General features: G+C 32.8%; 12 protein-coding genes, 4 long non-coding RNA genes and 1 other non-coding gene across 33 annotated transcripts in view; 8 read left to right on the top strand and 9 right to left on the bottom strand.

Annotated features, from left to right (window-relative positions):
• The window catches only part of LOC103839454 (putative Myb family transcription factor At1g14600), a 14,960-nt gene extending 5,040 nt beyond the window's left edge, over positions 1–9,920 (bottom strand). For all 9 annotated transcript variants that reach the window (XM_033279108.1, XM_033279107.1, XM_033279101.1 and 6 more), the window contains exon 1: positions 6,752–9,920. In XM_033279108.1, coding sequence (XP_033134999.1) covers positions 6,752–6,926 — 175 coding nt within the window. In that variant the 5' untranslated portion in view covers positions 6,927–9,920. The remainder of the gene's footprint in view (positions 1–6,751) is intronic.
• A 5,723-nt stretch (positions 9,921–15,643) lies between these two features.
• LOC103839455 (NADH dehydrogenase [ubiquinone] 1 beta subcomplex subunit 7) lies at positions 15,644–17,452 on the bottom strand. The gene is made up of 2 exons (XM_009115963.3): positions 17,028–17,452; positions 15,644–15,841 (listed from the first exon to the last, which is right to left on the bottom strand). Exon 1 carries the CDS (start codon positions 17,381–17,383, stop codon positions 17,075–17,077), a length of 309 nt encoding a protein of 102 aa, XP_009114211.2. The 5' UTR covers positions 17,384–17,452; the 3' UTR covers positions 15,644–15,841; positions 17,028–17,074.
• A 482-nt stretch (positions 17,453–17,934) lies between these two features.
• Positions 17,935–20,639, bottom strand: LOC103839457 (protein NRT1/ PTR FAMILY 8.3). The gene is made up of 4 exons (XM_009115964.3): positions 20,282–20,639; positions 19,844–19,943; positions 19,525–19,742; positions 17,935–19,438 (listed from the first exon to the last, which is right to left on the bottom strand). Exons 1-4 carry the CDS (start codon positions 20,336–20,338, stop codon positions 18,059–18,061), a joined length of 1,755 nt encoding a protein of 584 aa, XP_009114212.1. The 5' UTR covers positions 20,339–20,639; the 3' UTR covers positions 17,935–18,058.
• A 3,870-nt stretch (positions 20,640–24,509) lies between these two features.
• On the bottom strand, positions 24,510–27,710 carry LOC103839458 (protein NRT1/ PTR FAMILY 8.4). Of its 2 annotated transcripts, XM_009115966.2 has the most exons (6): positions 27,412–27,710; positions 27,120–27,219; positions 27,001–27,033; positions 26,816–26,913; positions 26,038–26,597; positions 24,510–25,432 (listed from the first exon to the last, which is right to left on the bottom strand). In XM_009115966.2, exons 1-6 carry the CDS (start codon positions 27,466–27,468, stop codon positions 24,640–24,642), a joined length of 1,641 nt encoding a protein of 546 aa, XP_009114214.1. In that variant the 5' UTR covers positions 27,469–27,710; the 3' UTR covers positions 24,510–24,639. The 2 variants fall into 2 exon arrangements, with proteins under 2 accessions (XP_009114214.1, XP_009114213.1); XM_009115965.2 differs by having other exon boundaries at positions 26,816–27,033.
• Positions 27,711–32,985: 5,275 nt separating this feature from the next.
• LOC103839459 (glutamate decarboxylase 4) lies at positions 32,986–38,189 on the top strand. Its single transcript, XM_009115968.3, has 6 exons — positions 32,986–35,181; positions 35,298–35,703; positions 35,932–36,146; positions 36,232–36,485; positions 36,583–36,635; positions 37,015–38,189. Exons 1-6 carry the CDS (start codon positions 35,096–35,098, stop codon positions 37,480–37,482), a joined length of 1,482 nt encoding a protein of 493 aa, XP_009114216.2. The 5' UTR covers positions 32,986–35,095; the 3' UTR covers positions 37,483–38,189.
• A 402-nt stretch (positions 38,190–38,591) lies between these two features.
• On the bottom strand, positions 38,592–44,682 carry LOC103839460 (sodium/hydrogen exchanger 7). The gene is made up of 23 exons (XM_009115969.3): positions 44,353–44,682; positions 44,183–44,233; positions 44,014–44,105; positions 43,816–43,893; positions 43,571–43,728; positions 43,380–43,481; positions 43,177–43,294; positions 43,042–43,094; positions 42,896–42,961; positions 42,760–42,804; positions 42,560–42,612; positions 41,956–42,140; positions 41,807–41,851; positions 41,605–41,712; positions 41,267–41,495; positions 40,888–41,190; positions 40,702–40,799; positions 40,487–40,618; positions 40,180–40,398; positions 39,890–40,096; positions 39,540–39,810; positions 39,157–39,461; positions 38,592–39,082 (listed from the first exon to the last, which is right to left on the bottom strand). The coding sequence occupies exons 1-23, from the start codon at positions 44,666–44,668 to the stop codon at positions 38,792–38,794; spliced, it is 3,525 nt and encodes a 1,174-aa protein (XP_009114217.2). The 5' UTR covers positions 44,669–44,682; the 3' UTR covers positions 38,592–38,791.
• A 4,494-nt stretch (positions 44,683–49,176) lies between these two features.
• LOC103839693 (transmembrane 9 superfamily member 3) lies at positions 49,177–53,296 on the top strand. Of its 3 annotated transcripts, XM_033278985.1 has the most exons (5): positions 49,198–51,709; positions 51,793–51,930; positions 52,002–52,158; positions 52,240–52,724; positions 52,798–53,031. In XM_033278985.1, exons 1-5 carry the CDS (start codon positions 51,564–51,566, stop codon positions 52,997–52,999), a joined length of 1,128 nt encoding a protein of 375 aa, XP_033134876.1. In that variant the 5' UTR covers positions 49,198–51,563; the 3' UTR covers positions 53,000–53,031. The 3 variants fall into 3 exon arrangements, with proteins under 3 accessions (XP_033134877.1, XP_033134875.1, XP_033134876.1); XM_033278986.1 differs by having other exon boundaries at positions 49,177–51,713; positions 52,002–52,724; XM_033278984.1 differs by having other exon boundaries at positions 49,186–51,709; positions 52,002–52,724; positions 52,798–53,296.
• A 2,990-nt stretch (positions 53,297–56,286) lies between these two features.
• Positions 56,287–59,919, top strand: LOC103839461. 5 transcript variants are annotated; one of them, XR_627359.3, is made up of 12 exons: positions 56,287–56,447; positions 56,553–56,633; positions 56,705–56,798; positions 56,872–56,919; positions 57,166–57,336; positions 57,421–57,459; positions 57,550–57,624; positions 57,706–57,815; positions 57,941–58,012; positions 58,146–58,173; positions 58,256–58,288; positions 58,369–59,919. It is a non-coding gene; the product is annotated as an uncharacterized LOC103839461 (long non-coding RNA). The 5 variants fall into 5 exon arrangements; XR_627357.3 differs by adding an exon at positions 56,984–57,073 and having other exon boundaries at positions 56,300–56,633; XR_627360.3 differs by having other exon boundaries at positions 56,299–56,633; positions 57,719–57,815.
• Positions 59,920–64,043: 4,124 nt separating this feature from the next.
• On the bottom strand, positions 64,044–64,150 carry LOC117128652. Its single transcript, XR_004452047.1, has one exon. It is a non-coding gene; the product is annotated as a small nucleolar RNA R71 (small nucleolar RNA).
• Positions 64,151–81,196: 17,046 nt separating this feature from the next.
• On the bottom strand, positions 81,197–86,993 carry LOC103839462 (zinc finger protein SHOOT GRAVITROPISM 5). 2 transcript variants are annotated; one of them, XM_009115970.3, is made up of 3 exons: positions 83,435–86,993; positions 82,675–83,077; positions 81,197–82,124 (listed from the first exon to the last, which is right to left on the bottom strand). In XM_009115970.3, exons 1-3 carry the CDS (start codon positions 83,616–83,618, stop codon positions 81,362–81,364), a joined length of 1,350 nt encoding a protein of 449 aa, XP_009114218.1. In that variant the 5' UTR covers positions 83,619–86,993; the 3' UTR covers positions 81,197–81,361. The 2 variants fall into 2 exon arrangements, with proteins under 2 accessions (XP_009114218.1, XP_033136214.1); XM_033280323.1 differs by lacking the exon at positions 83,435–86,993 and adding an exon at positions 83,351–83,379.
• A 10,334-nt stretch (positions 86,994–97,327) lies between these two features.
• Positions 97,328–100,752, top strand: LOC103839463. Its single transcript, XM_009115971.3, has 3 exons — positions 97,328–98,546; positions 98,675–98,833; positions 98,914–100,752. The coding sequence occupies exons 1-3, from the start codon at positions 98,529–98,531 to the stop codon at positions 99,169–99,171; spliced, it is 435 nt and encodes a 144-aa protein (XP_009114219.1). The 5' UTR covers positions 97,328–98,528; the 3' UTR covers positions 99,172–100,752.
• A 22,339-nt stretch (positions 100,753–123,091) lies between these two features.
• On the top strand, positions 123,092–127,644 carry LOC103839465 (pentatricopeptide repeat-containing protein At2g01740). The gene has a single exon (XM_009115972.3). The coding sequence runs from the start codon at positions 125,647–125,649 to the stop codon at positions 127,318–127,320; it is 1,674 nt and encodes a 557-aa protein (XP_009114220.1). The 5' UTR covers positions 123,092–125,646; the 3' UTR covers positions 127,321–127,644.
• A 617-nt stretch (positions 127,645–128,261) lies between these two features.
• On the top strand, positions 128,262–129,944 carry LOC103839466. The gene is made up of 4 exons (XM_009115973.3): positions 128,262–128,860; positions 128,936–129,019; positions 129,142–129,223; positions 129,296–129,944. Exons 1-4 carry the CDS (start codon positions 128,306–128,308, stop codon positions 129,721–129,723), a joined length of 1,149 nt encoding a protein of 382 aa, XP_009114221.1. The 5' UTR covers positions 128,262–128,305; the 3' UTR covers positions 129,724–129,944.
• LOC117127872 lies at positions 129,657–132,928 on the bottom strand. The gene is made up of 2 exons (XR_004450788.1): positions 132,796–132,928; positions 129,657–132,361 (listed from the first exon to the last, which is right to left on the bottom strand). It is a non-coding gene; the product is annotated as an uncharacterized LOC117127872 (long non-coding RNA).
• On the top strand, positions 132,604–134,049 carry LOC103839467. Its single transcript, XR_004450786.1, has 3 exons — positions 132,604–132,756; positions 132,953–133,028; positions 133,171–134,049. It is a non-coding gene; the product is annotated as an uncharacterized LOC103839467 (long non-coding RNA).
• Positions 132,975–137,739, bottom strand: LOC117127871. The gene is made up of 2 exons (XR_004450787.1): positions 133,444–137,739; positions 132,975–133,366 (listed from the first exon to the last, which is right to left on the bottom strand). It is a non-coding gene; the product is annotated as an uncharacterized LOC117127871 (long non-coding RNA).
• A 348-nt stretch (positions 137,740–138,087) lies between these two features.
• Positions 138,088–143,081, top strand: LOC103839468 (protein VAC14 homolog). The gene is made up of 20 exons (XM_009115976.3): positions 138,088–138,405; positions 138,508–138,621; positions 138,697–138,762; positions 138,863–138,952; positions 139,041–139,160; positions 139,256–139,284; positions 139,383–139,525; positions 139,625–139,719; positions 139,871–139,957; positions 140,034–140,141; positions 140,235–140,326; positions 140,418–140,499; positions 140,591–140,656; positions 140,773–140,888; positions 140,968–141,088; positions 141,257–141,418; positions 141,512–141,640; positions 141,729–141,797; positions 141,890–142,180; positions 142,473–143,081. The coding sequence occupies exons 1-20, from the start codon at positions 138,316–138,318 to the stop codon at positions 142,605–142,607; spliced, it is 2,205 nt and encodes a 734-aa protein (XP_009114224.1). The 5' UTR covers positions 138,088–138,315; the 3' UTR covers positions 142,608–143,081.
• The last annotated feature ends 1,098 nt before the right edge of the window (positions 143,082–144,179 follow it).

Here is a 144,179-nt window from a genome sequence, read left to right as displayed (position 1 = left end):
ATGTCGTCGGAATAACGCTATTCCGAGGACATACCGACGAAAAAAGTCCTCGGAAATAACTCCTCGGAAATTCATAATTCCTCGGAATTCCGTCGGAATTTTCCGACGGAATTCCGAGGAAACAAAATTCCGAGGATACTCCGAGGACACGAAGTTCGTCGGAAGGTTCCTCGGAAAATACCGAAGGAATTCCGATGGTCCAATCCTCGGAAGTTTCGACGAAATATTCCTCGGAATGTTTATCGGAAAATACCGAGGAACAAATGTTCCTCGGACTTTTCCGAGAAACTCCACTCCCTCGGAAAATTCCGAGGGAGTGGAGTTTCTCGGAAAATTCCGAGGAACTTTTTCCCTCAGAAAATTCCGAGGAACTTAAAGTTCGTCGGAATTTGCCGAGGGGAGAAAGTTCCTCGGAATTTTCCGAGGAACACCATTCCCTCGGAATTTTGAAAAAATTTATTTTTTAAAAAATTTATTTTTTTTTAAAATTAATTTTATTTTTAAAAATTAAAATTTTTAAAATTTAAAATTAAAATTGAATAAAACATAAAATAAAACATAGTAGATAATATTCAAATTTAAATAAAACATTCAGAGTTTTTGGAAAAAAAAAAAAACTACGGGTCTTGAATGTTCGGGAACGTCTCGTTCGGGTACATCCTCTTCATCATCTCCATCATCTGCTCGTTCAGCCTCTTCTGGGTCTCATAGCCCGCCTGTTGAGCTGCCATCTGAGTCTCCAACGCAGATATCCGATCATCCTTGTCCTTCAGCTGAGCCGTAAGAACTTCTGGATCAACATACGCATGTGGTGCAGAAGAAGGAGCAGCCGACCGGGAGCGACGACCCAAACCGACCAAACGTCCCTTTTTCTTTGGAACCGACTGAAATATAAATAACCAAGTTTAGATAATTTAAATTGATGATAAAATAAAAATCAAGAAATAATTAAATTGAACTTTAAAAAAAAAAAAACTTACCGATTCAACGATTTCGTTGATTCGAACCCGAGACAAGTTGGTCGAGGCCGTCGAATCGTCATCATCGGTTTGAAGCTGAGACACTTCGTCATACACCTGAGTTTGGACCAGGTCGACCACGTCCCTCACAAGACCATCATCAATCTGGCCGGTCTTCTTGTTGGTATACGCCCTTTTCATAAGGGCGAGATCATCAACTGGGTGGCCTTCATTTTCTTCCGCCTTGAAAAAAAATAAATTAGACAAACATTAGAAATTTGAAAATGCAAAAAAATAAAATTCTGAAACTTAAATAATTGAAGAAAAAGCGGTTGAGCTTACCATGCGATCCGCCAGAGTGGCAATAGATTGAGCACCCAAGTTATGCTTGTAGATGCCCTTTCCTTTACGGTCGCTCCTGCGGTTGTTGGAGTTGGTGGAAGAAGTTTCTTTCGTCTCTTCTTTATCCCAATGCGCACACAACTCCTTCCAGACCGTGTCGTTCATCGACTTTGGGACCTTTTAATTTAAAAAAAAAAGTTTAATAATTTTAAAAATAGTTTAATAAATTAAAAATTGTTAATAAATTAAAAACTACCTTGTTTACTTCCCACTTCTTCTTCCACTCGTACATCTGCTTCTCATAGTTGTCCATAACTTTATGGACAAAATGGTGATAGATAGAGAGCGTATCATCGGCATTCCAGTTGAATTCTTGCTGAAATAGTTTAAAAATAGTTTTTAAGCACAAAAATATAATAGTTTAATAATTACAAAAATCGTCGTTTTAATAAATAAAAAATAGTTTAATAATTAAAAAAATAATTTAATAATTACAAAAATAAGTTTTAATAATATTTAAAATGTCTAATAAATATAGAAATTAGTTTAATAATTACAAAAATAAGTTTTAATAATATTTAAAATGTCTAATAAATATAGAAAATAGTTTAATAATTACAAAAAATAGTTTTAATAATATAAAAAATATAATTTAAAAATTAGAATACTTACCGCAAACTGCTGAAACCACAGATGCTGCTTCTCGACAGGGAAGTGAGTGAAAGTCGGATGTCCGCTGTCGAGGGCCGAGTACATCATACGGTTGATCCATGCGCTGATCCCATTCCCGGATCGGTTGAACCTAATAAAAAAATAAATTATAAATAAAAAAATAGTTTAAATAAAAAATAGTTTAAAAAATAAAAGTTTAAATTACCATGTTTGACCATGTCCATGTGGATACTCAGTGAGATAGGGAAGATGGTCACGACCGGGCTGTCGAACCAACTCCGCAACCCTCATCACTCCCAGAGGACCGGGTGCAGCAGCGGGACCAGGAGCGGGTGCAGCAGCGGGAGCGGGAGCAGCAGGAGCGAGTAATGGAGAGGGAGATGTATGGTATGAGCTGTGGGGCGAAACGGAATCCTGAACATGGCTGGAAGAACCCCGAGACTGGCTCCCCATACCACCCCGGCTACGACGCTAGCGAGGCCGGATCTGATCATCATTAGACCTGTAAATTAAAAAAAAAACATATTTAAAAATTAGTTCTAATAATTTTAATTAAAAAAAACAGTTTAAATAAAAAAAGTTTTAATAAATAAAAAATAGTTTAAAAATTTTAAAAATAGTTTAAATAAATCCCAAAAACATAATAATTACGAAAAATAGTTTTAAAAATGTTTAAAATGTTAAATAATTACAAAAATAGTTTTCATAATATTAAAAATGTTTAATAAATATAGAAATTTATATTTTACATATAAAATACAAAAAAATGTTTTTAAATATTATATAAATGATTTTTAATCTTAAAAAAAGTTTTATAGATTTTAAAAATGTTTAATAAATATATAAATGAATTTAAAATGCAAAAAATAGATTTTATATACAAAAAACGTTTTCAATATATATATATAATTTCAAATTCGATTTTTATAACCACAAAATTAATAAAAACTCTAAAAAAAAAATTCAAATCAAGTGAAATACATAATCAAACTCGATTTTACACAAATCTACCATTCACCCTAACAAAATCTATAAATCTCATTCCAAAATCATCAAATCTACTTAAAAACCATACAAATCTAACCTAAAAGAGTGGGATAGGGTTCTTACATGATTATGGGGGAGGATTAGGGGAGATTCGCCGGAAAAACGCGAGAGAGAACGGTGGAGTCGCCGGAAATCGCGAGAGGAGAGGCTCAGCGGCGCGGAGAGAAAGAGAGAAATGGGGAAGAAGATCGGGCTCGCCCTAATATTATGAGGCGTCCGACGGAAACTATCCGTCGGAATTTCCTCGGAAATATTTAATATTTCCGTCGGAATTTCCTCGGAATTCTTTGATTCAATTTTCCCGAAATATTTGGCGGCTTGGTTTACCCGGTTAAATGAAAATATTCCGACGAACAATGATTCCTCGGAATACCCTCGGTAATCTCCGAGGAATTTCTGAGGAACCAGGGTTTGGGGTTTTAAAACATCGATTATTTTCGCCGTATTTCATTTCTTATACAATTATAATGCATACCATTGAGGATTCTTTGTATAGATGATCATAAACCATGAAATAACACAATTTCAAAAATAATTGTAAGTATTCCCTTTACCATTTATTAAAGTGTATAAGTGTTTCTCTTATGTTGTGTGGTTTTCGTTCATGCAATCGTAAAAGTGTTTGTTATTGGATAAAACACCAAAGTTCATAGTTCCAAACATCATAATCTGGTTATGACACTTAATGAAGGTTATATACGTGTTATTCAATCCGTAAAACGTTGTTTTCGATTTAAAACCCCCAGTTCCTCGGAATTTCCTCGGAATATACCGAGGAGATTCCGAGGAAATCCTTATGTTCGTCAGCATTTCCTCGGAATATACCGAGGAGATTCCGAGGAAAAAGAATCTATAATCAAATCCCCATCTCCTCGGAATTTCCTCGGAATTTTCCGAGGAAATGCCGACGAACATAAAGAGTTCCTCGGAATTTCCTCGGAATTTTCCGAGGGAATTCCGAGGAACTTGGGGTTATCAATCGAGAAGATCTATTCCGAGGAAATTCCGAGGAAAACCTATCTGTCCTCGGAATTTCCTCGGAATTTTCCTTTAAAAAAAAAAAAAAAATGTCGACGCTAGTCTGTTTCTGAGTCGTCATCACCAGATGAATCTGAATCTGGATCTTGGTGAAACTCTCCAATCACTGGTTCATCCTCTACGTGAACGGCGGCTTCTTCTCCGAAGTCAGTTAAATCGACTACAAGGCCAACTCCACCTAAATCTTCTGCTGCACTCCACCGACGTCTGGCGTCCTTTCTGCACCAAAATCTCTAAGTTGTCTCTTCAAATCTTTCCCACGAATTTCCGGAGGTGGACTGTCAAACACCCTCTTGTTCTTCGTAAACAAATTCCTACTTCTACGATATGGATGATCTGGTGGTAGAAATCTCCTGTGACAGTCAAACCAACACGTTTTCCTTCCGTGTTTTAGTTGGAAAGCATCAGTGTTATCTTGACAATATGGACATGATAGCCTTCCATGCGTTGTCCATCCAGATAACATACCATATGCTGGAAAATCACTTATTGTCCACATTAGTACTGCCCGCATTTGAAAGTTTTCTTTATACGAAACATCGTATGTTTCAGCACCTTGAGTCCATAGTTGTTGCAACTCATATATTAGTGGCTGAAGAAACACATCAAGTGATCTCTTAGGATGCTCTGGTCCGGGAACGAGAATCGAGAGAAACAAAAACTCTCGTCGCAAGCACAAGTTTGGGGGTAGGTTGTATGGTGTAAGAATGACTGGCCATAGAGAATACTGTCTTCCACTCTTGCCAAACGGGCTGAAACCATCAGTACATAATCCAAGGTAGACATTTCTTCTCTCATACGCAAAGTCGGGATACTTTGATTGGAAATGCTTCCACGCTTTTGCATCTGAAGGATGTCTGATCTCACCATCTGTTGAGTGCTCTGCATGCCATCTCATTGGTTGCGCTGTGCGTTCAGACAGATACAGCCTCTGCAACCTTTCCGTCAAAGGCAAATACCACATCCTTTTATATGGTACTGGAACTCTTCCACTCGTATCTTTATAACGAGGCTTCCCACAAAATTTGCATGAAACCCGCTGTTCATCCGCCCTCCAATAAATCATGCAGTTGTCTCTGCATACATCTATTACCTGATACGATAAACCAAGACCAGCTACGAGTTTCTGAACCTCGTAGTATGAGCCAGGAGCTACATTATCTTCGGGTAGAATACCTTTTACATAATCAGCAATCGCATCCACACAGTCTTCAGCCAAATTATAATCCGTCTTAATGCCCATCAATCTTGTAGCAGATGATAAAGCTGAATGACCATCTCTGCAACCTTCGTACAATGGTTGCTTTCCAGCATCCAACATATCATAAAATCTCCTAGCTTCGGCATTGGGTAAATCTTCCCCTCTAAAATGATCATTTACCATCTGCTCAGTACCTACACCGTAATCTACATCCGTTCTAATTGGATCTTCTAATCTAACCGCTGGCTGAGGTTCGCTAGTACTACCAAGTTCATAATCAGTTTCTCCATGATGATACCAAATTTTGTAACTTCGTGTAAACCCACTCAAATATAAATGAGTCCAAACATCCCATTCTTTAATAACTTTTTTATTTTTACAATTAGAGCAAGGACATCTTAACATACCTGTTTTTGCTTCCGGTTGTCGGTGAACTAACCCCATGAATTCGGTTATACCTTGTTGGTATTCTTCCGTAAGCAATCTCGTGTTCGGATCCAAATGAGGTCGATCGATCCAAGAACGAAAATAATTTGAAGAAGACATGTTTTTTATGAATCAAATTCGTGTGTAAAGAAAGTGAGAGGGAGGATGAAGATATGGTATGAATGAAGAGGAAGAGGGGTGCTTGTATTTATAGTTGAAATCCTGCCGACGGTCCGAGGAAATTCCGACGGAATTCCGATGCAAACGGCTAGTTCGTCGGAATTTCCTCGGAATTTTTAAAATCCCCCCAACGGCACTCCAACGGCTCTCTAACGTCTATAATATTTCCTCGGAATTCATCGGTTTTTTCCGAGGAATACTAGTTTCCTCGGTATTCCGTCGGAATATTCCGACGAAATGAATTTTCCTCGGAATTCCGTCGGAATATTCCGACGGAATTCCGAGGAAGCAAAATTTTGTGTTTCCTCGGAAATGCCTCGGTATATTCCGAGGAATTCATTTTCCGTCGGAACGTCCGTCAGAATACCGCTGTTTTCTTGTAGTGCCTGTTTCATCAAACCCAACAAAAATACAAAAGAGAACAAAAAAATATTAAAAAGGTGACTATGATGATTCTTTGTCATGAATTTTCTATTAACAAAAAATGAGAAATTACAATACTTTATAAGAGAAAACGTTTTTTTTAGCAACTAAGAGAAAACGTTTAAGATATATGAATGAAACAAACAAGCAAAGGTGTGATGCTTGGTTCAAAAACTTGTCCAATTTGGTTGTTTAGGTCGATGATGAAGATTAACGTTGAGAAGTTTCAAACTATTTCAAAAAGATAAAAAAAACTTTAATTTTTAAGATATATATGAATGCAACAAAGTAGCAAAAGTGCATGAGAAATTTTAATCTTTGAAGAAATACCGAAAAGAAACTTTAAGACATATATATATATATATATATATATATATATATATATATATATATATATGGACGTACGTGTGTGTGTGTGTATGTGTGTGTGTGAATAAAATAAAGTATCAAAATATGGACGTACGATGTTGGCCACCAAGCATATCGACGGCGTTAACAAAACAACGGTGGAGATCCGGCGTCCACTTGAGTCTAGGCACCGGAGACCGTACGTATGACCTAACTCCACTGCCTCCTTGACCATTAAAACCAACGCCGTCATAGTTTTCGTTACCATTTTTCCCACCACGCTTACCCATTTCTAAAAAAAAATTAGTCCCAAGAACCCTAAAACCCCTCAAGAACAAGATCTAAAATTTCCTTAAACCCAAGAAAAAAAGAATTTTGAGGGAAGAAAGAGAGAGAGGATTTGTACATGGGTATGGTTTGGATTAAAAGAGTTTTTTTTTCTGATATGGTTTTGGCTCTTTCTAAAAGATGACTGTCTCTTTTTCCATCTATTCTCTTTGTCCAATTTGGATGCACACTATCATACATATGTATCTATCTCTCTCTAATTTATATGTATATCTGCATGAAGCCAAAAATAATAAAAATTAAAACTGCATGACTGTCTCTTTTTCCATCTATTCTCTTTGTCCAATTTAAATGATGTTACATCTTTAAAACTACACTAAAAAAATAAACTCATAAATCGACAATTATATAATTCTTTTCCTTATAATAGTTCACGACATAGTAATGATTTGACGATTCGTATATAAACCTCGTAAATTCAGTTTTTGGTCACTTATATATTCAGACAATTAAGAATAGCAAATAAGAAGAATAAATATACATCTTTATGTATGTATTAGAAATTTAGAGGCGCAAATAATCAGCTGGAATGTTGTCCCTTTATAATTTTGTTTATTAAAAGAATGAGAGCACATGTGTTTTTGACCTAGCGACAAGTATCTACCCATCTATAATCTACAAAAACGGTAATCATACGAATATTTATTTGACTTTGGTTACATTAGTCTTGACTCCTGACCATTTTTATTATCTTATATATATTTAAATACTTTAAAGAATGATCATTGCATATCAAATCATCAACGTACAAGAATTCCACAATAGGCTATATATTGCATGAAAAGAATTATCTATTCTTAGGTCCTAACTCCTAATAGTAATCTCTTTCCAGAAATAATCAAATAAACTCAGGAGTACTTATTTACCTTGTAGGAATTTACCCAAATGAGTAAGTTTAAGTTTCCTCTGCACCCAAAACTTTACTCGCTCTTTTCACTATAGGTTAATTTAGACCATATTATAATTAAAGTTAAATCAAAATTAAAATAGCCCAACTGCTAAGGTTTGACCATAGCATAATAATTCTTCCTATTTTCTATCTTTCTTAGGGTTTCGTGTTTAACTTTCTGATTTAAGTAAATCAGAAATTTAGTATATGGTCCTTTTGGACCACCGTTTTGACTTCATTCCCCTACTTTCCTTACATTTTCTCCTGGTTCCCATTCATTTTTCTTCTTTATTATATTCATTTTCTTTAATTTTTATCTACAACTTAAAATTATCAACTATGCTTTATATTAGTTATTAAATCTACAACCAAAAATAAAAAATCGTTCTATGAATCCTGTTTATTACATTTTTATTTTGTTAATTTTTTTAAAAAAATAGATGTATAAGTATATTTCATTTTTATTTAATTCTTACCACTATTACAAATACAACAAAATAGTTAAAAAAATAAATTCTAGCAAATTTTACAATTACACTTCTACCGATCATTCACATCGTACTGAATACTCTCACAGTCCTTTGCACATTGTTCTCTTCTTAGTCTTCAATCTTCATCGTTGCTTTGCACATCGAAATCAATGAAAAATTAAAAGTCAAAGGTATACATGCATTATAGCCCACAGTAATTACTGATTTCTCCAATTTCTTAAACGACGGGCTCAATACATTGATTAAATTTTTCTTAACTAGGAAATTCTTGATAGAATATTGTCCATGGAATACGTTTTCTTCATATAATGAGCATTCCAGAGTATGTTCATTTGTCCGAATTCAACTTTTGATAATACTAGTTTGAAATTTTGATAAGCCTAAAATGTAATGATCCCTCAAAACGTCCAAACCAATGCCGTCCGACTTAAGAAACTGTTGTATATATATTAAATCAAAATATATATATATATATATATATATTACTTAAGATAATTTTCAGTGTTCGATGTGAAACATTATCTCTAATACATTTTTTGAAATGATGGTTCTTTGACCATTAATCTCATAATGTTTAAACAAAAACCGGTGAACCAATTTTGGTTAATCAATTAGGAATCATATTAGATTGTGCGAATCAAACTCTACTACCATATAAAGCATGTCTATCGCTTTAGATATTCACCTAGGTAATTTGTTAGATAAATTAAATATTTGTAGTTCAATATAACAACTAAATTATAAATCATAGGGAAAAAATGAACAAATTATAAAGTGCCACATAGGTATAAGAATATCTCTATTCTTTTTTTTTTTCTCAACCAAGAATATCTCCAATCTCATTTTCCAGTTTCTCAAACTAGAAAACATGTACTTTCTCTTAACATTATTTTACCTTTCTATTTTCAATTTTTTCGATTTTCATTTTTAATGTTAAGATATTTAATGAGATATCACCAATGTGGTTGTTTTTCACTTCTGAATGGATTATCTGACTTTCATATACTACTTAATTTTTTTATAATTTTTGATATAATTGTTATAACATATTCAAAAGCGAAGCTGCTTCATTTTAGCCATGGGTACAAATACACCCACTACTTTTTCATAAAATAATTTTGTAAAGAATATTTTTAACGTTTTACAGAAATTAATGCCAAATTCATCCGTACACCAAATCTTTTTTTTTTCAGTTTGCCCTCTAATTTCATGATTTATGATTTTTTCCTAATTATGTTTTTATATTATCACTAAAATATACCCCAGTAATAATAATATCGCCTAGCTTTGCCCTTGTGTATATCATACAATTATACTAAGAGTTTTTTGGCGCAATGCGCAGAAATAAAAAAAAAAAGAAATATAATTTTATTTATTTTTAAAGAAAATTTTAGTTTATACTGGGACATTATCATTTTTATTTTAACTTTATCGCTTGAAAAAAATAAAACCATAAATATATTTTTTGTAGTTTTATTCCTTTTGATTTGGTTAAAAAAATTATTTTGATTTTATTTAAATTTTAGTAGAGTTAAGGTTACATTTTATCAAAATAATTTTCAATTTATGTTATATTTAACTATTTTTTATTTTAAATGTGTCTCTTATCATATAATTTTAAATATGTCTATATATCGATATATAAAAAAATCTAATAATATAATATTCATGTACCATGCACATAAATAATAATTTTAAATATTATTTTTTTTAAATTAGTTTAAATTTGAATATTATTATTAATATATTTTAACTTCACCGGTTTAAAAAATTAAAACCATAAATCTATTATTTTGTACTAAAGTGATATATAATTTACTTAATGATGATATATAGTTTAATTTCAAGGGTTTTTTGATAGAGTGTGTTTTTGAAAAATGGTATCCAACTTATTGTATTTAAAACAATTTTTATAATTTTTATTTGATTAGTCTTGCTTTAGTCTTGTATTTGTTGATGAACACTTACAACTAATTTTGATAATACATATATGCATATATATACATATATATATATGATATATAAGTTGATGTAAAATATATTTGTGATTATATTTAGTTTATTTTTATTAATATGATATATATATATATATATATATATTAATTTAATGGTGATATATTAGATTAATTATTAATAAATTTAAGGAGTGTTTTCAAAAAATATATATATATATATATATGCAATAAAATACTATTAATGGTGATATATGGGTTAATAGTCATTACCATATTAAAAAAAAATCTTGCCAAAAATATAAATTTTTATACGAAAATTTGTACATGTCATAATCAGGTATATGCCATGACACCATTTTCAAAAGTCATGTCATCATTTTTGTTGAGATTGAATGTGGTGATGACACATGTACAAATCAGTTCTCAAATAATATCTAGAGGATTACTTTAGACAGATTTACACAAATAGTCTTTACTTTCCAAAATTATTTATTAGTTATTTTACAATTTTTCCGATCGTCTTGAAGGGACAAAAAAAATTTTTGTTCTTTCTTAATTTCTGAGCTATAGTGAACTCTTAGTAAACCCAAATAAATTTCTAACCATCTGTCACAAAAAAAACTAAAGGCTCTTATTGGACTCCAAAAAAAATTTCGTTTTTTCCAAAATCAGATGATTATTCATTTGTTTTTCATTCCGTGAATAGTAGCATTGAGGAATATCCAGAAAGATCTTTAGAATACTAATACAGTAAAATCATATATGCTGTGGGTGTGTTTTCATGCTTGGATTCTTTATGCGTGATAGATTTGGGTAGAGTTTTCAGAAGCTAGCTGCAGTTCAAGATCAGAGAATATTTTTTCGGTAACTACTGGTGCCCGACTCTTAACTTGACCAGCCATAGTTTCTTTGGTCTGAACTTGTCTAATTGCTTATTTGCTTAACTGGTTGATACGCTTTGTTCAGCTATTGCTACGGGCTGAGTCATTTCTCGTATTTGTTCTGTTGTTTACTTTGTTTTATGTATTCCAATACAAGTGATATTTGTAATTTTTGTCAGAATTTTGAAAATTGGTAGAATATTTAATATTTTATTGAAAAATAATAACGTCAGATACTGTTTGCGTATACGATTTCGCGTAGTGTACTGTTTACGTATATGATTACGTATATTTCTGAGACAACTAACAAAGTCGTCGTATTTCTGTGTGACTTTTACCCAAGGAGAAAAAAACATAAATAAGACAATCAAATATACGTTTGACAAAAAAAAAAGACAATCAAATATATAAAATCTACACACAAAGTGAGGTATTGACCTTTAGTGTAGTCTACTATGATCTGCCTCACATTTTCTAATATAATTATAAACACGTGTAATCCTGCGTATATAAACTCGCTCTAAATTTAAACAATGCATGGTTGAAAAAGGTTAATGTTTGATTAGCCGGTGATTAAATGATAATCAGTCACCAGCACTTCAAAGACACACGAGTAGCGTAAATTATTTTTATACTGACCAAAAGAATATTACAGAAAAATTATCTAGGCTATGTTCATTGGTCAAAATAATCAAATAAAGACATTCCAAATGGTCTAATAACTTTAATGTGAAATAGATCATTTTTAATCATTGATCATTGACTAATTAACAAAAACGAATTTTCAGCCAAAACACACCACCGTTTTGGTAAAAACTGATTGATTTATAGCCTAGTATTTCTATAAAACTTTTTAAATATGAAATTTCTGAATCACATTTCCCATAGTAAGATTTTAATCGAGTATCATACCATACGGCTCACCAATTACTCTGACCGTAAAAGAATTTCAAGATATTTTGACAGAATGTATTAATATTGTCCTCTTTAATCAGCAACTAGATCTTGACCCGCATTTGTAAAGCACATAATATTTTTAAAAAAATTCTTAGGATAGTTTTTTAAGTTTTTATCACAAAAATAGCATTCAATGAGAAAAAAGACCAAAATAAATTTTATTAAAAGTAAAAGTACATTTTTACATATGGTTAACTAATCTAGACTTAGGGTTTATAGTTAAGGGGTAAGGTTTTGGAGATAGGGTTTCAAATTTTAAAAAATAAAAAATAAATATTAAAAAATTTAAAATAAAAATAAGCTATTTTGGTCATTTTTCAGGCTTTTTTGTGACAAAAAACTTAAAAATGAATATTTGAGAGAATTACCCAATATTTTATAATTAATTTTTTACTAATAATTTAATAAATATTTTGTTAATTTATAAGAATTTTGTGTATTTAAATCAGTGCTTTTAACTTCGAGCCGAACCCGCAGTCAAACCGGTTAATCTGGTGATCCGATAGTTCGATATAGGATTTTAAAAATATCCATATTTAGAAAAATCACTAAAACCCGAGACTAACCGATTGAACCGATGGATGAAAAATATGTAATCCAATTTGATTTAAATTTTATATTTTCATAATTTATCACATTTTAAGTAACACAATAATTCAATAATAGCCTTTATAATTATTTTTGTTATTATATTTATTGTACAATGTATAATGTTATATATATATATATTTATGTAATGGATATTATTGAATTATTGTGTTCCTTAAATAAATTATAAAACCATTATTTAGGAAATAAAAATAAAATAATCTATTAATTTAATTGATGTATTATTGATTGAAATGTTTTTGTAGTATTTAAGTTGAAAAATAAATTCTATTTATTTTTCATTGTTTTATAATTATTTGAATTTTTAATTATTTAATTTATCTAAATGATTTTTAAAAAAATTGTTAGAAGCTATTATAAAGATGAGATTTAATATTTTATATTATTTGGACACAAGATTAATTATAGTGTTGTTTGAAAACATGGATAGTAGTATAAAAAAATACATTCTTTGGAAACATGAATACTAGTATAAAAAAAGGAGTACATTGTTTAGAAACATGAATAGTAGTATAAAAAAAGAAATATTAGTGATCTAATGTATCTTTAACTATAAAGTAGAAATGTGCATTTATTTAAAAACTTACAAAATAAATGTTAGGTCAAACATAATATTTATGTTTTAATAAGATAGATTATTTAATTCAAATCTATGGGCGGGTTAGAAGTTGTTAGTAGTAGTAACTACTGCAGTGACAAAAATATAAGAACAAAGGGAGATACTACACATTAAGGTTCCGAATGGAAAAAGTAGATCAAGCGTTGCGGATCTGGCGGATCAAGTGGATCGAGCAGAACAAGAGTGGTTCAAGCGGATCGAGCGGTTCTAGAGTGGATCAAGCAGATCTAGCGGTATAAAACATATGTTTGAATGGTGATATGGATAACATCTGTCTAAAGTACTGTACAAATTTAAAATAATTTAGATAAATTTTATATTACTATTTCTATTTTCATAATTAAAAGTATTTACTTTATAAATAAATAATTTATAAATAAAACAAATATAAATTTATATTCAAAATATAATATTAAATTAAGGAAATTTCAACATTTCAAATAATGATACATTGTAGTAGCTATTAACAAATTTTCAATATGTAATACAATATAAATCAATATATAGTTAGTATTATATGTAAAATAATTTTAAATGACAGATTTTTAAAAATAAAATATGATATTAAATTAAAGATACACATGATAAATATGGTGTAAATACAAAAATAAATAATATTTTAATGAAATAAGATTTACAAGATAAAAACTATAATATTATGTTTACATATGTTACAAAAAGCATTATCATTAAAATATGAAAAGAAATAAATAAAAAGTTAAAAACTATTTTATAAGTAAAAGTGGAGGAAATACTCCTAATACATTATTTACACATTGATTTTGACACATGTCATTAACCAAAACTTCAAATTTAACTTCAAAATTATTTGTAATTTACACTAAGGTCTTTATATTTGTCATAATTAATATAAATCCATAATTTTTTTATAAATCACTAGTACATATATAAAAATATTACAGTAATATTAATTAATAAAATATTACACTAAAATATAAAATTATAAATAGTAAAACATAATTAGTTATTAAAGTACAAGCAAAATATCACATTATTTCATATAAAAAAATCTGTAGTGATCCTCTTTCGATTAAACAAAATTTGCTTGAACAATATTTTAGAGGTTCCAAAGTAAATTTACTAGACTATTAGTGTTGTTGTAATATTTAATTTTGTGCAATAATTATGTCTTCATGTATTTTTTCAAAAAACTTTTTTTTATTAAGTTTCTTTTGTAATATTTTTGTTGTCTAATTCTAGTTTTACAATATTATAAATCTCTTTTTAAAAAAAATTATTTAATTTTATGTGTAAAATTTAAATTTATAAAAATAAGTTTGAAATATTTATGATATACAAAAATTTTAAAGATTAAAACGATAAATAAAAAATACTTAAGAATCATAAATGTGATGTGTAATTAATTATGATGACCAAAATGCAAATAAAAAATGAAGTTTTGAAGTTTTTTTTTGAAGAGAAAAAAACTATATATTTGAAGTTATAAAGTTTCTTTTGGAGTTGTTCTTAGAGTCTATATTTATGACAAAAGTCTTTTTTTAGTGAGGGTATTTCTTTAACAATAATGATATATCGAATTAAACAACCAAGATGAATATTCATGATGGTAAAGTCTTTACAAAATACTAGTCATGTAAGAGAAAGAGTTTTCACAAAACGTGATTAGCTCGACTAGAGAAATTCTCAATGATAATTTTGATTCTTACTCACGAAGACAAAAAAAACATGAAACGATAATTGACTGAACTCAACATGAACGTTTTCTCAATAATAATAAAAAATGTTTATAAGAAATGAAGGTAAAAGTATAGATTTTGATTGATATATTGTACACATGAAATCAAGTTCAGTGTCATTCAAATTTGTTTAAGTCAAATAAATGATTAAAATCTAACAGACATAAATAACACCATAATTAAAATGTTAATAATAAAGGATTTCAAACTCTTTTAGTAAACAAATTATAAATTCAAAAACCCATTAAATTTTATAAAGATATTTCAAATGCAGTAACCAATAACACTGGATTTATTTTTATTTATTTATGATCAAAATAACACTAGATTTAATAAATGATTTATAACAATAATTGAACCCCTAGATTATAAAACCTAGAGAATAAACTTTAAATTCACTATTGAGTAAAAGTTTTTCAAGCTTTTTATCATTTGATTAATAAACAAGCTCTGTTGAGTTTCTTGTTTTTTTTTTTCATTTAAAAAGAGGATGGTTTTGATCTCATAGGCTCAGTTTCTTTCAATCTCAAAGATTAAAGATTGAAAACTAACAAAAAAATGAGTTTGCATCTTATTTTTTTTGTTTGGGAAACGCTTTAAATTAACAAGAGGAAGAAAATATTGAGCTTGCATCTCTGAACATACACATGAAAATGTAGCAACAAGTTTTTCATCACTAGCAAGAAGAAAATATTGAAAAGTAGAGTCCCCCACCTTCTTCACAGTTCCAGAGAATCCCTGTCAAAATATTTCGGAGGATGAATTAGAACACAGAAGAATGAATAAAAGAATCAGGTGAAATGAAATCATTGGCATGTTAGAGAATCTTAGACATTAAGGGGTCTGTCTTTAGAGCAGAGAAAACACCCATTGCTGTCAAATCATAGTGGCAAGGACAATGAACAACATGAAAAAAGGAAAGAACCACACAAAATATGTATGAGTAGTACTCAATGAGAAAGAGAAGAAGAGTTAAATCATGAGAATCTTTCTATAGTTGTTGTGACATATGCTACATATATATATAATCCACCAAATCAAAGAGTGTATCTTCGTGCAGAGTCTTTAAAGCAGAATATGTTCAGACAAAGAGAAAAGACTATAGTGCGTGCTGGAATATCTGAGATGGAATTTACAAGCTCAAAATTAATCAAGCAGGAGACTATTTAAGCCTAGAAAGTGTGACAACATATAATATATATAGTCTAGCAACTATATACTCTTATCCGATTTAGCATATATATATATATATAATCCACCAAATCAAGGAGTGTATCTTCTTGCAGAGTATTTAAAGCAGATAATGTTCGGACACAGAGATAAGACTAGTGCGTGCTGTAATTTCAAAACTGTTTCTTAAGGACTTTATATGTAACTGTAGCCATGATATCGAGATACAATTTACACGCTCAAAATCGATAAAGCAGAAGACTTTCTAAGCCTAGAAGTGAGAGAGTACATAAACCAAACATATAATAATACATAGTCTAGCAAACTGAGCTGTGTCCTGTTAGATGTACCTAAAGGTTTCAGGAGATAATGTTACTGTGTAGTGTACTTCAAGACGAAAAATATTAACAACACTAAGTGTCTAGGCTTGTCCAAACTTCAGATAAGATAGAGATGGTCTACAACAAAAAGGAAAACAAGTACAAATCCCAGTTACAGCTCTACTACCACTATCGTGTTTTTTCGAGTGACTACGAGATTAGATTCTGGGTTTGTAGAACCGTACATCCCTAGGCCGAGGTCTCTCCCTCAAAACACTTCGACCTCGTTTTATTTCTTGAACTTATTCATTAATCTTGTACACACAGTCACTATCAAATCCATTTTTGTCAACTTAAATCTCATTCACGAAACAAAGATCTAATCTAATAGCATATGAAACAAATCTAGTTCAATCGAAGACCGTTAGACTAACCGGAAATCTGGAATCGGTTAGGTTAACCGGAGATCGAAATCTAAGCCCTAAGCATTAGCGGTCTTAGGGATTAGGGGAACGCCGTTCCCTTGAAGCTTATTATGTTTGGCTTTGGCTTCTTCCTCGCGGATCTTCTGCATCGCGAGCATCCTCTCCATGACGAGCTCGTACTCGCACTTCTCGTACACGTGGCGCTCGTCCTCGCACTTCCACGGGAGGAAAAACTCTGCCTGGCGACATTTGTTGAGCGGAATCAGGAGATGCGCGCACTGGTCTCTGTAACCCAGCGGTACTTTTGCTGCGACCATCTCTTCTTGCGTTGCGATCATCTTCTTCGATGAACCGGGAACCTCCATTCTCCAATGTCGCGATCTCTTTACCCAAACTTCGATAGTCCCTTTTCTCTTTGCGTCTCCGATTTGCTTCACCCGAACATTGTCAGATTCTTCGTTCCGGGTCATATTGGGCCCGTTTTATTTACTAAGCCCACATTTAATGGCCTTTTGTTATATTAAGCCCACAATCATTACTGAGCAGCGTCCTCCTCACTCGCCCCTTATATAGATAGAGGAACGGTGATGGTTTGAGAGTTTATAACTGAATCCGAATCCTAATCTGAAACCGAATAAAAACTTGATGTGAAGTTATAAACTTATTTTCTTTAATTTTTGGGAATTTGAACACTTATAGTATTTTTGGAGAGTTTTGATAGCTTTCCTATCGGATTTTTGGTCAATTCAGTTTATTTTGAATAGATAGTTTATATAGTTTTTATTGAGTTTTTGAATTATAGACTTTTGAATATTTTTTGGTTAACTTCTGATACTTATTGTTTGATTTCACAGTGATTTGGGACAATAAACTTAATTCAAATCGAACCTGGTTTCAAAATAACCAAATAGAGGACTATTGCAAATGCATGTGCAAACTTTTGAAACTGAAAGCAAAGGTATTAAAAATACAGACAATTACACATGAAAAGAACACAAACTTTGTTTGTAAAGAACGGAGAGACGAAACACAGATTCTCACTACGAAGCCTTCTTCTGCTTATACTTAGCCGCAGAGAAGAAGTAAACCGCCATGTTGACAAGACTAAGACCCGCCAAAAGCCAGAAGAAGTAATCAAGATGACCCGTATTCAGATTATCCGAGATCCAACCTTCACCACCATTCCTCGTCGTGAAGTAAGTCACAAGCGTGAGGATCAACGAACTCAAGTAGTTCCCAAGAGCATTGGTCAAAAGAGCCAAAGCACTGCACAAACTCCTCATCGCATCTGGAGACTGATCATAGAAAAACTCAAGCTGGCCAATGAAGTAAAACACTTCCGCTGCACCGAGGATGAAGTACTGAGGAATCTGCCACAACACGGATATAGGAACCGGAGCTCCGGACTCAACCAACCCGAGCTCGTCGGCTAAACGGAGCCTGATGATCTCAATGATAGCTGCAGCCGCCATGCATAGAACAGAGACGAATAGCCCTATTCCCATTCTCTGTATCTCTGTGAACCCTTTGTCTACTCCAGTGAAACGTCTAGCTAAAGGGACGATGAACCTATCGTAGAGCGGAACCCAGATGATGACGCTAGCAGTGTCGAACGTCCCTAGCGCCGCTGGAGGAAGCTGGAAGGAGCCGATCTTGCAGTCCATGGCTCGGCCTTGCTGAACAAACATGGTTGACATCTGAGCGTATACGGCTGAGAAGATGATACCAGAGGCCCATATTGGGAACATACGGATCAGAATCTTGAGTTCTTCCACTTGAGTGACAGTGCATAGTCTCCACGAGTTTGAAAAGTCTCCTGATTTGGATTCTTCATCTGAAATAACAGCAGCTTTGTCAAGATACTTGCAATCATCGGTATGTTCGATCTTTCTACTTCCAGCAATAGCAGAGTTCTTGTCCTGCGTTTCATACAAAAGTGCAGCGTCTTCAGGGACTTTAAGAGTCGATTTACGGAAGGACGCAACCACGACTTGGGAGATGCGAGTTATGGGGCTGCCTCCAGGCTTCTGAAACCTGTAAAGCGGCGTGCCAAAGAAGAAACTCACAATGGCTAGACCCATGAACACTGTCGGTATACCAAACCCTAAACCCCATCCGCGATTCTCTTGGATCCAAACTAGAAGACTAGAGGACACGAGCGCTCCAATGTTGATGGAGAAGTAAAACCAGTTGAAGAAGGAAGCTTTTCTGACTCGCTCTCGCGAGTCAGTGTCGTCGAACTGGTCTGCACCGAAGGATGAGACGCATGGTTTGATGCCTCCAGTGCCGAGGGCGATCAGGTAAAGCCCGCTGAAGAACATGGCGTACTGAGCTGGCGTTGCTGATGGACAGTAGGTGCCAATGCATTCTGCTGGCTTCAGTGCTGGAACTGAAGCTGAGAGAGTTAGTGCAGACATGCCCTAAAACAAAAAAAAAAAGGAACTAATCAGTAAACAGAGCAAACAAAACCCAAAAAAAAAATCAACTGACTGGGATTTGTGGTTACGATGAAGTAAATGCCGGAGAAACAAGCGATGGTCCAGTAACGACCCCAGTAAGCATCGGCTAGGACAGCACCGATGAGAGGGGTGAGATAGCAAGTGCCTTGCCATGTGGTGACGTTTGTAGCAGCGGAGACGTTTCCTTGGTGTAGTTTAGTGGTGAGGTAAGTGATTAGGTTCCCGGCGATACCATAGTAAGCTAGCCTCTCGCAGCACTCATTGCCTAGTACACGTTAAAACCATCTTAAAAAGGTTAGAGATTAAAGCAACTAGCATAACAAAAACAAGGAAATAAATTGTTTTTTTTTTTATTTTTATGTTTACCGAGAATGAAAGGGCAAGCTTTCCAGTTTCCTGTTTTAGCCTTCAGTGGTGGGTTCCCATGAAGGTCTACTGAACCATCTTCAGCATACAGTTTCGGTGCCTGATTAAACAAAATGAAAATTAAAAAACAAAAAAAAAGACATCTTTAGCCAAAGAGTCAAAGCAGTCAACAATAATAATGTGCAAATGAAATCGAGCTTCAAATTAGCTAAACTAATCAAAAAAAAAGTCATGAAATCAAAGCAAAATTAGGAAAGAAAGGCTATATTTTTCCCTAATGAAAAGCTAATTTGATTTCTTCATTTCCAATATTGGAAACACACTTGTTCAGAGTTTCAAACAGATACATGGGAAGATGATCAACAAACCAGAAAGATCAAGTCAAAACAGAGAAACCTAAGGCGGAAGGAATTCAAGCGATAAGAAACTCCATCAAACCTGTGAGATTAAACCTTGTTCGATGAGAGGCGCTTCTTCTTCTTCAATGGAACCCATCGTTTTTCCCGGCTTCGACCAGAAAGATTCCTTAATCTTGATGAATCTCTTTACTCTCTTATCAATTGGAAGACCTGTGATTCAATTTTTTTTATTTTTTTTTCCAGGCGACTTTTATCAATTGGAAAAAATATTAAATAGAAGTATAGAACTGATTATAATAAATTAATTAGCGAACTAATAAAGCAATAACAGTCTTATCTTTAAAGATTACGGCTTATCCTTTGCATTGTTTGACGTGAGATAGAATTATAGATCGATTTATCCATGCCTCAACTTGTATCACTCTATCCAAGAACATTAAATGTATTTTTTAACTGCTACAAATAATCTAATTTGACCGCAACTTATGTGGACTGGAACGTCTTCCTTTAGTACACACAATAGTAACTATTTTTTAAAATTCGTTGATTCTTCCAGTTTCTATAGTTTATTGATTAATTGGTATATAAGAACATTTTTTATAGTGTTCCTAGAATTAAACACACGCGTCCGTATGGATACATATTTGTTTTCAAAAAAAAATCTTTAAAATATAATTGACAAAAAAAAAATCTTTAAAATATAAAATAACTTCTATTTATATACAAAAATATTTTTGAAAATTTTATATATATTGAAATTTATATTTATAAAATTATACTAATCATATAGTCACCATTTATTTAGAAAAATACCATAGGATAGCAATAAAAAAATCATTGTCATAAATATAGACTCTAAGGATCAAAATGATCAAAATGTTTTATTAAAGAGGTAAATATATATTTATACCTCTGAGATTAAGTTTTAAAATTTTATAAAATAAAAAATAATTTTATAAATGTGAAATTATAAAAATTGTTGCAAAAAGTATTTTGAATTAAAAAAAATAAAAGAAAGAGTTTATAAAAAAGTTCAAATTTGAAAACATATAATCTGATATTATAAAAAAAAAATTATTTATATTTATATATCCAGGGTATTAAAATATGTTTACCTATTAAATGAAAAATTTTGGTCATTTTCCTCCTTAAGTTCTATTTTTGTGATAAGAACTTGAAAATGGTCTATTTAAGAGAGTTGCCTTTTATTTTATTTTCTTATTTAGAAATGTAACGTCATATTAATAATTTACTTTTAAACATTATTTTTATACGAATTATTACAATTTTTTTATTTTTTTTAAACGTTTATATTCTTGAAATATTATGTGACTAAATTAAATTAGTTAATATTATGTTTTAAAAATATATTTTATTTAATGTATTATATTTTAGTTTTTTTTTTTTATTTTTTTACTATAAAATCTGGCCTAGATTAAATATGGTAGAAAAACCAATTGCATAATATAAACGTATTTGGCTTTTACATAAAAAAAAATTTGTTCAACACATGAAATCTTATTGTTTAGATTTATATTGTTTTTATTAAAAAAATATTATCTATGAATAAATTTAGGATATTTTATTAAATTTCTGGTTAGTTAGATTTTTTTATGGTAGATAAAAATTAAGACCCTACAGATTAGATATTATTTTAATTTATCGGGTAAAGAATTTTTTTCCGGCCAAGGCTGGTATAGTACTTTACCAGTTTTTGATGGTTTATTAGGGGTAAGGAATGTCAGGGCAAGCCTTTCACCCCTGCATTCGGAGGTGGAAGCATTAATTTGGGCAATAGAATGTATGAAGAACTTAAGACAGTTCCAAGTAACAATTGCAACAGATTGTTCTCAGCTGGTAAAGATGGTTTCGGAACCAGAAGAATGACCAGCATTTGGAAGCTACTTAGAAGATATCAAGCTTTTAAAAGGAAGCTTTCTAAACTCAGACATCGTTCATGTTTACCGAACGATGAATATACGGACTGATAGCTTAACACGCAATGCTAGGAAACAAACGTCCTTCGTCGTTCACATGGATGCGGAGTTGCCACTTTAGTTTACAGAGTCAACATGAGTCTGTAAACGTTTGCTGTCAAAAAAAATATATATATTATTTTAATTTTTAAAATAATTGACCGTGTAAAACCTCATTTAGTCCAATGATTTAATATGATGTTCAAATATAAAAATATTTAGGTTTTATCGCACAAAAAATGAACTATCTACTCCTTTAAAATAGATTCATATTTTTAATCTATCGTATACAAGTCTATGTAAGACCATTCATTAGAAATTTAACTAAACATCCTAAAACTACTCATATATGATATTCTCCTAGCAAAACAATATACATCTAAACAATAACAATTCTAAAAAAAGATAAATATATTGTCATTAGGTAATTATCATTTGATTGTTTACCATATTTAATATAGACCATATTTTATATATTCCAGTAACTAATTTTGAAATTAAATAGTATAACCCAATTCTTTTTAAATTATCAAATTAATTTTTTATATAAAACAAAATAAATAATATTTTATTCGTTGTAACATTTAATGTTGATATTTTTAGTAAAAGTAAAAATATTAAACTGAAATATAATATATTGAATAAAATAATATTTTAAAATATAACAAAAATAATTTAATTTATTCATATAAAAACATTTCGAGAATAAAAATTTCTAAACAAAGAAGCTAAAAATTAATTCATCTAAACTAATGTTTAAAATTTTACTTTTAATATTGATGTTGCATTTTAAATAAATAAACAAAAATAATTCATTAATATATGATTTGTGCAATATCATCAAACAAATTTCAACAAATATAAATTTTCAAAATAAAAATTATATACATAAAATTGATATTAGATATATATCTTTATAACATATTTTATATTTTAAATATTAGTTTAAAAATATAAATATATCCGCACGGATGTGAAGATTAATATCTAGTACATAGTAAAAAAAATACCGTATATATGTACTATGGTACAAAAAGTGCTTACAAATGTAGATTTTATAAAACAGTTCATGATGATAAGATTAGACATAAATCTTCGTAAAACAAATAAAATTGACGGTTATATAACTATTTTTTAATATTTTTATTATTTGTAATAGCATAGTTAATTAATATTTAGAATAGTAGCATCATTATGTTAAATTAAAATTTAAAAATATTGATAAAAACTGATCATAAATAATAATAAAATATTTATTAGAAAAAAATGTTAAATTAAAATTTAACATAATGATTATGAAACATTTGAATATATATATTTAATAACATGAAAAGCAGTAAATGCCAAAATTTGGCAACACCAAATTACTTTTTGCTCTTTTTTTCATCAAATATAACAACCGCCAACAAAAACACAAGATAAGGGGGAGTGGCTTTGTGGAGAGAGATAAAGCAATTTAGAGAGAGAAAGCAGATCTGGTTTTGGGTCCGGCGTACGGCCGGCGCGTGAGCGTCCGTGCCGTCGCCGGAGCCCATTTTCTTTTGGTTAAAAATGTTTCCCGACTTCTTTTTCACCTCCTCTTCCTATTCGTTTTGTCGGAGCTGTGTCCAGTTCCCAACCGGAGTGGTCAACTCGGGGAGTGAACAAATTCACACGGTGGCGCGGTGGCTGGAGTAACGACGCGACTGGGTGAAGGGTGAGGTGGGGAGATGTCGGTTTGTCAGATTAGGGTTTCCCGGGAGGTGGAGGCTCCTACAGATCCATCGCCGCCGGTCTAGTTTCCGGAAGGCGGAGGCTTCGTTAGCTTCGCTTTCGCCGGCTTCAGTTTCCGGGGGGTGAATGCGGTCTTTGCCTTGCGCCGCCGGCTTTTAGTCCCCTAGGTTTGTTAGGGTTTGTTTTTATCTTTGGTTTTTGCGGTTTCGGTTTGGTCTAGTTGGAGGAGTTCGCGTCGGAAGACGATCGAAGCTCTCCGATGTTGAAGGTTTGGGTCTGCCGGCGAAGCTTTCTTCCCAGTTCCGGTGACGAAAGGAGACGGATGAGATCTCGGGTTACCGATTGAATCTCTCCACTATTGGGAACTCGCGGTTGGAAGTGTTTGCGGCGATGAGGCTTGGAAGCCAGTGAGTGACGGTTCTTCCGGTGGATCGTTGGGTTGATCACCGGGGATGGCTCGAAGCGGGGGCACGCCGTGAGCGAACGGTGGCACCGCTTTTAGTTTTCTCTAGGGTTTCGTTTGGTGGACCTTGGGTCTTTTTTGTAATTCTGGGCTTGGCCCATTTAGTAATAAAATCAACTATTGACGGGAAAAAAAAAAAAAAACAACCGCCAACATGTAGCATAGGAACTATTATGACATATTTACAAATAAGTATGAAATGAAGTCTTCATAGTTTTACATAGTGGCCCATAACTTTTACATGTTTCCGTATATACAAATATCAAACAAGAGCCAAGCTGAAGCTTAAGCAGCCTTTTTCTGCAAGTGCTTGACAGAGAAGAAGACAAAAACAGGAATATTCACACAACCAAAACAGACCAAAAGCCAGAAGAAGTAGTCAAGATGTCCTTTATCAATGTCCTCTGAAGGAATCCAACCATCTTGACCATCCATTGTCGTGAAATACGCCACAAGCGAGAGGATCAACGAGCTCAGATAGCTCCCAAAGGCAGTAGAGAGAAGCGGCAAGGCACTACACAAGCTCCTCATCGCGTCAGGAGACTGCTCGTAGTAAAACTCAACCTGACCAATGTAGAAGAAAACCTCCGCTGTGCCCATAAGAAAGTACTGAGGAACCTGCCAAAAGATGTTCATTGCTCCGAGAACACGTAGCCTCTTTGTCTCGACAATAGCTGCAGCTGCCATGCTCAAGACAGAGACAAGAAGTCCAACTCCCATGCGTTGTAGATCAGTGAATCCCTTTGCTCTGCCTGTGAACCGTCTCACAAAGGGAACGAGGACTTTGTCGTAGATTGGGATACATATGAGCACACTTGCAGTGTCGAACATCCCGAGTGTAGCGGGAGGAATCTCAAATGAGCCTATGGTATGTTTCATGGACCGTCCTTGCTGCACGAAGAGGGTGTATATCTGAGACTGGAGCGCTGTGAACACGATGCCGGAGACCCAGATGGGAAACATACGTAACAGAATCTTAACTTCTTCTACTTGAGTCACAGTACATAGCTTCCATGGGTTAGGAGTGACACCATTTGTGACATCATGTTCTGTAATAACTGCGGCTTTGTCAAGACACCTGCATATGATATGAGAAACCAGTTTATTTCCCCATGAACACTCTTTAGGCCCGGGCATTTGGGTAGGGGATAGAGGATCCATATAGGAACCGGAATTTTTTTGGTTTTGGATTGGTTCAGATCAGTTCGGATAGTAAAATTAGAAACATCTAATACCCAAAAAATTTGGTTCCCATTTGGTTTTGGTCGGTTATTACGGTAATTTGGATAAAATATCAGATATTTCGGATAAAATATCGAGTAGTTAAGACAATTTAAATAAAAATCTCGAAGAGTTTGGATTGTTTTGGATAATTCAAATAAAACTGATAATTTTGGGTAGTTTAGATTTTTTTTTTATTATTGTTTTTATAAAAAATATTTTTAATACATTTAATAAATCTTTAATTATATATATATTAGTTATGTTATATGTATATATAATTAATATTTTTAATATATTTGGATATTTCAGATATAAAAATATAGAAACCGTTCGGGTTTGAAAGTTTTGGTCTGGTTCCGGTTCGGTTCTGATTCCGATTTTCCGTTCCGATTTTTTTGCCCAGGCCTAAACACTCCATAACATGAAGCTCTCTATTCAAAATGATAAAACGATATTTTCTTGTAACCGTCTGTGTGCTCAATCTTCCTGCTTCCAGGTATTGCGGAGTGCTTGTCTTGTGTTTCAAACAGAAGTGTATGGTCTTCTTCATCAAACTTGAGACTCATTTTAAGATAAGCAGCTACAAGAACTTGGCAGACCCTAGTAACCGGGCTGCCTCCCGGTTTCTGAAACCTATAAAGCGGAGTACCACAGAAGAAACTCACGAGAGAGAGCCCCATGACAACAGTAGGGATCAAGAACCCTAGACCCCACCCACAGTTCTCTTGAACCCACACTAGAAGAGTAGATGAGACAAAAGCCCCGATGTTGATGGAGAAGTAAAACCAGTTAAAGAAAGAAGTTTTACTTGGTCGTTCATGAGGGTCAGTGTCATCAAACTGATCAGCACCAAAAGATGAGACACATGGTTTTATGCCTCCAGTACCGAGTGAGATAAGGTAAAGACCGGCAAAGAACACTGAATACTGAGTTGTTGTTGCTGGTGGGCATAGAGAACCAATGCATTCAGCTGGCTTAAGGCCCGGGAGTGAAGCTGAGAGTGTCAGTGTCGCCATTCCCTAAACAAAATCAAAGCACAGATCATTATTATCATTCTTATTTGAATACGAGGAGGTAGCCCCAAACCACGGCATGTAATATTAGTTTCATCCATTGGTCACTCGAACCGAAGACTTTTGATACAATGGCCAAAATCTTTTTTAATTGAGCTAACGACCTCTGGTTAGCAAAGAACATTATCAAAAAGGAAAATAACAATACAATTGTAAATGCTTACGGTGAAATAAATGGCAGAGAAACAAGCAATAGTCCAGTATCTTCCCCAGTAAGCATCAGCTATTAAAGCTCCAATGAGAGGAGTGATGTAACAAGTCCCTTGCCATATCATGACATGCCTTGCCGCAGATACATTTGTCTCATGCAATTTTGTCGTGAAGTAAGTGACTAGATTCTTGGCAATACCGTAGTAAGCTAAGCGTTCGCAGCATTCATTGCCTGCAACGGTGCAGACATTATTAGTCTTAAAGGATTAGAGCTACAACAAAGACAAAACAAGAAACATTTGTTTTTGTTTTTATCACCGAGAATGAATGGACAAGCTTTCCAGTTTCCTGTTTTCTGCTTTAATGGTGGGTTTCCATGGATATCCACTGAACCATCTTCAGCATACAGTTTCACTTCCTGCTTAAACAAAATCAAGAAACATGTTCAGACAAACACAACTATAGCTAACATAAGCAAGCATCACAACTATAGCTCAGCGAAAGTTGACTGATACATAGAAACCATAAGATACGAAAACCCACGGTTCCTTGATCTAATTGTAATAACTGGCAAGTAAATTGAAAGTCAAAGAACACAACTTGATCGAACCTGTAATAATACAAAACCTTGTTCGAAGAGGGGTCTTTCCTCTTCGATGGAACCCATCGTTTTCACTTCAAAGAGAACTAATTAGAAGATTACTCTGGCCTGACGGACCACCGGACCGGCGACCGGCGACTTTTTCTGTAATGTTCAAATGTATACGCAAAGTTTGGAGATGTATTATTTTGGTAAAACTAATTGTTTCCCCTTGACTTTCAAAGTCTGACAAAAAATGCCCAAACTTTTCTTGATTGTAACAACAAGATCCTCCTTAATTCCTTATTACGCGTATTCGTCGATTGCCGTCTCCTTTTGCATGTTCCAATTGACTGGCGCGTTTAGAGTTGACTTGATGGGTCGACTTTTTCTGTTTTTTTTTTGTCTAACAGTTATACCCTTTGTACCACCTCGTTATTACGTATAAGACCATCCGCATTAGCGGTTTTTAAACGGTTCATGGGCTCGAAATCTTAGGCCCGTTTCATTAAAAGAAAATGAAAAAATCGATAATTAACGTGAACCGGGCCTTGGGCATGAATCCGTAAGGCGCGATTTTTACCACGTGTCGTGCTCGGGTTTGTCAATCGATTCCGCGTTGACGAGGGGGAAAGAAGGGCTTCGTCGTGATTCATCTCATTTTCCCCTCTTTCTAAAAAAACTAGGGTTTCGGCGTGAGAGGCGATTTTTCGTGCGACGACGACTCCCGGCGATTTGCTCCACCTAATCAACGACGATCTCTAGTATCCACGAGCGTAGGTGAGTATCGAGTAGTTTCCCAGGTTTTGTTGGTCGATTTTGGGGTTGGAAGCCGTAATTGGATTTTGAAAAAAATTTGGGGGTTTCGAGTTAGGGATGTAAAACGATATATGGGTTTCGATAAAGGGTTGGAGATCGTGATGGTGGTATGTTTTTGGGTTCTTTGATCTGAGTTTTCATATCGACTTACGGGTTTCCAGTAATATTTGTAAATCAAGTTATGGGTTTCGTTTTATTGTTTAAATCGTCATGGGGGTTTGATTTTGGTTTCGTTTAATCCTTTTGTTTCGTTATTAAGGTTTAATTTTGACAAAATTTTCAAATTTTTTTCAGATGGATCCGGCAGAAGATAGAAGACATTCAAAGAGGCAAAACCACCACATCAACATGTTAGGGTTCGTGGCCGATTCCGAGTACGGGATTCCTAAAAGGTGTCCGTGTGGTGGGAGACTCATTAACGAGGTTTGCGGGAAGGAGGACTACGACACTCTTCCTGGGAAGCGGTTCTTTACGTGCAAAAACTATGAGGTAAAGTCTCTCGTGTAAAACTGCACTTTGGTAAGTTGTATATCATTGTTGTTATTGTTGTAAATCCAAAAGAATCTGATTATTATTTATGTTGTAACCAAGGCTGATGGGTTCCATTATCGTCAGCCTTGGGTTATAGGTATGCAGGAGGAGCTGGAGAGGCTGACTAAACGGGTGGAGGAGGCTGAGCAGGTGATGATGGGGGTCTCGCATCTCACAAAACAGATCGAGACACTTGAGGTTAGTGAAACATTCCTCTTTCATCGCTGTAATAATTTTTTCCATATTTTTTATTTACAGTGACTAACACAAATATCCTTTGTCCAGGAACAGGTTAAATTACTCAACGAGCAGGTATATGACCTCAGTGTGCAGGTCGATACCCTCGAGAAGGTCTGCTTCGATTGACAACGAAAGGTTAGACTCATTGATATCTGTCGTTTGAATTAGAAGTAGAACTAGAAGTACAACTAGAACTAGGACTAAAGTTAACTACAACCACAACAAGAACTAGAAGGAGAACTAGATGTACAAGTAGATATTTTATAAACAAACATTAATAGCTTGTGTAATTAATTTTGGTATCTAGTACTAGAAGAGTTAATTGTTTCGCATGATTTGATGTGTATCTGCTCATAGGTATCTAGTAGTTTTGTAATGGGTTGTGTAATTAATTTTGGTTGGTAGAGTCCTTTTAATTTGCTCTCATTGTAGACGTACAAACTACTTTAAAAACATAGTAACTCCACACTTAAAATTCACAGAAACATCTAAACACGAACCCAAACAAAAACACCACAAACATGGACCCTTTTTCCCTTAACTCTCCCGGGTTTGTGAACCTGTTAGCTTCGCAGAGCAGTCCACCAATAGACGTAGACTCTGCTGAGCCAGGTGTTAACTCTCCCGGGATAGTTAAGCCTCCAGAAAGGAGAAAGTGGAAAACCAAAGAAGAAGGCAGCGCATGACATCTTCTTCAATGACTACAAACAGAAGTTCATACTAGAACACTGCTGGAGGGAACTGAGGTTCGATCAGAAATGGAGATCCCACGCTATCTCGAAGGAGAAAAGGAAGGAAGCTGATGCGGAGGTGGTGGTTGAGGAGGAAGAGGCGAGGCCGGTGGGTGTTAAGGCCAGCAAAGCAGCGAAGCGAAAAAAGCCAAACGAGGCAGCTTTTGATCAAATCCATATCATCCTTGCTCAGAAAAATACCATCTCCAAACAAAAGATACTTGATCGCCTCCTAGCCAAAAAAGTGGAAACACTTTCTGATCAAGAAATAGCTCTTAAGACTAAACTCATCTCAGAAATGCTTTAGTTGGTCAGTTAAGTAGTTTTGCTTACTTCAATGTTTATTAATTTGATTGAATCGTAGAGCTTAATTGAATCTGCTAAGTTGTTTTGCTTGATTGAATCGTAGAGCTTCATCTCTAAATGGTTTTATTACTTCTCTTTTGGTTGATTGAAAATCTTGTCTTTTCTTTTGCAGGTCACGGGTTTAAAGGACACGGTCTAGCAGGTCACGGGTGGGAAGGTGTTGCAGGTGAAGGTGTCTTTTGTTTGTTTCTATATGTTAAGCCGCGGATAGTAGGTGAAAGTGTAGCCTTTTGTTTCATGCTACACTTCAGTCACGGATCAGACAGTGACTTCTTTTGTTTTGTTGTAACATTGATTCACGGATGTAATAAACTTGATCTCTGTCTCTATATAAACTATGTGTTCCTAACTTTATAAGCACAACAACTTGTTTCTCTCTTAGTTCTCTTCTCTTCTTTGTCCCATTTCACTACAATAAAAGCGACAATTAACTTCAAGGTTCCAACCAAAATAACACTTCAACAAGTTGTAAACCATCTATCTTATGTAAACCATCTATCTTCTGTACCACCACACTTCAACAACCTTCTTTGTCATCGTGGTGCTCAAACAACAAGCTTCAAGCTTCCAACCTAAGTCAAACAACAAGCTTCAAGCTTCCAACTCTTCAACCTTCTTTCTTCAAGGTACCAAGGTAAGTGAAACTAAAAACTTATGAAAAAAGATGATATAATGTGAAACATTTTTGAATTTTAGAAATATGTGCAATTTATTAGATGATAAAAATTGAAAACCCAATAGATTTAGATACAAAATGAAATCAAGTGGAAAAATAAGAGAGATTAATGAAAAAAATTGATATAATAGACCTTGAAAAAATTAATAGAATTATAGAATTATGTACAATTTATTAAATTTAAGTTACAAATCTCCTTTTGTTTTTTAGGAAAAAAATAACCCACCAATGTCTTCCTCATCGAGTGATGAAGTTGATGAAGCTTTAGAAGAAATGGTCGACCAAGTTGTTGATAATTACATCGACTCAGTGATTCATGCTCACCCCAACAAGCCGAAGAGACGAGCTTATATCGAAAGAGATCGGGAACAAGGACACAATCAGCTGTGGAACGATTATTTTAATGATAATCCTACATACCCACCAGAAATGTTTAGGAGGCGTTTTCGAATGAACAAGCCATTGTTCCTTCGCATTGTCGAACGTATAAGTAATGAAGTTCCATACTTTCAGCAAAGACGAAGTGCTTGCGGAAGGAACGGGCTTTCTCCACTTCAAAAGTGTACGGCAGCTATACGTATGTTGGCATATGGTCAATCGGGAGATACATATGATGAATATCTCCGACTTGGTGACAGTACAGCACGTTTATGTTTGGCAAATTTCACTGATGCAATAATACAATTGTTTGGAGAAGAATATCTACGAAGCCCTACAGCCGAGGATCTTCAACGATTACTCGATGTTGGAGAGGTACGCGGGTTTCCGGGAATGATAGGCAGCATCGACTGTATGCATTGGGAGTGGAAAAACTGCCCAACGGCTTGGAAAGGTCAGTTCACACGGGGCTCAGGAAAGCCGACAATTGTCTTAGAAGCCGTGGCATCACAAGATCTTTGGATATGGCACGCATTTTTCGGCTTACCAGGTACACTCAACGATATCAATGTTCTTGATCGGTCACCTGTTTTTGATGACATCTTACATGGTCGAGCACCTAAAGTTAAGTTCAAGGTCAACAACCACACTTATCGTATGGCCTACTATCTTACTGACGGAATTTATCCAAACTGGTCAACATTTATCCAATCCATCCCACTTCCTCAAGGTCTTAAAGCCGAGAAATTTGCAGAAAAGCAAGAATCCGCCAGAAAAGATGTCGAACGGGCTTTTGGAGTATTGCAGTCGAGGTTTGCAATTGTTAAAAACCCAGCTCTACAATGAGACAAGGAAAAGATAGGAAAGATAATGAGAACTTGTGTCATATTGCACAATATGATTGTAGAGAACGAACGACACGGATACGCTCAAATAAATACTTCTGAGTTCGAATCAGGAGAGTCAAGCAGAAGTTCAAAGGTGACAACCAGAGAAAGTATTCATGCCGGTGATATGTTAGGCATGCGCAGAGAAATTCGAGATCAAGAGAAGCATGCTCGTTTGAAAGCTGATTTAATGGAAAATATTTGGCAAAAGTTTGGTGATGAAGATGAATAAACTTCGTTTGTTTTTCTATTTCTCAATTTATGTAATCTACTCTTTTAATGTATTGAATAAATAGTTTTCAAAAATTTAATAATAATTTAAATATTTTATTCTTGTTTTCTGGATAATTTGAATATTTAAAAAAAAAAAAATTTATTATTTTATTGTTTTGAACTCCGTCTTCAGGTTCACCAATGCAGAAAAAATCAATTACAGGTTCTTAACTATTCATGGACCCACAAAAAAATATTAAAAAAATCTTGTGAACCCCAAAGAGGGGTTCACCAATGCTCATGCTCTAAGTACCACGGCCACTCATTAAAAAATCCCCAAAAATCAATTGAATGGACTAGTAGTAGATTTGTTTTTGGACAAAATTGGACTAGTATATTAAACAAAATAATAATAGGATAGTGCTCTTTCAGAAAGAAAAAAAATACGTGAAATGCATCCAATGCATCCATGATGCCTGTAAAACTGTAATGAAAACGGATGCTGAACTTTAAATATATTTTTGTAAATTAGATGTCATCAATGCTATTTTGATCGGTTAGTAACTTAGTATTCTAAAATGACCACACAACAGATATTTTTGTCTGCAAAATAAAATATTGTTACGAAAAGTATCATTTGATTAAATATTTTGAAAAATGATATGTGTTGGTTCGAATAAAGGGTGTGTTTATTTTCTGGGGCAGATGAGGAAATAGCAAATGGATTTATCTGATATAAAATCGCATATGAGTTTGACTAACATAATTAAGGGTAAAAAAGATTAATCTACCGTTCATTAAGAAACTCAAATTAAAAACTTCTAAAGATAGTAATAACAAAATATAGTCTAGAAAAGAAAACAATGTTGGATTAGGTAGTAATTTTCATTTTTCAAAAGTGGATTTATAAAAATAAACATAGTCGATTAACCTAAGCCCAGCCTAGTCGAAACCTGTGGGAGGCTTGATTTTTCGCTAACTTTGTTTGTTTAATTCAGTCATGGTTTTGACGTTTATTTGATTGTTTTTTTAACTATACTTTACAGATATGTAAAAAAATGACGAATATTAAACAGGCCTTTTAGTGTTGGTACCAAAACTACCAATACACGGTGGAATTTGGTCCTCAGTTTTTATACAGACAGGTGTTCAAACCAAATTGTAGTATTGGCAACGTCACAGCAATAACAAACATCACAAAAAAAAAAAAAAAATTAGATGTCGTAGTCCCTATGCATATTTTTTTCATAAACTGATCAATCTGGGAAATGTTAAAAGAAAAAATCAAAGTAATATTTTTTTTAATGACTCAGCTCATCCGAGCCCTAGAGATCCGACTAATCCCTGAGATCAGGAACAAGAACCGGTTCCTTAATCCTTCATCCCCTCCAATCCCCTCCAAACGCTGTTCAAACCCATGGAACTGAGCTTCCACAGAATCACTGTGCCAAAACCACATTGGTAAAAAAACAAAATAATTCCAACTCAACATTTTAACATGGTGTTGAATTTCAACCAAAAGGAAACGTAATGTTCAAAAACGTAGCTCTGATTCCAGTTAAATTCATCTATACGATAGTCGAATCAAGGCCAAGTACTGATCATAATGAATTTGATTATTTCTTACGTGTGTAGAACAAGGAATCTAATCTGTTTCACATTGATGTAAACACTTAAAATGGTAATGTACGTAGTTTCAGAAAATGCGATTTCAGCAACAAAACTTTACTGGGTTCGGATTCTCTATCGGCTGTATACTTTTTAGTGTAAAGAACCACATTCAAATTCTATCTGATATATATACTCTCTGTTTTTCGAAACACAATCTGATGTATACTTATACATGCAATTTGAAGATGCTAGTTTCATTCTGCTAAAATCAAAATGCTAATTTCATTATTTGATTTCTCCCCACACTTTTATTTTATTTTTTTCCTACCATGTAATATATCTTGCATGTGAAACAAAAACAGAAAGCTTTTAATTAAACTTATGACTTCGAATAGTAACACATGAATTTGCATACCGCAGTTAACCATAACAAAAATTTATATATATATTTATATATTTTTGTTATTATTAAAACCGAACCACAATTATTATGTAAAAAAGATGAAAAAATTAAAAGACGCAAATAAGTATGGTTAACCTATTCGGGATCTTTGGATCTATGCTTATTTTCAACTCCTGAATTTGTCGCTTACTAGGCCCTTCCTCGCCTCTGGATTGTTTGTTTGCTGCCCAAAAAATAAGAAAAATAATATGTTTGCTTATATTCCACACGTAAACAAATTTATTTTCCTTGATGTCGACAAAATACATACTTTTATTTTATCTTTCACGTTGCCATCAATTATACTTTATACTTGTACGTTATCATAAATATTATTTTTTACACCGTAAATCTGATGCTGAAAAAAACATGAGATATGTACTAATTAATTGTTAAGACATGTCAAATATAATTTTCTTACCATTTAAAATGTTTAGGATTTACCAATTAAAATATGATAGTAGAAATCTCTAAATCACTAAATGGTTTATTAAGTTTCTTTTAACGGTCAACTGTTATTATTTTATTTAATTATAATACTCATGCAGTTTTTGAAAGCAATGATTCGTTGGTCTGTGATATTATAATATTAATGAAAAGTCATCGGTAGGAGAAAAGTTACAAAGGAGCCCATAAACGAAGACCATAGATGCTTCCTCTCACGTCGCAAAACGAAACAAAACGAACCATTCTCTTCCACTATATAAACCATTTGTTTATCGTCTTCTCATTCCACACATTCTTCAACTACAAACATAAACATTACAAACCCATATATAATTCAAAGTTTGCATAGACAATTTGAGTGAACTGAAAGAAGATGGTTTTGTCTAAGACAGCTTCTGAAACTGATGCTTCAATCCATTCAACTTTTGCTTCTCGTTACGTCCGCATCTCTCTCCCACGGTAAGAATATGAACTATGAAATATTGCATGAAACTAATAGTAACGTTTCATTGCATGACTTGTTACGTCGTTAATATGCTTTTATATTTTTAACCTAATGTCTTCATCATCATCAGATTCGAGATGCCTGAGAACTCTATCCCTAAGGAAGCAGCGTATCAGATCATCAACGATGAGCTAATGCTCGACGGTAACCCTAGGCTAAACCTAGCCTCTTTCGTAACCACGTGGATGGAGCCAGAGTGTGACAAGCTCATGATGGAATCCATCAACAAGAACTACGTTGACATGGAAGAGTACCCTGTCACCACCGAGCTTCAGAACCGATGCGTCAACATGATTGCGCGTCTCTTTAACGCTCCGCTCGATGACGGCGAGGCAGCGGTTGGTGTCGGCACCGTGGGATCGTCGGAGGCGATTATGTTAGCCGGGTTGGCTTTTAAGAGACAGTGGCAGAACAAGCGTAAGGCCCAAGGGCTTCCTTATGACAAGCCCAATATCGTAACCGGAGCTAATGTTCAGGTAAACCAAAGCACAAGATTAAACCGGTTTAGCTCATTATTTCTCTATCTTGAAACAGAAATCTAAACCGCAAGCTGAAACCCCAAACCAGAAAATTCTAATTGAGTCTTAGTTCTCTTTTGTTTTCTCAAATTACAGAGCTAAACAAACCAGAAAATTAAGATATTCAACCAAAAGATGATATTTCCGGTTAAGGTCTATGGTTTACTAATATCCGGTTTAATATAGGTTTGCTGGGAGAAATTCGCAAGGTATTTCGAAGTGGAACTTAAGGAAGTGAAGCTAAGAGAAGGATACTACGTGATGGACCCTGAAAAGGCAGTCGAAATGGTAGACGAGAACACCATTTGTGTAGCAGCCATTCTAGGTTCGACGCTAACCGGAGAGTTCGAGGACGTTAAGCTCCTCAACGACCTCCTAGTCGAGAAAAACAAGCTAACCGGGTAATTAAACTAACATGTAGCTAGTAATTAATCGATTTTAACCGGTTCATTTCCGGTTTTTAAATTTTTTTTCTTTAATTCGCAGATGGAATACGGGGATTCACGTGGATGCAGCGAGTGGTGGGTTTATTGCACCGTTCTTGTATCCGGAGCTGGAGTGGGACTTTCGGTTACCATTGGTTAAGAGCATAAATGTGAGTGGTCACAAATACGGTTTGGTTTATGCCGGAATCGGTTGGGTTGTGTGGAGAACCAAATCTGATCTGCCGGAAGAACTTATCTTCCACATCAATTATCTTGGCGCTGATCAACCCACCTTCACTCTCAACTTCTCCAAAGGTAGCAGCATATTACACTACCATTTCTATATTTGTATAAAAATCATATTGTATATTGTATGCATAACTAATGATTTGTTAATGCTTGTGTAAACTAGGTTCGAGTCAAGTGATTGCTCAGTACTACCAGCTGATTCGTCTTGGATTCGAGGTTAGTAACTTAAAATGACTGAACAGTGCTGGTTTAGGAGGAAACAAGTGGTGCGACCATTCTGCGTCTAATCCGATGATGTTCTTCCGATAAAATCTCCAAAACTTCTTCAACCATTTTTTGAACTATTAGGTTAAAATTTAAAGATATTTTGTGTATATATTATAAGGGGAAGTTATAAAATGTTCAAAAATATTATTTCTAAATTTTTAAAAGAGAAATTTTAGTAAAACTTTTTAAAAATAGATATGGTCTCAAAGTCCCCAAAATGTTGAACTGGTCTTTTGCTGAAAACTACGTATAACTGAGTAAAACATATTATCATGCTTAATTTTGTAAAGTAATTATATTATTGATTGATAATTTTTTGTGGGTTTAGGGATATCGTAACGTGATGGATAATTGCCGCGAAAACATGATGGTCCTAAGAGAAGGATTAGAGAAAACTGGACGTTTCAACATTGTCTCCAAAGAAAACGGTGTTCCTTTAGTGGCGTTTTCTCTAAAAGACAATAGCCGCCACGACGAGTTCGAAGTGGCCGAAACTCTCCGCCGCTTCGGGTGGATCGTTCCGGCCTACACGATGCCCGCGGATGCAGAACACGTCACCGTCCTCCGAGTGGTGATTCGAGAAGATTTCTCTCGAACCTTAGCCGAGAGATTGGTCGCAGACTTTGAGAAGGTTCTTCGCGAGCTCGATACACTTCCGGCGAAGGTTCACGCCAAGATGGCTAATGGAAAAGCTAAAGGTGTTAAGAAGACGGAGGAGGAGACGACGAGGGAAGTTACGGCATATTGGAAGAAGTTTGTGGAGACAAAGAAGACTAACAAGAACAAGATTTGCTAATAAAGTTTAATGAGTTAATATATTTTGTTGTTTTTATCTCTAATTAAGCTACCGTTGAAACCCTTTTCTTTCATGCTGCTCTGATTATTTTTGGTTTCAAATCTATACTATTAAAACAGAATCTCTACTAGGATTATGCCCTTAATTTCTCAATTTATTTAAATTGCTATGCCATTGTCATTTTTATTATTTTAAATAAATTCGGCCAGAATATATATCCAGTCATAAACAATCAAATTGCACTACCTTAAAACCAAGTTGCCAACAATCCAAATCTTTTACGTTTTGAAAAAAAAAATCAAAATATTCCCTCCCCTTTTGTAGGAAAGGAGTATCTCATCAATTAATATTACCCAAAGATATGGAAAGCTATAATAAAATAGGACTTAAACATGATATACATTGTTTCCAATATATCTACCCGAGTAGTATTTGATGCAAAATAGAAAAATATTCCTAAAGAATATCTAACCTAAACTATTGACTTGCATCTTTTTCCGTTTGGGTCAAAATATTAGGTAGGTTTTTTGTTTAAGACTTAAAAAAATTGTTTTTAAAGAGAAAAAATATTTCGGTTGTCATTTAAATATAAATAGAAATATAAAAAAATGAAGAGAAGAACTATATGAATATTTTCTCAGAAAATAATAGTTAGTTCAATTTATCATTTAAATTTTTTTAAGCATTATAAAAAAAAATAATTAAAATATATATATATATATATGAGGATAAATTTGTAACATTTTTAACATCTACAAAATATTTTAAAAACCTAAACAATCAACACAATTATAATTACACTATTAGATAGGTTAGATATAAAAAAAACTTAATCTTATAATTAATAAATATTTGTTATTTTAAAATAAGATTTAAGAAGAAACAAATCCCGTGCTTTGAAAGCGCGGGTCAAAATCTAGTTTTCCTTAATTATGATCTCATGTTGATGATTGGTAATTTGAATAAATTTAAATAAATACAATTTTATAGTACCTACTTTATGGGTATATAAATACGTTGATTTTTTAAATATATAGTTCTCAACCCATATAACTTTAGACTTTCATTACTTCCCCCTCTACTCACCATTTGTTAGTTGACAGAAAAAAAACCTTGATATGTTGAACAAATAACATGGAAATATATAAGAGCATACAAAAAGATCGCGTCTGTGGATTTGTTCAATGTTTCTAGCAAACCTTCATAAAAAAAAAGCGTCTGTTGTTTTGACTTTTATTCTTTTGAATAATAACTCTGTAAGCTAACATTTTTCTTCTTTTTTATTATGTTACAAAACATCTCAATGCCCTCACATATCATTCCTGAAAACGATTGTGCTCGGAGAATCGATCCTCACAATGATTCCTTCCTCTTCATCATCGCTCGACTCCGCCATTGGTTTTCTTCTTGTGCTGCTCTCTGCTGAGGCTACGTGTGCAGGAAGCTGAGACACAAACTTCCTGGTCTCAACCTGCTCCCTGGTGGCCATGGAGCTTTCTGATTTCGCTGCGTCTAATGGATGTTTCTTGTACAATACGTTATCTTGTGGCTTGTTGTTGATGATCCCACCGAAACTTGCACTCCTTGTGAACAGATTAACCTGATTCAGAACGTTTCTTGTTAGTCGAGAAGTTAACAATCTCATAATGAATCTCAAAGTGTATGTTTTATTACCTTGCTGCCGAAAATGCTAAGTTGTCTTGCTTGTTCAGATAAGTTTAATGCCTTTCTATTGATCTCTTCTTGATGTTCAGCTTTGTAAATACTTTCAGGCCAGCTCATGAGACCTCTGTGTTCTTTACTAGATGATCTCTGGAGCTGGTGCTCGGAGCTTGACCCAATTGGCGATGACAACGAAGATGGTTTCCGTTGTAGAGTCCTATGAGCTCCAAATGCTCCGGTGTTGAAGATGATTACTCTTGCTCTTGTCTCCACACTGTATTGTGTTGCTTGTCTTGAGAAACTAACTCTCATGATACCTGTGATCAAAAAAAAAACAGAGTTTTTGATAAGAGGGTTTGATTCTTCTTTGTATTCTGTGTTGACTTTTTGTTTACCTGAAGCTTCTGATGCGTTACGGAAGCTTTGATTCTCGTTATAAGGTAGCAATGCAGCAGGAGATGGTACAAGCTCTTCTTGGATACCAACTGGTTTAATGAATCCTTCTAATAACAAACCGACGCTGTTGTAATCGATGTCGATTGATTCTCCAGATACATATGTTGTCAGCTTTGAGCTTTCAGCGGAAACAAGGGCTCGTAATTCATGCATTGCCACTTTTTCAAATATCTGAGGACGCAGGAGTTTGAGAAGCACCAATGCACTTTCCTGGAGAAAGAAGAAACAGGAAAGAAGTTGACAATCACGAGAGGATGTTTCTCTTTAATGGATTTGAATAGAGACGTACCTTCCAAAGGAAATCTTCAATGGTAGAATCCGAATGTACAAAAGCTAGTATTCTATCACTACTGATAAAGAAGCAAAGAACCACAGAATCTGTAACCATGTCGCACATGTATGGCTTCCCAGTGAGAACTTCGTAGAGTCCCAATGTACTACCATGAGAGAAAGTTGGATGTAGCGAGTGATTGTTGCCTAAGCTTTTGCTTTTCCACTGTAATATGATTTATCATGATAACTTTCAGTGATGAAGGAGATCATGAACCTTTCGATATTATGACTAAGTTTTGGGTTTACCTTAACAATACCGTCACAAATAAGCCAGACTCCAGTTGGCTTTGAACCTTCTTTATAAAGCGTTACACCACGCAGCTTCATTGTTTCTTTCTTCGAGTGTTTTAGAGGTTCACATATTGCAGCAGGAAGAGCACCAGATAACGGATGTGAGGAGATCAGGTCGCTTAACTTTGGAAGTTTTACTATTGGAGGGTTTCTCAGAAGCTTCTTCAAGCCAGTCTGCGCAAAGACAGAGAGAGAGAGAAGTAAAATTAGAAAAAAGAGACATGACCATGTGTTGAAAGAATATGATTCTTTCATTTGGTACCTGGACAGCATCATGAAGATGAGCGATTTCTTTTTCTTCCAACAAGCCAATCTTCTCAAGGTTTTGAATGTATTCGAGTAAATGATTCAGCACTGAATATGTTACTTGTTTCGTTTTCACAACACGGAGAACCTACAAACCAAGTTGATTAAAGATTATATGTGGTTCATCGCGATAAAGATAAATCACCATAAATAACTGACACGACTATCAACCTGTGGAAGTGAAGATCGAACTTTTTCCAAAAACTCTTTAGCTTCCGCTCCTTCGGTTTCACTCTCCTTGATTACAGTAGAGCCGATACTACTCTCCCCTGTATAAAGAAGAAAGATAACTAAGAGACAAAAGTAGGGTACTTGCAAACAATATCTCTGATAGATGGTCCAGTCAGTCATACATACCTATAAAATCATACAGTTGCTGCCTCGCAATTGTATGTGCGCGAAGAAATGCAGCGGAAATGTAGCAAGCAGATTCGAGTCTTTCAACAGCAAAGTATATGACCAACTTCCCTGGGATAAGTTTAGAATGAAGAAAATTGTAGTAACTGGGGAACTTAACATGCTCTTTTAGACCTCTCCAGTCACATAAAGACTCCGTAGAAATCCGATCCAAGGCCTCATCCACTGACCGCATCAATATATTAGCTGTACTTTCAGATATTCTTCCCTCATCAAGCATCTCCCAGTAAGCTGCCTGAACACCTGTTGATTGAACTAAGGGTAAATAATTTGACTAATGGGATAAGTGTAATTGGTTCGAAAATGACATGATAGTTACCATTTAAGAATCGTATACGTATGTCCTTTAAACTCGTACTGTCAAGATTTCCAGTCTTAGAGCCACTGTGAGGATGAACTTGTTCCCCTTCTGAATCTTTTAAGCTTGAAATATATTTTTCAACTGTAGGCCAGTCAGCAGGTCCTAGCTCTTCATCGTCTCCTAGATCTTCAAACGCTTGTAAGGCCTTATTCAGCATTTCATACTTTGTATAATCCAAGATTCGTAGCTGTCAACAAGAAAAATGGAGAATTTCGAATAAATAAAGGGGTTTAAGCATTTCATACTATGTATTTGCATACTTAAGTTGAAAATGAAGTCTGTGAAAAGATTATGACCTTTGTGGCTGGTAAACCGTCCATTCGAAGAAGGCGCAGAGCAAATTGGGTAGTGGAACCATTAACTATCAGAGTTAGAAACACAATTCCACCTGTGAAGAAAATAAACTGCAAAAGAACTGAGAATATCAAGAGACCGAAAAGATAAGTCTTCTATAATTCATTTAGGCATAACACCTTGCAGACAATTTTCTGAACTTACCAATGTTCCTGTCTCCCTGCTGAGAAATGAATTTCCGCTTGATTGCTGAATCAAATGATTAAGAATAAGTTAATTTAAGACTGAAGCAATGTGGCTAAATAAATTCAAGAGACACAAGAACAAGAATGACAATGTTCTTGAAAACTAACCTTCACAGATAAAGAAAGTGAGAGCGCCACTGCACCCCTCAAACCAGACCATACTAGTATAATGCCTTCTTTCCAATCCAACCCATAGCCAACACGACATAGCAATGGGTATAGAACTCCAACAACAACACAACGTGATACTTGGACGTAAAAGTATAGTAGAAAAAGAAATCCCCATGAATTCCCTGTAGAAAACATGGGTCATTGAGAGTTCTTAAATGCACCTTACGCGGGCATGTTCCTGGCACACTAAATCTCACATCTACTTAATAATCAACCGACTGGTGAAAGACCACATTGTTAAGTCCTGGCACAGTGGCAATTATGCTACATTACTTTCCTCAAACCAATGATGCAAGGTTTTTTTCTTTTGACACTAATTGATGCTAAAGAAACAATTGACCTGTCGAGAATCAAATACCATGTAAACAGAGGCCTGTTCACGGTAATAGGATAAAACAGGTGGAAAAGAGCAATGATTTGAGACTCAGCTTCTATACACAATTGGCGTGATAAATTTTATACAGAAACTAGGTTCATATAATCTAACAGAATTCACTTTAGTAAAGAAAGTATACCGCAAACTTTCAACATTAAATGGTACCTTGGTAGGCAATCTTATCGCTGTCGAGAATGCCTTCAGCAATGACAACACCACTACAAAACAAAATGAGAAGCAACTTATACTGTAGCAGTGTCTAAAGATAGAGTGGAGTAAAATAGCTTTTTGCTACCCATTAGCTTATTTCTTAGGGTTGGCATGGCCCAAGCATGAGATGAATCTATATATGCTTGTAGCTTTACCTGAGGATAAAAATCAAAGTATTTGCAATATATGCGACCATTTCCCTGCACAAGTTACCAAGAAAATCTGACTTACACCTTTTCCATAGTATTATGCTAAACAGAAAAATTCCAATTCCACAAGCTTTAGAAATACCAGAAGTGATGCAAACTTTTTTGGCTGTCACCTTTAAATGCTGTCCTTGCAAACGCAGCATAAAACCTGTTACAGTTATTATTAAATAACAAGAGCCTTCTTACATGCTGACAAAAGAAAGGAAAAATGAGATAGCTGGACCTTACATGCCCAAAGTCATCACCGTCAAAACACCAGAAGCCCCAGCCCACTCTTGAGCCTGTGGCACAGAAGCTAATTCTCATTTGTACTACAAAAGTAATATATTGGCACAAGATTTTCAGGTCTACAGCAAGACGTACAGTGTAATATGCGAAGTAGCTGACTGCAATCGTAAGGGTGATTTCTATGACTGTGTCGTTGAATATGAACTTGAGCCAAAGAACCGAGACAATGCCAAAAGCCAGACCGATCCCCACACTAAACAGACAAAGCCATAACGTTTATGATGCTAAGAACACAACAACTGGGTATCTCATTAAAAGAGGAAAAGATCAGGACTTACGCTCCAAGTGCGACTCTAATCAGAAATGTGATTATAGAGCCCCAGTCAGAACTATTCCCCATAACCATCTTTAAGAACAACTGGAAAACCACAATTGCCGTCCTGGAAAAATCACAAAATTATGATGAATAGGTGCGATGAAACAACCAGACTATGACAAAAGATTAGCAAATATTGACATGATTGATTACCCATCATTCATCAGGGACTCCCCTTCAATAACAGTGCTTAGCTTCTTACTAGCACCAAGCTCCTTAAGCAACGCAACAACAGCAACAGGATCTGTGGCACTTAAGAGTCCACCAAGCAACAACGCCGTCTTCCAGTCCCAGCTATACGGAAACGTGAGCTGCAAATAGCATCATACTATATAATATCATAACCTTTATGATTGATTCTTCTGTCAACCGCTACTTAATGAAACTCTACCACAAACCTTAACAAGCGATGCCAGACAAAAGGTTGAAATGAGAACTCCAGGGCCAGCAAGTAACACCATTTGTCCAATACATCTCTACAATAATTCCATCACAAGAACCAGCGCAATTAGCATCTATTTACAGCTTCATTACATATGTAAAGACCATTCATTAAAGATAATAGACGTATTGATCATTTAGTAATCCCCATAAACCTTGATCTGGTGAACTTCCATGGAGAAGGCACTCTCGAAAAGCAGAGCCGGAAGAAACACGGCTAAAAGCAGTTCAGGATTAATCTCGTTCCCTGTGTATAGTAAGTAACTAACATATGAGAAATCGAACAACGAAGCTCACCACCATTGAGTTAAATCAACAACTTACATATACGAATCCCATGCCCAACCTTCCCTAGGTTATGGTGAGTTCCATACTCTGAAAACAACCAAAACCACAATTGAGATCAAACAAAGCTTTAACAGCTATCGGGGATGATTTTTTCAAATTTCATGATAAAATAGCTTAGTGAGAGTAAACACGGATCGAAATCGAACCGAGAGATCCAAGAGCAATCCCGATGACGAGGAGAGCGACGGTGTACGGAACTCTCGTCCCGCGAAGCAAATGCCTCGATGCTATACCGAGCACCAGAGACATCCCGACGAAGAGAACGGCGTCGACGGGGCTCGATTCTCCCTCCGAAGAAGAACCTGTCGCCTCCTCCAGAAGTCTATACGGCGTCGCCGCGTCGATTACAGTCGCCATTTTCTTCCGATGTTGAAGAAGAAGATGATCCTTCTTTCTTTCAGTTGATTGATGATATAAGTTAAAAGATGAGAGGGAAGTAGTATACGTATAGAAACAATACATACATGTTTTTTTGTTTTATGTAAACGAATTATCTAATATTTATAATGTTTTTATTGGATGATTTGGATCCCAATTGCTCTGATGATATATGATAATAATCATGTGATTTAACATGTAATGTAACGCCGCACTGGCTTTTATTTGTTACGTTAATGAATTATTGCTTTTTCTTTTCCGGATATCTCCAAACACTACCCACCTGAGATATTCTAGGTCGGCTCAAAATTTCAATCTTTTAGTGGCCACTATTTAATACTATGGACTTTAATTATACGTAACTATTTTTTCTATATAAAAAAATTCACTTTAGATATATTCCTTTTATTCTTACATTTTCAATATAACTAATGTAGTACTATTTAAATTTTGTTTTGATATTTTCTGAAAGAGAATAATAATCAACAACAAATCATGTTTTAATTTTTTGTTTGATTTATTACTAAATATTACTTAACTAGGTGATTCTTCCTTATCACAGATTTAAATATTTACAAAACAAAAAAATTATAATAATTTATTTGTATAATTATTTCATTATTTTAAATAATATTATGTAATTATTTTAATTAGATATGTAATTTTAGGTGTAACATATTTGATTGGTTTAATTATTATTTGGATTTATTTATTGTATTTATTATTCATAACTTTTTGATTTGAAATTAGGTAAAATTTTGATTAATTTTGTCTATTCCATATAGTTTGGTGTCTTAGATTTATAATAGACTTTTGGAACTTTATAATTTTCTATGTGTTATTTGGAAAAGCAAATGAAAATAATATAAACTAAAATGGTAATTAATTAGTTCCTAGCTGTAATAATGGGTTAATACTTCATTTTAATTATTTATAAGTTTGAGTCATTCTTTAATTTATATGTATAAGAAGTGAATAAAATATTATTGCAGATAATAATCTATAAATTTTGAGTCATTCTTTAAGTCATATGTACAAAAATAAACAGAATACTATTACACATAATAATATGTCATTATTTTAGTTAGTTAGATATATGAATTTAGATAAGTCAAGTTACTTATATTTAGTTACAATTTTTTCTGAAAATTAATAAAATATTTGTGATTTTGATTAGGCTAAAAGTCAAACAAAGTTGTCATTATATTTAGTTTAGTTCATCATCCAGGTTGTGTGTATATATATTTTCGTAATATGTTTTATAATATGATATTTCTTGTCTTGTAATCAGAAAAAATAAAGTGATGACAGACTCAAAAAATATCTAAACATAATTCACCGATAATATTTTCACAAATAATTAAAATATTTTAAAAAATAATCTATTCTTTACTTTAATTTTAAATAATTCGGATTATCTTTACCAAAAAGAAAAAGAAATCAGTTTTATAAATAATGACAATTACGTATAGTATTTTTATTTCATTAAGGGTAATTCTGTTATTAACTTTCACAAAAGTTAACGTGAGTACGACAAATACTGACTTCTCAAATAACATTATAGGGATAGAGATTTGAAACAATATAAATAAAAAGTAAAAAGTAAATACAAAAGGAAAGAGAAAATAAAATAGAATTTTTAGTAATAGCAATTCGATGTATTTGATTCATTAAGGATAACGTTGTAATTGACCGTCGTTAGAATTAACGTGAGCGTGAAACGTATAAAACTGACTTTTCAAACAATATTATTAGATTAGGTATTAAGAATTTTTTTTTTAAAAAAAATTATAAACTTTTTCCTTTTTATTATATATGTTACTGAAAAAGAAATTGAATTAAAATCTAATTAAAAACTACTAAATAAAAAATTATTAATGGTGATTAAATATAATATTTTAAATTCATTAAAGGTGTTTCTGTATTTAATCATCGTAAGAATTAACATGAGTGCTACTATAAAAATTAACTTATCAAATAATATTATAAAGACGTATTAATGTCTAGATAATACCTTGTTTATATTTCACCAATTTTTATCCGACCACCGCTTAATTTTTTTTTTAACGTTGATTTATTACGATCTTACAATTATGATATGAGAAAGATTACATAGACGATTCGATAACCGACAATACTACATGTCTTATGAAAACCTACGCCTAACTGCATCACCTGAACTGTTCTATAAAGATCCACGTCTGGCCAGATTTACTTGCACCATGTTGAAGATCCTTTGTAAGCTTTTTTTCTGTAATCTGCATAATTGTTTAATAAATCGCTCTTTCCGGAACTTGCAACCTGGATTTCCTATAATCTGCAATAAATTGCATAGTCTGGGATTTGAACACTAGATTTGGGTGTAGAAACCTTTAAACATTAACCAATAGGCTACGGTGCTTCCACAACCGCTTAATTTTTTAAAAAAAAAGTAAATTTCACTTATTTCCTTTTAATATGAAAACATATTTTATTAGGTTGGTTTCATTATTCAAATAGGATCGTGGTCGATTATGTGGGATAAGTTAATCTCAAGCACAAATCCATTTTTAAAATACTTTCTCAGCAGTAAAGAACAATGTGTATGCAGAACCTCATGTGTCTGGGAAAAAATAATTAAACAAGCATCCAGAAAGGTTTTTTACAAAGTCCAGATTGTCAATATAAAAATCATTCTTCTGAAATAATTATTAGTTGGAAAAAAGTAGACTATAAGATAATGAGTTCAAAAGGCTACATAGACAATTAGCATATGGGACATATCTGCTCAAGCTATGATAGCCAGTCTTAAAAATCGTCACAAACGAAATTATAAATCAACCATCCATTCTGAATGAGATTGAAGTGAAAACTGCGAAGTTGAAACATGGAGAGCAAGGCGAAGATGTGCCTTTGTGGGATAGTGCAGACGATAAATTTCAAATAGAGTTTTATTCAAAACAGACTTGAAAATTATTGGGAATCCTAAAAGATAATGATATAGAAGAATGATTTAAAATATGCTACTTCAAAATACCACTACCATTTGTGACAAAAAACAAAAAAAACAAAAACAAAAACAAAATACCACTACCACATGGTTAGCTATTCACAACTGTTTGACATCTGGTAATTTAACAAAAGAACAACTGAGTAATTGGTTGCGATATAACAAATGTAAACTCAAGAGAACCCTCCATGGCTCTTGATACTATGTGAGGCAGCCACTGGGATATCACGGTTCTTGGCCTATTTTTGCATCGATCTCTCTATTCACAGCATCACACCACTATTTAGAAATATTTGCCTCAGAAAAAGAATGAGAGATTAGTTTTGATATTATTGATGTATATCATGCGGGAAATTACATTTAATTTATATCTACAACTACGAAAATGGTTAGTCATGGTTTATCAAGTTTATAAAACTAAAGTTAAAAATGGTTGCATCAACTTTCTTTTCTAAATTATTATTTTTTTAATTGTAGATAATTTTCTTATAAGACTATCTTTCCATTTTTATTCTTTTCTCATTTAATTTGAAGTCATATGATAACCCTACTTCATTATTCATATTTTGATAAAGATTAGCTTAGACCATTTTTACTCATATATATATTTAAATCGATTTTATATATAATATATGGATACAGATATAACAACCGAAGCCGGATAGAAAATAACTCATTTGAGGAAAGCTCGAGCAAATGGTTTGGATACATCACTTGCCCATCTAAGGAAACTTAATTACGAATCCCCTATATATTATTTGAGAAGCATTGCAACATTTTTTGTAGCCACGCGTGTCATCACTAGAATGATTCTTAGAATCTTTAGAGAAATAGGTTGGTTCATCTAAATATATAATAAGCTTTTTATTAAACCACAATAAATACATTATCCAAGTGCTTCATTATTTCCTTAAATAAGATTACAGAATTGCCTAATGTGACTAAAGTATATATGACAATTAATGATTTTGAATAATAAAGATTTGATAAAAATAAGTGTGTATTATAATTATATGTGTTTAATTTTAAGCTATTATAATAAATTAAACAATCATAGTAACCATATAATTAAAATTAAAAAAATTATTTATATATTATATTTTGAATTTTTAAAAACGAGTATAAATTACTAAAACTGTTAAAAGTTTCACATTCAAATTTTGTGATCTATGATTTAAAACTTTTGTTATGACATGATACAAATAATTAAAAAATAATATAAGTTGAAAGTCTTATTTAATAAGTATTAAAAATAAAAGATATATAAATATATATGTATCATTTTAAATTAAACTATATGCCATATAAAAATACATAAATATCTTAATTTTGAAATTTGCTTTGAACATTTTTTTGATAAAAATTTTGAAAAAATATTGAAAACTTAATTTTTTAAAATATTATAAATTCCTTAAACCATTAATCCCACAGTGAAATTTTTGTTATCACTAATTTAGACTTTTTGCTATAACAGATACAAATGATAAAAAAATATGAGCAAAAAGCATCATCTATAAATATTAATATTTAAATATGCCATATATATGTTACTATCATTTAAATTTAATTATATATCATATCAAATAGAAAAAATATTTTTTCGATTTATAAAATTTATTTATATTTTCGTACCAATTTATTTATATAAGTAGTAGATAATGAATTTTTAATTATTCAATATATATTTATTATTTCATAATATGTTATAAACATATAATATACTTCTAAATTTAATAGAACATCTACTGTATAAATATTTCTGGTTTAATATAACTAATATATTTATTTGAAAAATTCAACAAAATATACATAATTTTTCATACTGAATAAAGAAAGAATTGTTCGTTTAGGCTCATGACATGGATGATGGATCTATATATTATTACTAATCGTACAGTTCATAATGAGAGAAAAATAAGCGACATATATATGGAGCAAACCAACAAGTACATAGAGTTAGAAATGATCTCCAACCTACATAAATACAACCTAAAACTGTGTGTTTTATGTATACTTTTTTATTGAGTCGCACTACTAGTCGTCCATGGACCCTCTACAAAACTGAATGAAACATTGACTTCTATAGTTCCTAAAATTTTTTTGAAGAAAATTATATAAACATAAACCTTTAAATTTGTAAAAAATATCTTTTATTGAAATTTTTACTAAATAAGTTACAACTTTTAAAATTCAGGATCAGCCTTACGTCTAACAAATTTAGTGAAAACTGGAAATTTGATTTTAAAAGTAGGAGTACGTAAAACTTTGAGGTTTACTTATGTAGTATACTAATGTTCCAGATAACGTTTAGGTTTGAAAACATGATAAAAACAAAACTTATTTGACAATACATATTCTAACATTTAGTATTAAATCATCAAAAAGCAACTTGAAAATGTGTAAAATGTTTACGATAGCTTACATTGATTTTCTTCGCTAAATATACATATGATGACAGCTCCAACTTCAGTAGCCGTACATATCAAAAATCGCATTACCTAAAATTTTGAATGATAGTTACGTATAGTATATAAGTCAATGCAAATCTTATTTCAAACGATCGTGATGACGGCCGTGGCGAGAAATAGATCGGTAAGAGGCCTTTTTAGTCTTGTGTTATAATAATTTTCTTTTCAGAATTTTAGTAAGTCAAATCCAAATCGAATAGTATATCATCTATTAAGTTGTTAAGTACCTATCAAGTGACATCTGTTAAAATAAAAATAGTTTCCGTTGTGTAAGATAAGAGTTATAAATTAGATTAAGTCAATGGATCCAATCTACTATGTCCAAAACATTATGCATCTATACCTCGTCATCCTTTGGCACAGTTATACAAATAAATCATATAATATAACAGAAGATCACAAAAAGTACAGCTTCACATGTTACTTGTTTGGACCTTTAAGTAAACTACAAAAATGTCCAAGTTAATGCAAACGTCTTTACATTTGGTCCGGATTAAAATAAATTATTACATTTTAAGCCATAGCTTGAATGTTTCAAGGATAAGTATTGATAGAAATACAAATATATTTGCCAAAATTTTAGCTGAGTTTTATAGCTATATATAAATCTAATGTCATATTGTCGATGTCATCTCTAGGCCCTAGCTGTAAATTATTATTTTCGCGGACAAAGGAAATCAGTATCACAAACTCACAATGCATAGACGTACTGAAAATAATAGGCGCCGATTGAGAGAACTGGGGCACGAAAAAGGGTCCACCCAAGAAAGTAATAAGAAGTACAATTTTCTAGGCCTTTTATGGGTTGTTACTAATTAATATTTGGGCCTTGGCCCAATTAAACAAAACCCCATTGGCATAGATCGATTATAGGAGCTGCGATCGATTCTAATCGTGACCTCTATAATGTGTACATTTGATTGTCATGTGACTGATTATACTTGTGTATGATTGATGGTTGCAGTGAGACGTATCGATATTTCGATCTGCCTTTCTGTATTCCAACTACTACGAGCACTGTGTATCTCTCTCACTAGCCTTTTATGGATGCACTCTTATCCATTGATTCTTGGTTTTTGCAGAGGGTGTGAAAGATAAAAAGGAAGCTCTAGGTGAGGTTTTGAACGGCGACAGGCTCGTTAGTGCTCCATACAAGCTCAACTTCATAGATGAGAAAGACTCCGAGACATACTGCAAAAAGAAGCTTAGCAGAGAAGAGGTCTAACAGTTTCGAAGAGCTGTTGAGAAAGACTATTACTTCCAGATGTACTATGATGATTTGCCTATATGGGGATTCATTGGGAAGGTTGACAAAGATGGCAAATCGGATCCCATCGAGTTCAAGTATTTCCTCTACAAGCATATTCAGTTTGAGATTTTGTATAATGAAGACCGTGTGATTGAGATCAATGCTAGAATGGATCCTCATTCCCTTATGGATGTTACTGAGGATAAGGAAGTTGATGCTGAGTTTATGTATACTGTGAAGTGAAAGAAAACGGAGACTCCTTTTGAGAAGAGGATGGATAAGTACGCCATGACTTCGTCTCTTCCGCATCACTTTGAGATTCATTGGTTTTCTATTATCAACTCGAGCGTCACTGTCCTGCTTCTGCCTGGTTTCCTTGCAACAATCTTGATGCGGGTCCTCAAGAATGATTTCATGAAGTGAGTTTTGAATGCTAAATTCAACAACCCACATATCTTTTTTTTTTCTTCTGATTATAACCTTACTTTTCATGTCCTTAAAGGTATGCTCAAGACGAGGAAGCTGCTGATGATCAAGAGGAAACTGGATGGAAGTACATTAACGGAGATGTGTTCCGGTTTCCAAAATACAAATCTGTCTTTGCTGCATCTCTCGGTAGCGGTACTCAACTGTTCACTTTGTAAGTCTCTTTGACATGCTTCATTTCTTTATTGCCAATAACTAACTGTAACTTTCCTCTTATGTGATTAGTACTATATTCATCTTCATGCTTTCACTTGTTGGAGTGTTCTATCCATACAACCGAGGAGCGCTCTTCACAGCTTTGGTCGTTATCTACGCTCTCACGTCTGGAATCACCGGATACACAGCCTCCTCTTTCTACTGTCAACTCGAAGGAAAAAACTGGGTAAGCAAACACCAAACACTTTCCCTCAAATCAATTAAAAGAAAGCAATTAAGCTTCTCATTTGTATTTGTTTTCTCTCAGGTGAGAAACTTGTTGCTCACTGGAGGTCTCTTCTGTGGCCCGCTCTTCCTCACATTCTGCTTCCTAAACACCGTGGCAATCGCCTACAGCGAAACCGCTGCTCTTCCCTTCGGAACCATTGTTGTGATTGTCCTTATATGGACACTAGTGACTTCACCTTTGCTTGTACTAGGCGGTATCGCTGGTAAAAACAGCAAAGTAGAGTTCCAAGCGCCAGTCCGCACCACTAAGTATCCCAGGGAGATCCCGCAACTCCCATGGTACAGGAGTGCTATACCTCAGATGGCCATGGCGGGTTTTCTTCCTTTCAGTGCCATCTACATCGAGCTGTACTACATCTTTGCCAGTGTTTGGGGTCACCGGATCTACACCATTTACAGCATCCTCTTCATCGTATTCATCATCCTCTTGATCGTTACTGCTTTTATAACCGTTGCACTTACTTACTTCCAACTTGCCGCTGAAGATCACGAATGGTGGTGGAGGTAAAGGTTTTAGTAAGCTTATTTTCACGAATGGGTTTGCAATAAAACTTCAGCTTTTTTTTATATATTGCAGATCATTCCCTATGCGGTGGATCAACTGGTTTATTCATCTACGCGTACTGCTTATACTATTACTACGCGAGATCGGACATGGTTTCATGCAAACATCCTTCTTCTCCGGTTACATGGCTTGCATTTGTTATGGTTTCTTCCTCGTGCTTGGAACTGTTGGCTTCCGCGCCTCTCTCGTTTCGTCCGCCACATTTACCGGTTGATTAAATGAGAGTTAAAGATGTTGCTACCAACCCGAAATTCCTCAAAAAGCTTCACTTGCGAGATTTTTTTGCTAGAACGAAGAAGAGATTGTTCCTTTAGGTAGATAAAGACTTATTTTACAGTAACTTGTGTTTTTTTAGTCGAGTCGCTCTTTTCTCTGCTTATACTATAGTGTTTTTTCTCTTTTTGGGTAAACTAATTAACTGCATTGTATCTTTTTCTCTTATATATATATATATATATATATATATATATATATATATTCTGAATATGAAAAAATAACAGAGTTTCTTTTATTCATGTTCTTGGATCCTAACGCCTGCATGGTTGCTTCGAGTTGATATACCTATCGCATGGAACAAAATATTTGAGCAAACAATATTAAGTTAGAAAGCAAGAAATTGGAAGCTCGTGTGTTGTACCATTTGGTCCATGATGACTCAAATCCTTCAGGCACATGAGCATCTAGCGTTCTAAAAGGCTACATTTAGACATGCACATTTTGGATAGGGCAATTTTTTCTAATAGATTCTTTTAAGTTTTTATCATAAAAATAGACCCAAAAAACTAAATAACCAAAATAGCATTTTTCGTTTTAAAAATTTTAATTTTTAAAATTTGAAATCCTATCCCAAAATCCCACTATTTAACTCTAAACCCTAAACTCTAAAACCTACTCTTTAATTCTAAACCATAATGTCTAGATTAATTAACCTTAGGGTTATAAGTGTATATTTTCTTCTTTTGATAAAACATCTAAGTCTATCTTGGTCATTTTTATTTTTAAGGTTTATATTTGTGACAAAAAAAATTTATGTCTATCTTAGGAAATTTCTCTTTTAGATATTGGGTAGTTTGGTTAGGGGGTTAGAGGATCTATTTACTACTTGACATATTTTTGGTTTGGATTCGGATAGTAAAATTAGAAACCGGAAAATAATTAGAAAATTTTGGTTTCATTTGGTTCGGTTCAGTTATTTTGGGTAGTTTGGATAATTTGGGTCAAACTTCAGGTATTTTTGGATAAAATATTGAATAACTAAGGATGATTCAGATAAAAATGTGATATTTTGGATTACTTAGAAATTTAGAATATTTTGGATAAAAATATCCTGGTAGTTTTTTTATAGTTCAGATACTTTATAATAATTTAGATTTTTCAAATACTTTCGGATACTTTTAATATATTTTTAGATTATAAATATATAAATTTAGTTACACTATATATATATATATAATAATTATATATATAGTGTAACTAAATATATATATATAATAATTATATATATAGTGTAACTAAATATATATATATATATATAATTATTATATATATCCAAGTACTCATTCGGTTTTCGATTCGATTTCAGTTCAGTTTGGTTATTTTTAAATATAGAAATATAGGAATCATACTGATATTTGAAAGTTTTAGGGGTTTTGACTTTTTGGTCATGGTTTTTGTTTTGGTGTAATGGTTCTGGTATTTTTACCCATGCTTAGCTCCATTCATGGGCATAATATATAGGGAAAATTATATTCCGGGCTACCAAAGTGACTAAATATATTTTCTAAAATGTGTTACTTAACTAAGATTGGCTAAAATTATTTGCGACTGAGCTATATGAAGCACGACCTAAGGATTCGCCACAAACGCCAGTGCCACCAAAAACGTTCTAAAATTAAAATTGCTGTGAATTGGAGTTTTGGGTTTGGATTTTGTGGCATGCCAGTAGTGATGTATGAGGTTAGGATCCAAGCTCGTTTGGACCTATTTGAACCCCAATAAAAACAATACTCAATTTCATATAACTTTTATACAATTATTTTTAAAACTACACTGATACATATCAAATCATACGTATATTTTTTTTGGGTGTAACATACGTGTCCTGCTGCAAGTAATTACGGGGAAATGTATAATTTATGTTTTTCACATATTAATAATACTAGATGCATTCCCGGGTTACGTCCGGATTAATTATTTATAAATCATTTGCTATCTAATTTAGAAATGATATTACAATATTTTTTTGTTATTTTCTATAGTTATAAATATAGTATTTATTTTTGGGAACATATTTTCCAAAAATAACTTTACGCATTACACTAAATTTAAATTTTAAATAGGTTATTGCATTATAAGTTTTGTGATTTTTTGTATTTTTATGGTGTTTATTTAATTCAGTAATTTCTATATGTGAAACCAATAAAGTTATTTTAAAGATAATTAGCAATTTTTCTATAATGTTTACACAAAATTATAAAAGACTTAATAGATAGTTTAATGATAACACTTTATATATTGACCGTCTTTACCACTTTCTAACACCTTCTTAAATCATAGAAGTAGAATAATCATCACAAAAGAATTTACTAGAATGGGACCTAAGAGGTGTTACAAAATGAAACCGAAATCCAAAAAACTCAATCCGAACCCGAACGGGTACCCGAACGCCCAGACCTAACAAAAGCTATGGGTACAGTGGCTGAAAGTATGGACCAGAACATATAGTTTGCGTTCAGAAGATTGTCAATGTGTGATGTTGAATTTATGTCTAATTGAATTAACGGTTGAGTTCACAATGATTATGCTGGTAACATATGCATGCATATATGTATCTATGTGCATAAAAAAGTCATGGATTCCTCCGGTGCATTTGATATCAAGCAAACAAATATTCATCTAATAATGTTTAGTTCTTTCTTGGACTGGAATGAAGTTTCCCTTGTCACTTCATAGTACCACTTCTCATCATCAGTCCATCACACAGAACTCTTCATAGTTTATTCTTCCATCTTGCATTAAAAGTGATTTTATTTTCGTCTGAAAATTTGTTATATAAATGAAATTTAGTATCAATTTCAGCTATTATTTTGATGCTAGCTTTATCTTCTATACCATAATCTGTTAACAAAAAAAAACAAAACTGGAAATAATTTAAAAAAAAAGCTCTTGTAGGAGAACTTTTGTTTATCATGTTTTTTACATTATTATGTTTTCTGAAAATAGCATTTATTATGGTTTTTTATTGACATAAATAAATGACTAATAGAGAAACTATCAAAATCTTTATATATAAAAAAAGGTTTGAATCCCTCCCAGAGGATCTACGTATGCTTGCATTTCACTAATTCAGATGCTGTCGAGCCAACACGTGGCTGCTTTAACAAAAACGCATCGGTTCATTAAACGTTTGTCATGGGCTTCGCAATTAAAAGCGTTTTCATATTCCCAAATAATAATTAACATGATCCAATAAAACCTAATACTTCAGGCCCACAAATAATGTGTTTTTGACGATCTGAGTTCCGTCCTCTTTCTCTTGGGGGAACCAATCATAACCTCGACGGATCCGTTCCCGCAATTACTCGACGGAGTAACCCACTATGAAAATGGGAGGCAATCAATTTGTTCTTCAATGCAGAATTTTCACCTCCTATCAAACAACTGTAATATATATATATATGTCATTGAGTTACTGGATCAAATTCATAAATCTTAACATCGCAGTCATGCAAAAGAACAAGATTTATGAATTCTTCAGAGATTTGCAGACCAGCTTGATATTTAACACGATCAATGTACACTAGAGTGGAGTTCTGCAAGAGATTGTGTGGCGTCTGAGTGATCAGAAGGTATCTATCACATCACTATACTTTCTCATTGCTTTTCGAGGCTGTGTCTCTGATTAGCTCTATGTTTTTAGTATTTACAGTGGAGAAAGCAGGTAGAACACACTAAGAGCTTGCTGTACGGTATTAAGATTCTTAATACACATAGAGAATAGTGGATGGTGTCAGGTCTGTTTCTCTTCTCTGAGAATACGTTTTCTCACACATCTCAGCTCAATGATTGAATTATATTTCCATGCAGTTGATATATGAGAAGTTACCAAAAGATATCGCAAGCCTGACATCTCAGGTCTGTACACAAAAGCTATAAACAAAGGTTAACAGCAATGACTAACATTTAAGAATGTTAACAGGAAATTCTGCAGTGAATGTTATATCTAATATCTTTGCTTATTAGCAAGGGAGTTCCAGAATCGCATATTATCTTTCTTAACGCCATAGCAGTTATAAACACCATCCAAACAAAACCTTTGTCTACTTTTCCTCACTCGAGTGATCACCAATGTTTTGTACTAACACAAGAATAAAACTGCAGGCACCTCAAGGGATTCACCGGCTCTGCAAGAAACATCCAATGGTAAAGATTGTGACTTCAGAAATCGATGACTCCCGTGTGATTCCAGGTCTGGGAGAATTCGCAGACCATTACTTTGGCAAAGAATGAAAGTCTCAACGGGGCTTTCACGGTTATCCAAGACAAGGAAAGGTATTGAAAGACATATTTAATAAACACCTAGCCGATCAGTTTCCCTGATATTCTATACGTCTTCTCCATTTTTTAATGTTGCAGGATCTATTACAACATTCAAAAGAAGTGGACAAGTTGCAGGTTATGAATCATGTTCCCAATCTCTATAATTTAGTTAAGATGATAAGGTTCCATGATAAAAGAATGTTTGCACCACGTTTTTGGACACAGCTCATCTCGAAAAAGCTGCAAGACTAGCTAGGAAAAAATATTGAGGGACAATAAAGTTCTCACCTCCTAACCTCGGTAAGTAGTCAACAACCTCCTGGAATCAATTCTTCGTATCTCAGGAAAATTGCCCGCGTACACTAACATGTGGTTCCATAGTTTCTAACTGCAGGTCACAATCGCCATATCCACCTGCATACGTAGCTCCGCAGAGAAGTGGGGAATCTAGAAGTCTCCAAGATTGTAATGTTCAAACTTCTCTGAACCAGGTAGACTATAAAACTGTTAAATGCAAATAATTTTCTTGCAAATCAAGGTGCTACCTCTCAAACAATTATTACCATTTACGTCATTTAACCCAACTTTCTCTTCCACATCCTCTTATTATTCACAGCTAAAGCTAAACAAAACAGAGCTTTCAGGATTCAGCTTATAAACTTTAAACGTCAACAAAGTATGGCAACAAGTAATATATTATCCTCTCCAACCAGATACTCATTATAATATGCATAAATTATACTCTTTTTCCTGCATATGTACGGAGCAAATCACAGTGTGTTTTTTGTGTGGCTAATAAATAATGCTATTATTTCTAACAGAGCCAAACACATCGTCCATGAACAGCAGGTTCGCAGATTCAACCGTAATACGTCCTCCTCTATTCAGCTAACATAAAACACTAACTAATCTCTGGCTTCCTTACCTGCAGCAGCACCACTTCAACCACGTCCAAAGAACATAGGTTACACATTTACCTTATTTGTGCCTGCTCGGACCGCCGCATTTAACTAACAGCTAAACCACCTTTCTAAATGTGTACAGGAACCAGGAAAAGCAACAGCTTCAGCAATTGAGATTTGGTAACATGTCCTATATGTAATACCTTAGTGTGGACCAGTGAACCAGTAAGGATAGTCAACCACCATGCCAATAGGACGTTCTACATATGTTGTAACAAGGAAGTTGAGCGCCTACCACTCCGCGAACTTCCTTCACCTTTGAAAGAGCTCCTTGGCACACCAGGGTTCCGAGTTTTAATAAGTGTTGCGAATGGAATGATTGCTTTTACTTCAACGGGTGCTCATGTCGATCATACTATCACTGGACAACCTGGCCATTCATTTACCTAATACATGCTCAAAACCAACACCGTATCTGTTCACTCTTGCATGTTGACGAAGAACCCCCACAGTATCTCCAGCTATATATTTTTATACTGTAAATAAAATAGAAAAAGAAGAAAGCCTTATGAAAAGGATCATCAACTATAAACTTAGACGACCAAGTTTCACATTTGTCCCTCTCACCTTCGATTGATATGTCAGTTATCCTCATCTTCGGTTTAATTATTTATAAATAAATATTTAAATAAAACAGAGTTCTAAATACAAAATTGACGTAGCATAGCTTAATTTTGTGTGAAATTTTCAGAATATAAAAATTGACAGTTCTTTAAAAAATATAAAAGTTGAAAATATTTTTTTTAAAAAAAACAAATCTAAAGTTTAAAATACTTATATAAAAACTAAGAAATAAAAAGATGAGCCAAAAGATTAAAAAAAAGGTTTGGAAGAGAAAAAAACATGAAAGACACAAGTATATGGCTAATGTCTGCATATTCAAGTTATCATACTTAAATACAAATTTTGTAGGATAAATAGAAAAAAATTAGAACGAAAGAGAAAAATCTAATTATAGTATTGTTTTTGAAGTGTTATCATGAACTTTGCGTTTTTTACACTGAGCTCAAGTTAAAGAAATTAGCAAAAAGAAAGATGGAAACCATAACGAATGATTAATAAACCATCAAAACAAATATTTTTATAAAAATTATATTAAAATTAAAGTTTAGAAGATATAACAAATAAAAATGAAAAATTATTAAAAATACATAATATAATTGCGAAAATAAGTCAACAAACAATAATTTAGTGAAATGCATATCTAATCTAAAATATATTTAAACTTCCAAAATATCTAAAACTCATAACAAAAAAAAAGAGATACATTTGCGATATAATTTTTCACATTTCATCAAACTCAAACCAAGGGAAAAAAAATCTATTCACGCAAATATTTCAAACTTTACAAATTGATATGAAATTGATGGAAAAGCACAAGCAGTGAATATACATACTCAAAACATTTTATTTTTTAAAGTAAAATTATCTAAGAAATAATAATAAAAATATCCATAGGACTATCACCAACTATCGACACACTTTTAAAGAATCAAAATGACATCATAACATCATTTCTTGAACTTTTATATTTAAACAAATAACTACAAAGTTCTGACTAACCGCGATACACAAAAGTCTACAAAAAAAAACATACGATAGTGGATGATCTCAAATAAATCAATAAAACAAATAAAATGCATCATCTAAATAAAAATAATTATTATTTTACTCAAAGAATTACATCTATGTAATTTAGTCATCCATACCTACTTCAACTCCCAATATTGTTTCATAAAAATATATAACCAATCTTTCAAAATTTAAAACAAATGTATGATTTGAACACTTAACTACGTCAAAATTCCGCGCGAAGCGCGGGCTCGCCCTAGTTTTGATATATAAGAACATCGATATTCTTTTAAGAAAATATAATATTTTATAATTCTTTATAGTACTAAACAGCTTTTTATATTGAAAGAAATTAGTAATATATGAACATGTTGAGAAAACCTTAGATTTTTACTACAAATGGTGGTTTGATTTTTCTTTTATAAATCTGGAATAAATATTAACATTCCTAAAATGAGAAGGATAAGTGAATGTGAACACAGACTACTGAAGCAATTAGGAGATGAATGGCACTTTACTCCCTTTGGTTTCCATGGCTATATGTGTAACAAACACTTTGCAAGTTCTGATGATTGGGTTGCTTCAGGAGGAAGTAGTCTCTGGTTGGCTTCTCTGGTAAGTTGCACTAATTTTTCTACATGTCACTTTGATTATTTTATTTCGTCACTGTTCTGAGAGTGCAGTAATCTTTAAAAACCTTCTCATCTTCTTCCTCAAGCCTCCTCCACTTAAACATCACGAGGAAAGTTCTGAGAAACTTAGAACATAACCGAAGGTTGGATTTTCAGCACAGATCTTTTTCAAAAAACTAATGCAAAATTGTTTAGCTAACCAAACAAAACTGTAAATTAATGACAAAAAAGTTTAGCTGGCATCGAATACTCTTTGATATTCTAATGTCATTCTATTCTGGCTATGTCTATTAGCATAATAGCAAATGTTTTTTCTTCCCAAAGATGTTTTCTTGAATCTTAACAAATATAATAAAACTTAACTGTGAAACCGATGTATATTGGGGTTATATGGAGATGAGACTGAATTTCTACTTCTCTCCTGAGATGATGTTCAACTTGAAATTGGCGAAGTAGGGTCTTGGAAAGAACGATGTTTCAAATTTGTATATATGTGTGAGAACTTGATGAGAAAAACAATAAAAAAATATTTGAACAAAGGTTAAATTTTGTTTGTATAACATGAACAACAAACTCCAATGAAGATAAACATAACAACAAAAATAGAGGAATGAATGAAAGTTATACTGATCTGCCTTTCCCTAGCAAGACAGACGTGACCAAATTTTCTTCGTCCAAGAAGAGATTCCAATGGTAAAATCACTTAGATTTCATCTTACAGAAGCACTTGATGTTCCTGGTGATCAAAAACCAATACAAAATGATTAATGAATAGTTCTGGTTTTGAACAAATACAATAAGATTGAGGTTATGATGATAGAAAACCATATTCTCTCAAAGGCAAGCACATTAAGGGAATCCAAATAAAGTTATACCTCTCGGCTACGATCACTACCAACGATACTGATGCACAATATATGTTGATTGTCATAGAGAAACTGTAACCTCTCTGTGTTTTTAGCCTTCTATTCATCGTGTGTCAGTAATAGCATATACTATTGTGTATTGTTGAATTGATTTTTACACAATTGTCTGAATAAATCAATTTGGAATGTACAAACTTGCGATTCAAAGGACAACCTCGTACTTGGGTTTGTGGGTGTTACATTGAACAGTTCTATCATCAAGCTCAACCTTAAACTCCAAATTCAAAAATTGCATTATGTTTCCAAACCCTATGCAGTCGAACCAATTAAAGAAGAGAAGGATGGACGCACATACGGAATGAGAAAGTATGGGAGACAGAGAAGAGGGAAGATACCGAGAGGATACAATGTTTGAAGGAGAGCATGTATAACTTTAAGGCTTTTCTGCTTTCTACCAACAGGTAATCAAGAGAGAATAGAAACCATGTCATGAAATAGTAATTTTGTAGAGGAGGAAGATACCTAATCGTCAAAGGAGACATGGTACTACCGTTATCACCATCACCCATTCCAAATTTGATCCGGGCTTCGTTGTTTCAGGAGTAGGTTGAGGCCGCGTAACTGGTGGATCGCTCACTCACTGCCGATGTATTTTATTATTTTTTCTCCACTTTTTATATTGTTTTGGTGAATTATGCGGAAGTAATGGAAAACTGATTATCGGTATTTTTAAAGTGAAAACAGAGGGTATCTGATATATGGTGTTTTATACATCTTGTATATATGCTTTTAAATTGGTTTTCAAGTCTTTATCGAGTCTTCCTAGTCCTTTTGGAGTCATTACAGGTCTGGAGTTGCATTGGATGGGAGATGGATCAGCTGGAACAAAAGAGGCAGAAAACAATGCAATTTGGTGGTTTTCACGCAGAACAGTCTTGATGACTGTTCCGGATAGCGGAGCAACCCGAGTGACTGTTCCGAGTGAGTGTTCCAGCGGCAGAGATTTTTTAGGAAACTACAATCATTACGGGATTTGCCCTAATTATCCCTATTTTCTCTCCCAGCCGCCTGTGGCTTTGATATATCATATTTTCTGTTTCTCTTTATCATACTACGCTATTCTAGACAGAAGAAAACCATTGGAGACTTTTGTGCTTTTGGATTGTAAAGGGAGAATGCTCCATCTCTCTCACCATAGAGAAGATTATCCTGAACCCTCTTTCTATCTCTTTTATTTACATGAAGTTTTATTCAGAATTGATCTCTGTGATTTCTTTGTCCATGTCTGAGTAGTCGATCTAGCTAGCCTAGGGTGTTAGGGTGTTAGATCGTGAGCTAAACAAAGATAAGTATCCATTGATTGTCTTCATTCATAACTGCTCTTATTGCTTGCATTAAACTGGCCAGTTATTGTTAGATCCTAGGTTTAACCTATTCATTAACCGTGTAATAGGTTGCTAGATCTGTTATGAATGAGCATAGCATCCCTAATCAGCAAAAGTAGATATTAGGGTGTTTTGTGAACCGATTGGACTTGATCTTAATGTTCATCATCACGCCTTGATCCAAGCGAGAGCTTAGGTATTGAGGCTGATCGTTGAAAGGTGAAATACCACGACAGTGGGTTGATCTAGTATTGTGTTCCTAGTTCTAGACTAGTCCATTAATCAAACTTGAATAATTGTTTGGCTCATGATTGTAAGCGCCCGTTAAACCCTAGGTTAGTTTCTCATTAATCTGAAACTTAAAACCAATCTGTTACTTGCTTTTTACGTTACCACAAACTTTAAAACCCCCATATTGTTTTAGCTTGATTCTGATCCCATAAAGATAAAGTGTAAGATTTGGTCTCTGTGGATTCGATCCTAAAGTGCTACATCGACATACCATTCGATTGTGGTAGTGTGCACATTAGGTTATTTGGTGTGCGTATACACGTAATATCAAATTGGCGCCGTTGCCGGGGACCATCTTTTTACATTTATTTTTCGGTTATTTATTTAGTCTAAACCTCTAACTTGCCTTATCCTTTTTGTTGCAGCTAATGTTCCAGGTGCATGACCAGTAGACATACTCAGAGAAACGCACAAGGAGAGTTAGTTACATTTACCAACCAGGAGCTAGCAAGGTTAGAAAGAACAAATCGTCAACAGCCAAGGCAAACCGACACCACTATGGGTGATCACGCCAATCAGGATGATATCGCTGCGGCTATGGCACTCATGCAGCAGCAGATGCAACAAATGCAGCAGACCATCCAAGCTCAGCAGGATGCTGCTGAACAGGCTGCTCTCGCGCAGCAGGAACAACAGGCGCAAACTGTTCCAATCGGGCAGAGAAACCTTCCGCGTAACATTCCTACTACGCGCTCTTCCATTGTTCCTCCACCCTGTACTAGGCAGGACTTTGAGATCAAGCCTGCTTTGATCGGTCTAGTACAGAGAAAGGTGTTCTCTGGTCTCTCTACAGAAATTCTAATAGAGCATATTGAGAGCTTCGAAAAAGTCTGCAGTTTCACTCGCGTGAATGGTGTTCCACCAGACTACATCACGTGCATGTTATTCCCATTCTCTCTTGATGGAAAAGCTGCACGGTGGTTGAACTCTCTCCCTACCGGCTCTCTCACTTCATGGGAACAGGTCCGATCAGCGTTCCTCAGCCATTTCTACTCTAAGGCGAGAACAACTGCATTGAGGAACAAGATCACCTCCTTCAGACAGATCACTGGTGAGCTTTTCTGCGACGCATGGGAGCGCTTCAATGACTATCGCAGAGAATGTCCTCACCATGGATTTGATGATGATTACCTCCTGGATATTTTCTATGATGGAGTGGACTCGAAATACCAAGGTGCTCTGAACTCTGCGAGCAATGGAGACTTCATGACTCAAACTACTGATGGAGCGTTTAAGCTGATTGAGAACATGGCTGCTAGCTCAGCTAATAAGAAAGAGGAGAGTGATTGCTCCATGAAAGGAAACAGTTCTGACGCCCAGAAAATAGATGAGCTGACTGCCAAGGTTGATAAGCTACTGAAAAACAACCAAGGGCACGTCTTCAGCATGGAGCAACCTACAGCCGGGCATATTCAGAACCAGAACCAGCGACAACCGCAGAGCAATCCGCATGCTGTTCCAGCTACCGGGAACAGTCAACCAGATGAGCTGAAGGGTCTGGGTATGATGATGCAACAACTGTTGCAGGGTCAGCAGGTTCAGGCCAAGGTGTTGAATCAGGTAACCACAGAAATTGACACCAGGATGGGCAACATGTTCACTGAGCTGAATAACAAGTATGACAATCTTGCGATCCATATAAGAAAGATCGATGTTCAGCTTGCTCAAACAGTTGAGAGTGTCAAGAGGCAACCAGAGACGCTTCCTGGAAGAACTGATAAAAATCCTAGGACTGAGCACTGTAATGCAATAGAGCAGCCGTTCGCTGAGACTGTTCTAGTCGCAGAAGAGAGCACAGAGCAGTGTGCTAGCTCTGAAGTGATTGCTCCTAGCGAACCTGCTGAAACTCCACCAGTACGAATCTATGTTCCTAAGATTCCTTATCCAATTCCACCTAGACATCTGATGGATCCCACTAGTGATGAGCAGCTGATAGGTTTTAACAAGATGGTGAGAAGGCTTCCTAAAGAACTTGCATTCGAAGATGCTCTGCAGATTCGTCCATTGCTCCAGTTCTTTAAACACTGTAGAGAGACTCAAGAAGAGATCAAGGTTCTCTATACCAGAGCACTGTCTACACCAGCACTGATGGTATTGCCTAAGGTTGATGATCCTGGAAAGTTTGTTTTCCCATGCTCCATCGCAGGAACAACCTTCAAGGATGCTCTGTGTGACTCTGGTTCTTGTGTGAATCTCATCTCAAAGGCTATTGTAGACGATTTGGGTATTGCTGATGTTGAACGTTCTCAGCTGACCCTGACCTTTGCAAACTCTTCCAGAGCAGTCCCATATGGAACCATCCGCAGCCTTCATGTTCAAGTAGGGGAATGCATTGTTCCTGCTGAGTTTCAAGTTGTTGAGATGAACAAGGATCATGAGATGCCTTTGATATTTGGAAGGACATTCATGGCTACTGTTGGAGCAACCATCGATATGTCCAACAAGAGAGTCTGCTTCTCCAACATCAACAAGAAAGTTTTCTACAAGGCTGTACCCACCAGATCTTCCTCATCACACGCCTCTCGCATCTCAGTGTTTGATGTAGAAAAGCTGAAGGTTGTTCCACAGAAGGAGCATGGTGATAAGGGTGAGAGCAGGCTGTTCTCTGATGAAGATCCTAGCACTGATCCTACTAAATTCAGAGGGAATTCAAGGGTGAAACAGAAAGTCCAGAAGAAAAGGATCAAGGGAGATCTTACAATGACTTTGATACCTCTCAAGTGTGATGAGAACTCCATTGAGTATGAGGTAAAGTGCAAGGGTACCTCTAAACCTTTCTCTAAAATCAGAGCTATTCTCACACATGAGCTGAAGGAGAAAGGGAAAGCTGCTGTGAAAGGGTTGTTGAGCAGAGTTCTGGAGCTAAACATGTCTGATTGTGGAGCTTGTTTTGGAACAAGCCCTCCTGCTCAACCCGACTGATCCCAGTCACCAAGTCAAGCTAGAGACTTAAACCAAGCGCTTGGTGGGAGGCAACCCACTGGTGAGTGTCATTAACATTAGGATTTTCATTTTACTTATTTTTGTTTTTAGTTTGTTGAGTCTGAGGTCATAAATCAGAAAATCCGAGATCCTTGACTGGAGCAAGCAGCTGGCTGCTCTCATTCCAGAGCATCCTTTACCGGAGCAACCGCGTCTTGCTCTGTCAGGCTGCTCCGCGCCAGGTAAGTATCTCGAACAAAAAAATGTTTATTCTTGATTTCACCTTCTCTCTGATTTATTTTCACACCAGGGACGTTGTGAAGTAAGTCTGGAAGAGGGTTTTCGTCGTTTACTAACTCGTTTCTTTCTTTTGTTTTTCTTTTGGGTCAATTTGAGTCAGCTTTTATTGAGTCAGTCAAAAATTTGTGGTAATTAGGACCTTATTCCGTGTTGATCACTAACCACCTCGTGCTTTAGTTATCTTATTCAGTGACCTTAGCAGTGGCGAAAGACACACATGTGGACCTTGAACACCCTGACATATCTCACTTGATTCTCCAGAAGTTCTCAGCCGATCAGGTTACACTGGGTAGACTTAACTCCACCTTACTTGAACCTAATCTTAACTGAAATTCTTCTTGTTATGGGCATTAGATCAGGGAAACGAGAACACACTCAGGACTTCTTATCCTTTTTATTCATCTTGCTGATCCTGAGTGGCTAGCTCATCTTTAGCTAGTTCCCACCCTGCACCTTAGCCTTTATTCCACCTTCATGCATTTGTTTTTCAGTGTCATATGTGCATATATGTGCAAAAAGGTCGGAGAGGAAAGGATCAACGCAGCCTCCTACTCGTTATTGCTGCAGAAATAATGTCAGAAAGGAGAACAAGCAGATTAAGGAAGCAACCGCTCCATAACCAATGAACTGCGCAAGAGCAGGGGTGGAGAACCAGAATGGTCGCGAAATCAGAACCACCAGTGGCACTCAGAACGATCATGTATTACCTCCTTCTTCGTCACATCATAATATCAGTCTTCGAAAAAAAAAAAACGAGATTAATGTGATGGAGAAGGGAAAGAAAGAAAAGAAACATGGAGCCACTGGAAAGGTCGAGCAAGAAGTTGGTACCAAGTATTGAAGAGTGTGTAGAAGAGAGTGGAAAGCAGAACAATCAGTTGCCTGTTCCGTCATGAGAACAGTCGCACCAGATAGAGCAAAAACGAGTAGAGGCTGTGGACATCAATGGATCTATCCTCTCTTGCCATTTTGTGTGATATCCTGCATTCTCTTCAATGAAATGGTAGCCCCTAAACACTCTTAACTCCACCATTAAATAGCATGTTCCACACCTAGACCGTCTACCCTGAATGATGCCTGTGATGAGAAGCTCACGCTACTCTTAAATGAATGTAGGGAGTTCTGTCTCGATAGTGTTGCTTTTTCAGGTTTGAGATGAAGAGTATGGAGCCGATTTTTAAACAGCAGTCAGTGGGGTTCCGGTAAGGGTGTGTTGTCCTAGTTTTACTGCTTGTATGGTTCAGAGATTCGTGGTTAAAGTATGGTTGCTGAGAATAGGAGAGTTCCCACACTTTCAAACCTTTCTCCCTGTTCTTGATACTTGACATTGTTTGAGGACAAACAAGGATCTAAGTCTGGGGGAATTGATATATGGTGTTTTATACATCTTGTATATATGCTTTTAAATTGGTTTTCAAGTCTTTATCGAGTCTTCCTAGTCTTTTTGGAGTCATTACAGGTCTGGAGTTGCATTGGATGGGAGATGGATCAGCTGGAACAAAAGAGGCAGAAAATAATGCAATTTGGTGGTTTTCACGCAGAACAGTCTTGATGACTGTTCTGGATAGCGGAGCAACCCGAGTGACTGTTCCGAGTGAGTGTTCCAGCGGCAGAGATTTTTTAGGAAACTACAATCATTACCGGATTTGCCCTAATTATCCCTATTTTCTCTCCCAGCCGCCTGTGGCTTTGATATATCATATTTTCTGTTTCTCTTTATCATACTACGCTATTCTAGACAGAAGAAAACCATTGGAGACTTTTGTGCTTTTGGATTGTAAAGGGAGAAGGCTCCATCTCTCTCACCATAGAGAAGATTATCCTGAACCCTCTTTCTATCTCTTTTATTTACATGAAGTTTTATTCAGAATTGATCTCTGTGATTTCTTTGTCCATGTCTGAGTAGTCGATCTAGCTAGCCTAGGGTGTTAGGGTGTTAGATCGTGAGCTAAACATAGATAAGTATCCATTGATTGTCTTCATTCATAACTGCTCTTATTGCTTGCATTAAACTGGCCAGTTATTGTTAGATCCTAGGTTTAACCTATTCATTAACCGTGTAATAGGTTGCTAGATCTGTTATGAATGAGCATAGCATCCCTAATCAGCGAAAGTAGATATTAGGGTGTTTTGTGAACCGATTGGACTTGATCTTAATGTTCATCATCACGCCTTGATCCAAGCGAGAGCTTAGGTATTGAGGCTGATCGTTGAAAGGTGAAATACCACGACAGTGGGTTGATCTAGTATTGTGTTCCTAGTTCTAGACTAGTCCATTAATCAAACTTGAATAATTGTTTGGCTCATGATTGTAAGCGCCCGTTAAACCCTAGGTTAGTTTCTCATTAATCTGAAACTTAAAACCAATCTGTTACTTGCTTTTTACGTTACCACAAACTTTAAAACCCCCATATTGTTTTAGCTTGATTCTGATCCCATAAAGATAAAGTGTAAGATTTGGTCTCTGTGGATTCGATCCTAAAGTGCTACATCGACATACCATTCGATTGTGGTAGTGTGCACATTAGGTTATTTGGTGTGCGTATACACGTAATATCAGTATCGAAACTGTTCCATGATTCTTGATTGTTGTAGTAAATAATAAATTTTATGACATATGGTGGTGGGAACCTGACGTTGCAGCTGAGAAACAGATAAAGTTAAAAAAAAAACATAACGAAGACGATGATAACTTTATTGAATTGATGTAATAAGTCTAGCAGATCATTTGAACTATGATATGGGCTTGTAAAACAAATTGTCAAAAAATAAGAAGAAACCGGTTAGATCATTTTTGAAAGCTACGGTTATATAGTAATAACTAGATTTTAATCCGCACATCGTGCGGGTATATTTTCATTTTATAAATATTTAATTTTGATATTACTATATAAATTTAAATATACAATTTATATCTTAGTGTTATGTATTTTATAACTCTTTAATTTTATTTTTTAGGTTTATTATTACTTTATTAATATAGGGGTTTCTTTTATACATTTTACCTTTTTTATTACGTTTTCGAATTTTCATAATTTGAAATAATCAAATAAAAAATATTCTTCAACATATGATTTTTGAAAATATATAGCTGTAGAAATAAATTTTTAACATATGTTAATAACTTCATTTGTATAAAAAAATATGACATGATTAACAAATTTGAATCCATTTTAGTGGTAGATGATAATTTATTTAAATGAAAGCATTATATTACTTAATTACAAAATTAATTAATGCAATGTTTAATAAAAATTATTTAAAAATTTAGTAGGATTTTGTTTGATTTTTTCTCAACAGATTTTTTTATAACTGAAAATAAAATTCAAATCTATAGTTAAAATTAATTTATTATTAATATTCCTATTAATTATTATGTCATATTATGTGATTAATGAAATGGTCTTAGTAGACTTCTAAATATTAGATAAAAATGATACTTCTCTTTTAATAGATAAGATAGTGACATGTCATTTTTATTGGTTGAGAATTTTTTTTGGTGATATAAACATCCTCAAACTCTAGTTCAAAATTTTTTAGTATTATAAGATAGTATTTTTATTTTTAATTAGATATTTTGATTTTTTTTAGATTTTAGGAAAACGTTTGTAATGACTCATCTAACTCAAACAGAATATAATTATAGTTCACAAATTTTGACCCAAAATATTATAATTTACAAAAAATAAATATCTTTTAGTTTTGTCAAAAAAAAAGAGAGAAGAGTATCTTATCGACGTTTCTCTCTCTCTCTTTGCTTCTCCCCGCCGTCAAACCCTAGGAAGGAGGAAGCTTGGGCTTGCTTAGTTGCTGCTCCGGCGGTCGGTGCTTCTCACCGTCGCCGGGAGCGGTCCCGTGTCGTCTCTCTTTGTAGTTGCGTTTTTCTTTCCGGTTTCTCGACATTATTTTGGTTGTGGTGTCAGATCTGAGTCTATGGAAGGACCAAGGGTACTCTGGTCTCGGATTTTGGTCACGTAAGCTCGGTTGGAAAGTCGATGGTGTGGGGTTTGGCCACTTCTGTGCAATGGTCGTGCTTCAGTCAAACCGGTGCCGGAGCCGGTGAAGGTTAGTGGTCAAGCTCGGGATCGGGCTTCTCCTATTTTTGTCACCTCCTTGGATGTCGAGTTTATGTTAGTGTTTTAGTACTTGCTCTTGTTGTACATTCAAGACGGGTTCTTTTCGTTTGTTCCGTTGATGAAACTTGGTCGGGTTTGGAATGCTTGGAGAAGTTGGTCTTGGTGTACTGTCTCTGTTCTTGGAAATCAATTCTTGTGGTTGTTGATCCTTGAAGGTCAGAGGCTTTTCGAGCTCTATTTTAGTTTTGAGGAGAATCAGAGGGAGATAGAAGTTTTTAGGAGCGATTGCTCCTTTGTTGGTCGATTGCCACCGAGTTTTGTTCGTGATTGTTCTGGATTTGGAGTGGTTTTTATCCAGTTACCGGCTGTGTGAATAAGACGTGTTCAGGAAGCTTTTGTAGGCTTCGCTGTGGGGTGTTGGGCGTATGAGGCGCATGGAGAGCACAATCAAGGTCCAATGGCGAGTCTTAGTTGGGATTGAAGGGTGTGTGCAGCGACGGTTAAGGATTTTAACCTCTCTTGATTCGGTTTATGTGTTGGTGATGTTTGTGTGCGTCAGGTCTATCTCGATGATCTTCTCTCCTGGTGTTATTTATGAATGTGTGCTCGTTATGTATGCCCGTCCTTGAGTGCAAGGTGGTGTTCTCTTCTCTGGTAGTGATCTGTCCCTTCTTTGTTGTAGCTTAAGTTATGTTCTTCGTTGTTGTTTCTATCTTTGGCTCCGAGGGGTGTTGTGTTACCTCGTCGGGTGCTGACTCCGGAAAGGCTTTGTTCCTTTGCTGGTTTTGTGTAATGCACGGTTATTTCAATATTAATCCAACAGATGACAAAAAAAAAAAAATATCTTATCGACGTTTGATTGGCGGGTCACATTTTTAAAGGGTAACTTAGTAAATTTGAAAACTGAGTAAAGGGTGTTGCAGGCGCGGGGTATATTTGTCTCTGCGGACCATGCTGCATACGACTCTTTAAATAGTTTTATCTTTTCCGTACCATTAAAAGTAAATAACTTTGTCTTATTTTACCTTCTTTTTCTGATGAAATTTCAAATCTTATTACCTTTTTACTGTATCTTTATAGTCTTTTTATCATTTCCTTGGAAAAAACACCTACCACTAATTGATAAAAGGAAACACGTACATATCATAGATACAAAATATATTAAATTCTCAAAAGAATATTGATGTTATTTTTGTTTTTATATGTCACAATTCTGAAATTTTGTTTCTTTTTGAGCTAACAATGCCACAATGCATGTTTCTTTTCCTGTGTCTCTGTCACTTTCTTACACCCTTATCTCTTTTTTTGTGAGAAAAGTTTGTTCTTATTACTAAACGTAAATTATTTCGTACATTAACAATAAGGGAAATAGCTTTAATCTTTCTGACAAAAAAAATTGTAACTAAAATATTTATTTAGAAGTCTTGAATTATTTTTAAAAATCAATTCAATTCCAGTTGAATTGTCACGTCGTATAAAAAGGGTGAAGAAATAAATGAGAATAAACAAATTGTCTAGCACAAGAACTCTAGCATATCAGTTTACATGTTCATATTTAGTTTTTAGGTTTATTAGACTGCACATAATTTTTGTGTTGCATGTTCCATGTATATATTGAAACAGATAATGTTAAAGTTATTAATTATTAGAGAAAACAAGGGAAAGTGGTTAAGTGGAAAATAACAAAGAACAAATTGCGGCATATTCAAACATTATCTAAGTACACCTGTAAATGAACAATTTCTGAAGATTTTTTTTCAACAAAAGAAATTATAAGAATAGCTTTTTGGTTTAATATGTAGAAATATACCTTTCAAAAGTGTTTGTAGTAAATACTCCATCTGTTTTAATGTATTTTGGTGTTTTTGTACATGTTAAAAGATATCTTAATATTGATTATAAATTCATTATTTTGTAATAAAATATTTCTAATAATTTTTAGAAAATAAATCTAATAAAATCAAAATGTAACACTAATACTAATATAATGCATAAAATATAAAATAATTTAAATAATATATTAGATCATATAATGTTTAAAACAAAAACCTTTTGATTTTGTAGAATTTTATTTTTCATCTTTAGAAACAATAATACTTGAATACAATTAATTTTCTCTCACACACTAGTTTTCCCAGTTTGACTAACTTTTGGCCCAAAGTTTGTTTTCTTCCTGTTTTCAAATTTTTTTACGCTTTGCATTTTGATATATATAAAGGTTTAATTTTCTTATATAGTATGATCCAATTAATTTTCTCTATTTATGGTAGAATATATAAAAATAACAATTCAAATAATAAAGTTAAATGATTTTATAGAGCGAACTACAGAAAAAATAAATATTTTACACATATTTGAAATTGATGAACATGGACATTTATTAGGTTCAATGGTTGATATACTTGATCCTATTATAGTTAGATTTATATTTCCATATTCTTTATTTTTCCTTTAAAATGAAGTTATTATGGAGTGTATCCTTTTATAAATTGCAATGTTTTTTCACCTTTTTTAATTTTCAGTTCTAATAAGTATTTGAGTACTATGTTGGATCATACATATTCATTTAATATATTTTTTATCATCTTTAAAGTTTTAAAATATTTATAGATACATAAAATTTGCTTATTTTGTTACTATTGTTCATATTTTTCAACAATATATTTATTATTGTTCATCTGTTTATTAGATTATTAATAGTTAATTATATGTATATTTAATTTTAATATTAAATTAAATCAATAAAGAGAATTCTTCCCTTCTTTCTCTCATTCAAAACCGTGGCTATACCCAATGTTTACAGTGAGTACGATAACTGGTAAACCAGAGGTGCGTCTCGACTGATATGATAGATGGAATGGGTACCTTGTGCTTCATCTTCTCCTAATCATTATTATTCATTATAGACTTTATTAAAGTTTAATTGGTATAACTGATAGCAAAACGGTAAGACTATGCTATAAAAATAGTATGATATGAAATCAATATGTTCTAACAAATTTCTTTAATATATATATATATATATTTATTTATTTATTTATATTTTACCGATAATAATAAATTATATATATATATATTAAATGAAATGTAAAATATTATTTTTTTAACAATTTAAACTTATTTTATTTTGGAAAATATATATTAATTTGTGGATATAAATATAATTTTTGATATTATTAAATAAAATAAATAAACTATAGTAATTATGTTTAGTGTTTTATAGTTAATTTTGGTGGTAACTGGTAAACAAAAATTTGAAACTTTAGAATTAAATTTTAAGTAGTGGTGATTTAATATTACTTGGGTGTACCTGCAGGTCTTCTTTTCCTCTTCCTTTCTTTTAAATGTAGATGTTTTACCATAACCTTTATATGAAAGCATTAGATTAATAGCATTTGGAGAACATTTTCATTTTCTGAATGTTATTCTAAATGATTTCATTTTTTATCAGAAATTCAAATATTGTAAAAGTCTCTCCCAACGAAAATTGAATGTGAGTGGCATAATATATACTATACACTAATTTATCAATAAGCCAATAACTCGTTGGTAACGCTATTTAAAATATTTTTCTAATAATTGTTGATTCAAATTTTTAAACCAATTAAAATACTTTTTATTGTAGTACATGAATCACATATACATATATTTGTATAATCTTTGGTTAAATGTACTTTTTCTATCAACTTTCATTTCATTAAACTTTTATTGACTATTATATGTATAAATTTATTTTCTGAAAATAATCACATTAGATATAACAATATTGTCAGATAATAAAGTTTTATTTTGTAAAATATAGTGGTCACAAAAGACTATTTTAAGCTTTTTGTTGGACATTAAATTTTCATATTTATTTAGTCAGGCATGATACATATATCCAAGTGCCTTAAAAGCACAACCTCTGGAGATTTAAATATATTTGGAATTAAAAAATAAAGAAAATGCCAAAATCAAATTTATTAGAGCGAATATAAGAACAAAACTGAAAAAGACAAAAAAAAAAAAAGAAAAACGACTCAGATTTCAGTGTAAGCACATACATATAGCTAGAGAGGGCCCATCTTCATAAGTGAACGAGCAAAACAAACCAGAAATTTCTTTTCATTTATGATATTTAAGTAATATACAACCTATTGGCCAGTCAATAATTAATATACATCATTTTATTATTATTTTATACTCTTTCCATTTTAGCTTAAAATTTCTTCGTAGAATAAAATTTCGTTCAAAATAAATGTTATGTTAAAATTCTAATACAAAATCTATCAACAAAATTTTATGTTTATCTTTTTATTGATTGAGATATAGTTAGGTATTATAGGTAATAATGTTTTCATTTTAAAAATATATAAAATTAAATATTTTTGTAATTTGTGTACATAACTTAACAACAATTAAAATAAAATGGAGAAAGTATGTATAAAAAAATTTGAATCAAAAACCAAACCACCAGAATTTTTATTGAACAAGCATATATGAAAATATCCAATTCTTTCGAGATCTTAAAAAATAATAGTGAACCTAAAACTATAAACTGTAAATACGTTATTGTTTTTCCTTATAAAAAAACAAAAGAATTTTGAAATAAGATAATGAGTAAACAATCTAAAGGACTCATAAATCCCATGGATAAAGGGATGTCGACTCATAAATCCCATCAAGGAAATGAGGGGGTAATTTGTCACGACATAAAATTTAAGCATATGGTTGTTCCTTTGTGGGAAGTATGAGGCACTCCCATGTGATCAGATACTTTCATGCTAAGCCACTTCCAAGTCCAACAAAGAGTACCATTAGCGTTTAGATACCCACTCAAATATTTCATGATTATATTTATTGTTACTTAATTACATATTTAAAATTTAAATGATAAAATAAAAGTGGAATAATGGTAAAGAAACATCAGAGATGAATCTCTAATTTTGTTAAAAAAAATTCAATTAAGAATCGTTCGCCTTTTCTTTTTTTAATCACTAGAGACTCTTAGGGCATCAGCAATGGTGATACTCAAGGCACAAATTCTTATACATAGTATTTGTGTTTATTTTATTATTTTCGGATTTTTTTTTAAATTAACCAATCGCAGGCCGTCATGTGTCAGTGGGTCCGCGAATAGTTAAGAGACTTAGCAAATCGAATCCTTAGCTAAGGAGTTTAAGAGCTTTTGTTGGTACAAAAACATAGATGAAATGGAGCCCACATAATTTTATAATAATTTTTTTCTTAAGGATTTGTGCTAAGGATCATTGTTGCAGATGATCTTAGAACATGTGTTGTGGGTGTCCTAAGTATATATATAAACAATGAAAGCTATGTTATTGTTGACACAAATTTTTATTAATGTAACTGTGGTATAATGAAATCTAACAACTAAATAGTTTATGTCATCTTTGTTTCTGTAATATTGTTGACAAGAATTTAGCTATAAATAGAACATCGGGTAACATGTATTTCATTTTTTGTGGGCTGAGGTGTAACCGACTAATCTTCTGGGATTTTGTTCACCTAGACTTGATTGCTCGCAATGTATATTATATATTCATTGTGTCTAGCCACACAAACAGACATATATTCATTGTGTGTACCACTCGACTATGCTGGCGTGGTTCTAATATGATGATCTTTACGTATTATAAAATTATTCATTTAGATTAGTATTGACTCATTCCATATTCACTATAGAAGGCGCTGTGCTCTAATCTTGTCCTTTTTAATGCTTTACGAATTCGTCGAATTCACCAAATTAAATCAAAATACTTAGAATTGAGACGATAACATGGGTAAAAGTTGCTCAGAAAAACATGGGTAAAAAATTATGACCAACCTCCAAATCGAACATTATAGCGCTAAAGACCGAGTGGTCTATGAACACACCTAGATATTGTTTTACGTTCGATATCATTATTTAAAAGATGAGAATAAATAACTTCAAACAAAAAGTAGAAATTGCGCTGCAATAACAAAAGTCCTTAGAAAGATAAGCATTTGAAAGTTAGGGGAAGAGAAGCAAATATGCACATGCTCCTCTAAAATGGCTCTTAAGACATAAAAAGCTTTCGATCAAAAAAAAAAGACATAAAAAGCTAAAAGCTCTTTTGGAGTTGCACGTTCCATTGTTCTTCCATTTTATTTTAATTCAATTTTTAACTCCAGTACTAATTATATTAGCAAAAAAAAACTCTAGCACCAGTTAACTTAGTACTAGGATAAAACGCGCAGAGTAAATTATATAAAAATTATTTAAAAAATATCGTATGGAAAAATAAATTTTATATTCTTCATCGAATTAATATTTTTGACTCTTAAACAACTTTTAAAAAACTTTTTTGTTAATTACATAATTTGTTTACTGATGAACTGATCTCATTTTTAAAAATATTTTAGGTCAAAAAATCACTTATCGCATAAGAACCTAATGTTTAGCCGGAAAAATATCAGGCTTACTATTTGGTTACAATGAAACTATGTCAGCTCGGTTTTATATCATGATTTAGCAATTTAAAAGTTAATTATGGTTATGAGAAGTTTACGTTCACGTGTCAATCCTATCTATCTTCAATATTTTTCTCATTTTTGTCACTTTTTTTCATTTTGGTTATTGCTCGATATAATATTGATTTTTGAGTTTACTCTCATTTCGTTACTTTGTTTTGGCCTGAGATTTAGAAAATGTTTAAGATTTAAAATTATTAAAGAGATACATACTTAGGTTAAGATCTGCGCCTTATACATGATAAATATTTTATATTTATTCCTTTTTTTATTTTTTTACATGTTATGAAATAATAAAATAATAATAATATATTAAATAACTAAGAAATCAGTTACAATTATGTAACAAATTGGCATGCATATATAAATGAAACCACCGCTCTTGTTTATTCGCAATCATTTTAGGATAAATAAATCAAAACAATCAATTTTATCTATTGTATATGATATATAATTAAATTTAAATGATATTAACATAGATATATAATATACTTTTAATATGTATATTTATTAATTAAGGTTTCTACTCATATGATTTTATGATTATTTACATATTTGTGTAACAAAATTTTACACCAACGATTTTTTTTAATGTGGAATGTTTAGTGGTTTCAATAATTTATAATCATTTAAAAAAAATAATGAAGATTTCAAAATTAAAATATTAACTTTTGAATATAGGTTCAACACAAATATCAAAATATATGTATATACTAGATTTTGACCCGCGCTTAAAAAGCGCGGGTTTGTTTTCGAAATCAAATAAATTCTTTTGAAATCATTTTTTATAGATAATATATAGTTTGGGCATATTATCCGGAACTGCGATAGAACCATACCAAACTAAAAACAACGAAACCAATTGAACTGAATTTCATAAATAACCTAACAAATTATATATCTCTGGAATAAAAAAAAATGAACCGAACCGAGAACCAAACAAATACCTGAATTTTAAAAATTCAAATAATATACTTAAAATTATTGGATTAGTGAAAACCTATTTATATATTCATAGTTTGACAAAATCCAAAAACTTTTCATTAACCCGTGAATCGACACAGGTTGACCTGACAAAGACCCAGAACAATCTTATAATATTTTCAAAATTTTGATTAAATTTCAGATATACATTATAATAGTATATAAAACCGAATCAACTATTTGATCGGCGATTTTAAAGCGCTGAAATATGTTTTGACAAAATTTTACTTTAACAAAAATAATGATATTTGTTCCTTGCGTTTTTATATTTGCATTATTTTATTAAAATACAAATTTGAAAAATAAACTGCATCCAATTTTTATATTCAAGAAATCATTTTATTAGAGAAAAAAATTAGAAATAATATTTTTTTGACAATATATTTGAGGTGTATATTCATATTCTAAAGGTTTGAAAAAGTTTGTTAGTATTTTTTAAGTTGCAGACTTTTATATTCATATTTCTTAAAAGTTAAATTTGTAATATTTTATATACGCTAGAAAATAAATGAGGACATGTATTTAAGGAAACCAAATATTCCACATGTTACGCTAGAAAATTGAATGAAATAACACGTTAGCAAATTATCTCAATAGATATGGTATTGTTAGAGAAAATAAGGGTAAGACCAAAACAATATTAATGAGTAGGTGCAACAACCTTTCATAAGTAGATTTTTTTAGGACTCCTTCCCTTTTAATAGTATAGATTTTCATATTTTATAGTTTAATTTAAACGATATGAAATATATATATATATATATATTAACATAAACACCTATTAAAATAAAATTATTTATTCATATGATTTTATAATCATTGTATCTTATTATACAAAAAAATCTAAACCTTGATCAAAAAAGTTTATGTGAGATTTTTAACAGTTTTAGTAATTTATACTCGTTTTGAAAAGTTTAAAATACAACATATACAAAAAAAATCTAAATTTTTATTATATGATTAATATAATTTGTAATTTATTTTAATAATAAATAATTAAACAAAAATGATAGAAATTATACAGTTTGTTAGGAAATCTTTATTATTTAAAATTATTAATTGTCATATATATCTTAATCACATTATGTAATTCCATAGGCTTTATTTAAAGAAAGAATATATAATAATTTCAATTTGATAAATGAATGGTCTATAATGGACATACTATATAATATAACATTTCCTAATAATTTAATTTTGGACTAACAAAATTTTCAATTGATTCTCAAACCGTCACATAAGCAAAATTAGCATTTCAATTACGTGACAACTCAGCATGGCGCTTTTTAATTAGTACAAACTAAAAGTTATAACTTTTTAAAAGTTTATCTATTAATATATAGGGGATTATATAAATCACTCCACTCATAATTCACTTTTTTGGTGTAACCAATCAGGCAATCATAATTCATTTGTTTGTTGTAACGGAATTATAATGTATAATCTTTTTTTTTTATAATGTATAATTTTAAAGTACGCTAATATATGTTTATAAATAGAGACGCACAGATAATGTATATATCTTCAAAGGTGAATTCCATCATTTGATACACATGGTTAGAAATTATAACCCTTTAACAAAAAAATAAATACACATGGCTAGAAATAATTACACTGTTTTTCACGAGTTTGTGACATAAACCATCATCAAACCAAACATATACATATATGTTAGGCCATTACATACATAAAACCCATCATCAGACATATACATATATGTATATATATGCATGCATTATATTACGCATGTGTTTGGCCATTAGTATAGAGAAAGCCTAGTATGTTGGTCTCTATCTCTCTCTACCTTTCTTTCTGTGACAAACATAGCTGCAGAATCTGCAAACATCTATGACATAATGATGAAAACGAGAGAGAGAGAGAGAGAGAGAGAGAGAGAGAGAGAAAGGGAAAGAGAATAGTCGCTTTCAATGCAATTGAGTGCACTTTAAATGCAAAGTGAAAAAAATGCCATGGTTTTCAGTGCCATGGAGTTGTAACGGAGTAACGAGCTGGCATTTGTCACTCTCTTATCTACTTAGCACACTTCTTTACTTCTCAGACAGACATTCATGTCATTTCTTATTTATTTGTTCAAAGTCCTCGTTAATAAAATCTCTATATCTTCCTAATTTTTGCGACGAAAGTTGGTCCTAGAAAATGTACAAAACCAAACCCACCTCGGATTTTAGATTTTTGTAGTGCTTCTTCACTCTCGTACGCAAAAGATCGTCTTATTTTTAGTATTTTATACTTGCTGTATATATATAATAGACTTGACTCAATCAATGTCTTTCTCTTTCATGTATCGACATTCATTTATTATGTAGACATGTCCAATCTAAAAAAATTTTGGTTGGGAACGTCACTATAATGTAGTACACTAATTAAGAAATCTATAATGTGTGTATAATATAAACATGTCTTTTTGCGTGGTTTTCCGCTCATACATCTTTTAATATCGACGATAAACATAAACTGTCGAATGAACTAATTAAGCTTAGATAATGCACCACAGCTTGATGAGTAACTTCTCTACATATACGATGGTAGTGAATCTCCCGACTAGTTCTACAAAATTTTCTGTGATTTATTTTTCCCGGTGTTCTACGTGAACACTATAACTATGTATATGTATTTTCTTATTGTTGTATTTTGGTTGAAATAAAGGAAAATAGTACCCACCGTGGAAGTAAAATGTTTTTAAAGAAAAAATGACAGTAAATGATCGTAGATATAAAGTTTGCTAAAATTTGTAATAACAACAAGTGAAAATGGGTCGGCGTGTTTTATCATGATTATAGATCAACACTTTTTGTCCGAATCTAACGAAAGATGAATCGATGTTTGTCAATGTACCTCGTTGTAAGTGTAACGGTCACGGACCGGAACGACATCATAATATACAGTACATTGTCCATAACTCCAAATATAAACTCGTCCGAAGCAGTTATATAGCTTACCCACTTTGCATTTAATTCAAATGAAAACCTTTTCAAACCATACCATTCTTGGCTATATGTAGATTTTATTAATCTGTTACATGGATTGATTTAATCAGTAAAATGTTTGGAATATCTAATTAGTTCAAGCTTAACACAAAAATATTGAAGACAAAACAAACACAGATAACTTTTTATTCACCAATACTTTAAATTGGACGAGATTTTTTATCTGGATATAAGAGTATGCCCAACGGTAAAAACCTGTTAGAGATTCTAAAAGAAAAACAATTAATATCATACTAATGCAGTTACTTTTCATTTTTTTTTATAAAACAGAAATAATAAATAGATGACACATGTGTGTGCCAATATTGGAACCGATTCTTAAAGAACTTTTCTCTATTTCTTAACTTTCTCGGATAGATATATATTATTAATTAGTATATATTATATTTAGCTTCGTTAACTAGACGTTTAAACGGGAAAATAACTGGACCAAAGATTTATGGTAACAGAAAGAGGAAAAATAAGACAACAACACGTAATTCATAAAATGTTCCATTTATCTTAGTTTTTATTTTTATATATTAAACCCCCTTTTGAAACTCTATCACGATTCCTCTCCGTCAGTATTCGCTGATGACATATAACTCACCACAAGAGATGTCTCGTCCGCTGCCGCGGGAACGGCAACCGCTTGAAACTGTCCTTTACAAGTTTGACAAGTAACTTGCATAATCATTGAACTTATCTTCTTCATAGATTGTTCCTTTAAAAGCTTAGCTCTCTCAAGCTCAGCTTGTGCCTGTTGCCTTATCTTCTTAGCATTCATAAACTCGTTTTCCGCCATCTCTCGTTGCCTCTTAGCTTCTCTTTTAGCTTCCTCCGCGTAAGCTTTCTCCTTCATCGCTATCTTCATCATCTGTTCGCTCGCCATTATTTCCTTTATGCGATCAAAGTTGTTGTAGTGACGGTGATATGATGACGATGAGGGAGCAATGGATAGGTTTAAGTTTGTGGTATCGTGATGATGATGAGATGGTTCATTAACTTTGTGTTGATGGTTTTCTTGATTAGGGTTTTGATTCGACGTTAATGGAAGAAGCTGGAGTTCAAGGTTGGGACTCGATGAGTTGGTGAGAATAGAAGGTGTAAAACATGAGTTTCTCAGATGAATTGGACGCCCTTCTAGAGGTATAGGAGTCGCAACCGCAACCGCACCACAGTTATTCCCTTCGCTAGATGGAGTGCTTGCGGTTGAGGCCGTTATAGAGGAGCAGGCCGGGACAGTAACGGCGGTTTTTGGCGGCGGCGGTTCACGATTAACCTTTCGTACGGAGCAGTTATCTTGATGTTCAATAAAACTCTCCACCCTAAGAAAAAAATAATCGTATCAATTAGATGATTTGATATGGATATAGGGTTATGAACTGAGAAAGTGATTATTATATGGGTAAACTTATAATAATTAAATATTCAGTTTAACTGGTTAAACACCTATGGAATAAGTTATGAATAATATATAATATACTAACATGAGTTTAGGTCCACTAAAAAGCCTACAAATATTTAATTTGTGGGGTCAATGCCATTAATCTAATAATTAAGCCTTTTTATTTGTCACAATACCAAACATAACAGTCAAAGAAAAATCATAGAAAACTGTGATAGAAACATATCAATACACAGAATTAGTAAAAATCATGAGGGACAGTCAAATCAAAAAGTACTATAACTATCAATATTTGTTTTGCGATCGCTAGAGCATTTTTCTATTTATGACCTATATTTTTCTTTTTGTAAGTATATGATCTCGTAGATATACAACAACAATAATTGATACAATGGGTCCAAAATTTGAAAAAAACTGGAATCTATGTGATTAAAAATCGAATTTACAGTGAGAGGAAAAAAAAATTATACCTGGAGAAGACGCGACCACAGTCACAAGAATGGCCTCTAGTGCCACAAGTTTTGAGATGAGCTTTGTAATCTGATTGAACAGCATAACTTTTAGAGCATCTCTCACAAACCCATTGCTTATGGTTACTGTGCTTTCGTCTGAAATGTTTTTTGATTCCTACAAGATCACCAAGAGCATGACATGGGGCGTGGTGAAGACAAGTGGGTTCAGGGCAAACATAGACTCGTTTCTTCACTTCTATGTTGTTGTCTCTCTTCAGAAGTTTCCATGGAACCTTGTGACGTCTTCGATGCATCTGGAGATTTTGATCTCTTTGAAACCCTTGGTTACAGATCTCACAAATGTATCTGTCTGATTCAAGAAGAGTTCTCGGTGATAAAGACACAACTTCAGCATCTGGATCTGAAGAGAAGAAGCAAAACCCATCAAAACACAGGTCTTTAATTACTAGTGACATCAATAAAGTTGAGATTTTATTTAAAAAATTGAGATTTTGGATGGGGTTTAAGAGATTTCAAAGGCAACCCATTAAAACCCCTTTAAACTAAATATTGGTAATAAGAAAAAAAATCTTTGACATAAAACTATAAAACATATCTTTGATTAAACATTGACAACAAAGGCGGGTGTGTTTTCATGGGGTTTTAGAGAGAAAACCAGAGAGACTCAATATACCCATGAGTTAAATTTGGTGGTAACTGGTAAACAAAAATTTGAAACTTTAGAAATAAATTTTAAGTAGTGGTGATTTAATATTACCTGGTGTACCTGCAGGTCTTCTTTTCCTCTTCTGAGTGGATGTGTTTGTGGTGGTGACCCCATTTTCAGAAGAAGTGAGGAAAGGATCAGAAGAAGAAGAAGAAACCACACAACATGGGTTACTAGTGTTCTTGTTGGAAGCATCATCATCCAACATCACTACAGCTCCTTGATCTGTTCTCATCAATCACTACTTTTTCTTCTCTCTTTTTGACTTTATTTGGATTTCTAGAGATTTTTGATTTGACGAAACAACAAGACCCAGAGACAAAAAAAAATTGAGATAGTGGGAGGTTCAGCTTTACAAAGAAGAGGAAGGACTAATAAAGAGAGAAAGACAGAGGGTGTAAAGTTCTTTTAATTAAGCTTTTCGCAACCAAAGATTTTCAAAACTTTTCTTAGACTCTTCAAAGTTCTCCTATGTTAAATGATGAAAGCTTTTTCTTGGGTCTCTCTCTTGCTATTTTGTATTATCAACCTTTCTCTCTCATTCACTTGAGACTTTGGAGCAACTTAGGGTCTTTGATACCTATATTGCCTAGTTTATAAAGCTCATTACATTACATACAATCTATGCATACACTTTTGGAGAGAGAGCGAGATGGATGTGTTTATTTAGAATTACATTTAGATTTTTCTTTTTGTTAGTTTGTATTTATGTTTTAGACTTTGTTTCTTAGAGTGTGTGGTATATGTGGATTTTTGGCTGGACCCATATCTTGTCTGATTTTCTTGAATCTTCGTAAACTATTTTATAATCATTTACGGTTAACTTTCTTTTTATTATCTACACGATTTTACCTATGAACAATGAAAAATTACTTAAAATACCTTCAATTTATTACCAATTTTCAAAAATACACGCAATCAAAAATACTCTAACATTTAAGTTCATAGTTTAGTAATTATTGTGTAGGGTTAACATTTAGATGGTGGGATTTTTAATGAATTTATATATATATTTTATAAATTATTCATAAATATTTTTAGTTCTTTTAATTTTTATCACACATTTAAGGTATTTATGAAAATAGTTATCATATAGAGGAAATTTTGTAAACTAGTATCTGATAAAACTAAAATTTTGCCATAAACAATTTAGATAATATACACAATAAATCTTATTAAATTGATGCACTTTAAAATAACCTTAATCTTAATTGGTATACTATAAAATGTCGTTGAGATCTCAATAATTTTATTTTGATCTTTATTTTCTAAACCGAACACCGAAAAAGTATTTGAATAATTTTGCTTTTGGTATTAAAATATTAAAATATTATAATTAATTTAATTAAATCTATAGAATGAAAAATAAAATCCATGATATTTTATATAAACATTTCGGAAAATAAATTAAATTGTACAATAAATATTAATTATATTATATCAATTTTATATGATTACTGTTTTGGGCATTATACCACCAAATGTATAAAACAATTTATCAAAAACAAGAAGAATTGAATGAAAAACATTAAATTATTTTAGTTATACAATATTAAAATGAATTTGTATTAATGCAAGGCAGGCTAAAAACTTAAAACAAATTTAAAATAATAGATGCATTATATACAAAATTATAGTTTTCAGTGAATAATTTTCCAAGGTTGGTCCACAACTACATGACTCAATGTTAATATTCTTTGCGAATTACACTTGGAAACAAAGGAGAAAAAAGTATATGGTTCTTGTGAATAATCCAAGGATATAATTGCATAATTACATTAAACATCAAATTCTTGTTTTCAATAATGCAAACAAACTATTATATTTTCTATTTGGCTTATATATTGGATGTACTGCTGCTGTCCATACAATTAAACGGAAAAATATTAAGAGAATTAAACAAACAAAATAGTAAAAGGCAGGCAGTTAATCAAAATACATGCATATCAAAATAACTCAAGCCAAGAGTAAAACTGAAAAACATTTCCGAAAAAATGAAAAATATTATACGATCTGTGTAAACTCTATGGGATCCCGATTTAAGAAATCATCTTTAGAAAGAAATAGATTCCGCACGTGAACTTACGTCTTACTCACGTGACCCTTTTTCCTCCACTCTCCACTGTCGTTTCCTATAGCCTATAGGCTTTTGCCTTTCTTCTTCGAACAGATCTAAAATGGGGGGAATTATTTTACAACGCATCATGCATAGACTAGTTGATAAAAATTCTTAATACAGCCTAGCTTGGTAACTTAATCCTAGTGGAGGCTTTAAAGGTAATCGGACTCTGTGTGTGTGTGTGTGTGTCTCCGAAGCTTGTATAATTAAAAAGAAAATTCTTAATACTTTTACTAAATTTTGTTTTCAGTGTCTCGTTGAAACTCTTATAAAAACTGTCTATTAATTGTTTTTATAATCTAAATTAATTTCTCGATCACAAACTATTACAATTTTTTCATCAGTAAGCTCGCGTCTACTACATAAGGTTACCAGGTTTGCTTCCATTCAACAAGTTTTACGTGCACGTTGAAAAATTAAACAACCTAATAAAATAACACAAAACCATTAGATACAATTGTTACGTACTTATGTTATAGTAAATAGGTTTTGTTTTAAACTCAAAGACATTACAAATGATAGATTACGTTAACATGTTTTCTGTTTTGATTGTAACTGTCATATATATTCCTTAGTCTGACTTATATTATTGTGGTATTAATTCGGCTGACTCTTTTAAACGATGCTTCGTTATGTTTTTGTCAGTTGTCTAAAATTCGTTTCCTAAAGGCAAAATAAAACCAACAAAAAAAAAAAACACATCTGACGTGGTTCGGAGGAACAACACAACAACGGCTCATCCACAAGGACATTGGATAAGGCCTCCTCAACGATGGTTTAAATGCAATACAGATGGGAGTTTTATTAATGAGGAAACGCTAACAACTACAGGTTGGGTTGTGAGAGATTCAAATGGAATCTATAGAGGTGCGGTACAAGCTACAGGACAATGAGTACAATGAGCACTGGAAAGTGAACTCCAAGCAATCTTTAGAGCATCAGCATCAATGAACCTTGAGGGAGGTTCATAATTTTAATTTTTATTATTATTTTTTTTTAACTTTTCTGTTTGATTTTTTTTTAAAAAAAAAAAAAAATTAAGCGGACCAATCACGGACCACTACGTGGCGTGGGGTCCGCAATACAGTGATGAACCAGATTCATCCCAGTGAACCTGTAAGAGCTGAATTCACCAAAAATAGAATATTTTAATATTTTTTTTTTGGGAAAGGTGTTAACTTCTGCATTGAACCTTCAATGCAGATGCTCTTATGGCGCTTCAGCATTGTTGGAGTTTGGGATATCGTAAAATAATTATGGAAACAGATTGCAGAACAGCAAAAGAAATTCTTCAAGATAATAAGCTCAACTTTCAGGTTTACAACTGGACAAAAAATATTCGCAAATGGAGTAAGAAGTTTGAAGCAGTTGAATACAGATGGATCAACAGAAGATCAAATAAGGTTGCAGATAAGTTGGCAACTTCAAATCCAACTCAAACTCCTTTTTTATTTCATTATTATGTACCAAACAACATAACAACTCTTCTTCAAGAAGATTATGTACTGTCTCATTCAAATTAATAAAATAAGTTGATATAAAAAAAAACCAACAAAAAAAAAAACCCAACAACACGAAAATATATGTGATCTTACGGTGACAGCCTTCGCATAAAGATCAGATATGAGATAGTGTTTGTAATCATTTCATACGACGATGAGATGATATCACTTAATCACTTGCTTCACTCCAACCATTGTTTTTTTCCCCTAGAACATTGTAATGCTTACTAATTAATTTGGTAACTGTATTCAATGACAGACAATTAGTCTAATTTTCTTGGAATTTAGAATAAGAGAGATGATAAAGACTATAACGTTAATATCGTAGTCCTAGAAACTACTACAAATGGAATATTTTGTTGTTATTTAATGTGATTGTGAGATTAGAGTTGGAAAGAGGGATCAAGTCACATGCTCCAAATTTACAAAGCAAAGAAATGCCATCATCTCCCCCAACTCCTCTTTATTTTTGAGCAACTGATACTTGAATTAAAAATAAAAGTTTAGGAAACGGCAATTGGATTTCTGGCTAAGTGGGTCGCAAAACAATCCTTCGCGAGCGCATCAGCAGATCCATTAAAAGAGCGAGGAATGTAAATGAAACAACAAGACAAAAACAGAGAGGAGGAGGAGAAAGATAGGTATCGGCGAGAATCCCAAAGAGCTCCGTCGAACGCCGGCGAGAAGATATCGTATGAACGAACGAGTACTTGAGAGTCTGTTTTAACACAGATATGACGGAAGTTAAAAGAGGCCGCTTGCAATAGGGATTATCGGATTGCTAGGGCTTCGACTATGCAAGGAGAGGAGACAAAGTTTTGAAAAGCTGCCAAATTATATTCATTTATATATATATTTATCTTCTATATACTAAAACACAAGTCACCTATCCAATCAAAATTTGACATGTAATAATCTATTTTTTCAAAGAAAATACAAAAAAAGAAACAGTTGAAAAAGCTTTCATGTTAATCCCATTTTTTCAGCAATTCCAAATACCTAACTACTTCATTAATCAAATTATCTTATTCCCACGTTCGTAATTAACTGTTCGGATTTCAAATGCTTTTTTCTCTATAATTTTTTATCTATATATTTACTTATCGGACTAATCAACATGGAAAATATATCATTTGCTTTAAAGTACCAATTAATGTCAAGATAATGCTTGAAAGAGAACCAATCAGATAATTAATAAAATAATTGTTAGCAAGATTTGGCCCTAACAAAAAAACTCATTCGATCTTTTAGTTTTTAAATCCCTAGAATTTTTCTGATTACCACTATCACGTTCGTGTCATCATCTACAACTTCCAAGTCATGGCATGGTTTCAAACGGTTTCATCTTTTATATATAATTTTCAGTCAACTAATTTTTTCTTTATTTGCTTTTCATCTTTCTTCATCTCCATCGTTTCAATTTCCTTCACCACTTTTTTTTTACAGTACGTCTGTGTATGGACAAAAATACATACATATTTGTGAGTCTTCTACTCATATTCTATTTTATATTTTCTTTATATTAATATCCTTTATTTTTTTTAGGGTGATTTAGACTGTTGATGTCACTTGAGTATACTGATGTTTAAAAACTTCATTCTTCAAAAATGGAAAATAAGAGCATGTCTGCAAATGAGGTAATAATAAGTACATTCCACTCTATTATATAAGGAATTTGCTATTTACAACTCAGTTTTTAACGGCTTATCCTTAGATAGATAAATAAGTTAATAAAAAATTATAATTACTGGAAGCTAATAAACTGTTTGCATGTTTTGGTGATGATTCTAAAGAAAAATGAGTAAATGGGTGATAAATGGAGCAGCAATACAAATTTTATGGAAAAGGTATTTGATTTTGGAATGACGTTTAACCTTATGCAGAATGAGAAGGTGACTAGACTTCCAAAGAATATGAAGTTCGATGACGTTACCAAATTATTATTTTGTTGGAGGCATAACAAAAGAAATGATGTCTAGACTCTCGATGGGAAAGGTAACTGATTTTGTAAACCCAGCAGTTCCATTCTTACTTGCTTTTCACTACCACGATTCAAATTTGTATTACAAACTAGCTTTAAGTTGGATTACCTACAAGCATTGATCTTCATTGTAAGAAATTATGGTATTATTTATAGTTTTTAACGATGAGTTTGTGATCTATGGTTACCAAAGTTTCTTTTTTCAGTGTTTGTAATTTTCTTGACCAAAGGTTTTCAAAAATTAAATCGGTGACTCTTTGAGTTCCTTTTTATATGACATCAATAATTTTTCATAATAGTGTCTCGGAACAAAATATTTTTTTTATTATCAGACTATAACAAAATTATCATGAAATTTAGTTTCTACATAATAATGTTATGCCAATTTTGAGTGTTCAAAAATATTGTAAAACTTATCATGAAATTTAGTTTTGGATCTAAAATAAATATAATACAAAATTATCAACATTTATTAACGAGAAAAAAATTTCTATTACCAGTGTTTAATTTTCTTCAAATGACATGATACAAATTTCATTAAAGTCTAAATTATTACAAGTTTTTCAATTTTATATAATATTAAAAATTTATGAATTATTTAATAATAATATCAAAAGAATATTATTATATTTTTGGTTTTCTTTGAGATTTTTGGATTTTTACCAAGTTTTATAGGATTTTAATTAATTTTTAATTAAATTTGAATCGGATTATACACAGATCACCAGATATATCTGTTCATCCACGGCTCTAGATCGAATATGAAAACACTACTTGAAAATCAAATATTGTATATAACAACTTTAAAATTATTTATTTTCTAATAAAATTATAAATTTAATCAAATTGTATTAAAATGACAAAAAAATCCGTGTTTTTAAAATCGCAGGTTAAAATCTAGTAAATTATATTAAAATAATTTAATTATTTATCTGGAAAAGAGCATTCCCACTTCATCATTACTCATTTTATTCAGATATTTTTGTTTTCATGCGTTCATCCTCAAGTTTGGCATACATCCATTATTATTTCTAAAAAGCTGCCAAAAATAGAAAAAAAATATATAATACCAATGTGGTAGTTTATATTTGTTACTTTCTTAAAAAAAAACAATAAAGCTTTGTTAAAATATGATTATTTATTGGACTGAAAGATTGATGGGCCATTTTTTTTTTACAAATATGGACTATCTCTTTTGACGGATACCAAAAGAAATAAATTTGAATTATTTTCCATAGATTCTATAGTATATTTGGAAAAATTGAAACGCTAAGTTTTTAAAAATCAGACAAGAGATCCTTTAGATATTCTCCGGACTCTGAAAATAGAATGTGTCCTGTGGACTGAATCTCATACCAAAGATTTTACAAATAGAGCATCTCTTCATATTATGGAGAACCTTATTTCACATGGCATAAATAAGTGTTATATCGATAGAGCATAGAGGGAACAAAATTCTTGCACCGGGCAAGGATGGGTCTATAGAAAAGATGGATCAACTGATACTATGATGGGTGCAATGTCTATTCGCAGGAGTCTATCACCTTTACATGCTGAATGTGAAGCTTTGATATTGATGATGGAGTGCATGAAGACCCTATAAATCTCAGAAGTGGTGTTTGCAACTGACTGCTCTCAATTGGTGAAGATGGTGTCTATACCAACATAATAGTTGGCGTTCATAGAGGAGTTATGCGTTGTAAAGAATTCTTTCATGCCTTTACTGTTCAACATATTCCTAGAACGCAAAACATAATGGCGGATAAGCTTGCACGAGGTGTTAGGAATCTACCTTCTGTTATGGTCTATGTTGACTCAATTTTTCCGAGGTGGCTCTGAAATCATGAGTCTGCTTAGTTTCGTTTGCTTTTGGCCATAAATATCTTTCCATGGACTTTTCAATTTTTTTTAAACACTATATTTTATATATAAAGGTCAGAGGTAGTACAAGGATTTGTTACAATCACAAAAGACCACAGGAGAAGAGACTGGCTTAACAAAATAGAGAATGAAGCTATTGAGGGAAACCCTTAGCAATATAAGATTGAAAGAAATCCATGGTAATTACACTTTTTGCCACAAGTTTTGCTCCTTTGATGTTGTGATGGAAGTTTTTTTTTTTGTAACACAAAGATGATAGAGTTATAATTGAATGTTTTCAAACATTCAATAGCCATGGACTTTTCAATTAGAATTATGATTTAGGTAATGTTTGGGCCTTTATGTAATAAATTGTTCGTATATGGTCATGATTAACTAATGGAACAGTAAAATGGATCCGAAGTCCGAATTCCAAAGTGTCACTTCTACAGAAAATATATTATCATTAGCATGTATGAGGTTTGTCTGTCTTCTTCTTCTTTCACATGGATTTTGACTTGTAAGTTGTGACAATTCTCTTAAAAACTATTAGTTTTTCTTACATAATTTATTCGATATACTAACAGTAACATGTTCAGAGAGAATATACGCATATGAATGCATGGACATGGACCAAAATGATTAGTTACTAATTACTTAATTAGAATCTAATTAAATCTAATTGACTATATATCATCTAATTGAATCTGATTATAATTACGAGTTCTTTGACTTAACAGATAGTCCAACAGGACATCCTGTTGATCGTTATGAGTGGTTGTACATGTAATAAAATGAAAGTGAAATGTCTGAATTTTATTTTTGACCTCAGGCTAAATAAAGTTATATGAGTTATATGCCTACCTCTACCTCATGGATGGTTTTGGTTTGTTAATAGTATATAAGGGGACATTAGTGAGAACAAGAAAGCTTGTGATTTTGAAAGAATGTGAGAGAGAGAAAGTGCGCTTGAGAACTTGGCAAAGCCTCAAGAACATTAATTCTTGTGAATTTCAGAAAAATGATTTCGGACGAGATGCATAATGTCACCCTGACACTATGTTCTGCTCTATCTTCTATTTCATTCCTAAATAGATCTTGAACCAACATAATTTAAATCATATGAGATGGTGAGGGTGAAACTCACAGATGATATCCTGTTGTCTCTACAATGTTTTGTGAGTTTATAATGATGGGCACATCGCATGCCCTGATGCCCGTTATGCGAACTGGTCAATCTTTTAGTAACAATTACGAGTTAATCTGCACTACTAGTAGAGCTATTTTGATTTTCAAATGTTAACTATTCTTTTGGACTTTGTATTCTGAACAACAAGAAAATTCTGAATTGTACGTTTGTGTGAATAAATAATATCTTAGAAAAAACAGAAAAACCTATAATTTTTCAAATAGATGTTTGATATTTTTTTATACAACAAAATTTTGTTGCGAAACAAAATTAAGCTGATTCCTGATCCAAGAGCCACCTCATGAGAATTGAGTCAACATAAAACCGTAGCAGAAGGCTGATTTCTAGCACTTCGTGCCAGTTTGTCCGCCATTGTGTTTTGTGCTCTCGGAATATGCTGGATAGTAAGGGCTGAAAAAATTCCTTACATCGTAGAAACTCCTCCATGTGTGTAGTTCGGCCATTCTGTTGGTGTAAACACCATCTTCACCAATTGAGAGCAGTCACTTGCAAACACCACTTCTGAGATTTCTAAAGTCTTCATGCACTCCATCATATTTGAGATAGATGTTGATGTTTGATATAGTTTTCCACTATATTTTAATGCGTACGTCCGTGCGGATATCTTTTTATTTTATAAATGTATTTGATATAATTATAAATATTTTAAATATATAATTTCTATTTTATTATTATATATTGTGTAACTCGGTAATATTATTATTTATATTTTTTATTTGGTATTATTAATATATAGTGATTTGCTTAATACTCCATCTATTTTAAAATATAAGTAGTTTTACTTAAAAGCACTAATATTCAGAAAATTTTAATTTTAAAAAAAGTATCATTTAATCAATAAATTCAACCAATTATAAAAAATAACATTATTTCAATGGTCACACAATGTCCAATAAATGAAAAAGTGCATTGAAATATGTAAACTACTTATATTGTGAAACAAATGTTTTTTTTGCTAAAATTACCTACAATTAAAAACAGAGGGAGTACATTTAATTTGTTATTTATTTTTTTATTATTACTAATATATTTTCGAATTAGGTACAATAAAATAAAAATATGAAATAATCAAATAGATAACATCTTTTGAAATATGTTTTTTCTTTAATTTATACATTTTTCTATAATACATTTAAAAATATATTTATTATATTATAAAAAATAAATATGTTTATGATAATTTATATTTACATGTTGTGTTTAAAAAATATATATACTTTAACATGTATTATTTTAGTATTTTATGAGATTTATAAGCAATACTATTTTAGTAAATTTTATACATACTAGCATCTATCATATTATTTTAGTAAATTTTATTGATATAAGATATTTTTTTGGATGTAGTGATATAATTATATTTTTATTTTTAATTAAGATTTCAAAATATTAGGTTGCTTTAATTTTTACAACATATATAGGTTCTTTTTTCGTGGTGTATTTCAAAAAGTTATTCTTTATTATCTATGATTTTATCTTTTGTAAAATTTAAAATATTATTATTTTTGAGTTTGAATATTTTTTAAATTTTTATATTTTTTTCAAGAAAACTTTGAAAAATTACACTACTATTTTTGAGTTTTGAAGATTTCATGAGTTTTGAAGATTTCATCAGTTTTGAATTTGTTTTTGTTACTACATTATTTTAAATACAATATTTGAATTTTTGGTAATATTTTCTAAAACAATTTCAATAAATTTTGTTATAGTTGTTTAAGAAATATAATCAAAATTTGATTTTAATTAATAATTTAAATGAATTACTAAAATTTCATAGTTTCTAATAACATATTTTTAAATAGTATATGAACTAAAGGTTATTATATACTATTATACATTTTGTATATAAACATTTTAACAATATGTAATTGAGAGTTCCAAAATAAACAAAAAAGATAATATATAGTTGTAGATATAAAAGTTTAACCTATGTTAATAAATTTATTTTTGTATAAAACTATTACATACTTTATGAATTTTAACAAATTTTAAGGATGAGTGGTAATTTATTTAAATGAAAAATATTTTTTTTTTGTGAATTTACCTATTTAATATTTTTTTTCATATATCACTTCATTTTTTATAATACAGAATATAATTATAGAATTTATAAAAAAAATAGTATATAATTTTTATTTTCTTGTTTTATAATACAAGTTTAGTTATCTTTGATTTATAATAACATTATATTACCAATTACAAAATTAATTAATATGTGTTTTGATGACAAAAAAAATATATGGTATTTTATAAAAATATTTAAAATTTCAAGTAAGATTTTTTAGATTTTTTTCAACAAATTTTGTTACAATTCAAAAAAAAATTCAAATTTATAGTTGGTTTATTATTAATATATATAATTAAATATGTTCTACTCCTTCGTTTCTGAATAAGTGTCAGTATGACATTTTTCACAAAATTAATAAAGTTGCTGAAATATATGTAAGTTATTATTAATTACACCTATCTGACGAATAGTATTTGAGATAAATAAAATTATTTATTAAATCAATGCAGATTGCAATTAATTGTTTTGCTAAAATTAAATATAGTTTGCATTGGAAATGTAAAGTGACACTTTTTGTGTAACAAGAAAAAAAAATTAGAATGACACATATTATAAAACAGAAAGAGTATTAACTAATTTTTTAATTGGTCCTACTATGACTTGTTAATAGTAGATAAAAATAAGATCCTAAATTAATAGATTAGATTTCTTATATTGTATATTTACTTATTATTTAGTTTTTTTTATATTGTAAGACAGTTCTCTCAAATAACTATTTTTAAGTTTTTGTCACAAAAATAACTTTCAATAAAGAAAATGAACAAAACAGCCCTTTTATTTTAAATTTTTTAATATTAATATTTTACTTTTAAAATTTTGAAATCATATCTTCAAAAATTCACCCATTAACTCTAAACCCTAAGTCTAGAGTAGTTAACCCTAAAGTATAAATGTATTTTTACACTATAACAAAACTTCTTTTGGTCATTTTTCATCTATTTTTGTGTCAAAAACTTAAAAAATGCTATTTTGTGACAAACACTATATAATCTGTCATAAAGAATTTCTCTATATTGTATATTTATTTATTCTATTTTTTGTTTTTATATCAAATGGTGATATTAAGATAGATGTTTAATATAATATTTCTATTTCTTATATTGTATATTTGCTTATTATTATTTAACTATACATTTTTCTATTTAACTATACATTTTTCAGATAGATGTTTAATTTAGTTTTTCTATTTTTTTTTATATTGTATATTTACTTATTTTTTATCATTTCTTGTTTTGTATATTTACTTATTATAAATTATTTGATTTTATATCATTGATAATATTACGATATATATTTAATATAATATATTTATTTCTTATATACTATATTTAAATATTAATTATTTTTTATTTATTTTTTTAAAATATGTAACATTTCTATTTCTTAAATTGTATATTTACTTATTTTTTTCTATATTGTATATATTTACTAATAAAAATATTTGCAAATAATAGAAATGTAAAAAAGTACATTTTTTCATATAGATGCTTAATGTTGTTTTTCCATTTCTTATATTGTATATTTACATATTATTTATTTTTATATTACATTAGATGTCTAATATAATATTTCTATTTTTTATATTGTATATTTACTTATTATTTATTTTACTATATATTTTTCAGAAAGATTTTTAATTTAGTTTTTTCATTTCTTAATTGTATTTTACGTATTTTTATATTTTTTTATATTTTATTTTTACTTATTCTAATTCTCTTATTTTTATATCAAATGATAATATTAAGATAGATGTTTAATATAATATTTATATTTCTTATATTGTATGCTTTTTTTTCTTATATTGTATATTTACTTATAAAACTATTTGAAAATAATAAATATGTAAAACTATATATTTGAAAAGTTTTCCTTTTCTTATATTGTAATAGTTACTTGTTATTTTATTTTATATTTACTTATCTATTTGTTTTTGTTTTTATATCTAATTGTAATATTACAATAGATGTTTAATGTAATATTTTTATTTCTTATATTACATATTTACTTATTATTTATTTTCTAATATTTTTTCAGATACATGTTTAATGTATTTTTTTATTTCTTATATTGTATATTTAATTATTATTTATTTTACTTATTCTAATATTCTAGTAGATGTTTAATGTAATATTTTTATTTTTATATTGTATATTTACTTATTATTTATTTAACTATAAATTTTTCAGATATATATTTAATTTAGTTTTACCATTTTTATATTGTATATTACTGACTGTTTATGTTTTCTTATTTTGTATATTTAGTTATTCTAAGTTTTTTCTTTTATATCTATGATAATATTACGATATTTATTTAATTTAATATTTTATTTCTTATATACTACATCTACTTATTATTTATGTTTTCTTATATTTTATATTTACTTATTCTAATATTACGATAAATATTTAATATAATATTTTTATTTCTTACATTGTGTATTTACTTATTATTTATTTTACTATACATTTTTCAGATAGATGTTTAATTTTTTTTCATTTCTTAATTGTATATTTATTTATTGTTTATTTTTATATTGTATGTTTCCTTATTCTAATTTTTTTGCTTTTATATCAAATGATAAAATTATGATAGATGTTTAATGTAATATTTATATTTTTCACATGGTATATCTACTTATTATTTATTTTCCTTATATTGTATATTTACTTATTATTTTTTAATGTAATATTTCTATTTCTTCTATTTTATCTTTTATATTTACTTATTATTTATTCTTCTTGTATATTTACTTATTATTTTTATTTTAGCTTTTACTAACAATGCCACATGGCTTCTTTCGGAAAAGTATTTTTTGGTGATGTGGACGTTCTATGGAGCCTCAAAAGGTCCCTTTTATATTTTTTGCATATTGTATATTTACTTATTATTTATTTAACTATACATTTTTCAGATATATGTTTAATTTAGTTTTTCTATTTTTTATATAGTATATTTACTTACTGTTTAACTTTTCTTATTTTGTATATTTATTTATTCTAAATTTCTTGTTTTTATATCAATGATAATATAGCTGTCAAAAAAATATATCAATGATAATATTACGATATATATTTAATATAATATTTTATTTCTCATATACTATATTTACTTATTATTTATTTTTATTATATTTTTTATTTATTTACTCTAATATTATGATAAATTTTTAATATAATATTTTTATTTCTTATATTGTGTATTTACTTATTATTTATTTTACAATACATTTTTTAGATAGATGTTTAAATTTTTTTCATTGAATTGGAGGCTTGTCGATGGTTGATAATACTTTTGACGGAGAACAAGTTGTAGAACAAAGGCCACCCTTAAACACGCATGACGTATATAGATGCATTCAAATTCTGATATATGTATTAAACGATACCAAGATTGATTATACTACTTTAACCTTTTACCGTATATATATCGTTATTTATATACACTGGGGTTGTGTATTTATAGTAAGATAGCTTTTCTATGTCCATACAGAAAACGGCTTGTTGAGCAAAGTAAAGTGGTCGACCTCATGCTTTCCCGTAACGACCGGCTTTAGATATTACTCTTTTTTTGCAATTTATTTGTAGTTTTTACGGAATACGAGCGATAGCTTTCTCTACATCACCTCTGCTTCAAAACCTAAAAGAAAAGGAAGAAAGAAAAGAAAAGTAAGACATGAAACAAAGTGAAAGATTGTTCGGATTTTCAGAAAAGATATCATCTCCTTTTGTTAAAAGCAGGAACGTGAATATAATTCATTGTCGTTCTATAAATCTTCTTTTTAGACCCTGGAAAAATAGTGATACAATTCAATAAATTCATAAAAACTACATTAGTTTTTATATGGAGATATATACACTACATTAGTTTTTATATGGAGATATATATATATATATATATATATATATATATATAAGATGTTATTTCTATAAAATTTTAATTTAACTATCTGGATAAATACCGTGATTGTCATTTGATATATATTTGCAGTGTCCTCTAGCAAGATTTTATAAACAATTATTTGGGTTACAGTTCATTTTGTTGTAGTTGAAAAATTTGATAATTTACTTTATACACTCCATCAATGTATTTCGTGTTTTGGAGTTGACACCAATTGCTACTATTAAAAAAGATCCACAAAAAATTTTGTTACCCATACACCATTTGAATTATGTGAAAACGGACCTAAAAAGCAAAGAAAAAAATAGTGGGAGGTTAAGGAATCTTTTTCTGCCTCCCATCTTTTTTCACTGTGGGGTTAAAAATCACTTCTTTTCATGCGAGACCAACTTTTATTTATATATTTTTACCTCTGCACTTTATCTTTTCTTTTTACCTCTTTAAACACACACACACACTCTCACAATCACAGCCCCCTCTCATCTCCTTCATCTTCATCAAGCTCATGGACTTCGATTCCTCAGTGAGTTTTTCCTTTCCCCTAACCAAATCTTTCTTTACTGTATAAGTTTGACACTTTATTTTTGAAAACTGCATAAGACACCCATTTGCTCTAATGTTTCTCTTGTTTTCTTGGACTTCGTTAATTAGGGCAAAGAAGCTAGTGAGGAGGAGACAATTTTGATGGAATACGATGAAGAAAACAACCAGCTCGACATAGAATTTTGTCCGGTTGAGCATCCGGTTGAACCGGAAGAAGAAGATCGCCCGGTTAAGTGTCCCGTACCAATCTCATCTTCTCTCATCCACGTAAGTTTGGTTTTGTTTGAACTTTTTGAAGATACACCAAGTTTCTCACTTAATGATAAAGATCCATTTTAATTTTGAAGAACTCAACCGAGAAACCAAAACCGGGTTGGGTTAAACACAGAGCCAGCTGTGACACTCCGGTTTATCCAACGCCACGTCATGTCCGTAACGTAAGGAAGAGACACAACTCGTTCGTCGAAGAGAAGAAAAGTTTCTTCACGAGATCTATGATTCCGACATCGACTCTTCGGTCTCATGATGAAGAAATTACAACGTCTACAAGATCTAACGTTACAATCTACCGAGTTCTTCAACAAGTTCACGAGTTCGAGCCGTGAAAATTTAAAATCTCTGCGTTAAGATCGTTGAGATGTTTTCTTTTTGCCTGATTTTTGTTTTGTTAAAGCGGAGTGTATCTCGCTATGTAGTACCAAAGTTTCGGTATACTTGTTATATTATTTATTTGGTGATAACCGGTCCGGTCATATTCGTTTAGCTGCTAAAAATACACAAAGAACACAGCTTTCTTCACAGCCCAAAACAAACACGTATGTATGTTATATAGAAACTTGTGACCATACTTAACTTTCAGACAACCAGTACACAATGAAAGATAGAAACTTGTGACCTTGTAAAGAATAACAGATTAAGTTTTATTTTGTACTCTTCACTCTCCATATATCTCCTATAAGTCAAGCCACCTTCTCTATTCACAAGTCTGCATCTTCTTCATTATCATATACATCATTATTAAGATTTAACTTCACAAAATAGAGTCAAAGTCAGCCTTGGAGAAGTGAGTCTGGCTCAGAGCTATATATCCATGTTTAGGTAGTGGAAGCAGTATCATCTACCATACACGTCTTCCCTTTGGGTTAGTAAGAGATCTTGCCTCTTCCCGTCCCGTGGACCACAGTCCCATAGACTCCAGGCTCACAACACTGCAGCACATGGACCTCAACCTCTCCCTTATGAGTTCTCACTAATTCTATAATTAGGTTGTTAGTGCATCTCGAACTCATGACCTCACCATTTAACAACTTTTCCACAGGAAAAACTGTCAATTGTCAATTGTTGGTGACAGCTTGTCATGTGGGAAAGTTGTTAAAGGATGAGGTCCTGGGTTCGAGGCACATCAACAACATAATTATGGAATTAGTGAGAACTCATAAGGAAGGGGTTGGGATCGATGCGCTATAGCGCTGTGAACCTGGGGTCTACGGGACGGGTGGTCCACCTAGAAACGAAAAGATTAATGAAAAATAAATAAAAGACTATCAATTAAAATTGTCTCTAATAAAATCTCGTTATGACCCAAACAATCATCCTTTTAGGAATAGTTTATAATTAGGATAAAATTGAACTAACTGTTTTTTCTTGGTTATAATTAGCATAAAATGTGAATAGTTTTGTTCTTTTATTTAGTATGGTTGGTTACTCATCTTACATTTGTAAGTATATTTGTAATATTATATAGAACATAATATGTGTTGTCTAAAATTAACATTAGAAGAAGAAAAATGAAGAAATTAAAATATTGATTCTCCAAGTAAAAAATTAAAAGATTTATTTTGAAAAGAAAATTGCACATCTCTTTAATCCGTAAATACTTTATAAATATAAATATCCTAATTATTAAAGAGAAATACCCAAGGATAGCACTAAAAAAGTTTTGGTCACAAATATAGACTCTAAGAATAAAAATGACTAAAATATTTCATTAAATAGGTAAATATACATTTATACCCCTAAGATTAACTAATCCAAACCTTAAAGTTTAGATTTAAAGGGTGGAGATTTGGGATTGAAGCTTAAAATTTTATAAAATAAAAAATTAAAATTAAAATTTTGAAAATAAAAATTTTAAAAATAGTTTCAAAAACTATTTTCGAATTACAAAAGGAAAATTTGAAAAAAAATTAAAAACATTTTTTGAAAAAAAAATTCAAAAAAAAAATTATAAAAAAGTTCAAATTTAAAAACATATAATCTAAAAATATAAAAAAAAATTAATTTTTTAATTAATTTTTTTTTTTTTAATTTTTTATTATTTTTATATATCTAGGGTATTATGGTCTTTTTACTTATTAAATGAAACATTTTGGTCACTTTCCTTCTTGTGGTCTACTTTTGTGACCAAAATTTGAAAATAGTCTATTTATGAGAATTGCCCATTATTAAAAATAAATAACATATTTGTTTATTATAATTGATTATATATATATGGCCAATATTTTTAAAATAGTTATTTGTTAAACTAATTCTTATTAATCCAATACAAATATTACTAACTTTTTGAAAACAATTAATGTAAAAAAAGTTCATAAAAAACATTCCAAATAGATTTAGATATATATATTTCCTTTTTGTTATTTTTAGAAAAAATACTAGTAGAAACTTAAAAATTATAAAGGCAATTAGATAATAATTTTAATTAATTAAGGCTATCATGTAATTGATCATCGTGAAAATTAATATGAATTCGACATGTACGAAAGTAACTTTTCAAATAATATCATAATATATATATATATAGATAGATTTGTAAGATTGCCATACCGGTTAAAACTTTGTTTGTTTTCGGGATACTTATGTGTAGTTGACTAACAAATACAACAATGGTTTAATAATAAATTAACAATATCATCACACTATATACTTATATAAATATCATTGACAAAATAATACTTATACAAATATTAAAAATCATATTATTATAATAAATATACAAATTCTTAATTAAAATGATTACAACTAATATTATGTTTAATTTAAATATTTTAAGTTCAGATAAAGTTATAATTTTAATGCAAAGTTGTTTTATGAAGATTAATATTGCTTTTTTTAATAATTATATTGTTTGATCTATATATAATATTGAAATTCAATATGTTTGATGAGTTTCTTAATCTACGTCCTATGTTTCAATATTGCTCCATCTCTTTTGTTTCACGTTTAAAGAACCTCCGAGCCGATTGCCTTGCGAAAGGGGCCCGGTCTCGCGGCTTTTGTTTTTCCCATGTACTTTCTGAGGTCCCAACTTGGCTGGTGCTCGACACCACTTGGTTGGAATCATCGTAATAAAAAAATATGGAGTTTTCGTTGTCAAAAAAAAATATTAAAATTCAATAATAATATAATAATTTGAAAGTTTTATAAAAATAAATTAAGATATTCTTTAGTTAATATAAATCAGAAAATATAAATATAAAGTTATTTATATATTTGTATTTACACTACCTAATTTTAGTATTATTTTATTTTTAGATGATATTAAAAAAATGTATATTTACGTTTAATTTACCCACCTGCAATCGCATATGATAGAGGAAACTAGATTTTATCTTGACAAGTTTAGACTGATTTAGAATGTTATGAATCACTTTATGATTGTTGTCAAATGCTAACAACCGCTACCACCACATATAGTAACGAAAAAATTAAGCCTTTATTTTACACTTTTTGACATGTGTGAATTATAAAGATGAATACAAAGTATATGCTCGTTACTTCTTATAAAAAAAATAGAAAATAGTTTCTAAAAATGAAAAATAAAGTAAGAAAACATATAAATTAGTGTGCGCTAAAGGATGATTCTTTAAAATATCATATTTTAAATTTTAAGCAATGTTTTGAAAATTGAACTGGACACCGACTTGGTATAGCTACTGGTTGGCTGATTTGACCAGTTCAACTAGTAAAACCGGATTTTCGATTTTTTTACTTAAAAATAATTCTACATATAATATATTCTCTTTTCTTTTTATTAACTAGAAAATAAAAAATAAGCATATATGTAACTATATATACACAGTAAACAAGTGATTACTATGTAAAATTGAAATTGATTAGTACCAAGCGATTGATTGTTCAAATTACTGTATTTATTTATTTTTACAACTAAAGTATCAGATTTTATGAATATGTCAAAATAAGAATAATATATGAAGAGAAAAAAATTGTTTGTGAGGATTGCTGGTTGATTACGGTAGTTATATATAGCTTACGGTATTGGTTGAATATTTGAACTATCTATTCTATTAAAAGGGAAGCAGTTTTGAGAAATCTACTTATAAAAGTTGTTTGGCCTATTAGTTTGTTAATATTTAGTCCTACTGTACATCACACCACTGCTTTTGTATTAATTCAAAAAACTATATGTGTATATGCTTACAATCGTGTGGGCCTTATTAGTTATTATAACTGATTTGTATAAATCGTCTGGGGCAAATCTCCAATCCCTATTTAAATAAACCGATTACATAAATAACCAACATTAGAAATTTTGTGGACTAATTTGCTTTAACAGTTAGCCAAAGTTGGTACTTAAGTATTGAGTATTTTTTATTAATTTATATCTTATGGTGATTTACTTCTTGACACTTATACAAATTTTCATACCATTTTTCGTAAAAGTGATATCAACATATATAAACTGAATTAACTATAAAACTACATTTGAAGTTAGAGAATATTTCTTGGAATAAACTTATTTAATTGAGATCTTTAATAATATGTCAGACTACTATTTTTGAAATGTTGGTACATTTTTAAATATGCATTGGCAAATTTTAACGCCCAAACTTAATGTTAACGACCAGTTTAAGCTTATATACATTGGTTCAGGCTTACGTACATTGGTTTAGGTTTATGTAAATGTAAATGCACTATTAATCTTCATCACCTCACTATCTTGGTTATTGGTGTTTTGGTTCAAGAAATATAGAAACTGTTCAAGAATTTACAACGTTTGGTCAGTTGTGTTATTTCGTTTTTTGGTTTGATAGCAAAGTTGAGAACTTGCTAATAATATGCAAACAAAAAAATCTGATAATTTGTGAGTTTTCAGTTTAAAAATCGGGCAATTTAAATTGTTCAAATAAAAATATCAGATAATTTTAATATTTTGTATACAAATATTTGGGTAATTCAGTTTTTCAAGTAATTCAATTTATAAATAGTATTTTAAGATATTTTGTTATTTAGAAAATACATATAATTAATATTTGTAAGTACATAAGTTGTATTTTAAATATTCAAGTACCCATTTGGTTTTGATTTGGTTTCATTTTTTTTTATTCTATAGATATATGATCTATTCGGTTCTTAATGAAATTCAGTTCAATTTTTGTTTCGATTTTTCAGTTTGGTAAAGTTCGGTTCGCGTTTCCGGATAAATGTTCTCAAACCTATACACAATTTTATATTAAAATAATTTATTTAATTTCAAAAATAAACCCGCGCTTTCTAAGCGCGGGTCAAAATCTAGTTTTTAGTTAAGATTTCAACCACATAATCTAGATGTAAATCGATTTGTTAGTTAGGAGTTAGTAGATTTCTGTAGGATAATAAGATATATTCTGTAAATAAACTAAGTGAAACAGAATATTTGGTTGATATTAAGTAAGAGCTAGTTATTAACTGTTAATTGGTGAAAAAGAATATTATTTGGCATATACTTAGTTATTGTGTGCCAGAATATTTGGTTGATATTAAGTAAGAGCTAGTTATTAACTGTTAATTGGTTGATATTAAGTAAGAGCTAGTTATTAACAGAATATATTATTATTAGAGTTACGCAAATTTTGGATGTGGTGGTTTTATATTTGAGATTTAAATTGCTCATATTTTGTGTGCCATTATTTTTTATCCATTTAATAAAATCGCTTATAATTAGATAACTTAATGGTTTTAATAGTTAGGATCTAATTGGTTGTAAATTAAATTATTTGTTCATTATTCACAGTAAACACAATATCAAATTGGGTTTAGGGTTTTGTTAGGTATTATCAAGGGTTCTTCACATATCAACGAATCTGTAATATATTGACTGATGGAACAGATGGTTGGACTTATTGTCTTACTTGATAGGTCTTACATGTAAACCATAAGTTGTTGGTCATTTCCCTGTTTATACAAACTATATACGACACAGATAGTTAGTTTATATGTTTTGTTCTACACATTAATTAACAAAAACAAACCTAAATGATAGGGGTGGGCACTTTACCCGATATCCGAAGTGGCATCCGAACCCGATCCGAAAAACCCGAACCGAAATCCGAACCGAAGTAGCAAAATACCCGAACGGGTATTGAATAAGAAGAGATTGGATACCCGAACCCGAACGGATAATACCAGAATCCGAATGGGTAACCGAAGATAACCAAACATATGTATAATTAACTTTATATTTCTAGTTTACATCTCTTATTTTATATAAAATATTTATATTGATACTACACATACTTTAAGTTCATATGATATACATACAATTACGAAAAAAATGATTTGCTACTCACTTAAAATGCATGTCAAGTTTTTTATTTCAAAAATTAACAAAAAATTACATCTAAAATTTAAAACAAAAATAACTAAATTAATCTCTTTTTAGTTTTAAAATGTTATGTCCAAATCTATTAACCATTCAATTTATTAAAATAAAAAAATAGTTAAATGAAAGTTATATTTTTAAATATAAGAAACTTGAGAAATGATAATTTTAATTTTTTTTTTCAAAATCTAAATATCCGAACCCGATCCGAAATAATAGAATCCGAACTAAAAATACCCGAACCCGACCCGAAGTACAGAAATACCGAATGGGTTCTACACCTCTATACCGAAATACCCGAAAATCTAAAATACCCGATCCGAACCCGAACGGGTACCCGAACCCCACCCCTACTAAATGATAGACTATATATTGGTTTGCAGGTTCTTTTGTGTGTACATTGGCATTACGATTGGAAAACTTCTTTGGAAACAACTGCGTACTAATCTAAGATAAGGTTCTTTCCTAACTAAGAGAAATGTGTAGATGTATACTGAAAAATTTGGTACATTTATTTTTTAAGCAATGAAAATCAGTGTATTCAAGAAACTATCCCTCAGATGGTTTTTATTATATGTACATTTCTGATTGCAAACATAATGTGATCGGTTATAAATGTTTAGTTACAGCAAAAAGGGGAAATAATGTTTTTTAATAAAATAAGTGTTGCATTAAAAGGAAAGTCGTGGCATATATATATAAAATCATATAAAAATAAACCAGTAGCAAAGAATTATAAATACTGTTGAAACAAAAGGACACTTCAAAAAAGGTCATTCAGTTTTAAAAATATTGACTAGATCTTGATCCGCACATCCGTGCGGGTTTTTTCCTTTCTAATCTAAAATATTTTAAATTTATATAACAAATTTATCAAAAACTTAGTGTAATTTAGTGTTATATTTCTATAATACCTATGTTTATGTGACTTATATATTATTACTATAAATTTTGTAAATTTTTTATTTATGTCAAAATTATTATGTAACAATACTATTTTATATTATTATGGTGCAATACTATTATACATAATATTTTTTTATGACAAATGCTTTTTTTATGTAGATCCAATTTAATTTAACTTCAATAATTGTTTTTTGAGATACTGTTAAAAACAATAATTTTTTTAAAAATTAGCTACAATATATTGTACTTCAAAATAATTTTGTAGTAGTGATCTTATTTGAGCAAATTACATGAAATACACTAATTTGGGCAAAATAGTTTTATTTTTTAATTAGAAATAGAAATGGATCTTTCTAATTAAATAATTTTAAAATCTTTGCAAAATTTATTTTAGAAAATTAATCATTTAACTTTTCATTACCATTAAAATAAATTTAATAATATTTTATATAATTTTAATTTTTTGCTGATAAATGAAAACTAAATTAAATTTTAATTTCTAATTAAAGTTTATTATATGTAAAAATTTGAACTAAGTACTTATTGTAAGTAAATTTTTAAATGATTCTGAATTCTTTTTAAAAGTATTTTGATAGAATTTTCTTAAAAATATTTATTTGTATTTCAAATGAAAAATGAAGATATTAAAATCATGTCTATATGAATAATGTTTATTATAACTCTCTTGAACTCTAGATGAAAGGATACATTTTCTAATGTTCCTTTTTAATTAAATAGCTGAAATTAAATTAGAAAATCACATGTTAAAAAAAAAAGCATATGTTTAGGAAGGAAATCAGGAAAAGATCTCATAAACCATACATTTACTTAGTTATTTAGGAAAAGAAAAGACTAAAATGTAACCACAATTATTGTTATGATATTTTTATGCAAATAGAAAATTTCATTAAAGTAATTATCTAGGAGAATGTCCAATTTAAAAACTCACACATGAAAAAAGTTGTGACTTCTCTTTTAATATATAAGACTAGATTTTGACCCGCGCTTTGAAAGCGCGGGATAACATTTTGATTAAATTTTTTAATTTAAAAGACTAATTTGTTTTGTCTGAGTTTTAATATTTGAGTTTTGACTTCTATAATTGAGAGTAATTTATTTTGACGTCTCATAGTAATGTGCGTTCAAGTTTTAGGTTCATATCGGTTCGAGTTTAAGTTTTCAAATTGTTAGGCTTGGGGTTTTCGGACCTATTTAGAAACAATACTTTTTCTGATTGTTCATGTAATGTTGGGTTTGAGTCATGTTTTTATATTTTCATAAAACCCAAAGTGAATCTAGTTAAAAGTATGTGTAGTTAATTATAAGTAATTATTTTAAATTAATTAACTGAATAAATGGTGAATAAATCCAAATTATTTCCATAAAAATTTAAGAGAACTATCTTAGGATAGCCTTGAAAAAGATTTTGTCATAAATATAGTTTATAAGGATTAAAATGACCAAAATATTTCATTAAAGTTAAGAGGTGGAGTTTTAGGATTAAAGTTTAAAATTTTATAAAATAAAAATAAATATTAAAAAAATAAAAATAAAAATTTAAAAATAGTTAAAAAAACATTTTGAATTTCAAAAAATAAAATCAGAGAAAAATAGAAAAATTAAAAAAAATAAAAAGTTTGAATTTGAAAAAAATAATTTGAAATTATAAAAAAAATAATTTTGTTTTTAACTTTTATTTAGTTATTTAATTATTTGTATTTACATATTTAGGGTTTAAGAGTCTTTTATCTATTAAATGAAATATTTTGGTCATTTTTTCCTAAGAAGTTCTTTTGTGACAAAAACCATAAAAATGTCTATTTCGGAAAATTTCTCAAAATTTAATGTTATTAATATATTTTATATCTAAAGAAGAGCAAAATCTGGAGTTATTGTTTTCTTTAATCTTTCGATTTTCTTGTTTTTTGTTATTGATATGTGGAAGATTTGTAACTCTAATGATTGGCTGCTAGTTTGTTATTTAGTATATTCGTATAAATGTTCAAAACTTATGATTTTCTTGTTTTATTTTTTATTCTTGATTTGAAAAAAGATTTGCAACTATAATGATAACGCAAACTGTACTTTACATAGAGGGCGACTGGTTTTCCTGCTACCACCCGCAAACGCAGCTTTTGCGGTTGGTAGCGGTTGTCGGCGGTTTGCAACAATCATTCAAATCGCTTTAAACTGCTTCAAACCGCTCTGAATCTCATAAATTCAAAAGCTGGCTCCAGCTAGCGTTTGCGGTTGCGGGCGGTTGCGGGAGGGTAATTTTTTTTTCTTTTTTTTTAAACAATATATATACAAAAGTAAAAATATTTAATAAAAAATTTAAAATTGAAATTAAGAAATTATGAAAAAATATATAATAAAAACAATTTCAATAAATTTTCAAAAATTAAAACATAACTTTCTAAATATAAATTTTATATTTATTATAATTTATGATTTTTGATATTTTTAGAATTATATTAAATGTAAATATTGTTAATTTATTATTTGACTGTTACCGCATTTGATAGTTAACCAGTCATAAGTCTTCCGCAAACGCACCAATTTTTAAAACCGCTAGAAACCGCAACCGCCCGCATCCACAAACTCCCGCAACCGCAACCGTAACCGCTGCGTTTGAACCTGTCAGGCCCATAGTTAATAAAGATATCGGTATAATCAGAAATTTGAGTATCAAAAATATATTGTTTTTTTAATATATCGGCTTTTATGTAATAGTTATCATATTTATAGTTTGTTGGATTATTTTTAATAGATGAGGAGGAAAATAAATTAAATGATTTGGGATTTAAGGTTTTGTAAAGTATAGCTTATTGAGTTATGATCATATATGTTAGGAGTTCATAATTTTGAATACTGCCGAAATACTAACATATTAAGCTTTATGTATATATAATACCATGTCAATTTGAAAAAATCGAAAACATATTGAATCGTTAGTGTTGGAGCATGATGGTGTAACATATGGTTTATAAGCAATGACAAACATATTGTTTATTTTAATATCGTTAATACAAATAATACAAATGTGTATGCATGTAAAAATTTACAATTTAAAAATGTAAAAATTAAGAGAAGTAAGTCGGATATATATTAAAAGGGATTGTAGTTTGCGATATGAATAGTTTCAAAAAGACTTGGTTAATTGAATTTTTTTGGGAATATTCCTTATTGTAACTGATTCACAATATTTTTATTTTCGTATTGTTTTATTTCTGGAAAAAAAGATAAAACATTTAATTAAAAGCATAGACTAAAAATATTTTAGTGGCAGAAATCTGTAAATACTTCAAAACTCTAAGGGCACCTAAAAAAAGGTCATTCAGTTTTAATAGTATTGATTTGCACTCCATGCATAAGACCTATACGATAATTGGGCATATACACTATTTTTGTTTTCGATGCAGTTAAGAAGGAATTAGATTACTTGTAACACCCCCGATCCGAAATAAATAAAAGTTAATTAGTTTGTCATGCACCAATCAAACAAGAACATGCACGGCGAACTAAAGAACTCTAACCAGATCAAAAATACTACTACCACGTGCCCGAACATTTGATCCGAGGTTCCCAGATCAGATCCGAAATCCAAAGATCATATGTCCAAGAACGGGTTTCCTAGCGATTCCAAGTTAAAGCTTTGCAACCCGAATTTGAAACCGTTAGTTAGTTCGTCCCGGACTAGGACTAGTATCATATGGAATCCAAGCATTTCACAAACACTTTTTTTTATTTATATATACTTTAAGTTCAACCACATCAAAATTTATACATGCTCGGCCGATGTTCAAAACCATATCTTACATATTACAAAACGTACATGTTTGCAAAAGGTAGCAAATCTACACCAACAGCTTTGTGCTCCTCCGATCCCAAATGGAACCTACTACTATGGGTTACCTGCAAAACAAAGAGTCTAATGAGCAACTATTTTGCTCAGTGAGTCGGGTTTTCTAACAATTATATATCCCCCCATTATGCATCAAACATTAAGCAACAAGGATCAATTATATTAAGAAATATGCAATGCAAAAATAAAGCAATCATGTAAACAAGCATCCACTCTTCACGAGTGTTTAGATCATTATCGATCATCGAGGACTGCCTCTCGCCATTGGTTTCTATCTCGATACGAAGTCCATAATACATCCCTTCTTGCGCTCATTGACTCTAAACACAAAGTCTAAAAAGCCGATGGCCCGGATAACACACTTGCCGCATCGTCATGCAGCTACACGGTCAAGGGTAGCTAGCTCTATCACACGTGTCTTCGCGTTCTTCCTGGAACTAATTTTGGTAAGGTCCGGGACAAGGCACGGGCCTCGAGTGGACACCAATGACTCTCACGACACTCCACCCGAGTGTCGGACTCTCACGGATCAAGTCTGTGGATTTACGGGTTTTCCCGTTAAGATATGATCAAACATGTTATATTATCTGAGCCAAGGCCCAAACAATATAATGCAATGACATAAGTATATGCACCACAACATCAATGTATCACAATCATGTTATACCCCTCGAGCTGAGGCACGACGATATAACTCAATATCTTTCACAAACATCAATCATTATCATATCATTATATATCTAAACGCGCAACCTAGCAATGCATCAACCAATACTCTTGCTTTGCAGGCGCTAGCCGCACACACAACAATCATAACCCATAACCGAGACTCACCTCAACACTTAGATGAAAGTTTTGGACTGGAAACGCTTCTATCTCGCGGTCGGCTTCACTTTAAACTTTTATCGAAAAACTCTAGAGCTTTAGAAATCTAAATACAGAAAGGGTAGGGTAAGAAAGGCTATCCAAGTTCTAACTAAGAAAAAAAAATCTAAATAAAAAGAAAGCTAAAGACAAAAACATTTTACCTTAGGGTTTTGACTTTTTCGAGCTGATATGGTTAGGGTTCTAAACATGAGAAATGGCTAAGAGGGTGGTCTGCTATTTATAGGCTGGAGAATGAGCTCAGGAGAAGGTATAGGTCGTGGGTTACAAGCATGAGCTGTCATGGGTGCCCATGCCACCAATTGGAGAGAGATTGGTGTGCAGCCACAAATCTGTCCAATTAAAACAAGTTTTGTGGCCAGCCACCAATTCAACCAATAGGACATAAGCAAGAGCTGCTTGGTGGATTATCCAGTAAAGGAGTAACACATGTCTAGCTGATTAAGAAGGTAGACAAGCAGCTGCATCCTCCAGAAGCTTCCGGATATGCTTAACACATCGTAGATGGGCCCGAATGGGCCGTATTTAAATCTCGAACGTGTTATAAGCTGATTTCTCCTTGACAAAAACCTAGATTTCGTAGACCAAAACATTTTTAAAATAACTCTAAGGTCTTTCATATCTTAAGGCCTTATAATAAATTTTCGATTAATTTTCTCGTCCGACTAGGGCGTTCTAGGCCGAACCGCGAGCATTTTCAATCCACTAAACTTCCTGAAGAATTTATTTCTTCAGATGGAAAACTATTCTAAGACTTTCTAAATTTTTCTTATGTACCTTGGGATCCACAAACATCCACGGGAAAAGATCAATCCGACTTCCACTTACTTGAGTAATTTTCTCGGCTGTTACAAGATTTTTCCTTGTCTTTGTTTTACTCTTTAAAGAGGATTATTACATTCTCCCCCTCTTAATAGAATTTGTCTCGAATTCTTAGTGGTTTGATGCTCCACCCAGCTGCTCTTCATCATCTTCCAAAAACAGTTCAGGATGAGTTGCTCTAAACCTCTCTTCATCTTCCCATGTCACAATTACTCGACGCTGTTTTTCCCAAAATATTAGCACTTGAGGAATCTCTCAATTCTTCAGTTTTGTTATTCGTCTTTCTCCGATTCGAAGTAGTTCTTCAGGGTAAGTGAGGTTGGAACGAAGGTTTTCAACTCGTTGCGGCTCTACTTCGGTAGGATCTCGTATATGCCTTCTTAACATTGAGACATGGAAAACTGGGTGAAGTGTCATATCTGATGGTAACTCTAATTGATAGGCTACTTCTCCAACCCGTTGCATCACTCAGTATGGTCCTATATATCGAGTGGCTAACTTTCCCACTTTTCTGAATCTATCTCTCCCTTTCTGTGCGGCCACCTTCAAATATACCCAATCACCAACTTGAAATATTACTTCACGTCTATTCTGATCGGCATACTCCTTCTGCCTGTCTTGAGCTTTCTTCATATTCTTCCGGACAATCCTTATCTTTTATGTTGTTTCATCTACTACATCTGGTCCTAACATATGTCTTTCTCCAATTTCAGCCCAACACAGTGGTGTGCGGCAAGGTCGTCCATATAATGCCTCATATGGGGACATTCCAATACTTGCATGGTAACTGTTGTTATAAGGGAATTCTACCAAAGGTAAGTATTGTTCCCATGTACCTGACCAGTCTAAAACACTCATTCTTAGCAAATCTTCCAAGGTTCTGATTGTTCGCTCCGTCTGCCCGTCATTTTCAGGGTGAAACGCCGTACTCATATGAAGATCAGTCTCTAATACTTGCTGGAAATCTCTCCAGAATTGAGCCGTAAATCTTGGATCACGATCAGATACTATGTTGGCAGGAACTCCATGTAATCGTACTATCTCCTTTAAGTAAACTTCTGCTAGTACTTCTACCTTGTCAACAATTCTAATGGGTAGAAAATGAGCAGTCTTAGTTAGTCGGTCTACCACCACCCATATAGTATCATTCCCTCTTCCTGGTGCTCGAGGTAGTCCCATTACAAAATCCATAGCCACTGACTCCCACTTCCATTCTGGGATTGGTAGGTTTTGTAATAATCCTCCCGGCACTTGATGGTCAGCCTTAATTTGTTGGCAGGTCTGGCACTGAACTATCCACTTAGCAACTGATCGTTTGATTCCTGGCCAGTGATAGTATCGACGTATATCCTGGTACATCTTGGTGCTTCCAGGATGAATACTTAATATTGAGTGGTGTGCGATTTTCAAGATCTCTTCTCGTAACTCCTTTCCTACAGGTACGGTTATCCTTCCGTTCAGTAGGAGGGTTCTGTCATCAGCTAAATGATAACCACTATCATTTCTTCCGCCTGATTCTTCAAGTTCTTTTATAATCTTTTTTAGCTTCACATCTTCCTTCTGCTCTTCTCGTATTCTTTGCAGGAGGTTTGCTTGATTCACTGCTCGCAATCTCAATGGCTCGCTGCCCTCGCCTTCTATGGCTGAAAGACTAATCATCTTGAATTCTGCGTTTAAGGCTTCTAAGTCCTTCTCAATAGCTGTATCACTTCTCCTCCGACTCAGTGCATCTGCTACCACATTGGCCTTTCCTGGGTAATCTTAGATTTGTAAGTCATAATCCGTGATAAACTCCATCCACCTCCTTTGTCTCAAATTCAAATCTGACTGAGTAAAGAGATACTTGAGACTCTTATGATCAGTAAAGATTTCAATCGTCTCGCCATAAAGATAGGATCTCCATATTTTTAAAGCAAATACCACTGCAGCCATCTCTAGATCGTGGGTGGGTTAATTCTCCTCGTGCTCCCTTAACTGTCTTGAACCATAGGCGATGACCTTTTCATCCTGCATCAGTACACAACACAGTCCTACTCGAGAAGCATCAGTGTATATTGTGTAAGGTCTTCCTGGAGTAGGTAATGCAAGAATAGGTGCTATCGTCAAAGCTTCCTTAAATTGTGTAAAAGCCTTCTCCTCTTTCTTATCCCATTCAAATGATATATCTTTTCCAGTCAGCCTCGTCAAGGGTTTGGTCATGATGGAAAAGTTCCTCACTAACTTTCAATAATACCCAACCAATCCTAGAAAAAGCTTCGAACTTCGGTAGCGCTGGTAGAGCGTGGCCAGTCCTTAACTACTTTAACCTTTTCAGGATCTATTGCAACTCCTTTCTCTGACACTCGATGACCAAGGAATCCAATCTCCCTTTTCCAGAAACTACATTTACTAAACTTGGCGAACAACTTGTGGCTTCATAATCGCTCTAACACTTTTTGGAGGTGCTCTGCATGTTTCTCTTTACTCTTGGAATAAATAAGTATATCATCAATAAACATGATTACAAACTTATCCAAGTAATCACAAAATATGTCATTCATCAAGCGCATGAAAGCAGCCGGCGAATTAGTAAGACCAAAAGACATTACCACAAATTCATAGTGGCCATACCGGGTCCTAAAAGCCGTCTTCATGATATCGGACTCTGATATTGGGATTTGATGATATCCCGATGCCAAATCTATCTTTGAGAACCAGCTTGCCCTATGAAGCTGATCCTACAATTCATCGATCCTTGGCAAGGGATACTTGTCCTTTACTGTAACATTTAATACCTCTATAATCGATGCATAACCGCATGGTACCGTCTTTCTTCTTTACAAATAAGACTGGTGCTCCCCATGGTGAAGAACTCGGTCTGATAAATCCTTTTTCTATCAAATCTTTCAACTGCTTCTTTAATTCAGCAAGCTCAGCTGGAGCCATTCGATAAGGTGCCTTAGCTATTGGGGCTGCTCCCGACTCTAATGTAATGGTGAAAGGATCACTTCGTGGTGGGGCAATCCTTCCAATGGCTGGAATACATTCTGGTATTCTTTTACTACTGCTATCTCTTCCAACTTTGTCCCTTCATTCAATTCTCCACCAAGGGTAGTAAGAGTTACAAGATATACCTCGCCCTCGATCAAATCTTTCTCAACTCTTAAGGCAGATACAAGTGACACTCCAACACTTGGACATATTCCATAGTATGTCGTTGATGGTTGTCCTCTTTCTTCAAGTGTAATTCTTCCTCGACCATAATCCAACTGTGCGTAGTATCTCGACAGCCAGTCCATGCCCAAAATCACTTCGTGTTGTCCTAAAGGAACAACTAGCAGGTCTACCGGATATACCGTTGATCTCACATAGATTGGAATCCCAAGTACACAACTATCGGCACGAAAGTTATGGTTCCCAGGGATTCTAACTGAAACACCTACTTTTACTCTAGTAAAGGTTCCCTTAAAACTCGACACTATCTCGGGTACCACAAAGCTATGTGTGGCACCCGAGTCGAAGAGAACATGCACATAAACTCCACCAACACACAATGTTCCTAAACAATATCTATATCACATTTTATATTTCATGCATCAAATTCACACAAACAAGCAATGAGTTAAAACCCTACTTACATGTGATCAGGCCCTGATGGGGCTGTTGTGGTTCGGGCTTTTCTAACTCTAAAGCATTCACTTGCTTTCCAACTGCCTAGCGCTTCGGGGCTGATTCAATCGCTAGTCTAGTGGGTGGTGCTGGAAGCGTAACTTGTCTCTTATGGGGACAACTGTTGGCATAATGCCCTTTCTCACCACACGAGAAGCAAGTAATATAATCAGGGGCTTTTATTCCCTGACTATAAGGACAACTGCTAGAAAAATGTCATGTACCACCACAAGTGTAACACACATCTGGGCCATTCGTAAACCGTTTGTCAATCCTTCTTCCTCGACCTCTCCCTCGATTAAATTGTCCTTTATTATTCATTCTTCGTACTCCTAGCCCTTCAGTTCTGCGAGATGGCTCTGCATGTTTCATCATGGCTTGCTCCTTTTCCATACCTTCTTCAACATTTACCAATATTTCCGCCAATTCATAAAGGCTATGAAACGTCACTACTTGCAGTCGGCTAGCCAAATCCGCTCGCAGTCCTCTTATAAACCTTCGAATTAGTGCACCTTCATTCCTAGCTCCATAAGGAGAATATTTCCTTAGCTTTGTAAATTATGCCTCATACTCCCTGACTTTCTGGTTGCCTTGAGTTAACTCCAAGAATTGAATCTCCAGCCGGTCTTTTGCTTCAGGTGGGAAGTATTCCGTTCAAATTCTGTTTTAAAATCTTCCCAGTCGATATCTCTTCCCATATAGTATTCTTCTACGTTATCCCTCCAATAAGAAGCATCTTTGGTCAAGTAATATATTGCCACATCTTTCTTGAAATTATCAGGGCAGTGGATGGCCCAAAAGTTTTTCTCCAAATTCCTCAGCCATGTTGACGCTTCGAAGGGATCTGTTCTTCCAGGATATCTAACAGTTCCAAATTTCTTCATTAACGTGACCATCTTCAGGTAATCAGGAGGGTAGGATGGTCTTCGCTCTGATGATTCATCGGTTCTATGATCAAGTCTATCTAGCAAGCCTTGTACTAATACTATAAGAGGATAAGAACTCACAGCTGTCCTCTGTTCTTGCCTACAACGTGGCTCGGACGTCCTTTCCCGGTGCATGAACTCACATTCATTCCGCCTTGGATTATGTGTTGTTGCATAATTCCGCCTTGATCCATACATATCAGGTGCTTGATTCCTCTCCCTCAAATCCTCATATCGTTCTTCTTGCTCATAGCCTATATGTGAATCCGTCGGATTTCTCCCGGTCGACTCATGTTCGTGTTCATAGCAATGGTTATTTCCTTGTGCTATGGAGAATCATCTGTTACCTCAAGGTTTGAATAGACTGCGGTTTTCAGAATTACGTTTTCCATATCTTGGTGGTGTCATCATTGGCTCCTCACTCCTTGTACGTCTTGGAAACATAATGCAGTACAACCCAGGGTAAGTACTAATCTCAACTTATCTAACAAAGGAGCATGTTGGTTTCCTATTCTACCTTTTGCGACACCTTTGACTCGATAAATTATTGAAAACAGGTTTCCAAGTGAGCAAAGTGAACCATGCTCTGATACCACCTTCGTTGTAACACCTCCAATCTGAAATAAATAAAAGTTAATTAGTTTGCCATGCACCAATCAAACAAGACCATGCACGACGAACTAAAGAACTCTAACCAGATCGAAGATACTACTACCACGTGCCCGAACATTTGATCCGAGGTTTCCAGATCAGATCCTAAATCCAAAGATCATATGTCCAAGAAGGGTTTCCTAGCGATTCCAAGTTAAGGCTTTGAAACCCGAGTTTGAAACCGTTAGTTAGTTCGTCCCGGACTAGGACTAGTATCATATGGAATCCAAGCATTTCACAAACCCTTTTTTTTATTCATATATACTTTAAGTTCAACCACATCAAAATTTATACATGCTCGCCGATGTTCAAAACCATATCTTACATATTACAAAACGTACATGTTTGCAAAAGGTAGCAAATCTACACCAACAGCTTTTTGCTCCTCCGATCCCAAATGGAACCTACTACTACGGGTTACCTGCAAAACAAAGAGTCTAACGAGCAACTATTTTGCTCAGTGAGTCGGGTTTCCTAACAATTATATATCCCCCAATATGCATCAAACATTAAGCAACAAGGATCAATTATATTAAGAAATATTCAATGCAAAAATAAAGCAATCATGTAAACAAGCATCCACTCTTCACGAGCGGCAAGTGTGTTATCCGGGCCATCGGCTTTTTAGACTTTGTGTTTCGAGTCAATAGGCGCAAGAAGGGATGTGTTATGGACTTCGTATCAAGATAGGAACCAATGGCGAGAGGCAGTCCTCGATGATCGATAATGATCTAACCACTCGTGAAGAGTGGATGTTTGTTTACATGATAGCTTTATTTTTGCATTGCATATTTCTTAATATAATTGATCCTTGTTGCTTAATGTTTGATGCATAATGGGGGGATAAATAATTGTTAGGAAACCCGACTCACTGAGCAAAATAGTTGCTCATTAGACTCTTTGTTTTGCAGGTAACCCGTAGTAGTAGGTTCCATTGGGACGGAGGAGCACAAAGTTGTTGGTGTAGATTTGCTACCTTTTGCAAACATGTACGTTTTGTAATATGTAAGATATGGTTTTGAACATCGGCCGAACATGTATAAATTTTGATGTGGTTGAACTTAAAGTATATATGAATAAAAAAAAAGGGTTTGTGAAATGCTTGGATTCCATATGATACTAGTCCTAGTCCGGGACGAACTAACTAACGGTTTCAAACTCGGGTTGCAAAGCCTTAACTTAGAATCGCTAAAAAACCCGTTCTTGGACATATGATCTTAGGATTTCGGATCTGATCTGGGAACCTCAGATTAAATGTTCGGACACGTGGTAGTAGTATCTTCGATCTGGTTAGAGTTCTTTAGTTCGTCGTGCATGTTCTTGTTTGATTGGTGCATCGCAAACTAATTAATTTTTATTTATTCTGGATCGGGGGTGTTACAGTCATATCTACGTTTCTTTTGGTGTTGTTTACGGGTGGGTATCACTCTTTTCTGTCTTATGTGTTCCTTCGTTTTAGTGTATATTTTTTTTTTGAACGACTGTTTTAATGTATAATAAAAACCTTTTTAACTACCAAGTCTTGCGTGTATCGTTGTATAAATGTCTTAGCCAGTCACCTTGATTCTTAAACTAAGACGAAACCTGCACAGTAAAAGTGTTAAACGATCACTAAAATGATTAGTTTTTTATTGAATTAGTTAACATGCTAACATAAATATATTAAAAAAAACTTTCGCCACGTTCTGCTAACATGTTTACACACACACATGTTTTGGATTAGTGCAAATATATTTTTTGGCTTTTAGCAGCTGCTGTTAACCCTACACACAAAGAGTTGCCCGGTTAAAAATCTGTTTAGCGTATGTTTACATCATAAAACATGCTAAATTCCTAAATCAATTTCCACAACTATCTTTAGCAACATAAATTTTATTTTAACCCAACATGTGTTTCTGTTCCCTCGCTAATTAAAAACCACCAAACTATTTCTAAGGTCGATCTAACATGTCGCTAAATTTCCTTGAATACCAATTTTCGGATATAAAGGGTTATGTTTTATAGTTTGCGAGTTATATTTGAATATGTTACGGTGGTCTGGTGGGTTAAGTTGGTACTCTCAAACACAGTTTCCCAGGGTTCGAGTGACACGTTAGACTGATTTTATTTTTTTACTTTGATGAGCGGCAAAAATGTAAATAACTCATCTTCTTCTCACAATTGTTTTTAGGGTTTTCGACAGCTCAAGCTGTTTTCATGACCACTGGCTTCAGTTTTCTCCTATATCATCAAATTTTTATGCGACTCGTATTATTTATGTTCCAATTATATAAATCTATCACTAAACACACTATTTTGATCATTTAACATAGAAAACAAAATTGATGGCTCTGATTTTCTTGTCGGTATCAACATCGCTTTGTTGTGAAGAAGATTTTCAACGGTAAGGTGAAGTCGTATATTCCGGATTATAAGCTTGCTTTCGAGCATTTTTCGCTGGCTCGATCCGATTTGACCTTGTTTTCGAAGAGATCATATTTCTTCAGTTACATTTATTTTTCTTTTAGCTTTTAACCTATCATCACCAATCATAATGTAAATCTCTCTCTCATAGACAGAAGGACAATTTTGTCCTTTCATCAATACTGGATCATTTTGAATCCCCACAATTTTTATGACATAGGTATTTTCTTAATTTGTTACTTCTTCTAGGATTTTCACCCAATTCAGTCTATTATTTAATCCACTAGTGCTGTCATATATATATTTTTATTTGTTTTTCTAAAATATTTGGTGCAATTTTTAAGTGTAAATTTGGTGTGGTAAGTTTGAAAAACTTAAAATATGTTAGTCTAAAGTATTTATTTTTCTATATCTTTAAATAACCTGTAAGTTAGCAACAATCATCATCAAGAGTATATTATTGCAGTATTCAAAATATTAAATACTAGGTATATTTTTGCAGTATTCAAAATATTAAATACTAGGTAATAATCCGCGCCTTGCATGAAATGTAATTATTAGTTTTGTTATTTTTTAATAAAGAGACATTAATCTGTTTAATCTGGATATCGTTTCGGTTTTATTTGGTTTGTTCATCACTACAAGAAAACAGTGGTATTCTGACGGACGTTCCGGCAGAAAATGAAATCCTCGGAAAATCCCGAGGAATTTCCGAGGATATTCCGAGGAAACACAAAATTTGGTTTCCTCGAAATTTCCTCGGAATATACCGACAGAATTCTGAGGAAATCTCATTCCGTCGGAATATTTTTATGGAATACCGAAGAAAATTTTATTCCTCGGAAAAAACCGATGAATTCCGAGGAAATATTATAGACGTTAGAGAGCCGTTGGAGAGCCGTTGGCGGATTTTAAGAATTCCGAGGAAATTCCGACGAACTAGCCGTTGGCATCGGAATTCCGTCGGAATTTCCTCGGTCTGTCGGCAGCATTTCAACTATAAATACAAGCACCCCTCTTCCTCTGCATTCACTCCATATCTTCATCCTCCCTCTCACTCTCTTTACACACGAATTTGATTCATAAAAAACATGTCTTCTTCAAATTATTTTCGTTCTTGGATCGATCGACCTCATTTGGATCCGAACACGAGATTGCTTACGGAAGAATACCAACGAGGTATAACCGAATTCATGGGGTTAGTTCACCGACAACCGGAAGCAAAAACAGGTATGTTAAAATGTCCTTGCTCTAATTGTAAAAATAAAAAAGTTATTAAAGAGTGGGATGTTTGGATTCATCTATATTTGAGTGGGTTTACACGAAGTTACAAAATTTGGTATCATCATGGGAAAACTGATTATGAACATGGTAGTACTAGCGAACCTCAGCCAGCGGTTAGATTAGAAGAACCAATTTGAACAGATGTAGATTATGGTGTAGGTACTGAGCAGATGGTAAATGATCATTTTAGAGGGGAAGATTTACCCAATGCCGAAGCTAGGAGATTTTATGATATGTTGGATGCTGGAAAGCAACCATTGTACGAAGGTTGCAGAGATGGTCATTCAGCTTTATCATCTGCTACAAGATTGATGGGCATTAAGACGGATTATAATTTGGCGGAAGACTGTGTGGATGCGATTGCTGATTATGTAAAAGGTATTCTACCCGAAGATAATGTAGCTCCTGGCTCATACTACGAGGTTCAGAAACTCGTAGCTGGTCTTGGTTTATCGTATCAGGTAATAGATGTATGCAGAGACAACTGCATGATTTATTGGAGGGCGGATGAACAGCGGGTTTCATGCAAATTTTGTGGGAAGCCTCGTTATAAAGATACGAGGGGAAGAGTTCCAGTGCCATATAAAAGGATGTGGTATTTGCCTTTGACGAAAAGGTTGCAGAAGTTGTATCTGTCTGAACGTACAGCGCAACCAATGAGATGGCATGCGGAGCACTCAACAGATGGTGAGATCAGACATCCTTCAGATGCAAAAGCGTGGAAGCATTTCCAATCAAAGTATCCCGACTTTGCGTATGAGAGAAGAAATGTCTACCTTGGATTACGTACTGATGGTTTCAGCCCGTTGATGACGATTCGACGGCTTCGACCAACTTGTTTCGGGTTCGAATCAACGAAATCGTTGAATCGGTAAGTTTTTTTTTTTAAAGTTCAATTTATTTATTTCTTGATTCTTATTTTATCATCAATTTATATTATTTAAATTTGGTTATTTATATTTCAGTCGGTTCCAAAGAAAAATGGACATTTGGTCGGTTTGGGTCTTCGCTCCCGGTCGGCTGCTCCTTCTTCTGCACCACCGCCATATGTTGATCCAGAAGTTCTTACGGATCAGCTGAAGGACAAGGATGATCGGATATCTGCGTTGGAGACCCAGATGGCAGCTCAACAGGCGGGCTATGAGACCCAGAAGAGGCTGAACGAGCAGATGATGGAGATGATGAAGAGGATGTAGCCGAACGAGGTGTTCCCGAACATTCAAGACCCGTAGTTTTTTTTTTTACCAAAAACTCGGAATGTTTTATTTAACTTTGAATATTATCTACTATGTTTTAATGTTTTATGTTTTATTCAATTTTAATTTTAATTTTAAATTTTCGAATTTAAATTTTAAAAATTTTAATTTAAAAAAAAAAAAAATTTAAAAAGTTAATTTTTTCGAAATTCCGAGGGAAGAAAGTTCCTCGGAATTTTCCGAGGGACCGAAATTCCTCGGAATTTTCCGAGGGAAGAAAGTTCCTCGGAATTTTCCGAGGGACAGAAGTTCCTCGGAATTTCCCGATAAACATTCCGAGGAATATTTCGTCGAAACTTCCGAGGATTGGACCATCGGAATTCCATCGAAATATTTCGAGGAAGGCGTCCCTCGGTATATTCCGAGGAACCTTCCGACGAACTTTGTGTCCTCGGAGTTTTTTTTCCTCGGAATTCCGTCGGAAATTTCCCGCGGAATTCCGAGGAAATATGAATTTCCGAGGAGATATTTCTGAGGACTTTTTTCGTTGGTATGTCCTCAGAATAGCGTTATTCCGACGACATACCGACGATTTTTTCCCTCAGTATGCCGATGTTTTCTTGTAGTGCATGTTTGATGTTTTTGGTTTTTTTTTTCCTGTGATAATCAAAAATTATTATTATTTGTTTATTTTCATGTTATGAATCTTAGATAGTCGTGATGTTTAACCAATGGTTTCATATTATAGTTTCTAAACGGATAATAGTTAAAAAAAAAAAGAAAAGAAAATTATTAATACAAATCATTTTACTACAATTTGCTCGATAGTGAAAGAATCATTAAGAAAAAGAATATTTTAACTTCAAAAAAATTAGATATTTCAGTTGTGGTAAATCTATACTATTAAAGCAGGATCCTATTGTCATAATTACCTTAGCCTGCCATTTCCTTCACTAACATTGCATGTTTCATTAAGGGCAATTAAGTAATATTAATAACAAATTTATATTGGGTCATTATTTTTGGATCCAACACACATCAAATCTCTCTTGGGCCATTTGGGCCTACTAAAAAATCAGATTCAATTTTCACTTTTTTTTTTCCTTTGGGCCATTGAGTCTAAGTTCAAATATTTTTTTTTCAACTATTCTTAATTATTATTTTTTTCTTTTCTTTATATAATTTAAGCATTCATAAAAATAATTGAATTTTTTATTGAAAAGTTCAAATCTTTATTAAAACTATATAATTTTTTTATTAAAATATTAACCACATAATAAAATTAATTTATCAGAGTTATACCAACTTAATTCATTAAAAAAATAAAGTTTAATTTTTTAAACATAAATAGTCATTTAAAATGAAATACAATAAATAAAGATAAAAAATTTAAGTTTTTTATAAAATAAAAGACAAATATATAAAAATACGACATTTACTAAATATTTATCAATTAAAAAATAAAAAAGTAAACCCGCGCTTTAAAAGCGCGGATCAAAATCTAGTACTTAGTTATAAGGTGTTCACGTCAATGTGCACATATATGTGTATGTAAAAGTATATAAAGATGGTTGATAAATATATAAAGATACTGTTAATTAATATTAAATGACTTTTTTTAAAATAATACATGAAAAATAAAATTCTTAAAATGAAATTATTTTAAAACAAAAATATTGTAAAATTTATAGAAACTATAATATATAATTTATATATAATTATTTAAATATATAACTTATATATATGCATATAACGGATCAAATTCGCTCTTACAAAATTTGATATTTGTGATTTGTTTTTTAATGGATATTTCATTTTAGTATTTGATTTGATTCGTAGAGTAACGAATATCTGGATTTTTTAGTTCGAATCAAAATTTATGAATAATTTGTCTAGCTCTATTCGTAAATAGTAAAAATAACATAAAGAAAAATCATGCATGTGAGTTTTATATTAAAAAATAAATAAAGTACATAGTGTAAACATATTTATGTAGAGTTTGGGTGAGAAACTCTCTACATATGACATGTGTCCATTTTAGTGTGAACACATTTATCACAATGCTTGTATACATGACATGTATCCAATTTAGTTTGAACGCATTTATTACAATGTTTTACCTTTAATATATAAGGGATGTAACTAGTTTTTCATAGAGACAAATATCATAACCAAAAAATCACTTTTAATTTATACTCAAAATATATATTTTGGAATTGCATATAATATAAATTAAGAACATTTTTCATTGTATGAAATATATTAAAAATGTAAAACATTAGTTTTAACAAATTAATTGAGATATATATAATAATAGTACTTCGAATGGTGACCATTGTTCCGTCCCGTCCCGCAGTTAATAGTAACAAAAATCTATACATATACTATATATTTATACATTTTTATAACTGTTGGAACCGCACCGCAGTTGAACCGCTTGTCACGCACCGCTCAAACCGCAGTCACCTTGTGGAATTTGTTACTACTGTACAAGCTAACATGATCAATGTATGTCATAGTCAATATATTTATTTACCATATCCTACTTCGTGCACCAGCAATGATTATTATCTCCAATGGTCACCGGGTGGGGCTTGATTTGACAATCTTTTTGGCCACGATTCCAACAGTAGTTAAGAAATCCACCCGTAGGAGGTATAATAACAGAACACTTACTTCCCGGGAGGTTGGGATGACTGCCGACTCGACTCTTAGAAAGGAAACAGTGGTTAAAACCAAAAGAGACAACTCGCTATAATTCCTCTCCATCCGCTATTCATTATACTGTCTTCCAAAAATAGTTGCAAAATAATTGTTTTTTGTTTTTTGTTATTTCTTATCCTACAGCTATGTATATATAAAAACTAATTTTACTATTACTCTCGAGAATTTTTTTCTTTGTTCTAGTCTTGAGGCTAAGTTAATGCTCGTACCTTTTCCTCCCAAAATAATCGTCGAACATTTTCTAAATTAAGATATAAATGGATAACTGAATCGTTAATTTTTTTAGCTATGCAATTCTAATAATTTAAACACTAGATTAAGATCCGCATCTTGCACAGAAAGAACATTCGCTACACAATTTTTTTTTACGTATACTATTATTTATATTGCATTTTACATATTATAAAATAATAAATAATTAATATTTATTAAATAATCGAGAAGTAAATAATTATTACATATATAATTGAATTGGTAGGAACACATAAATCAAAATACTCATTCTTTTTATTTATATATAATCTTTTTATGAAACAATCATTTTTACCTATTTTCTATAGTATATAGTTAAACTTAAATGATATTAATACACACACATATATATAGTGTACTTTTAATATGGTTATATATTAAATAAGACTTTGTACTCATAGAATTTTATGATCGTTTATATATTTGCATTGGAAGGGAAAGAATTACTTGATCCAAGCTATGGGGGTTTGGTTTGACTATCGAGAATAGAGTAGAATTTTATGTTTCTGTTTTAACACAAAAACTATAGACACAACCTAGATGAAAGTTGCATTAGTTTGTAAATTCTTTTTTCTATTTGAATAGATTTAACATTCTTTGAAAAAAGAAGGAATAAAGAGAACTTTGGGAATACAGAAAAAACCCCTTAAAACGAAGCTAGATCAAAGTTTTGCATTAGTTTGTAAAAATAAAAAACCTTTCTATTTGAATAAATTTTAACCATCTTTCAAAAGAGGAAGGAATAAAGAGTTTTTGGAATACATTTAACCGTCTCGTTGTTTAGAACCGAAACCGGTTTAGAACCGAAACCCGCGGTCGCTTCTTTTAACCTTGTAGGGTTTAACTTTAAGCCTCTCCCTAGTCCGTGAAAGTTGTAACCTTTCGAAATCGTCTGAAGAAGAATCCCATGTCCATGAATGGTCGGAGAAGCTCTCCAATTTCTCTCTCGCCTGAGAAAGTCTTCGTCTTTCCCAGACCCACTCACCTTCAACAAGCACATCCATCGGCTCATCGACTCCAGCTGCGGCGTCCTCTCTCTCAAACTCGTAGCTTACCTTGTCTCCAGAGGCTACACTCCTCATCGCTCTTCCTTCAATTCAATCGTATCGCTTCTTTGCAGATCAGGGCAGGTTAAATTCGCTGAAGACATCGTTCGGGCCATGCGCAAGTTCGGATCTTTACCGGATGTTGTGTCTTACAACTCTCTGATCGATGGGTACTGTAGAAACGGCGATGTGGGTAACGCTAGTTTGGTGTTTGAGAGGCTAAGAAGAGTCCCTGATGGTTTGTTTATCTGCAGACCTGATGTGGTTAGCTTCAACTCATTGTTTAATGGGTTTGGCAAGAGGAAGATGTTGGTTGAGGTTTTTGTGTATATGGGTGTTATGTTCAAGTGTTGTTCTCCTAACGTTGTTACTTACACTACTTGGATAGACTCTTTCTGCAAATCAGGAGAGTTGGAATCGGCTTTGAAGAGCTTTAGGTTTATGAAGAGAGATGGTTTGGCTCCGAATGTGGTTACTTTCACTTGTTTGATCGACGGGTATTGCAAATCCGGGGGCTTGGAGGTTGCGGTTTCGCTATACGAAGAAATGAGAGAAGTTGGGATGTCTATTAACGTTGTTACTTACAGTGCGTTGATAGATGGGTTCTGCAAACAAGGGGAAATGCAGAGGGGCGTGGAGTTGTATTTGCAAATGCGTGAGGATGGAGTGGAGCCTAACTCTCTTGTGTACACCGCGTTTATTGACGGGTATTTCAAGAATGGCGATGCTGATAACGCCATGAAGTTTCTTGCCAAAATGCTTAACCAAGGGATGAAGCTTGATACCGCGGCTTACGGTGTAATCGTGTCGGGACTTTGCGGTATTGGTAGAGTGAAGGAGGCAGCAGAGGTGGTGGATGATATGGAGAAAGGTGGTTTGGTTCCTGATGAGATGATTTTGACGACGATGATGAATGGTTATTTTAAATCCGGGCGGGTGAAGGATGCGGTTAAGGTGTATGGAGAGTTCGTAGAGAGAGGGTTTGAGCCTGATGTTGTTGCTCTTTCGACTTTCATTGACGGGCTTGCGAAGAACGGGCGGCTACATGAAGCTGTAGCTTATTTCTGCAAGGAGAGAGCTAATGATGTTATGTACACCGTGGTTATCGATGCTTTGTGCAAAGTAGGAGACTTTATAGAAGTTGAGAGACTCTTTGAAGCTGGACTTGTTGCGGATAAGTTCATGTACACTTGTTGGATAGCTGGTTTGTGTAAGCAAGGGAACTTGGTGGGTGCGTTTAAGTTGAAAACCAAAATGGTTCAAGAGGGTCTCGAGCTCGACTTGCTAACGTACACGACGTTGATCAACGGCTTAGCTAGCAAGGGGTTGATGGTGGAGGCTAGACAGGTTTTTGATGAAATGCTGAGAAGAGAGATTAGACCTGATTCAGCTGTGTTTGATCTCTTGATTAGAGCTTATGAAAAAGAGGGAGACATGACTGCTGCTTCAGAGTTGTTTCTTGATATGCAAGCTAGAGGGCTTGTGACAGTGGTAAGTGATGCGGATTGCAGCAAACAATGTGACAGTGAAGTGACCTGTACTTGAACTTAAGTGACGAAGTGACCTGTATTCGTTTTTAAATGTAAAAGACTTTTACATTTAAAAACGAATACCTTAAACAAAAGGTACATTATTTTGATTGTTATATGCATATACAGAATAGTTTTAGCTGAGGAAATGGAACTTGTGTTGTCTCTGCTTTATTAGATGCATGTTGCTGTAATCTTAAGCCATTTAATAGTTAGAATGGAAATGGTACTTGCAAGGAAGAGTATGAAGCTCTGCTCCATCCTCATAAGAACTAAGGCATACACAACAGTTCTGCCGAAAAGAAAACCAAAGTAGACATCTTTCAAACTTTATTAAAAATAAAAAGAGTTTGAATGTAACAAAAGTGTTGTCATAACAGATTGGCTTTACCCCATCGTCAGCAAGAAATGTTCTTTCAGTTGCACAAAACTAATACAAACATTCCTCATACTGCAGTCATCATCATCATACACGCATGAATCCAACACTGAGATAGTCAAACATGTATCCAATACATAAGAGCCCAAATTATTATACCATAGATAGATCTCACAAATTATTTAACAGAACCTTTGTTACCTACATTATTCCGCAAATATCACTTGAATAAAGAATCCTCAAATGAGATGATGAGTTTCGAATTTGAACCTAAACTTTAGGTTGATCTTATCAAATCTAATGAAAACAAAATACGTACAAGTCGTATATTGATGAAGAACCTTTTTATTGGATTTGGTATAATAATAAAACAAAAGGATGAGGTAGGTGGGCCAAAGGCCCAAAAACAACCACAGAATCGAAATAACAAAACTCGTGGCGCACACTCATATCTGATTTACAACCGAAAGGAGACAAAAGCTGCCTCGAACAGTGGGCCTATAGAAATCCTCCCCACATCCTAATCCTTATCCTTTTACCTTCTCTCTTTTATTCTCTCCTCCCCTTCGTCTCCAAGCAATCACCCCGATTACTTCCTTTCTCCATCATCTCAGTGGTCTAGATGATGGAGCTGAGTTCCTTCTTCCCCACCTTCTGCTCCCCTGATCTCTTACTTTTCATAGCACCGCTCTGGATCGCTGTCGTTGTCGGAGTTTTAGTGGGTTGGGTATGGAGACCAAGTTGGGCTAGAGATGATAAACTCTTCACTTTCTTCAACAACAACCTTCCCCGTCCCGCCGCCACTACTACTACTACCACCACCGTACCTTCATTTGAATCTCGCCAGGTGTATAAAGAGAAATCTGGGTTTGTGACGGGCGATGATTTTAGGCATCTATGGAACTTGGTCGAGGTCAAAGACGGTGGTCCTGCCTGGATTCAGATGATGGACCGGTCTACTACAACCTTCTCTTACCAAGCTTGGAGAAGAGATCCTCACGATGGGCCGCCTCAGTACCGTAGCAGAACTGTGTTCGAAGACGCCACTCCTGAGATGGTGAGGGATTTCTTCTGGGATGATGACTTCCGTTCCAACTGGGATGATATGCTCTTGTTTTCTTCGACGCTCGAGGCTTGTAAGGATACTGGGACTATGGTTGTCCAATGGGTCCGCAAGGTTACTACTCTCTTCTTGTTTCTACAGAGCTTTTTTTGTTTTGTCTCGTGGTTGACTGTGGTATCTTTGTCGCAGTTCCCTTTCTTTTGTAGCGACAGGGAGTATATCATAGGCCGGAGAATATGGGACGCTGGCCGAGTCTTTTACTGCGTTACTAAGGTAGTGTTCTTTTAAAAAAAAAGTTAAATATAATAAAGAATAATAATAATAATAGTATAAACCAAAATTTGTTTAGGTTCTTGTGGATATGAATTTTGTTATTCTCTTGTATTTTGTTTTAGGGAGTACAATACCCGGCGGTACCACGACAAAGCAAGCCACGGCGTGTTGACTTATACTATTCAAGCTGGTGCATCCGTGCAGGTATGTAGTACCACTGTCGTGTACTTTTGTCTATGTTATGTAATTTCATATTTTTTTTTATCGTTTGTGTAGTTGAATCGAAAAGAGGGGATGGTGAGATGACATCTTGCGAGGTTCTACTATTTCATCACGAAGATATGGGGATACCGTGGGAGATAGCAAAGCTCGGGGTGAGACAAGGGATGTGGGGTGCGGTGAAGAAAATAGAGCCTGGCTTACGTGCGTATCAGAGGGCTAAAGCAGCAGGAGCAGGTTTGTCACCAAGTGCCATCATGGCTCAGATCAACACTAAAGTGAGTGTGGAGGAGTTTATGAACGAGAGGGATTCGACAGGAGAGGTTGCAGGAGATGAGAAGCCGTCGTCTGGGAAAAACATACCGAAGATGCTGGTGGTGGGAGGGGCGATTGCGCTTGCGTGTACATTGGACAAAGGGCTGTTGACAAAGGCGGTGATATTCGGAGTAGCGAGAAGGTTTGCAAGAATGGGAAAGAGGATGTAGGAGAATGAATGTGTACATGTAAAGTGGTAAGGGAGCGAATGATGGAAGATGTGAGGCAATTCAAATAGAGAGAAAGAAAGGCTGTTTCATTTGTCTTGGTGAATGTATCAATGATGTAAAAGCAAAGAGAAAAAGAAAGAGAGAAAGGGTTAATTCTTTGTGTTGGATTTGTGATAATAAACATATCAAACCTTTTTTATATTGTCTGAATTGCTGATGAAGTGAAAGTCATGGGGATTTGATAACAAAACACAGAGACGAAATCTAAAAATGACTTGTGTTTAGAAATATAACTACTAGGTAGATTGTAAAAGAGTAAATATTTCCTTTGCTTTTAGTAAGGCTGAAGTCTCTCAACATTTTTGTTGTTATTGGAGCAAATCAGAGCTAGCCCCTTTGGCCTGGGTGAAACTGTTACAATTGAAGTGCTATACCTATACACAATGACGCATTCCTTGATAGTGCAGTGATACTGTCACCATACCATATTAAGCAACAGACAACTTTCTTTTTTTTTTTTTTTTTTTTTAACAGACAACTTTCTTACACACCTGTAAACCGAGATGGGAAAGAGATAACATATGGACCATATGAGGATCGTGCTCTTACGCACCTGTTATTGTTCACTTTGAGAATAACAGTCCGTTTGCTGTTGTTGGGGACCATACTCAATTTCGCACTGGGGTTGCCTTCAGATAATAGATGATTACAGGTTGACTCATGGGGGGAGCTAGGCAAAAGGGTGTTTTCTCAAGCGATAATGGCTTATTCTATGTAGGAGATGACCTATGGAGCTGGCAGACGTTACTTGAACTTGCCTTTGGCTGCCCGCTTGTTGAAACTATATTTAACAAGTTGACTATCAAAGTGAGTTTAAACAATCGCTATCATTTCTTTTCTTGTTGTTAGCAAGCACTCGCTAACACATGGTGCAGTCGTATTATAGCAATATAATGTTGTGTGACGTTTTTTGGCGGGTGTACTATACGTTCAAACCAATATACATAGTTCAATATCGCAAAAAAGTAGAAATCTCACATAAAAGTCCTTCGCTTTCATTTATAGACTCCTAAAAGATATGACTGTTGTAGTTATCTTTGACTTACTGTGTTTCCAATGAACGGTTGTAGATAGTATTTTGCTCTCAAGTCTTGATTTCCTCAGTTTTGCTAAGCGTTGATAAGAGTTAATCATTCCACCAAGTGAAGTCGAGGAGATAACCTTACAATGGCAATGTGAACATTCAATTTCATTAATGTTTTGTAGTATGAGTATCCCTACTCGTGAGATTGTATGTATGTTTTCTCTTATAATCAACTTAGAATATAATGATGAAGGTAACAAATTAATTAGCTATCTACGTAGTTCTTATATTCACAAAATACTTTAATTGTATACCCACATAGTTCATTATATTATTATATAATAGCCACTGATATGTCAAACATGTTAACTTTTTTTTCTTCTTTTTGATACTCCAGGTAATCCAGATACCTCATATGAGTATGAGTATCTCTACTCGTGAGATTGTATGTATGGTTTCTGTTCAGATAATCAACTTAGAATATAATGATGAAGGTAACAAATTAATTAGCCATCTACATAGTTCTTATATTCAGAAAATACTTTAATTGTATACCCACATAGTTCATTATCTATAATAATAAAACAGGTTTTTCTCTCACCTTAGCCTTCCACGTCCCTCTTTAGGGGTGGGCATTTGTTGACACGTGTCGCCATTTAATTGGTTGCGTTTTTTTTTCTGTTTTTTTCTTGTTCGATTTGGGCTTCGGCTAATGTAATGGCTATTTAGTTTTTATTTCACAGCCCATTTTGAAGCCCGCTCATATGAACTGATGGAGCTTAGGGTTTTCCCGTATCGTCTTCTACCTTCTCATCCTCGACCGCGAGACGCAGAGATTCGAGCCTGTTCAAAATCCTTAACGCCTCCAATTTCAATAACTCTGCAACTTAACTCCACCTCACCCCTTTTAATCCACTCCTTCCACTTGAATTGTTCAATCAATACACCTCTTCATATTCCACCGTACCCGGCTTAATCCTCAGCTATAAATACGGCATCTCACCATCTTACGATGCACACCTCAAATCAGACAGTAATGGCACTCACCAACGCTCTCCAGTATATCCGGTTCAATGCCTCTTTACTCCTCCTGAAACTCTCTCATGGTATAGATATGTAGAACGTCGGAGACCTTCGAGGCAAAGCTTTTTCGTCCTGCTTGAATATTAAACAAGCACTCGCTTTCTGAAACCCCGACAATCTTGAATCAAGAGCTACGTTTCTCTGAGCTGAAGGCTGGTACCAGGGAATTAATCCCGCTGGAGCTTTTCATGTTTTCCAATTACGACCAGTTGATGTTGTAGGTGAACCACCAACACCGATTTGCCCGGTATGTTGTATTAGACTAATCTCGAAACCCCTTTATTTGCACTCTTTAAACATTTCCTGCAAGTAGATGCTACATACTTATTAGATGTTGTTGGTGAGGTCATGCGAATTACAACACTTATAATGAAAAGCACATAACTCAACGTATTATGGCAAACAGACGTATTGAAAAGTGATACCATTGTCCCTGATTTTTGTTATTATACTAACTGTCGTCTCACTGATCTAGGCTTTGGTCCACTCAGATATTTTTTTCATATCTCCCAAAGATTAAAAGAGATCTCAAAACGTGGGCAGCCATGGCAAGCACCAAAGTCCAGAGGATTATGATCCAGCTAATTGTATGTTTCCTAGGATCTTTTCTCTTTCATCTATTTGTTAGTATTGCTTTCTCTGTTTTCTTTGATTGAATTTGCTTTGTTTTGCGGCGGCTCCATAACTTAAATAGTTGGTTTCTTCAAAGTGTAAGCTCCAAAACAATGGATTTGAAAATGTTTGAACTTATCAATGCGTTTTCTAATTCGTCTGGTTTTTCACCTTTCTGTATTTGTCATATAGAAAGCTCGGACCCAAATTTGGCTATTTGAACAGAAAGATCTGGGCACAGAAGAAATATGAATGTAAGTCATCTTTTCTTGCATTACGCATCTTTTAGCTACCAATGGGTTGCTAACGAGTACAAAAAGCATGTGCTTAGTTTTGTTGGTAGAGCAAGTGCGAATACTTGAACATTGTGACTATTTCTATATTTTAGTCATTAGAAAAAAAAATACCCATCTGAGCGAGAGTTTATGATTGGGTAATTCATGTCTCTAGGTTTTTTCAAGAGTTCTGGGTGTTCTCTTTGTGCTTATGGACTCTTATGTTGATCTGGAGTACAAAAAATACAGAGGTAATTACTTCTCTCTTATCTGCTCAAGTGCTTTGTCTTCATCGCCGGTATAATTGGAGAGATTTTGTGTCATGTTTGTTGCTTTTATTTGGCTTGAACTAAAAACTCTAGCATTTTTAGTGAATTTGGATGTCATTTGCAGATAGATCGATCATCAATACTTGGAGATGCAATCTATTATCTCAACCAATTTTTACAAAGGATCAATGATCTTCACAAATCACAACGAACTTGAGTTAACTCCACCTGGATCTTTGCCTCCAACTTCAACAAGCTTCCTACACCTCATACTCTTTCTTGCCGTGTTGAGGAAGAGTTATGTCCCTCTTAGCCAAGCCCTAAAGTCCAGCAAGAAAGAGTAAGGCGTCAACAAATCTTCATGGTTGTTAGTGTTTTATAGGTTAAAAGCATTTACTCTGTGTTTCTTTTATCCACAGGTTGAGGCTAGACTAAGAGAAGGCAGAGCAGTGAACATGCGCATGATTTGTTGTCGCAAGGAAAATGCGACAAGTACAGTACTTGCCTTTGGAGATTGATAACCGAGCTTAGATGCTACTAAACCGAACCAAGACGCTATACCCAAAATATCCGACCAGAAGAGGAATCTGGCTTAGTAGGTGTTCAATCAGTTTCTCGAAGATAGCCATGACGAGGAACATTGAGATGAGAATGTCTGTAACTACGAAACCAGAGGAAACGGCGTTAACTGAGTCATCAAATCGAGATTTGCATGGTTCTTCTCGCCAGTTGTACACCAGAGCTCCAATGGGAGGCCATGGATGGTTCTTCTGGCCTTAGTGTTGTTAGTTCGTTAAGGTGAAATAGAGAGAGAAGTTAGATGAAAAAGGAGAAGAGAGTGAGCAATATGTGATAATGTGAAAATTTTGGGATTTTGTTAGAAATTAAAGAATTGTAACTTTTTGGGGACACGTTGTCCTCTTACTCTGCTTTTTTGAGATTTGCAAAGAAAATAGTGATGTTTGCTATTCTAAATTAATTAAATTAATGAAAAGGAGGATTATATATATATTTAAACGTGCTTAGTAGGGACCAATACCTTCAGCTAGAAAAAATATGGTAAAAACTAAAAATAGTTCAAAACGACGACTATCATGTGAAGAAACGTGCTTAGTAGGGACCAATACGATGGTTTTTTAAGAATAATTGCGTATTCTCAATTTTATTGTCTTCAAGGTGGACAACGAGAATTTCGTTTTGAACCAGAAAAAAATCAACCATTACAGTGATTCTAATATAAATGTTTCATGAGCTATTTTTATTTACTATTTCCTGAAGCTATTTTTTTTTAAAAGTCTTTTGCTAGGGAACTACAGAGTGAAAATATGTTACAATTTTTTTTTTTGAAAAATTCAATTTGAAAATAAAATTAGTGGGAATACTTAATAATAGTTTAGTGAGAAAACGCAATATAATAAAAAACAACACTAAATTGAATATAAAAAAGAGTAATTGCAGTGTACACATACAGTTTATTCCTTTACAACATCATTTTCACGTTTCATCAAACACATTTTATTCATTTTTTTTTTGATGCAAGAAAAAATCCCTTGACAATTTTGACATTGTGTATGTTTTATATAACTTATATTCCAGTTACATTTTTATTAAAAATTATTTGATATAATAAAAATATTATATATAATAATGATTTAAAATAAAACCAAATATCAAATAAATAAATAAAAACTTTTCTGTTCAAGAATAAAATTTATAATTTTTTTTATTATTATATAATAAATAGTTACATATATAATATGTCAAAATTTATAAAAAATAAAAACAAAACCTAATAGAATATAATAAAAACCATTTAACCATATAAGTAATCAATAGTAATTGTTTTAAATTATAATCAGTTATTTGAAGTAGATGGGATGCTTGATCTAAAATAATAAAACATACAAAAATAGTAGTATTAATCTTTTTAATATTATCAACAGTAGTGCGATGTGGTTTGTAAACATTCGAACCTTTATTTATTATATTCTAATACAGTAGATTAATTAATATTTTATTATTCTGATTATTTAAATTAAATTTAAGATAAAATGTCAACGGAAAATGAAATATCTATAATAATAAAGTTGTATTTTCTTTTTCCACAGGCCGCCATGTCAGTAGAGAGGGGTGGATGTTTTTGAACATGTGTCGGCTTCTGAATCTGGAACTCATTTACTAATATGTTCCATTGCTAGAGTTAGTTTCATACCAAAAATCAAATAAGAAGAATATATATATATATAAACAAAACTTCATTACACACGTTTAAATTTAGATTACTCTCTAAAGTAAAATTTAAATGCCGTTTCTTTGATATATTTTCCACATGATACTTTAACAGTATAAGTATGTTCTCTAAATAAAATATCAACTTTACTTTATGTTTAAATTTCAACTAAATTAATTTTGTTATGACTATTAGATTTTTATATTATTTTTATTGAATCCATTAGTTAGAACCACTTATGCTATTCTACTTTGAACAAAGTAATTTCAAAACAAAGTAATACACTATGTGCACTAATCACCGAATGGGTCAGAAAAAATATTATTTTTTCGACATTTTAGAATATATTTTGTTTAATAAGACCATAAAATAAATTGTAAATTTATTTAATAAAAACATACGAATCCGGCGCGTAGCGCCGGAATACCACTAGTATTATTATATAATAGCCACTGATATGTCAAACATGTTAACTTTCTTTTTTTCTTTTTAATACTCCAGGTTATCCGGACACTTCTTGATTGCTTTTTTCATCATATTTTAATTGACGGTGATCAGCGGAATTCGAACCCGGATCTATATTGAGGCCAAAGCTCCTTCAAAACCACTGGACCATCCTCGCTTGGTTAAACATGTTAACTTTCATAACACTAACACATGCAAACATAAAACTTTGTAAAAAAAAATCTTCTTACTTTTACAGTATGTATAAGTACTATTTTAGAATGTAAACTTTTTAGTTTTAGATGACTTTAGGTGAATTGAAAATTACAATGATTTTAGTTAAAACTAATTTAGAAACTCATAAAATATGAGATTTTTGATTTTTTTGTAACTAGAAATTTCTACCAAAACACTCTAAAATAACAACAAGAATCTTCAAATTTATAACTTAAAATATTTTCAGTAACAACAGATTTCAAAATAATTTATCAAATAAAAAGTTAAAATGACAGTATTTTTTTAATTAAAATCATGTTTAAACAAAAATGTATTTGTAATTTGATAAAAAAATACATTAGTAATATTTAGAAATCATTAAAAATTAAATTTAAAAATATTTGCAAATTCTATATATGGTATTAATATGTCATCTCGTACTGTGAACACGCACTTTTCATTGCGTCTCTACTTCTTTTAGAAAAACATCACTTGTGACTTGTGTGTTGATTTTTTTTCTCATCGAAAACAAAATAAAAGCATTAACGAAAAATAAATTAAATTTAATAAAATTTTAAAGTAATTTTTCGAAATACATATGACACAAGTGTATAGTTATGAAACTTGATTTATTTAATATATTTAAAAACTAAAAACATATTTTGTAAACATTTACACACTAAAAACATATTTTGCAACCATATATATTTTCCAAATAAAAAAATGAAGATATTTTTAAATTGTGATTCTTTGAATTTTGAAAAAAAATATTCATATAAACTCATTTAATTTAACGAGTTTTAAATATGTTATTTAATTAAAAATATTTATGAAATTTATTAAATATGATATATCTATTCTATTAAAGCATGATCATGACCTATATATTAATAAATGTTATGTCTAATTATTCATTTGTTCTATTAATAATAACTAACTTCCTATATTTAATTTAAATGTTGTATAACCACTTTCTTCTTTAATTTCCTATTATGCATGACAATCCATTACTCCCTACAAAAACTGTCGACTAGAAACCTAAATGAGAAATATTGTGTACATGGAACAATTTAAAAAAATTGATTCAGTAGTTTGGAGATAGGTTGTACATAACAGTCATTCTTTTGATAATCATAAATTTAAAATTTCATTAAATATATATATATATATATATGTTTTTCCCATATGTGAAAAATTATATACGTATCAAAGGTGAGATTTATTTATAAATAAAATCAAACATGATTCAAAAACATTTATTTAACCTGACAAATATGTTTTGTTTTCAATGTGTAGTTCAAAAACTTAATTAAAAACCACCAAATTTATAACTAACTATTAACCTTCAATAACTCGGAATTCATATAAATGTTATTTTAAATATTGTAATTTAATATCTAAGAAAATTATCTAAAATATATTTTCAATATCAAAACCTCTTACTAATAGTTTTTAAAAAATTATACACAAGAATATCATTTAAGTTTATTTAACATATAAGAAAAAAAATACAGAAAATTTTACATATTTACAGAAAAAACAAAAAAATACAAATTAACATAAAACCTGCGCGTCAAGATCTAGAATAGACAAATATGATTACAAAGAAACAGATATATGGGCATATGATTACAAAGAAACGAGTGTATGTCTGGTTAACTTTTTAAATTATTATTATTTTATAAAATATATTTTAAATTTATACACAAATATGAATACAAAGAAAAATACAAATATGATTACAATAAAAACATAAATATTAAATTAAATTTCTGAAAAAAAAGAAATTAAAACAAAATATATACCCAACCTTTCAAAGGACGGGTCAGAATCTAGTTTATAACTTAAAATATTTTCAGTAACAATAGATTTCAAAATAATTTATCAAATAAAAAGTTAAAATAACAGTATTTTTTAATTAAAATCATGTTTAAACAAAAAAATGTATTTGTAATTTGATAAAAATTAAAAAAATACATTAGTAATATTTAGAAATCATTAAAAATTAAATTTAAAAATATTTGCAAATTATATATATGGTATTAATATGTCATCTCGTACTGTGAACACGCACTTTTCATTGCGTCTCTACTTCTTTTAGAAAAACATCACTTGTGACTTGTGTGTTGATTATTTTTCATCGAAAACAAAATAAAAGCATTAACGAAAAATAAATAAAATTTAATAACAGTCATAAATTTCGTTAATCCGCAAATCAAAACTCATTCGGGAAAGCGAGTAACTGCGTAGCCACAGATGAGTCGCCTCCATCTTCTTCTTCAGCAGATCTGATTGCTTTCGTGTTGAACACTCCGCCGCTCTTCTGATCGCGATTTAGGTCGTCGGAGATTTCGATTTAGGCTGATTCTTGATTTCAACATGTCAGACGCTCTTTCGGCGATTCCCGCCGCCGTTCATCGCAATCTCTCCGATAAACTCTACGAGAAGCGCAAAAATGCTGCGATTGAGGTTTGTCAATCAAATCTGCATCTTAGGGTTTTCATAACGATGACGACGATGATGATGATGATGATGATGATGATGATGATGATGCGTCTTTTTGATTTGTAGATTGAGAATACTGTGAAGCTTTTAATTGCTGCGGGTGACCATGACAAGATCTCCAAAGTCATCGATGTGTTGATTAAGGAGTTTGCTAAATCTCCTCAAGCTAATCATCGAAAGGTTTGATTTCTTTAGCATTTTTAGATCTGTTAGGGTTTTCGAGTTTTTCTTCAATGTTCTTTGTATTTTGCATAGGGTGGACTCATTGGCTTAGCTGCTGTAACTGTTGGTTTGGCCACAGAAGCTGCTCAATACCTTGAGGTATCTATATGTAAATAGACTGACTGCTACATTGTTTATCAATGTTATGTTTTACCATAATCCAATCTGATTGTTGATTGTTGATTTGTCGAACGTGAAGCAAATAGTGCCACCTGTGATTGACTCCTTCACCGATCAAGATAGCCGAGTTCGGTACTATGCATGTGAAGCTCTCTATAACATTGCAAAGGTAAAGACTATTGTACTTAACATCCCGTGTCGTTTTGGTTTTACCATATGTGCTGTTTGCCATTGATGCACCATGTGGTTTACTACAGGTTGTGAGAGGGGAGTTCATTTTGTTCTTCAATAAGATTTTTGATGCTTTATGCAAACTCTCGGCTGATTCTGATGCCAATGTCCAAAGTGCTGCTCATCTTTTGGATCGCCTCGTTAAGGTATGGATAGTTTTTTTTCTTACGCATTAGTGGTTTGGTTTATATATATTTTGATCATATGCTGACTAGAGTTATACTTGTACCTTGTTGAATAGGATATTGTGACAGAGAGTGATCAATTCAGGTGTGTAAGCTAGCTTTTTCGGTTATACTTGTCAAAAACAAAACTGATATTGTTAACTCTCCATGTGATTTCACGTTTTTGGCATTTGGATTTTGCAGTATTGAGGAATTCATACCGCTGTTAAAAGAACGCATGAACGTTTTAAACCCTTATGTTCGACAATTTCTGGTAGGATGGATCACTGTTCTTGACAGTGTTCCTGACATTGATATGCTCGGGTTTCTGCCAGATTTTCTTGATGGTAATTGTAGTTTTGATAACTTCAGCTAGATATATATGGCCTTATCCAAGTTTATTTATTTGTGTTTTTGGGCGAACTAACTTACCAGTAAACTCCCAGGGTTATTCAATATGCTGAGCGACTCTAGTCATGAAATACGACAGCAAGCTGATTCAGCTCTGTCAGAGTTTCTTCAAGAGATTAAAAATTCACCAGTAAGCTTTCTGCTGTGTCCTGATTTAAAATCCTGCTACAAAATCCCGTTTCAGTATGTTTTTCTTTAGGTTTCTCATTTCTTGCTATTAGTGTACTTTCTATAAGATTTCATCGCTACATTTCTGACTGGAGTAGTTCTATTGTTGAAAGTCTGTAGATTATGGTCGCATGGCCGAAATACTGGTGCAGAGGGCTTCTTCTTCTGATGAATTCACTCGGTTAACGGCCATCACATGGGTAAGAATAAAAATCCACGTTTCTGCTTGGCCTCTTCCTGGAGAATGTGTTTAAAATAAAAATTGTACTCTTGTAGATAAACGAGTTTGTAAAACTCGGAGGTGACCAGCTCGTGCGTTACTATGCTGATATTCTTGGAGCTATCTTGCCTTGCATATCTGACAAAGAAGAAAAAATCAGGGTGGTAAGTTTGGTTCCTTTCCCTGAGTGATGAAAACTACAGGTCTCGTATGCAACGTTTCACTCTCTTTGTGTTTTTTTTTTTGGTTTGCATAAGGTTGCTCGTGAAACCAACGAAGAACTTCGTTCAATCCATGTTGAACCCTCAGATGGTTTTGATGTCGGTGCGATCCTCTCTGTAGCAAGGAGGTTAGTTTTTTTTCCCATGCCTTTGTTTGGTCCTTCTGAATGCTGTCATTGTTCGCCCGATTTTGTGACCTGTGAGTTTTTGCAATTACAGGCAGCTATCAAGCGATCATGAGGCTACCCGAATTGAAGCCTTGAATTGGATATCAACACTTTTGAACAAGCATCGTACTGAGGTGAAGAGAGCAGCTCTCTTTGGCACCAATCTTTTTTTAAATCACTCCTTTTGTTCGTGGCTTTATAATTAAATTGGGAATGTTGTAACAGGTCCTGTGCTTCCTGAATGACATATTTGACACACTGCTAAAAGCACTATCTGATTCTTCTGACGACGTGAGTTTTACTTCCATGAGTGTTAGTTTGGTGAATTTTATGCTGCATATGTTTGGTTTTATCTTATATTAAATTTATTTGATATTGAACTATCTTGACATGAAAATATATCATAGGTGGTGCTTTTGGTTCTGGAGGTTCATGCTGGTGTAGCAAAAGATCCACAATACTTTCGCCATCTCATCGTCTTTTTAGTCCACAATTTTCGAGCTGATAATTCTCTATTGGAAAGGTTACTCACATCTTATAACCCGTCTTATAGTTTATGGAAATAACATATTATTAAGTTGGTCAAAACATATCTGGTTTAGGCGTGGTGCCATTATTGTCCGGAGATTGTGTGTACTTTTGGATGCTGAAAGAGTCTATCGAGAGCTCTCAACTATACTCGAGGGAGAAGATAATCTTGACTTTGCTTCAACCATGGTTCAGGTATCTCTCCTTTCCCAGGTTTCGTCGGTTAAGTGATGTTTGAAAGTGCTAACATTTAGATGATTGGTTTAGTTTGCATGTTTTGGAAGTCTTTTCCGTTTCATGTTATTTCTCACTTTGACTTGTTAATTAAATAGATTGTCTTTTTCCTTTTGTTTTATGTTTCAGGCATTGAATTTGATTTTGCTTACAGCCCCAGAGTTATCAAAACTAAGAGGTCTTCTAAAAGGTTCACTCATCAATCGCGAAGGGAGAGAACTTTTTGTTGCCTTGTACGCTTCATGGTGCCATTCACCTATGGCCATTATAAGCCTCTGCTTATTAGCTCAGGTAGTTACAACAGCAAAATAATAATTTCTTGTTGTATATTTCTTGAAAGATCACTATCCGATATTGAATATTAGCAAATGGAATTATTGACAGGCGTACCAGCACGCGAGTGTCGTGATTCAGTCATTGGTAGAAGAAGACATAAACGTCAAGTTTCTTGTACAGCTTGATAAATTGATCCGGCTTCTCGAAACTCCAATCTTTACTTACCTTAGATTGCAGGTTTGCCTGATTTATCTCAACCCAAATAGATGTCTCCTTTTTCCGGCTTCTTCTTCTCATTGCTGTTTGAATCTTTTCTACTTTACAGCTTCTGGAACCAGGGAGATACACATGGTTGCTGAAAACACTTTATGGTCTTCTAATGTTGCTTCCTCAGGTAAAAAGAAAAACAGAAGTAGAGAACAACAACTTGTTCAATGTAATGGCAATGGTGGCTTTTTATAGTAGTTTTTTTTTTCTTGTATGCAGCAAAGTGCGGCGTTTAAGATACTTCGGACAAGACTCAAAACTGTCCCAACATACTCATTCAGTGGCGGTGGAAACCAAATAAGCAGAGCATCTTCAGGAGTTCCTTTCTCTCAGTATATGAATCATCACGAGGACGATGATGCAGAAGACATTAATATCACCAGTTCTCACCAAGGAATCAATTTTGCTGCACGGTTGCAACAATTTGAGAATGTACAGAGTCAGCATCGTGTCCAGGCAAGGAATAATGTCAAGTACACATATACCACTTCCTCTTCTTCTGCATCAAAGGTAAAGACAGCGCAACCTATATTTGATCACAGAATGATTTCACAATTCAACAGTTCTTTTTTATACAAATTACACAACTTTGCCAAATCAAGTTCTATGTTTTGTGGAAAAATGCGAAATAAAAGAAATTATGTAGCTGTTGTTAGATTTTGTCTTTGATTGGTAACATTGTGAAATTTTGTCTTTTTTTCCTTTCATATTCTGCCGTTATTTCAGTTTGCAAAAGTTACCTATTGGAGTAGTCGGCTAAGTGTTGATTTGACGTAATATCATCCTTAATGTGATGTTTTAGGAGGTGAAGAGATCTGAAGATGAAGAAGAAGAACAACATAAACCTCCACCTTCCTCGAGATCATCATCAGTTGCAGACAACAGTCGACCTCCATCAAGATCCTCAAGAAAAGGCCCTGGTCAATTACAGCTTTAACATCCCTGGTATGGTAAATGATATATCATCATCAATCATAATAATAATATCCATCCCGTGCATCGTCATCAGTATTCTTCGTTTGGACACCACCGATCCATTTCGTCTACTGTAAAATTGTATATCTCTCCATTCTTAGTAACTCTTCAAGTTTCCTCGGAACTTGTCTAAAAAAAAGCTACTACGGTCGTGTCCGTCCTCTCTTCCCTTATCTCTCTGTCGGGTTTTTTATTTACGAGAGATTCTTCAGTCTACCTTTTTTGGTTTTCTTTTTCTTGAATCTGCTGCTTCACTGTTGTTCCTTTTTATTGAAGGGGAGATTATTTGTTTCCTTTGTGGATGTAAGCAAAAAAAAGAAAGTCATCATGTGGTTTTGTGTTGTTTTTTATATAACTGGAAAACCACATGAGGAAAATGGTGTAGAGATTACTTGATTGGATATTTATGTTGAATGATGCTTCTTGCTTGCTCCTATGATCTCTACTCTCTTGTTTTCGCAATGATAAATATATACATTCTACAATGTTTGTTGCTGAGTCTAGGCATGAGCATTATGGGTACAAGGTTGGATAGTCGGATAATATAATTGATGACTAAAACTGTTACCTGAACTCTATCCATGTAAAGTAAGGGTTGGATCAATTGGGTATCTGATAAAAGTAAGGGTAATTTCGAAACGATAACTTTTTATTTGGATGGCAGTTACGCAAAGTATACTTGCAAGTAGAAGACGTTGCATCTCGGTGAGTTTATTAGAGGTAAATAAAAACGGTATCGAGGAATAATCAGTTCGCTCAATACCGTCGTTACACAATGCAAATGCAAGATGCAACCCTCAAATACATCCAAGCCGCTCTCGTCACAGCCAATCAGATCAAAGTATCAACCCACATTCTTCAACCATCATTCTTGATTCTTTCCCTCCTCAAGCTTTCTTCAACAAGTCTTGGAATCCAGTGATCATCCCTTTCCTCAAGTTCCTACACTCTACAAACTCACCGTTCTTGCTCAACGTGTACCCTGACTTCGTCTATCTTCAGTCTAACGGCTTATACCGTTAGACTACGCACTGTTCCAGCCTTTCCAAGCCAAAAAAGAAGCTGTAGATGCCAACACGTTGCTACATTACACAAACGTCTTTGTGACGCGGCTTACTTCTTATCTTAACTCACCAACATTCCCGTCGTGGTGACGGAGTCTGTCTGGCCATCGAAGGGAGACGGTCTAGAGCGCGACGCGACTGGAGAACGCAAACAATTACAATAGTAACTTGATACAGCACGTGATCAACAAGACAGGTGTTGGTTATAGAATTGACTTAAATTATTCATTCGTATCAATGTACAAACTCTAAACGGGTATCTGCCTCAATGGTGTTTTGTTTACAACTGGGACACCAAAACACCCGGGACCTAGAGTTCCGGTTGCTAAGTATACTTTACAATGAGGACACACGGCCTGGACCTTTGTCTGAGAAGAACTTGGGGTGGTTTTACACAAACGGGACTCTGGTTTTTACACGTTGCGTTTGGCGGGTGGTGGTGCGGTTTTGGCGAATGATACAACGAACCA

Source organism: Brassica rapa, chromosome A09 (genome assembly GCF_000309985.2).
Source record: "Brassica rapa cultivar Chiifu-401-42 chromosome A09, CAAS_Brap_v3.01, whole genome shotgun sequence".
NCBI lineage: Eukaryota > Viridiplantae > Streptophyta > Magnoliopsida > Brassicales > Brassicaceae > Brassica > Brassica rapa.
This window is presented reverse-complemented; position numbering and strand designations above follow the sequence as displayed.

Bases quoted from the DNA above. Each gene is read 5' to 3' on its own strand.
- LOC103839455 (XM_009115963.3), bottom strand. From the start codon at position 17,383: ATGGAGGTTCCCGGTTCATCGAAGAAGATGATCGCAACGCAAGAAGAG.
- LOC103839457 (XM_009115964.3), bottom strand. From the start codon at position 20,338: ATGGGTTCCATTGAAGAAGAAGAAGCGCCTCTCATCGAACAAGGTTTA. The intron at 19,944-20,281 runs GTTTGATGGAGT...TTGTTTAATCAG, and splicing joins AACAAGGTTTAATCTCACAG to GCACCGAAACTGTATGCTGA. The intron at 19,439-19,524 runs GTAACCACAAAT...TTTTTGTTTTAG, and splicing joins TCTCCGGCATTTACTTCATC to GGCATGTCTGCACTAACTCT.
- LOC103839458 (XM_009115965.2), bottom strand. From the start codon at position 27,468: ATGGGTTCCATCGAAGAGGAAAGACCCCTCTTCGAACAAGGTTTTGTA. The intron at 26,598-26,815 runs GTAAGCATTTAC...GATTTTGTTTAG, and splicing joins TCTCTGCCATTTATTTCACC to GGAATGGCGACACTGACACT. The intron at 25,433-26,037 runs GAAAATATCGTT...TATCATATGCAG, and splicing joins GAGCACACAGACGGTTACAA to GTGTCTTGACAAAGCCGCAG.
- LOC103839459 (XM_009115968.3), top strand. From the start codon at position 35,096: ATGGTTTTGTCTAAGACAGCTTCTGAAACTGATGCTTCAATCCATTCA. The intron at 35,182-35,297 runs GTAAGAATATGA...CATCATCATCAG, and splicing joins GTCCGCATCTCTCTCCCACG to ATTCGAGATGCCTGAGAACT. The intron at 36,486-36,582 runs GTAGCAGCATAT...TGTGTAAACTAG, and splicing joins CACTCTCAACTTCTCCAAAG to GTTCGAGTCAAGTGATTGCT.
- LOC103839460 (XM_009115969.3), bottom strand. From the start codon at position 44,668: ATGTATTGTTTCTATACGTATACTACTTCCCTCTCATCTTTTAACTTA. The intron at 44,234-44,352 runs GTTCGATTTCGA...GGTTGTTTTCAG, and splicing joins GATTGCTCTTGGATCTCTCG to AGTATGGAACTCACCATAAC. The intron at 40,619-40,701 runs GTTGATAGTCGT...CTTGGTTTGTAG, and splicing joins TTCGATCTTCACTTCCACAG to GTTCTCCGTGTTGTGAAAAC.
- LOC103839693 (XM_033278984.1), top strand. From the start codon at position 51,564: ATGGATAAGTACGCCATGACTTCGTCTCTTCCGCATCACTTTGAGATT. The intron at 51,710-51,792 runs GTGAGTTTTGAA...ATGTCCTTAAAG, and splicing joins CTCAAGAATGATTTCATGAA to GTATGCTCAAGACGAGGAAG. The intron at 51,931-52,001 runs GTAAGTCTCTTT...TTATGTGATTAG, and splicing joins GGTACTCAACTGTTCACTTT to TACTATATTCATCTTCATGC.
- LOC103839462 (XM_009115970.3), bottom strand. From the start codon at position 83,618: ATGAGAACAGATCAAGGAGCTGTAGTGATGTTGGATGATGATGCTTCC. The intron at 83,078-83,434 runs GTAATATTAAAT...TCTTCTCTTCAG, and splicing joins AAGACCTGCAGGTACACCAG to ATCCAGATGCTGAAGTTGTG. The intron at 82,125-82,674 runs GTATAATTTTTT...TTTTTTTCTTAG, and splicing joins TGTGGTCGCGTCTTCTCCAG to GGTGGAGAGTTTTATTGAAC.
- LOC103839463 (XM_009115971.3), top strand. The intron at 98,834-98,913 runs GTAAGTTTGGTT...TTAATTTTGAAG, and splicing joins TCTCATCTTCTCTCATCCAC to AACTCAACCGAGAAACCAAA.
- LOC103839465 (XM_009115972.3), top strand. From the start codon at position 125,647: ATGGTCGGAGAAGCTCTCCAATTTCTCTCTCGCCTGAGAAAGTCTTCG.
- LOC103839466 (XM_009115973.3), top strand. From the start codon at position 128,306: ATGATGGAGCTGAGTTCCTTCTTCCCCACCTTCTGCTCCCCTGATCTC. The intron at 129,020-129,141 runs GTAGTGTTCTTT...ATTTTGTTTTAG, and splicing joins TCTTTTACTGCGTTACTAAG to GGAGTACAATACCCGGCGGT. The intron at 129,224-129,295 runs GTATGTAGTACC...TCGTTTGTGTAG, and splicing joins AAGCTGGTGCATCCGTGCAG to TTGAATCGAAAAGAGGGGAT.
- LOC103839468 (XM_009115976.3), top strand. From the start codon at position 138,316: ATGTCAGACGCTCTTTCGGCGATTCCCGCCGCCGTTCATCGCAATCTC. The intron at 139,161-139,255 runs GTATGGATAGTT...CTTGTTGAATAG, and splicing joins TTTTGGATCGCCTCGTTAAG to GATATTGTGACAGAGAGTGA. The intron at 141,089-141,256 runs GTATCTCTCCTT...TTTATGTTTCAG, and splicing joins TTGCTTCAACCATGGTTCAG to GCATTGAATTTGATTTTGCT.